Source organism: Cyrtonyx montezumae, unplaced genomic scaffold (genome assembly GCF_038088225.1).
Source record: "Cyrtonyx montezumae isolate F1298 unplaced genomic scaffold, pur_monq_1.0 scaffold_2, whole genome shotgun sequence".
NCBI lineage: Eukaryota > Metazoa > Chordata > Aves > Galliformes > Odontophoridae > Cyrtonyx > Cyrtonyx montezumae.
The window spans coordinates 13,910,974-14,032,869 of NW_027071936.1; the positions used below are offsets into that span (position 1 = coordinate 13,910,974).

General features: G+C 45.8%; 6 protein-coding genes across 15 annotated transcripts; 3 read left to right on the forward strand and 3 right to left on the reverse strand.

Moving 5' to 3' along the window:
* Positions 1-27,042: 27,042 nt before the first annotated feature.
* On the forward strand, positions 27,043-75,159 carry JADE1 (jade family PHD finger 1). Of its 7 annotated transcripts, XM_065736407.1 has the most exons (12): positions 27,043-27,059; positions 27,337-27,597; positions 43,392-43,469; positions 52,390-52,472; positions 55,794-55,951; positions 59,328-59,515; positions 61,496-61,707; positions 63,195-63,362; positions 63,975-64,091; positions 66,989-67,519; positions 72,147-72,264; positions 73,103-75,159. In XM_065736407.1, exons 2-12 carry the CDS (start codon positions 27,588-27,590, stop codon positions 74,002-74,004), a joined length of 2,565 nt encoding a protein of 854 aa, XP_065592479.1. In that variant the 5' UTR covers positions 27,043-27,059; positions 27,337-27,587; the 3' UTR covers positions 74,005-75,159. The 7 variants fall into 7 exon arrangements, with proteins under 7 accessions (XP_065592479.1, XP_065592485.1, XP_065592484.1 ...); XM_065736413.1 differs by lacking the exon at positions 27,337-27,597 and having other exon boundaries at positions 27,049-27,059; XM_065736412.1 differs by lacking the exon at positions 27,043-27,059 and having other exon boundaries at positions 27,457-27,475.
* Positions 75,160-76,832: 1,673 nt separating this feature from the next.
* RCHY1 (ring finger and CHY zinc finger domain containing 1) lies at positions 76,833-80,002 on the forward strand. 2 transcript variants are annotated; one of them, XM_065736470.1, is made up of 9 exons: positions 76,833-76,934; positions 77,000-77,119; positions 77,197-77,312; positions 77,381-77,459; positions 77,567-77,611; positions 77,722-77,780; positions 78,639-78,665; positions 78,928-79,048; positions 79,840-80,002. In XM_065736470.1, exons 1-9 carry the CDS (start codon positions 76,860-76,862, stop codon positions 79,843-79,845), a joined length of 648 nt encoding a protein of 215 aa, XP_065592542.1. In that variant the 5' UTR covers positions 76,833-76,859; the 3' UTR covers positions 79,846-80,002. The 2 variants fall into 2 exon arrangements, with proteins under 2 accessions (XP_065592542.1, XP_065592541.1); XM_065736469.1 differs by having other exon boundaries at positions 76,838-76,934; positions 79,788-80,002.
* A 7,429-nt stretch (positions 80,003-87,431) lies between these two features.
* PARM1 (prostate androgen-regulated mucin-like protein 1) lies at positions 87,432-95,222 on the reverse strand. Its single transcript, XM_065736415.1, has 4 exons — positions 95,120-95,222; positions 88,850-89,488; positions 88,281-88,359; positions 87,432-88,008 (listed from the first exon to the last, which is right to left on the reverse strand). The coding sequence occupies exons 1-4, from the start codon at positions 95,169-95,171 to the stop codon at positions 87,924-87,926; spliced, it is 855 nt and encodes a 284-aa protein (XP_065592487.1). The 5' UTR covers positions 95,172-95,222; the 3' UTR covers positions 87,432-87,923.
* Positions 95,223-95,644: 422 nt separating this feature from the next.
* BTC (betacellulin) lies at positions 95,645-99,355 on the forward strand. 3 transcript variants are annotated; one of them, XM_065736064.1, is made up of 5 exons: positions 95,645-95,810; positions 98,347-98,418; positions 98,578-98,695; positions 98,813-98,959; positions 99,104-99,355. In XM_065736064.1, exons 1-5 carry the CDS (start codon positions 95,798-95,800, stop codon positions 99,207-99,209), a joined length of 456 nt encoding a protein of 151 aa, XP_065592136.1. In that variant the 5' UTR covers positions 95,645-95,797; the 3' UTR covers positions 99,210-99,355. The 3 variants fall into 3 exon arrangements, with proteins under 3 accessions (XP_065592136.1, XP_065592134.1, XP_065592135.1); XM_065736062.1 differs by lacking the exon at positions 95,645-95,810 and adding an exon at positions 96,402-96,598; XM_065736063.1 differs by lacking the exon at positions 95,645-95,810 and adding an exon at positions 97,904-97,959.
* Positions 99,356-101,628: 2,273 nt separating this feature from the next.
* GSR (glutathione-disulfide reductase) lies at positions 101,629-105,866 on the reverse strand. Its single transcript, XM_065736455.1, has 13 exons — positions 105,697-105,866; positions 105,316-105,342; positions 104,754-104,842; positions 104,517-104,586; positions 104,258-104,405; positions 104,108-104,162; positions 103,752-103,851; positions 103,266-103,352; positions 102,923-103,084; positions 102,630-102,741; positions 102,425-102,556; positions 102,187-102,320; positions 101,629-102,015 (listed from the first exon to the last, which is right to left on the reverse strand). Exons 1-13 carry the CDS (start codon positions 105,823-105,825, stop codon positions 101,866-101,868), a joined length of 1,395 nt encoding a protein of 464 aa, XP_065592527.1. The 5' UTR covers positions 105,826-105,866; the 3' UTR covers positions 101,629-101,865.
* Positions 105,867-105,994: 128 nt separating this feature from the next.
* Positions 105,995-117,993, reverse strand: PPP2CB (protein phosphatase 2 catalytic subunit beta). Its single transcript, XM_065736465.1, has 7 exons — positions 117,848-117,993; positions 110,697-110,906; positions 110,277-110,450; positions 109,688-109,777; positions 108,010-108,171; positions 107,120-107,238; positions 105,995-106,681 (listed from the first exon to the last, which is right to left on the reverse strand). Exons 1-7 carry the CDS (start codon positions 117,947-117,949, stop codon positions 106,609-106,611), a joined length of 930 nt encoding a protein of 309 aa, XP_065592537.1. The 5' UTR covers positions 117,950-117,993; the 3' UTR covers positions 105,995-106,608.
* Positions 117,994-121,896: the final 3,903 nt, after the last annotated feature.

Below are 121,896 nucleotides of genomic sequence, written 5' to 3' on the forward strand. Positions count from 1 at the left end.
AATGAAACAACAAGGGGCACTGAAGTTATTTGGACTTCAACAATCTATGTGTACTTCTGCTGGAATACCACAAGGTCTTCCGTCCCTTAAATTTAGAGTCAAACCCCAACTAGCAGGCTTTTGTGTGCTAATTGGTCTTATTTAATGAAAATCTTATCTAACTATAAAATACACTGTGCTATACTAGATGGCAATTCTGCAGTGAAGTTCTGTTTCTATAGATTCATTATTGGAAATGTGTTCCAGGTAGAGATCTCTTAATTTTTTTTAATAGGAGGAGAGGAGGAAAACAGTCTGAACCACTTCTTATTTGGTACTGTAATCTTAAATTATCAGGACCTAAACTTAAATTATTTCAAGTTAGTTGGGAAAAGAGGTGAAAAAATACAGAAGACGGCAAGAACAGCATTTAAAGCACTGGGCTACCAGAATGGTGGCACTTGAACCAAGTCCATGCTGTATGAGTGTTAGCAAAATTGTTTCCACTTCTGAAACTATGAGGAAAGCCTTGACGAGAAGACAAAGATAAGCACAAGCAAAGCTTCGGAAGGCACCTGCCATGGGAAGGCTTGGTATCAGCAGACTGAAGTAGATATTTTAGCTGTGTTTTGGAACAGGACATTGTATTGTATGATAGTGTGGTTTAATGCCTTGTTAGATCGTGATAATCCAGGCTGGTGTTTTGGTTCCAGTCTGCTGGTGCAACTTGTTTGTGAAATACAGGAATTTAAAATAAGTAGCTCCTATATATCTGTTATGTTTTTTTTTTTCCTTTAAGGAAACTATAAGCATCTTCTGCAGAATGAATCCTTGCTAACGCAGGGTTCATGAAATGTGCATGCAGCTTAGAATATTGAAATCTATTATTTCATTGCTAGTAGAAACCATGGGAATTTCAGGTGTTCTTCTGAGGAAGAACGCATGTTGTTTGCTTGTCTGCCTTTAAATATCAAATTAATAGAGGGGAAAAAAAAACCCTTAAAATCTGAACAGTATATAAATCTAACATGGGACAGTTGTGGTCTGTCTGACCTGTGTGTTGTGTTGTTGGCCATTGGTAGATTTTGGTAATGGGTTATATTCTCTGATTTCTGAGTGTGTGAAATGGCAGCAAAACTAGAGGGAATGAACAATGAGAGAGATCCTCTGTGAAATACCTATAGTTCTATGTACTGGACATGGCAGTAAGGTAAACCCTTCTGTGAGTTCTTATTTAACAGAAGTTGAGGCAAGAAGGGTATCTGGGCTTGTGGCAGATATGCTTACGTTTCTTGCTTCTCCGTGTCTTTCCAAGGACTTTAGAGTCACTTCTGGATAGTAGGTGCATCTGCCCAGCTGTTATTGGATGACAATTTTCATAACTTTTTACTTTCAAAAAGTATTGTTTTCACTAAGACATGAGAAATCCTGAAGTCATGTCATTCAGGTTACTTAGTGAAGTAACTGTGTTTCCTGCTTTCTCTGCAAAAACTGTATAATTGTTTGCTGCATCTCCTGGTGCAGAGAGGGTTGTGAAACTGAGCACGTTCAAGTTATAAAATGGCCAGCTTACCTTAAAATGTAATTGGTGTTTGTGCCCTTTTGACATATTTTTATATGTTACGCCTGTGAACTTTTCTGATTGTCTACAGGTATACTTAGGTTATACAGCAGATTAATGTTTCCTTCTTGTAAGATCTGATAGGTTAGCTTTAATTCATGTCTAAGCTTTAAGATGAACTTTATCCAAAATACACAGGAATGGAAAACCTCTAAGAGTGGGTAAACCTCAGCATAAAAAGTTATAAAGCAATCAATATAAAAATATTTGGTTTTGATGCTATCTTAAGGGAATGGGAAAAATGTACCTTTATGTACAAGGGTTGCTCTGAAAGTAATGCCACTTATTTAATTATATTGGCTCACAACATCAGAAGTGAGTGCTGGTGGTATGACAAGTAGAGGCTGAACCTTCCCAGCAGTATTCCATTATGGCGTCTGGTATGTAAGTGTGTATGGACCAGAAGTTTGTCAACGAATTCCTCTATGTGGAAAATAATGCACCCATTCACATTCCTTGATGCTTGCAGACTTCCAGTAGCAACCAAACCCTGGATGTGAGCACAGTGACGAATGTGTGGTGCTTGTCAGCACTGGTGGTAGTGGTACAGTTTTTTGTATGCAACAAGCAGACTCATGTTCGTTAGTAGCCAAAATGCATAGCTAGTGGTGGTGACTATGTTGAGAAAGTGTTTTGTTGCTGAAAACTTATACTCATGAATTGCGTTATTGTGTTCTTTGTATCTGTTGTGGTACAAATGTTGTCTTCATATATGCTTCTATGTCAGATACCGTTTTGTCAGACTGCCCCGCTGTTGCCATCTGCCACAGTAAAACAAAGTGTCAAGGAATATTGTCATGAAGGTTCAGTCTTTACTGTGATACCACCAACCTATGTCGATGACATGGTGGACTAACCACAACAAAAAAACAGGAGGCATTACTTTCGGAGCAGCTGCTGTGTATCTGAGAAAATAAAAAGGCATCCTTCCTCGTTTTAGTCTGAAAGCTCAGGAGAGTAACCTCTGCAGAAGGAACATAAGTTCAACTCATGCTGTTAACTAACACTCAAACTTTTCTGTTTGTCAGAAGTGTATCTGCTTCAGAGCAGCATTAATCTTTCACTGACACTTTGCTTCAGCGAGTCGTTCAAGAACAAGGAAGAGAGTATAGCGAACTTGAAATTATTATAAAGTATCTGAAATATGAATAATTATGTCACTTAAACCCTATCATTCTCAAAAATATGAATAACTGGAGGCGTTTTTAACATTGCTGAAGTTAAATGCCATTTAGGTGCCTAAAGTTAGCCAATTCTTCTATCAAGCAAAGAGGAAATATGCAGTTTTGTGTGGGAAGAGTATATAAAAGCAGCCTAATTTATGTTGTGGTGGAAAAATCTTACTGGGTATTGATTATGTCAGTCAGTGCTAATGTTTCTACTTTTGGAGGCTAACTATGAGCTAAAAAGAATAGTGCAGAACCGTACTCACAATCCTATTTCCTTTTCTTCTCCCTTCATTTGTTGGGAGGGATGCCGTGCTGCTGACATACTCTGTATTTCTTTTAACCCTTGGAAGCAGTGATTTGTGTTAAATTTCAAACTTTGAGGTTTGTACTAATCAAGGACCTGTCTTTTTGTGTCGAAGACTGACCTTCTTTCACTGAGTATGGACCTGAGTTGGAAATCAGAGGATTTGACTAGGTTAAGGTTTTTATTAAGGAGATTCTCCTACACTGGCTTTTCTTTTTGCTATGTTTGGGGAGCAGAGAGTTCGTATGTGGTGAAGTTGCTTTTGTATTTTATTGCCTTAAAGATATGGGAATATAGTTGAATCCTTGAACATAATAGGTTCTGATTAAATAATCTAAGAAAGGTCTGCTCATCTAATAACAGAACAACAGCACAACACTCTTAGCTGCTTGGGTGTTTGACCCATTCATACTAGAAGGGCTTGTATGCCTTGAACAGTCAGCATAATTTGGTCTGTAGTATTTTGCAGTCAGCGGGAACTCCTTGGTTTGACTTGGAAAAGAGATAACTTTTGTGGACTTGCGAAGCTGTCTAACACTTACAGTAATTTGTTTTTGAACTGTCACTTACTCCTGTATGTGTATTTTTCCATCTCAAAGTCAGGGCAAACACTGAAGTCTAATGGAGATGCTGGATAAGTAACCCAGCAGAATATGCTGTATGGTGCTGTCATATTTGGAACTCTTAGTGAGGCAGCATGTGAGGAAAAGGAGCAAACTATCCAAAGTAATAAACACAGAGATAAAGAATCTTTACTTAAAATAGCCCTATACACATACACTCATAGATCATGTACATGTCTTTGAATACAATTTGCATATCCTGTTAAGACTCGTGTGTACCTTCTTAAAACCATCTGATTAGGACTCGGGTGAAGCCGGTGTTTCTCAGCTTTTCATTGGTACCACAGACCTCTACTGTGATAACAGCATCTATAAATGGTGTGAACACATGCAGATAGGGCTATATTCACTCCTTCAGTGCAGTCTTCGGTGCCTGATTTACAGTTGGTTCTTTTGATGCTTTTTTTCTTCAACAGCCACCATTATTGGTACTAGATTTAAAATAGACCTTAGTCTTCACCTTTCCAAAGCAGTTCTCTTGGTGATTCAGAGCAAAGAATGAACTCGTCTGATACTGTTGTCCATATGTGGTTCGTATGACTTCTCTTCTGGTTGTTGGTAGTGTGTGACATATAGGGAGCATACCTGTGAAATGCTCCTTATAATTGCTGAGCAGTAGCATTAGCTTCTTTCTCCAACCCGTGCTGCTTCTTTGATGTCAGGTCTTAATTCCTTACACCGCTATAACTGAATTTCCTGGCTTTTGTTAGTTGGTGAGGCCTTCAAGAGGCAGTTAATTTAGGTGAGGTTTGTAGTGATAACTTGTAGTGACTCATCTTGATTGGAAGGTTATTTTGGAGTTGAGCAAGGTAATAATGGTCCTATTTGAGTATGTTTGGTGCTTGTTGATACGTAAGGTGGTTTGTTTTCCCCGGTGTAGTTAATAGACAATCTTGCTCACTTCTTGTGATAGGATGCAAAACAAATAAAGGTACGTGAGAATTGGAACCGTGACTAAATATGCATTTTGGCTTTTTTCTGGCTCCCATTAAGAAATGTGAGAGCCTGTGCTAGTTTTGTTTCTGCTGTACCTATGCTCTGTGGTTGAACACCTTGTTTTCCAGAACTACCAGTGTTTCTTTTCTTAAATTTGACTTAGAATTCATCAATAACTACATTAGCACATTTGTGTGACTGTGGGATTTTACATGAAGAGTGAGTGCCAGTAACTTTTTAGCTTTCTATTTCTTTAAGAACTATACCATGAAATAGTCTGTCACATTGCTTCTGTCAGTGTTTTAATATATAAAAGTGTTTTTACACCACCAAATTACATGTTTCATGTTTCAAATGGCTACGTGGTACCATAAGTAATTTTTTAGATTGTCCTGTTTTCTAATACTGTCCATTTTGCCATCATCCTATTAATATGATGTTAAAGGTATGAACGTCTTGGCTTTTGTACATTTGGGTCTAGTACTTAGACATGTTTCAATGGGCAGAGAGGAGTTTGAAAAATACCTCATGATGTTTGTTCCACAGTCAATTTAAGACAGTGGATAGGGGGAGGTATCTTTTTTTTTGCTTGTTAAAGTTTAGTTTTCATACATCTTCACTTGCTCCATACTGATGCATCTTCTTCAGTTTCATTTTCTGATTTCCACAAGATAAAGTTAATATTTCTCTTAAGCGGCCCAAAATAACTATCTTTACTGGTTTACTTCTAATTTCTTTAATTACATAAGCTTCTTCTGCTGAGATATATTAAGTAAATCAGCCAGCTATCAGGACTAGTCTGGAAAAGCTTTTTGAAGTAGATCTACTTGACTGTAGGGTCTGCTCATACCCTAATACAGTGTGCTCTTCTTAAAGTCATCATGATCTTTCATTACTCTTCCTTTGGGTAGGAGTGGCATGTCTTGCTTGGCATATGCGTCCATCTGTTTTAGTTAGTTGCCATTAGTTCCCTGAACTTGCCATTTAGTTCAATAGCCACGAGAAGCAGTACTGACAGGCTTGACTAGTTCTCGTGTAGTTCTGCTTTCTGCACAGATGAGCTCCTCTGGCTTTCTACTCTGCTGTGCTTTGCCTAGGGCAATCTATATGCTGGGTTTAAGTTGTTTGTTTTGTGTACCGAGGCTTTAGTTTTTGGTTTGGTATGCTAGAGAAAGGCAGTATGCATGGTGGGAACCTACAGCTCTGATTTTCAGGAGAAGAGCAGCATTTGTTTTAACTATTGTTTAAGTCCTTCATATTCAGGTACACAGTGCTGTTGTAGTCTGTCTGACCTTGGCTCCTCTTGAGTTTACTCTGTAAGGACTGTAAAGGGTATAGTTAATTAGAAGTCTACCTTTCCAAGTAGTTAATCCTGGAAACAAAGTACCAAATAAAATACACCTTATTTCTGAATGAGAGAGCCCATGCAAGGATTTAATGGCTTCACTATTCCATTACGTTCACTTGGGTGTTTGAGTGTACTTCAGTAATCAAACCTTCCAGTACGTACTCTGAAAAAATTTTCTACAAACTTCAATATTATTAAGGGCTGTAATCTGTAAAGGTTTACAGTTTGTATTTTTCTGTCTCTGAACCATGCTATCCTGTACCCTTCTGATATCCTTGTTACTTCTCTGCTCCCTTCCATGTGGTATGTTTAGCTGCTGTATTTCAAGTGGCCTTAGTTGAGTATGCTTCAGTAATTCTAGTGGCAGAATGCCCTTAGTTTGCCATCACAACAACTTGTCTGACTGGGGGTATAAGTCTTTTGACTATACCAAAATTTTTACTAAGTTTATTTCCCTTCAGATGCTTTAAAATGCTTTCTAATCTAATGACTTGTTGAGCAGGTAGGCCCCTGTAGTTGTGGTGGTGGTGGTTGTCAGGGACGTGAAGAATGATGAAGTGCTTTGCCCTTATAGTTATTATCTGTAGGTTACTAGGGGTTTAGCCAGTTGTTAGACTGATTCAAGAACTTCGGTTATATGTTTTGGAAACACTGTTCTTTATCATGCATGTGGTAGAGCTAATCTACTTTCCAGTTCTAGTGTATAGGAAGGAAATGGGTGATGGTGGCCTTTTCTCCTTGACAGTTCTACTATGAATGACAGGACGAGAGGGTATGGCCACAAGTTGCACTGGGGAGGATTTAGATTAGATTTGAGGAAAGATTTTTTTTTATCTGAAAGATTGGTCAGGCAGTGGAATGGCCTCCTTAGGGAGGTGGTTGAGGCACCATCCCTAGCGCTGTTCAAGAAGCGTTTAGATGAGGTGCTAAGGGATATGATTTAGTAGTTCAGTGGGTAGGGATGGTGATACGAGGATGGTTGGACTAGATGGTCTTGTAGGTCCTTTCCAACCTAATGTACCTATGAATCTATAATTCTATGTTACTTTGTATATAGGGCTATTCAAAGAGGTATCTTTCATCTTCTTCTCAAAAACCAACATGATTTCCCAAAGAGTAAGACTGTAATGTTTATTTTTGCTCTGGGGTGCTTGTATGTGCCTGCTAAGGATTGATGTATGTGTTTCCTGACAGACAAGGAATGTTCTCCCCGAAGAGGCAAACAGCTGAGTTCAAGATTGTAGCTGACATGGGTGAGTCATTGATGTGACAGTGCTGCGGCTGCTGATGACATGTTTGTACTGCTGTTCTTGCTGCCCTGAAGGATTTTTTGCTGAAGGTAGGAGTATAGCACAGGCAGTGAGAACTATAGGGCTGCTCATTCTGTTTGCTGATTTTTCTTGTATTACTTGGTATAGCTTGTAAGGAGATCTTTTGTGTAACACAAAGTTTGTCAGTGTCAGCTCAGCTGCGAACATCTTTTGTCTTTGATTGCAGTTCTTGATTTGGTATATGAGATGCATCCATTTGCAGTATGGGTTAGAGGGTAAGATGTGGGGCTTGAGGCAGAAGAAGAGAACCCAACTGTGCCAGCTGCAAGAATTTCTTAGCAAGGTTTAATGTCCTGAAATGTAATGTAAATGTTCAGTGCGTCATGTTGTTCTCTAGAAAGGAACAGATCTGATTAAGACATTTTTGAGCAAACAGATCTATTTAAATACTTTTAAAATCTTAACTCCAGTGCTCATCTTCTCCTGAATGCAGAAGTATGTGTGGGGGACACAGAATGCCTTGTTTGGTGCTTAGACACATATGTTTATCTGTGAGCAGTCCTTTTTGGGGCCTATAATTATTTACAAAATGAATCCCTGAGGAACTGCCAATGGCCCATTTGTTCAAAAGCCTTGAGCAAGAGCTTTAAATGAATTGCAAAAAGAAGGTAGCATTTTGATGCTGAAACAAGTTTGTCAACATAAAGTCAGTGTGTCAGGATGCGTGTCTCTTCCTCTCACCCTTCCTTTTGTTGAATCCTCTGTTGTTTGATCTTTCTGTGAAACAAAGCTGGGCAGTGTCTGGGATTTGGAACAAATCTATTTTTTCCTCAATCCATTCTTTTTTTTTTCTTGCATCTTTTGGGAAAAGACATTATATTTGTAGAAGAGTATTTTCACATAAAAGCATAGAAGAAAATCTAAAAAAAAAATAGAAGAAAATATCTCACAAAACATTACGAGCTGATTGCAAGTTATGGATAGCTTTTGTTCTCTTTTCTTGTGATACAATGGTAGTTAGAGCTATAATCAAAAATAATCTTTGCTCTTAGGATGAGCATGGTGAGAGTGGTTGAGAGGAGGCTGGAGCCTGGAGAGGAGAGAAGGCTTCATGTTCATTGTGTAAATGGAGGCAGTTGTATGAAACTTCAGATTTATTTCATATTTCAGACAAGTTAAAATACCTTCAACACTGGATGCAAACAGTCAGCTTAGAGGTTGTTCCAAACCAAGCTTTAAACAGTAAAGCTACACTTGGGAAAACTTAGTATACAAAATAATTTCTTTAAGCGTGGTGACTTGTGCTCACAAGCATTAAGTTTGGGTACATGGCTATCCAAGTGTGTCGGTGTGGATTTTGTGATTGTGAGTCTCTTTTCTCAGTCTGTTTTTGTTTTCCTGTTCTGCTGGTAGTGTCAACTGATGAAAGCCTCTTTGCTGGGCTTTGTCCAGAGCTGCTTCTAGTGCTTCTGTTACAGTGAGCTTCTGTTGTACAGAGTGCTTCTGTTACAGTGACCTTTTGATCTCATGGACTAGGATGAGGTGCTGCTTTTGGTGGAGGCCATTCCTAATCACGATAGTTCTTGGACTTCTTAGAATTTTCACAGCTAGGTTTGTGATGCGGTGTTGTGTATCTTTCGTGTTCCTTGTTTTGCACTGTAACACTGCAGGTTGCGTTGGACTTAAGAAGACTGACTAGACACACAAGTACATTTTTTGCTATGCTCGTAAGTACTGTTTTGTTGGAGTAGATCACTCCCTTAAACCTATTTATCATTCCCTGCTGCTTCCCCAAATGGCCATGAGCCACATACATTTAGGAGTGTGACAATTGGAAGAAACGTTAAAAGAACATGAAAATAAATTTAGAAAAGACTGAAAGGGAGTTTGGTGCACGAAGTATTTGAATTTCAAGTGGAAATAGCTGGCTTTGTTAACTGAGTGTATTATTTTGCTACCTTTCTTGTAAATGACATCATGATAAAAGACCTCAACTTGTTTTCAGATGGCTGCATGTTAATAGCTTCTAGCAGGTGCTCAAGAAATAAAGGGAATGTATGAAATTGGCAGAGTACCCCTCCTCCAAAGGAAGCTTGTTTCTAAAAAGTGCATGCATTTTTAGTCTGGCTTATCAAATGTGTGAGACTGTGATCTGGTTGTACTTCTGTTTTCAGACTGCTTTTAGGTCTTTTTTTTTGGGGGGGGGGGTTAATGTTTTGGGTTTTTTTGGGCAAGCATTCAAAGTGCATCTGTCGTAAGTGGAAATTCCACACAAGCTAAGCTATGCAGATGTTAAGGTACCTCTGAAGCATATCATTTTAAGGTCCCCAAAGTGCAAAAACAGTTGAGATAAAGCTTTGAGGATGGGGAAGGAAGCAAGTAACTTTCCTTCTTCAATCTTTTGTCACCTGAACTGCAATGGTTCCAACAATCCAGTACAGAAACTGGACTGTTTCATCTGCAGTTACAGACTCAAGTATGTTCTTTGTAGCTGGTAATAGGCACTGAGGCCTAATTCCTTTTGTTCCTTTTTTTTTAGCAGAGTATGTTAATTTAGGTCAAACTCTCAATCATTTGATCACGTGCCTGGAGATGTAATGCATCTTAACTAATAGCCAGGGGAAACAGTCATTTAACAAAGTAACTATTTCATTTCTGTAAGTGACTAATTAGACAGGTGAGGCACAGTTAAAAGGAAAGCAACAGATCTACAGTGGGATGTTCTCAGCTTGACCTTTGTGCCTAACTGGATGCAAGTGATGCCTTCAAACATAGAGATCTTTGCCAGACTGAGATGAGTCTAGCAACATCATACGTGTAACATAGTTTAAGTTGCTTTACATAGCACACCACATCATTAATCCAATACAGATCATTTGCCTCTATTTGTTCTTGTCCCAGGGTTTCTGAAAGAGTATGAAATAAGAGCATTTAGCCAAGTTGAAAGGCAAGCAGCTTTCTATACCTTTAATTTCAGAATAGTGTAAGCCTGTGTAATTTTTACCCTTCTTTATCCTGAAGACCCAATTCAGCACTTTATTGCACATTGGCGATCAACACAGAAGCAGCTAAAACAGCAGGTGGATTTAAAATGAAGGGACAGCTGTATGGATGAGCTGCTGTATAAGCAGATTATAAAATATGCTGTTTGGGGAAATTGAATTTATCTGCCCTCAGTAAGAAGCTCTTTGCTGGTGGTTGCTTGATAAGTTCAGCCATCATCTCTTGAAGACTGTTTTTGTTACTTTCATTATAGTTGTGACTAATTTCAGCTGAAGTGGCCATCAGTTTCTGTATCTAAACAGACAGACATTGGAGGCATGGTATTGTTAAATGAGTCTTTTTTCTGATTTATCTGAAAAATGACTTTCTACTGCAAGAATTTGTGCATTGTTCTCACTGTTTTTATTTTTTTCAGGCAGAACAAGAGTTTTTCTATCTTACTACCACACCTTTTATCCTGATGCCCATTGATGTGTCTCCTTGAGGGAAGGTCTTTACTGTACCTTCATCCATGATGAAAGTTGGCAGCAATTACCTCTCATTCTGCTCTTTCTCTAGTGCACAATATGTGCATGATTTTCTCAAGTTTTTTCAGCTAATAAGCATATTTAAAATAATGAGCCCCAAGGACACAGGAGAAACCAAATTTATGTATACAATTTAGTTTCTCACAATCTTTCATTACAAATACAAAATTTATCTTGCTGTTAATCACGTACTTTTTTTTCTTGCACTTTGACTTTGCTTGGGTTCTCTCATCAATGCAGTTGCTTTTGAAAGGTTACTGTAAGTTTTTGTTGTTGTTTTTTTTCTTTTAAATTCATTGTGGTAGTGATCTCACGAGTTAATTTGCCTGAGATTCCACCTTGTGTGTTAGATTGCCTGCTGCTTTGCTTCTACTCAACTTCCCCCCTTCCCAGTGTGAACTGCTGAAGTTGCTGTTTTCTGTCACTGCCTGCTTATGGGTACCTCCAATAATGATACATTTAATAATTCTTTTGGTTATGTTTTATTCTCTCACCAAAATTTTTAGTGTTCTGTCTACTTAGAGTTAGAACATCAGCTGAACTTTTCACTGACTGGAAACTTCATTCAAAATTCCTCATGTTTAGAGAGGTACTGAGAAATGGCTTTCAAAAGAAATGTCTTGCTTCATCCTCCTTTCTCTTTCTTATAATCAACTTTATCCATGTTCAGCACATAGTACATAAAAAGATATCTAATTTAACTAAAATAATGTAACCACCATGGTGTTGCTCTTAAAGTGTGTAGCACTGAAAAACTGCACAGGCAAAGGCTGACCTCTGATTCTCTTAAATTGAGCATAAATATTAAGTTAGACTAATTAATGGTCCTGTTTAATCTTCTTGTCTGGTCAAATCAAAATAGTGTGCTTATATATACTCACGCCGTCGTATGTGTATGCGTGTTCCGTGTGGATGACAGCTGGCCTTAATGTGCTTTTCGTTGAATTTTTTGTTTGTAAATGTACTATGCACCTCTAAAAATAAGAACGTTTATTGAGGCACAAACATGGGTTATTTTTTTACAACTAAATGCTCAGAAATGAACTATCTGGCTTTGTTTCTAACACGCATTGGGAATTGCTTGTCAGATTAGTGAGTGACAGAGTTCTCTGGAGACTCTTCTCCCTTGGTTTTTCTGTTAATTACATAAACCTCACTACTGTTGTAACTGACAGTGGAGCCAATTTTAAAATCTCTTACTGGGGTCCTCCCTGTCTTCTTACAGCTAGAGGAAAAAAATGGGCTTTTTAGTGGTTTCTGAAGGTCAGTAAACCAGAACTCCATTGTAGGGAATGGGGAGAGTAAGTTCCCTAAGTGGGGAGCCACAGCAGAGAGCACAACTGCCTCTGCCTTGTGGCGCTTCGTGCTGACTGTTCAGCTGCTGGAGGTATGGTACAAAGTAGTTATTTGTTGGCTTGTTTTTTGTAGATGGGTGGTTTCGTCAAATACTTTAAAGCTATTTACTCTAATGCTTTAATACTCTGATTAAAAAAAATAAGCTTTCAAAATGCTGTGACCAGGTGAGGTTCAAAAAATGGTCAAGTATGTGGTTTGGGGGTGCTGGTGCTATCTTGCTCTGTAGATCGCGTTTGAATAGATTATCTAGTGGTTCATCAGGACAGGACAAGCCATAGGAAAGAGTTGAAGGATGTAAACTCTGCTCATATAGTGTTAGATAAAAACACTGATAAGATTGTAACCATAAACTTCTTTCTGGTTTGGGGCCGATATCTGCTGAATTGGCTTCTTTTCTATCTTGTGAATGTAAGTTCAAAATTCAATACAACATCAAAGTTTATTAGATCTAGTAACTTAGTATTTTGTTTTGAACTGATAATTGTGAGGACTAAAGAGAAGGAAATTAACAGATTTATTCTATCTTTGTTGTGAACAGGAGGGGAGGAAAAGGGAAAAAGGAGAGTTGTTCTGATCTGGAGCTTTGTTTATATTTTTTTGTCTTGCTTTTTCAAGCAGAAGTTTAACACAGTGTGAAAGCAATGCTTCCATAGGCTCCAAAAAGAAGGGGGAGAAAGAAGTGCTGAAGGAGCTTGACAGTGAAGTCTTTGTTTAAAGCAGATATATTTGCTCTTAACCAGTTTAGGTAGATTAGGCAAGAGCATCTTAATTTATTGCTCAACAAACAGTAATGGTAAGAACATACGCCTGCTTTAAAATTACATGACTTCTTTTCTGGTGCTGAGACACATGTCTTTGGAGCTAAGGCAGTTATCAAACTTGGCCTTGAGGATGCTGGTAGCTGCTGGTTACTTTGTGAGTGTAAGGGTGCTTCTGATTAGAATGAGCTTGTCTCATTCCAACAGATATCAAGTTGCTTTATATTTTAAAGAAAAATAAAAAGCAGACCAATTTGTAGCTAGCTAAGGGTAGTGGCTGTGGTGGTTTGTTTGGTTTTCTTGTGAGTAGATGCTATCTTTAGGGAGATTTCTTCTGTGCTTGTATTCTAAAAATGAAATAAGTATTAAGTGTACAGGCTGTGGGTTTTGTTTTTTTGATTTGAATTTGAGGTTGAATTTTGAGGTTGAATTGAGGTTTGAAATAAGGTATCATGCCCATATCACACACACAGCGGTGTTTCCGTTATGCATACAGTACTTAAATTAGCATAGTTTTAGTTGCTTCTTGACAACCATTCGATAGTCTTTGGTTACATCACATTTTCATGCTGCAACGCATAGGCATTAAGATTGCCTTTTTTTTCTGTACAGCATCTATTTTGTTCAGAAAAATATATTAGAAATGACACATTCCCAAGCACTGGGCATTCCCTGTGCAGAGAAACAAGAGAGGGGAAGAGTTGCTATCCTAGCAATAACTTAGTTTAAGGCTTTGTCTACCTGTGGTAGATGAAGTGCCTACTTTGAAATCCAAAAGGAAGTAAGCTATTTCTATGAGGTATTTAAGGACTGGGCACACTGTACTCATCTCTTCATGGCTGACTATCTGGTTTGTTCTGTGATAAGACTAGAGACCCTTTGTGTTCCAGAAACTCACTCTATGAGTGAGTAAACCAAAGGAACTCAATTCTGTCAGTGAAGACCGAGTTGTATTGTTCCAGATGGCTCATAGTATTTGAACTAACTCTAATACTAAGTAGGTAGGGTTTCAAAAACTAGAAGTGCTGTGTCGATTTTTTTTCTTCTTTCTATTTAAATTTCAAGACTAATTGATGCAGATCATTGTTAAAGAAAAAGAACCATGAAACATGTGGTGCTTCACACCAAAAGACTGGGAGGCTGTAAAAATAAGCTGAAACTTCTCTTTGATTAGAGCTCTTGTAGTAAACTCATCATAGGAAGAAAACCCACACTGATAATATTTGTAAATGATACAGGCTTGCCTAAGCTTATGTATAGATAATCTCTCTTACAGTGTCATATGTTTTCCTTTGTGGTAATCTAAGCATTTATACAGCGGGAGCTAAATAGAAGTGAAATATTTTATGGCAAAATATGAACTGTGTTCTGCCAGATGGGAGTCTTCATATTTACAAAATGCAAATCTCAATCCTTCCTTTAAAGGGAAGTTATTTGACAAAAAAGGCAAAGAGATTGGGACCACAATGCAAATGAATGGGCATGTACACTAATAATAGTCAAGTTCCAAGCAGTGCTGGAAGCAGTGTATTTGCAAAGATGTGTATTGATCCCAAGTTAAGAGTAGATTAGCAGATGGGGAGTCCAGAAGGATCATGAGGTTAATGTCACCGATTCTTCCATCTTCCCTTGGGATTCCTGGGACTTACTTAGATCAGTAGAGAAAATATATCTAAAACTATCTATTTGAAAAGGATGTTGAAACAATGCACAGTCTTTTTTGACGCTCAACAAAAATTTGAAAATACTGCTTAGCATGTTGTTGTAGTTTGAGGAAATAGGTAACCGTATTTGAATGAATACGTGCTTATATCTAACACGCCCCCAAAAATTCACCCAGTCTGTTCTGATTATCTAAATTACTTTCAGTAATAATATGATGATCATAGTAGGGTTCTAGGCCCACCGACTACTACTAGTTGACTGCATGAATACAATGATTTATTGAGATACTAAGTAGGAGTGGCTCCAATTTGGTAAATGTTAAAGAAATTCCCTGTGAGACCAATGTCAGTTGGAAATGACCTTGGTTGCAGTTAGAATACCTCAAGGGCACTGAAATTAATGAGGTTATTTGTTCTATTCAGGAAAATAATTTTTGGTATTATTATGAGCTGTTGAATTGCAGTTGACTTCTCGTAATTTGTAGGGGCTCTTAAATCCACGGGAAGATCTGCTCTGCAATTAGACAAAAGGCTTTCTCAGCTGAGCCATGCATGAGAACTGTGGCCAGTTGATGTGGATCTGTAGAGATTTATACTTGGCAGGGAAATTGTTTTGGGATGCCTCCTCTGCTCTTTTTATAGAATTCTGTGCCCTTGGAAAGCTTTAGAGTACTTATGTAGGTGTGTGCAGTGTGACTATGTAGGTCAGACTTAGAACATGATCCTTCCTAGTTTAGCACCACAGAAGTTAAGATGTAGGTTAGGCTTGGCAGTCCTCAGGTCTCACAGTGACGATATGTTTTTCTTAATGAAGCTGAAGATGCATTTTCTTTTCCAAAAGATGAAACTGTCTTAAGTTATGTCTAAAACACTTGTAGCACAGGCAATGAGTTTCCCCATCTACTCACAATACCTGATATGTATCCTTCAGTATGACTCCGAGTGAGAAGTTAATAATAATTTGAAACTTTAATGTTATAATGTTAAGTACTTAACTCTGCTGAACTGGTTTTGATAGCCTGTCAGGGCCTGCATATGGCAGCAGTGACAGCCCTTGCAATATATGCCTTCACAGTTGACTGAGCCATACATGGTGGTGTGTATCTCGTTAACTGTTCCTCTTCCAGTGTGTAAGGCAGGGACCGTGAGACTTTGCAGAAAACAGCTGCAGTGAGCGGTGTGGGTACCTGAAGTTTTGTGTCAGAATGAAGAGAATGTGGATCTAACATGGTGATGAACTTCAGCAACTTCACTACAAATGCTCAAACCTTGTTGCTGGGTGTTCAATATCTGAAGGGCAATCACCTCAACCAGCCCGCTTTCATACAGATGGGATGCTGCCAGCAGATGAAGGAGGAAGCAGTTATGGCAGTGAGAATTCCCCAGAAGGTGTTCTGTGTCTTCTGTTTTCCTAGGGAAGAAGCAGGTGTAGGAAGGTGGACATAGTTTCACTTCAGATGTCCTTGCAGTGTTCCCCTGCAGCTGCAGATTGAGACTCTTCCCCAGCTCTTCTTCCTCGTGCATTCTCAGAGGGCACAGCCTGTGGAGGTGATTTTGGACAACACGTGCCAAAACTTTGCTAGGTGATGTCATGAGTAAACTTATTGCACACAGAGTCGTTCATGTGTGATGGCCATGTGAGTGCTGAAGTATTCGTGAGACACAAGGCAGCGCAGTATTGGCAGATGTGGAGTTCAGGATGTGAAATCCTAAAGGGTGTCTTGCTTTCAGTATGTTATGAGGATGTGTTGTCCAAAAGCCAGGCTCTGTTTTTACACCCTACCCCACCCCACCCAATACACTGGAGATGTAAGGAGTTCTAGCATCAATTTTATTGATACATTGATAGCTCGCTTTGGCTGTTACTTTCTTATGTGACGTAACCTAAAAGCAAAGGTGCTTACCTTCAGTCCCTGGATCCCTTTAGTCTTTAACCTGTTTATATTGCAAAATGCGTTACTCCGTTTTTACAGTTAAATGAACTTGAAGAGGTCTGCTCTAACTTGTGTCTAGTATGCCAGTTTTTATTGAACGTTTTTGTGACACTTCATAACAGTTGACTTAATGAAGCAACTGCACAGATATTGGGATATGTCGTTTACATCAGTATGTGTTGATTAAAGGTAGGAAACAGTCTTGCTTTACATTCCCTGGGTTGGTTTGGCAGGCATTACTATGACCTGTTAAATGGCTTGTTATACTCATCCCACTTACTTGATTCAGTATTGGCTGTGAGCCACGCTCCTTAAGGATGTAATATTGTTCATGTTCATAAGGCAACTAGGATGGGGCATGGTCACTTTTTGCTTGGAGAATGCCCTTGGAAAAACCTGCAGTGCTGAAGGAAGGTTGTCCAAATTGCTAGGGAGTAGCTTTTCTTTGTGAGTCCATGCTTTATCAGTGGTGGTGTATAGTTGGGAGTCAATTTCTAAGTTGGTATCTTTTAAATGTCAGACTTTTTTAAACTAGTTGTGGTAATGAGATACCATGGTGACATTTACAAGCAGCAAGAAGCACTAGTCTGGAGTTTCTAGCTCTCTCCAGCAAGCAAGAGGTGAACTTTGAAAACCTGACTCTACAGGAGGTGGCAGTGAGACCGTGCGTGTTAATATGCCAGTTGCAACACTGATCCGTGTTAGGATGACATGAGCAAGCAATACGTTTTGTGGCTATCAGTTTTCCTTTAGTCACATAAGCAAATTTTAAACCAAAAGCTGTACTTGACTGAGAATTATAAACAATGCCAATAAATCCCACTGTCTTTCCATGTGGCACTGTAGTTGCTTTAGGCAGCACTATAGGAATGTGTCTGTCTCACCCTGCTGGTTTTGGAGATGTGTGTGGGACTGAGAAATGAATGTAAAAAATCAGCTGAAAGAGCTGACATTAGTGTCTGGATTGTTAGCCATCAGAAAGAAAACCATGGGTATGTCAGAGGAACGAGTAATGTAGTAAACTATCTAAACAAATGTCTCTACAGAGCATTAAAGAGGGAAGTATGTCTCTACAGTCTGAAACTCAGCTATCTGGAGAGATGAGTTAGGTTAAGTTTGCCTGTTATGAAGACAATAGGCTCCCAGTTTAAGTTGAGAAATATCTAAATACTCAGAATTCCTGTAAATAAGGAGTTAACAAGACTTGTATATTGTCTTCTGTATCAGTCACTAGTTATCCAACAAACAACCCCTGTAGTACAAGGTTTTGCTCAATTGATTGTGAATGCAAAGTAGTAGCAAAATATCTTGCGTTACTAAGATATTTTCCTCCAAGCTTTTGCTCCATAACCTATGCTATTGCATAGATGAATAAGCTCCATAACATTTAACACCTATAACCTACATACCAGAACTTGATGTGGCATTTGGGCCACAGTGTGAACATCTAAGTTAACTGATCTCCCTCAATGGACAGAGAGAGATGTATAGGTTTAGAAGATTTCATAGATGTAAAAAAAAAAAAAGCTTATCAATACTAAAATTGCACCAGAATTCATAGTTAGTGGTGCCTATCAATTGGAATTAATGTATATTGTTGCTTATCGATAAATGACCTGTTTCTATTTAAAGTTATTGATATCAATTTGTATTGATAGTGCTTATTGCAATCGGTCTAGAAATACCAATCAATACCTATCCTATCAATAAGTATAAACATGACAGAATGTAAAGATAATTGCTATTGAAAGGTATCAATGTATATAAACACTGATGACATAGAAGTTATTCAGTTTACACAACAACTGAAATGAGTAACCATGGAAATTGATAGATCTTGATGCCTACTAATTTCAGTACCTGTTGAAAGACAATGCTATCAATATTGATGTGAATTTGAAGGTCATTGATGTGCATAGCTATCTATACTGATTGTATTAGAGCAATGTCTATCAATGCCCACTGATTTCAAAATCAGTATAAAAATGTATAGGTATCAATGATAAGCTATACTGATGGGCATTGATAGCAGTATTACTTAAAAATATCGAAATCAATTTTGAAAATTATAGGTGTTTGAGCATATTGACACTGAAAGGTATTGATGCTTACCACTGCTTTGATACTGATATGTATCCATTCCTCTTGATATCGTTCTTTAACAGTGCCTACTGATGCATATTAGTATTGAAATTGGTATCAAAATCAAGCAGCATGAACAAATGAGCTTATCAGTAGATATTAATGATTTTCAATAGTTATCAAAATCACTATTAAAGTTAAGTTATATGTTGAAGACTATGGCTATTTTTAAGGTGTTAAAATTGACAATACCTCTTCACATTTTATTGATACAGAAGCTGGTGATGCGTCTAAGTATCAATGCCTATCAACACTGGAGTTTTAGAATCAGTAGGCGTTTACGAGTAGCAGTGTTGATGAGCGTGCAAGTCAACAAGTAGTGATACCTACTAATATCAAAGTAGATTTAAGTCTATCTACTATGTACAGAGACAGTGGGAGTAGATATAATTGAGTATCCAGTAATCATTTCATTAGCTCACACATTATGTATAGGAACAATGTTCTGTTAGGCCAACAAGTAATGTGTGTACCACTCCCACTGCAGGCGACTGATGAGATTTGAACAGAGAAGCATTGGCTTCTGTTGATTCCCATAAAAAACTGTTAATTGATCTTACTGACTTAACAGTTTTTTCTTAGTTTTTTTTACCTTTTTTGTGACAATAGTTGTTTCTCAAGTTACTGCTGATAAAACAAAAAAAAGTTTATTTTTACTTCTTTTTCTCATGACTTCATTTTTTTTAATCTTGTTTTCTTCATTGTTTCAACTTACTACTCTCCCACAGCTCAATAATTTTCCTGTGAAGCTGAGCAGGGTGACACCCCTGTGCTTTGCAGAACATTGCCTTAGACCACAGAAATCTGAACTCGTGGCAGCAGATAGGAAGTTCTGGATTTGCTTTGCACAGGTGTGATGACAGTGGTTAGGTATTTCAGAATTCCTTTTTAATTAAGCTGATTTATTGCATGCTTTGTTTTTTATAGAGATGAATGCTTACTGTTTAGGCTCCAAGGATATGTTCCTTAGACATAGCAAAGCATGGAATTGCTACTTGAAGAATCTTTTGGTGCCTTTAGTGTTGGTACACGCATGATACAAAGAGCAGAACCTGTTTCTTACATGCCTTGGGACTATCTAGACCCATATACTGGTATGAGGTTTGCTTCGTCTCCTACATCTGTTTTATTTCTTTACATGAAAACATCTGTGCCCTTATTACTACAGATACTGATTTTCTTTAAGAGAAAGTGTCTGAGCAGTGCAATGTTTTTTTTCCATTTTATTTTTTTCTGCCATGGCTCCATTTAAGTCTACTTAACACATTTCAGTGCTGAACATCTGGGCTGCAGCTTGTTTGCCGTTTTCAAATGATTACTCCAAAGCTAATTGGCTCTGTAGCATACCTGATATAGGTTATTAAATTATGGAAAGCATCTAAGAACGGAGCCCTTATGGAAAACGTGCTGTTTCTCTATCCTTTTCCTTTGTAATGGTTTCTTTGTAAATAGTTTCTTATTCAATGATTTCTGCTCATCACCACAGGGTGCATATGTGTTAATGCATTAGTTCAGGGAGGGAATGCCCCGTTGACATGTATCTTTCCTTCCTTGCCTCACTTCAGGATGTGCTGGTGATGCTGAATTGCTTGTGAGAGCAAAAACTGAGTTCCTATTAGTGTAAAAAAAAAAAAGTAAAGGAGCATATTGAAAGCACTGTAGCTGTGAATGGTCAGCAGGATCTGGTTTAAATGATTTTCCGTTCCCTCCAGAAATACCTGTAGTTCAGCGTGTGGTTTTTGGTTCCCAGCAACATCTGTTCTGCTCGACAGACATGCTCCAATTCTTCTGCATAACTTGCTAATGGAAGTGTAGCCAAAATAGTGCTGAATTCTCATCAAACTCTGAAGACATATTTAAAGCAAGGTGTGATTCTAATAATAGGTTTAATTATTTAGCTTTTTGATGCTCTTTTTGACAGAATAGTTTATAAATGAACGATAGCCTACAAACTCAGTTAAGACTTGATTATCAGTTATTAATTATTATGCAAAATAGAGTTATTTAGCATAGAAGTTTGGTGTCTTAGCTTTTGAAATACGTGTTTAAGGTATCTTCAATTCTGCTGTTATCAGATTTATATGACAGAACTTTAATAGGGAATTCTGCTGATGATAACATGAGTGAAATCACTATGAAAGAAGTGAGTTCAGTCCTTTCCAGAGGTTAAAGGAGTACTAGATATTTTAATTACTAAAACAAATGTGAGAGGCTCAAGCTGTATGAGGAAGCATGCCTCTGAAGTGCTGGATGAGCAATTCCTCAGCGATAGCAACTTCAACATACCTGTACTTGCGGATTGAATATCACTTTGCTGTCATTACAGAATCCCAGAGAAAAGCTATCTTGCTTCAAAGCATTTCCTATTTGTTTTTATATGGTAGCTTTTCTTCTAAACTACACAAATACAAATAGCATAACTGCCACCTCAAACCATGGCAAGGATGCTTTTTGAAGAATTGTCAACCTATTTTTTTCCAAATGTTTCTTACTGAAGTTAATCAAAACACTAAATGTGCTTCTTTTACTCTGATTCTGAAGATTGCCTTTACAGTGCAAGTAGTTCTTAAGTATAATACTCAGCATTCAATGAGTTTTAACATTTTAATGTCTGTTCTCTGATAAATTAGTCAAATCTGTTCACTCTGAATTCTCTTCTAATTGCAAAGCGTGCACTAACTGAGAAAATGCACTCAGCTTTATGATTCAAAAAGTGGAGGCATTTTTGCGCTATTTGTATGTGCCACAGGTTTTATTTGACACTTTGTTCCTGTGTAGCTTGTTACCTGAGATAAGTGTGTGGTTTTCTCTATAGACATGACTCCTGGGCATGGAAAAAGCTGCTGCAGCTTCTATGTTGGTTGTTGTATGTTGTTGTTGTATGGTAGGTGCTTGGCCTATTATAACACACTAGCACTTGAATTGGTGTACTTATTAATGAAGGTAGTTGAAGCAGTGACCAGGAAAGAAAAGCTATTCTGCCAAGTGAGCAAGTATAAGTTTACCTAGCAGAGGAAGAAACTTGAATGCTTACCTGTGCATTACCACAACAAGAAATCTAGACTTAGGCAACTTCTGCTAGACACACACGAAAACACTTGAAGTGAAGGAAACCTATATGGTAATTGAAAATTGAGGAAAAGCTCATGTTTGGTAGGTTTTTTATTTCAGAGAAACTCTGTGTAGAACAGGGAGAATGGTACGCTAGTAAGGGAACTCAAGGTTTAGTCTTGGATGGTAGTTGTTACACTGTTTAGAGAGTCAAGTGGGTATGACATGGTTTACAATTAGTTTAAAAGACTTCTAAAGCTGAAGCTGTCGAGTCCTTGTGCTCACTTAAAACAGGGATTTATGGGTATTAAGCTGAACATTGCGTTAAAGATAATTTTGCTTCAGTAGCCACGTGCCCCAGAAGAAATGAGCTGAAAATCAGAAGGTCCTGAGGCACAGGGTTAGTTATGGTTGATTCGAACAGCAATTGGACCAGGAAGTCCTGTGAAATAGTGACTGAAAGAGAGCTAGCACTCTAGAAATATATCAAGGATGCCAAAGAAAGAGATAATACTGAAGCCCGTCCAAACCAAGCAAGCCTAAAGATGTGAAGACCAAATATGGAGGGGTTGAAACCCAACAGCTTGATGAATGTGTGGACAGCTGTTTGAGACTGCTGTGTGTTTATAACACAGAGCAGGCTGGTGAAGTCCAAATCTCATTCAGTCTCAGGATATTCACACTCCAAATCCCAGCAAGACTCCCTGGCAAAATAAAATCAAATCCTTCAGCAGGAGAGCGCTCTTGGTCAACTGTTAGTTCTGGGTCTAGTAACCAGGAGACCATGGATGTGACGCTTCTGCAGGACCAGTAGAGTCCAAGTGATTCCTGTCTCTTACTGCTGGGAAGATCAGCTGCTACTAATGGAAAAAAAAAACATAAAGACATATCCAAGAGGAACAGAATAAGAAAAGAGAAAATGTCCTTCCATTCATTTAAATGCATCAGGCAGGTTCTCCTCAATTAATGGAAGTTAATTTTGATCAACTAACTGCACATCATCTGATCCTTGGATGGAATGTATCATTAGTGTCTTGGCAGCCAGATCTAGTCTATGATTTCTAGTGTAGAGATGCTTTGAGAAGTACTTTGGCTACATAGATTACAAACATATTAGTGAAATTCTGCTGTGCTTTAGCTACCTGTTGTAGAAGATGGCTCATCAGATTTTGAGTTCAAGCTGGTGCCTTATCTTGGCAAGTGTACCTGGTTCCCCTACTTTGAAGTGAAGTTTTTTCTGTCTTCAGTTAGTTGAAGCTTCCCATTGCTGTGTGCTATAAAAGCTAAATTATTTAGTTTATCTTCTGGGTTGTTTTTTTTTGGTTTTTTTTTGGGGGGGTGTTGCTGCTTATCTAATATTTTTCTGTTGATTGAAGAAAGGTCTGTTTAGTGTAATCATGACATGGATTTAGACGTTAGAAGTACTACATGGGTCTGGGGGACTTGGAATGAAAGAGTTCAAATGTTCTAGCTACTAACATCTGTTCTGTTTTCCTTGTAGTCACGTGGGATGCAAGTTTTTTAATTCCTTTGGCCTTTAATTTAAACTATGAAGGCCAGCACCAATCAGTATGAAACTAAGTCCGTGTGACTTAGTATCATGGTGCAAGTTTATCATTTCGTGGAGTGTACAAAGAAGGTTCTAATACTGATGTTACACAACTGGGATAAAAAAGACAGGCAGAGGCATTAATTTTTTACTTCTGTATTTTGTCTTTTCCCTTCAGAACTGCTACTGTGATTCTAAAACAGAATAATTATTCATTTCTAAGTCTGGCACCTAAAGCGGCAAAGAATAACGTTGTGACTCCACATGAAATGCAGCAGTCAGCATTTCTTAGGCAGATGAAAAAGGAAAGATGTCAGGAAATGAGGACATGCTAAACTCTGGATCATACATTCTGTATGTACATTAAGGGACACTTCATGATATATCGCTGACTACGAAATAGGTTTTGAATAGCCCTTTATGTATGTACAGAAGGTACTCTGGTTCGTTTGTTCGGTGTATGAGAGCAAGACATGATGCTCCAATGTTTTCTACTCTTATGATACAGGAAAAATTGGAATTGAAATCCAAGTAGAGCTCCACAAACAACAAAAATCTATTACAACAAGATTTTGCTTTCTCATTCTTAAACAAAATGCCTGTATTTTTTTCTAAGAATAACTTTGTGTGATTTAATTATAGTGATTGCCGAGTTAAGTTTGTGTATATTTTCTACTGATTGTGAGAATGAGAAGATATATGCACACATAATGGGGATATCGCTGTGTAAGAACTGAACATGTCTTATTGAACGGTAAGAAAAAGAGAACAATTTAACTTCAAAATGGAAATAACTGGTACACTGCTTTCCTTAAAAAAGAAAAAAACCCATGAATTGTTAATGGCTTCAGGTGTGTTAACACCTAGTCTGACAAAACCCTGCCAATTTTATGTATGAGAATAGCCCAGTTGATGTCTTTGGAGCTAAGTGTGTATCGAACAGTGCCTGTGGATAATACTGAGTATGGCTGCGATGGAGTTAAATTTCTTTATCAGCCCACATAGCACTGAAAACACTGGACACAATACTGTTTTAAGCAAAAATAGTTTAATTTTTTAGCAACTTGAAAAATCAGCACTCACTATCTTGTAATGTTTTACACAAGAGGAGAATGCATTAGTAGAACCGCTTCATCCAAGAATTTATTTCAAGCTTAAAATTGCATTGAACAACAGTTTATTTTAAAATAGCAGATCAGTAAACATTTGTCATTGGTGTTGATCTGATATGTTAAAACAGCCGCTTAACTGCTAGGTTTTAGAAATCAGTATTTCCCAGAACATTCCATATATGGAAGTTCAGAATAAATTTGGAAATACACTTTTTCTTTTTCACTGTCTATGTGTTTATATCACAAAGTCAGTGGTCCTGACAAGGAAAAGCTATATTGGGTTGTCATGTGTAGGCCTCTTTTCTCTTGTGAACATTTATGAAGTTGAAGTTATCTCTGCGATCTCAATGCAACAGGAGTTCATCTTGATTTCTTCTGAGATAAGTTTTTATCCTTTTATAGTTCTCTTGGTCACTAATAGAAATTTAAGTGGATAGGTCTGAATGAATAAGAAGCCAACTGCTAGTGATATAGCTGTTGGCTGTTCCTGGAGTGCTCATTGCATTTTTTGGTTTAACTTGTGTAACATATAATTAGTTAAGCCACTCTGAAGTGACAGAACTGTATGTGTGCATTCAGTAGTGAGGTGCACCTTGTTCTGTGTCTCTCTAATTCAATGATAAGCAATCTGGTAGCGTTTTCTCTTTGGGACTGATGATTTCCAAATGCCTCAGCAGTGATTCGTGGAGCTCATCGTGTTTTACTAGTAAAAAGGAAGCCATTAAATTTTAGAATGCTCTTGGCATTCCCTGTATTTGGCTGTGAACTTCTGACTAAGTAAAGGACCAGAATGTTTAGCTGAGTCCTAGCGGGTCAGGGTCCTGTGGTTCGGGTGCTTATTCTCTTAAATTCAGAGTGTCTGTGCAGGCAAAGTTATCTAGATGAAGTGTCAGCACTTAATTCAGTGACATGACATTGTGAAACCTGAAATTGAACTGAATTGAACTATTGGGCCAGTGATATTTGACATCTCAGTAGGTGACGTGGATAGTGGGATCGAGTGCACTTTCAGCAAGTTTGCAGATTATACCAAGCTGGGTAGTACAGTTGACAGGCTAGAGGGAATGGACGCCAACCAGAGGGACCTGGATGGGCTTGAGAAGTGGGCCTGTGCCAACCTCATGAAGTTCCATAAGGACAAATAGTCCTGGGTCGGGGCAATCCAATTCACAGATAGAAGTTGGGTGGAGAAGAGCTTGAGTGCAGCCCTGAGGTTCATTGAAGAAAGATTCAGCATAAGCCAGCAATGTGTGCTTGCAGTGCAGAAGGCCAACACTATCCTGAGTGGCATCAAGAGAAGTGAAACCAGCAGGTGGAAGGAGGTGATTGTGCCCCTCTACTCTGTTCTTGTAAAACTCCACCTGGAGTACTGCATCCGTTTTTGGGGCTGCCAAAACAAGGGCACTAGCTGTTACAGCAGGTCCAGAGGGGACTGAGCAGGTGTGTGTGTGTGGGGGGGGGGGGGTCACGAAGATGATCTGAGGGTTGGAGCACCTGGGGCTTTTCAGCCTCAAGAAGAGAAGGCTTTAAGGAGACCTTTTGGGGCCCTCAAGTACCTGAAGGGGGCCTATGGGGAAGCTGGGGAGGGACTTTTTATAAGGGCATGAAGCAACAGGATAAGGGGAAATGGCTTTAAACTGGAAGAGGGTAGATTTAGACTGGATGTTGGGAAGAAACCCTTTACTATGAGGTTGGCGAGACACTGGAACAGGTTGCCCAGTGAAGCTGTGGATGCCCCCTCCCTGGAAACATGCCAGGTCAGGCTGAATGGGGCTGCGAACTACCTGGTCTGTGGAAGGTGTCCCTTCCTAAAGTGGGGGGGTGGAAGTAGATAGCTTAATGGTTCCTTCCAACCTAAGTATTCTATGAATTCTGATGAGTGCCTGGTTATATTTCACTACCTGTGGACTACACAGCAACTGTATGATACAAATGTTTAAGAATGATGTGTTTTATGGAAGTTGAGGTTTTAAATCTTAGGTGTTCCTTTAAGAACTTGTTTCACCAGTGCTTGAGTATGCACACTCCTGTGTAGTGACACAGGTAAACAGAATGCTACTTATGTCTACTTATGAGGACCAGTGACTTCAGGGTTAAAATATTTATTTTCAGCAACAAGAAATAGTGGGTTCATGAAGGCTGGAAGCTGTTGGAAATGCTTGGGCTGAACAGGACCAGCTCTTGCATGTGCAGGAGCTGGCTTGAGTACCACACTGTGCATAGCTTGGGTGGCAACATGTGCAGGTGTATGAAGTCTGTTTATGTGGATGATACATTTTTGCCTATGAAAACCTGCAGACAAACAAGCCTAAGTGGAAGGAACTTTAAGAACAGACTTGAGACCACGCCTTTCTACTTTGCTGTGCAGGGTTTCTGCTGTTTTTTTTTCCTTAAACTACTTAAAGGAAACTGATAACTTAGCTGAAGTCCAGGCAACACAGTTATTAGTGTCATCTGTACACAAGAGATAAGAGTGACGTAATCTTACTGCAAAGGAAAGGAGAAAAAAATGCAATTTCACTTGTTCCTGTCAAAAGTTTTGTTTTGTTTTTCCCAAGGAAATGCATGTGGCTTGTTGTGACTGTCATGTGTCTATGAACTTCACCTCTTAGAAATTTTATTACCTTCTTGGTTTTGCAAGCTGTGATATATTGAGGACTAAAAAAAACCAGGAGTTTTTCTGTGTTTAACAAGATTTTTCAATAGTGAAGTGTAAGTTGAACAACATGTTATTAATAGAGGTTAAAAATGGAAAACAATTAAGATATCTTCGGTGTCCTGTGTCTGTAATGGGTTTAACAACAGTCCTCTCCAAACCTCAGACTTGATACATTAGTGGTTTGTTTGCTTTTTATGAAAAAATTCAAACTTATTTTTCCCTGCAGCTTAAAAAAAAAAAACAAGTAGCTTAGTCAGAGTGATATTACTAAGTACAAAGATATGATGTGTAATGGCTCAGTCCATAACTTGGGCTGTGTTGTGTTCTCAGTTCCTTTTATTTAGCCGAGGCATTGTGCACTAAAGCCTGTAGAAGACAGGAAGCTGGACAAGAACAAGCAGGCTATTTGGCTCCACAGCACTGCGTTGTGAAATTTGGCTTGGAGTAAGTGGAAGCATCTCACCAATAGGTAACCCCAGCCCATCACTTCTGGCTCTGTTGGTGACCTCATTACACAGACTGAGGCAGTTCAGATTGTGCCAAAAAATGAGAGCTGTAAATCTTCAAGGAATGTTGCAATCATGTGGGGAGGTACTAAATATGTTTAGACTGTTCCAGAGCAGGAGTCATATCCAAAGTACATTTTTAGTCTTGGACTTCGGTGTCCTTTGAACCTAGTCTCAGTAACCTAGCACATTGTGGGATTTTTGTTGTGCTTAATGTTCTCCATCCTTAACTAATTTTTCAGAGCTCAATGTATCTGTTTTGTGCTATGAAATGTAAACAGGGTCAGTGTAGTAAGCACTTTAAGTGTGATTTAATTTGGTGGCACATGGCTTTTAAAACTTCTGTTTGCTAGTTCCTTGTCAAGATGATATTCAGACTGAGTACCATGTGTTATGTTTGATATGAGTTTATTAAAAAATATCACATTTGAATAGCAATTGCTTTGTATATTCTGTGATTATATAACATAGGCTCTGGGGAAAATTCTAGTGTTCTGGGAGTTACAGACGAGAAAAATTTAACTCATGCTATTGGTTTCAGTGTTTTTTGTTCGGTGTTTTTTTGTTTTTTTTTTTACAAAATATTAGACAAATGTAAATGTTGTTTTCCTTGAGCAAGGCTTGTAGAGCTCCTAATGGTGATATATTTGTATTGCTTTTTCTTTAAGCCTTATGCTTGCAGTCTGCTATTTTGTCATAAGAAAAAAAAATCGGTTTATTTGGCAACTTAAAATGGATTTAAATCATATAAGCAGCTGATGCTGATTGCCTTGTGAAGGGGAACCCACTTGCCTGGCTGTTGGTCTTCCCCTCTGGGGATGTTATGTGACAGATGTGCCCATTGTCACTACTTGCTTGTTCTGCTCACAAGAAATGCCAGGGCTTGTGTGAATGCTGATCTTCGTTGTACAAGGTTTAGAACTCTTTTGCTGTCACTGCTTTCCTTCACTGAAATCAAACTTCTGCAAAAAAGCTAATGAATACCTGAGCATGTGTCAGGTACTAGTGAGAGCACAAGACTTGCAGCATTTTTAAGACACTCATGAAAAGGGGCTTAAATTCCTTAAAAGAGTGGGAGGACCTCAAAGAACCCACTAAAATCAACTTTATGAAATAAACATGTAAAGGTACAGCAAAAACATTGCTTTAGCTCTTCCTTTTTAAGTGTGGGAGAGAAAATAAGTCGTGTGCTCATTCTGTACATCCATCTGTGAATGTGTGTGCTGTGTTACAGATGTTATTGATCCAGAGCACTATACCACCGCATCGGTACAGGCTGTACTCTGGCATGAGTGCTCTGGGGCTGGCGTGCTTTCCTGCCTTTATCTCCTGTAAACTTTCTACCTTTCTGTGCTGTGGCTGAAGACTTTGCTTGTCTCCCTTAAATAGCTGGGCCCTCTTCCAAAAGAGATCTGACATACTGTGGTCTCGCCTTTAGCTTTGGCTGAGGGCAGAGATGTATCTGTGGTTAGCTGAATATCTGAGAAGCCAAGTGGGCTAGAGCTAGAGCTCTGACTTAATTCCTTTCCTAAGGACACTTGTGCTTGCTGCAGGATGTGGCCATTCCCCCCTGCAGATACCAGGTTACAGGCAGCTGGCACATTTCCTTTACGACTGTGCCTGAGCTTCCATACGAAGAAAGCACCCTGCCTCGAGTTGTCAAAGAGAACTTAATATGCACTGCTTTAAAAGCATATCCTGGATTGAAGAGCAACAGATCTTTTTGTGGCTTGTGCAATTTGAGGAGCAAACATCGATGTTTACCCAGTGCCAAAATCTGCCCACATAAGCAGATCAGACTTCTTTTAAAAAAATGTTGTTCTGGAAGGTCAGTGACTATTTCTTTTGAGGTTTTTTGCTTAGTCAAGCAAAGTTCACAGGAGCCAGAGGAATTATTTGATTTTTCCAGGTTTTTTCCATTCTTCACTTTGTGCTTTAAATACATCTGTGGTAGTGTCAGCTTCGAGCAGTATTGAAGAAGCTCTAACTTCTAAACAAGCAATAAACACCACTGTCCATTTTTAACAAATACAGCTTCAGAATTTGTGAATGAAAGGTATCAAATGACTGAGGGGCTGTTCATCTCCTGAGCGCTTGCGTTGTGTGCACAGAAAATGTACTTCGTGGCTGTTAGAGGTCTTCCTTTGAACCTTGCTGGGTGCCAAGGCTCTCCCACCTCCTCCAGTGCACGTTGCTTTTCTGGGGTTGGAGGCACAACTGTGGTTTAGACACATCCACCGTGCAAATGTGGTGTTCAGAAGTGTTGACCTTTTGTAGTGTATATGCTTCAAACAGCACTGAAGGATTACACTACTGTAATGCGTTAGGGCTGAGTCATGATGCTGTCCCTGCACTTTACCAGCAACCATTTTCATTTGTATCTCTTTAGTGTTGTCTCAATAGCTTCATTTGCAAAGAAGGGAATACTCCCTACCTGACAAGGGTATTTCTAGTTTCCCTGTGTTTGTGTTGCTGATTTTTTGTTCAGTGGTTGTTGTTGTTTCAACTAAGTATGTATTTCTGATAAGCTCTCTCTGATAACACTCAGGACGGGCCACTTGCTGCATGTTTATGTGGCTCACTGATAAACAGGCTGAACAGCTGTGGTTGTCCCATGGCTTTTCTCCACCCTTTGTTGTTGGGTGTTATTTTTTTTTCTGATAGAGATGGTGGAAAGAAGGTCTAAGAGATTTTTCGTCCTTGATACCTTGAGCCTCCTCTTTCCTCATCCTGTGGACTTTCTCACTACATGATTTCAGCCTGCACAAACACAGTTTAATATTGAAGCTCAAGTTCATTTAGATGAGACAACTGTGCTGCTTGATGAGCTGCCAGACAGGCACGTGTGATTTTTTATTTTGGAAACTGAGATCTGATCTGTAGCTACTGCACTGTCATTTACCTGAGGTTTTCACAATGTGTTCTTCCTGTACTCGGGGCATTACCTTGACTGCTAATTACTTCTCTCATTATGAATGAAATTGTGCTGTTTACCATAAAGGTGATGCATCAGCTTCATCCTGCTTAGCTCAGACCTGCAAGTTAACTGCCTGCTTACAGCTGCTCCCCTGAGGTTCTTGCTCTACTGGTTTTCTGTCAGCTTCCACTTTCCAGTTAGAGTTATTTGGAAGCGCTCAACTTGCAGTAGCTGTACTTTTCAAGGCCTGTTCCCACTTCACTCAGAGATGTTTGTACAAAGTGAGAAGTTGCGTTTCTGTGCAGTAACTGCCTTCGACTTGCAAAAATATTTTAAGTTACCTTTGTGCAAAATGACAGAGTTATACTTTGTACTCTGTTATGTGTTGTACTCCAGGCCAAAGGAGAGGATGCAGCTTAATCATTACAAACTTTGGACAGGGAGGCATGTCTTTTGGTTTCTATTCTTGTTTTACTGCTGACTTAACACGTGACTAGTGCAAGTGATTTAACCTTTGTGTGGCCCTGCTTGCCCACACATAAAATAAATATAATAATCACTGCTTCTCAAGTTTTGTCATTGGAGGCACTACAGTAGCCTGTTGATTACATGTTAAATGTCAAGTGCAGTTCTGCAGATTTGTTTATCATTCCTCCCCATTCATACCCCTAAATGACACTCTTCTGCTTACGGGTGTACTGAGACAGTGTCCTTTCATGACAGCTGCATCTGAATACATCAGAGGATCTGAAAACCTTAAGAATGAGGCTCACGAGTATAGGGAAAAGCGCATCTTTGGTGTATGGCTGCTGACTGGGCAGTTCTCTTACCACAGTCAGTCGTGGCGGTTGTAAACTTCAGAGTACAAGGAGGCAACGTGCTACCTGAGTGTGGTGTTTCTGAGCTCGGGCGTATCACACTTCAGCTCCTGCAGTCATGGAGAAGGAATAAAAGATGGAGCTTAAATTAATTACTGTGGATGACTTTGTGTGATGATCATTTGCCATGTTTCCACCAGTTGTGTCTTTGAGTTAAGAAAACAAACAGTGACATCTGTATTTCTCTGTAGTCCATGCATGAGCAAGTGGTTAGGGCAAGCACTTCTGCAGCAGATAACAGCAATTTTGTTAGTCATAAAGATTGACAGGTACTTGAGTTAAAGCTTTTTCTCCTTTTCTCCCTTACTTGTGAGAGAAGATCAACTAAGGACAAAACGGTCCTCAACAGTATCTGGCTTAACGATGCATCTCCTCTCTCTGTAGTATATCACACTCCTATGGGATGAGATTCTGCAATGAGTAATGGAAACAGATACCAAACACAAAAGGAGTAGCTGGTATCGAGTTTTAAACAAGAAAGCAAGTGAAAATATTGTAGTGGAAACTGCTGCAGTGAATGTTGCAGTGCAGAAAAGTGTTAATAAGCCACATATTCTTTCCTTGGATTTGTGCATCTGCTCACAAGTTACAGTCAACAGGGAGAATTTAAACTATAAGAACATCAAGAAAAAAAAAGGGTTGTAGCTGATGTAACAACATGAGGAAGGGACTGAAGAAGGTGAGCAGGTTCGTGTGATGCCCAGTTCCGTGCCTGACGTGTATTCTCCAAATTCTCCTAGGTTATTAAAACTGGTATAGAGATGACTGAGCAAGGCACAGAATAGACTTCATTGTGAGGTGCTATGAGAATGGAGTCTTTACTTCAAGTGTACAATTCACTAATAAAGATGAGGGCTAAAATACTACCCCCACTGCTGTCACTGGTCAACTCCCTACTGCTTCTATGTATGGCAGGGTTTTACCCATTAGCTTGATTTTTAGCCTGTAGAAGCAGCAGGAAACTACCACATGATTCTCTCTCCTTTTTTGATTTTCTCATTGGTGGTCCAGTGTTTAATGCAGAATTAAGATTTCTTTCTCTGCCCTGTGTGGCTTGCTTTTACCATCCTCCTCTATCACTACAGGCACTGTGCCTGTCCTAGCAGGTTCAGCTGGGCGCTGATTTTATTGAGAAGCAAGGGAGGATCAGTCACACAGTCACTTCTGCTGTCTGACGTTCTTAGGCAGGAATCATAATGGTGTCCTAAGCTGCTAAAGCAGCTTCTGCACTGAACAGCTCATCACGGACTACTCAGATCCCATTTTTGAGAGCTGACTTCCGGTAATGATGCCCATGGCTTACCCTGGTACGCTCTTTAACATACCTTCCTATCTGACCATAGCTATATTGGTATCAAACTTCATATCTATAGTGTTAGTAGTAAAGTTTTTTTGATTAATGCTGAAAATAATTTTAACTTCTTGTAGTATAATAAATAAATATAATATATAATATTTTTTATATTTTAAAATAAATAAATATAATAATTATAACTTCTTCTTTCACCACTTCATTTTTCAGTAAATGTAGGCATGTGTGTATGTTATTCCAGAACAGTGTCTGTGATACCATCTGCAGAGGCAAAGTTTACAGGTACATCTGAAGATCAGGGTATTCCTTTCCTTTGTACATTTCCTTCCTCATGAAGCCCAGACTTCCTGTGTTTGCAATGCAGAAAGTTTAGAAGGGGGGAGCTTTATAAAGCGTGTTTAGCCCCTGCTTTCTAAAATAGGGACCTCCATCCTCAACATGTTGAGGTTGTGTTCCTCCATGCATGGCCAGGCATGGAATCTAGCAAAAAGTTTCCTAGAATGTGACACGCAGCTGAGATTTTTTGGCTGTGTATGCAAAGGGAAACCAATTAATGACAGAACAAAAATATCGTCTCAAATCCAATGAGTTTGAGTCAGGAATATTGTTATTGTTCCCCTGGAGAAATCAGAGTGCATTCGCATTTAATGTTTACTCAGAAGCCTGCTGGGAATTTTCTTAGAAAGAACTGAGAGGGGGCACAACCCGTAATTCTCATGACCCTTTACATTAAATGAACCTTTTAAACAAACAAAACTAATATTCATCCATTAGAGTGCATACCTCCACATAGCAAGTACCGAGTGACAATAGCTTTGTTGTTGGCTGAGTCTGTTTTTATGGGCTCCTAAGGAGACCGTGAGCACCCCAGGGGCTGACCTGAGTCTTTCACTGGTCTGTATGTAGCACGGCAGCAGATCTGTGCTGTTCAGGTAATACAGACCAGTCTGGCCTCTGCTCCCTGCCTGCTTTAGCAGTGATGGACATCAGCACTGTAGGAAGGTTTCTGGAATCTTAGGGAAAGGATGAGGGGGAATAAAAAAGGATACTCTGGCAGTGAGTGGGTGGATTACAAGGTCTGGAGCGTGGTACCTGCAAGTGCCAGCACTGTGCGTGTGGAAAGCTGAGGCCCTGAGCCTTGCAAATGTGCAGAATGCCTGGGGCGTTGCTCCCTTCTGTGCCCTCATAGCTCTGGGCTCCAAGTTAAAAATGGGAGAATACACAGATTTCCTTTTGTATTTATTTGAAAATATTCAAGCAGATAAGAACAAGGGGAATCAAAGCATGAGTTTGGTCTTCAAAATCTGAAGTTGCTTCAAGGCGTCCTATGAGAAACTGTGTAGTTGTACTATTCTCACAGTGAAAAAATATCTTTTGAGGGCGAGGAATTTTCCTGTAACCTTCAACTCTTTGGGATGCGAAGGACTTTTTAGAGAGCACGGGCGGGTGCTGGGGCAGCTGTGTCACCTCAATTCCTGTTGGAGCCAGGTGTGATTACTTGACAGGCAGAGGCGGCCGCACAGAACTGCTGTTTGTGCCTGCGGGCTCCCTGTGCTATGCTCAGCAGGGACGCAGCCCTTTCTCCCCACGCAGAGAGCACAGGTGCATGGTGCGAGGTAAAGTTTCCCTATGGAAAAACAGAAAATCTGCATTCTTTTTGGAAAGGGAAAGCTGGGGGTGGAATTTGGTGCCGATTTACGGTAATTCCGCGTCCTGCAAGACAGACGCGCTGCTGGCTCTTCTGCTGGGCCAGAAGCAGCGCTGAGGGAGCCGCAGGTGCCGCTTTATCCGTACCCTGGCCGTTATTTGCTGCGGACGCGTGTCACCGAGCTGCCGTGTGGCTCAGTTTCCTCGCCTGAAAGCCGTTCACCCAGCGCCGCGTCATAACCCCTGCGCGGAGCCCGCCCGACGCGCAGCGGGCAGCCCCGGGGCCGTGCTGCGGGCCCTCCCCCTGGCGCTGGGGCGCGGTGCGGCCGGCAGCCCCGCGGCGCGGCGGGGCCGGACCCGCCCGGAGTTGCTGCCCGGGGCCGGCCCCCCTCCCTCTCCTTCCCGTTTTGGCAGGGGATTAAAGCAGCTCCCCCCTGTGGCAGCAGTGACCCAGAAACGAGTTTGATTCACGGAGTCCTTCCTCCATAACAAGTACAAACGTCAGTCAGAGGGAGTCTCCGGCGGCGTGTGTGTGTGTGTGTGTGTGTGTGTGTGTGTGTGTGTGTGCGTGCGGACAGCCGCTCTCCGCGCCCCGCCGCCGCCGCCGCCGCGCCGAACTCATGCGGCGGCCCCGCGCCCTCCGCGCAGGGGGAGCCCGGCCGCGCCGCCCGCCGCCGCCCCGCCGCCAGCAGGTAACCGTGCCGCCGCCCCGCGCCGCCGCAGCGCCCGCCGGGGAGCCGCCAGCACAGCCATATTTGATGGGGTTTTTTTTTTGTCGCTCCGGAGGCGGCGGGAGAGCAGTTGGGTGCCGAAGGTCGCTGCCTAGTGGAAATAAGAGAGTACGTCATTAACATGGCGCCGCTGCAAAGCGGGGCGGGAGGCGGCCGAGTTGCGGCTCCGCTATCCCGCGCGCAACTTGTGCCGGGCTGAGCGGGCGGAGGGAGGAGAAGGAGGGAGAGAGAAGGGGGGGACCCGCGGTGCCGCGCCGCGCTCCGGCCCGGGCTCAGGGCTGCGCCCCGGGCAGGCGCCCGCCGCGGGCGGTGGGGCGCGCCGGAGCCGCTCGACTGGCGGAGGGTGGCGGCGGTCCCGCGGGAGCCGCGCCGGGAGAGGGCACGGCCGTCACCGCGGCCCCGCGCGTCCCTGAGCCGCCCCGCCGCTCACCGCGGGAGGAGGGGCTGCGCGCCGAGCGGTGCGCTTAAGCCGAGCGCCTGTTTGTGCTCGGAAGGGGGGAAACAACGTTTCAAAAGCGTAAAAAAGGCGCCTTCGGCGGAACGGGGCACAAGTTGCCGCTCGGGGCTGAGGGGGGCGGGCAGCAGGTGCAGCGGTCCCGCGCGATGCGTGTGCCCGGCGCCGCCCCGCCCGCCCGCGCTCGGGGAGTTTAAAGGCGCGCGGGGCGAGAGCGGCCACGTGGGGGGCGCGATGCGAACTTGGCGGGGTGGCGGGGCAGCCCCCGGCGGGCTCCTCGTGCCCGCGGGGCGCTCCGGTTCGGACGCGCCGTTCGCAGGGGGAACGCGGTCCCGGCCGTTGAAACGCGCGCGCGGCGTACGGGGACGTTAACACAGGCGCGGCGGCGGGAGCCCCGAGCTGCTGGGGCGGCTCCTCCCCCTCCCTCCCGCCCCGCGGCCGACCGGGCACGGCGGGCCCTCGGAGCCGCGTAACGGTCCGCGCTCCGCGGGGCCGGCCGCTCCGTTTGCGAAACGAGACAAAGCGCCGCGCCGCCGCTCTCGGGATGGGCTCTATTCCCCCCCCCCCCCACCCCGTATGCATCTGTCGGCGCTGCGCCGCGGGGCGCTCTGTATCTCGGGGCGGGCGGAGCAGCGGGTGTTTGTTTGTGCGCAGCGCCTGCTGGCTGCCGCCTGTGACAAGAGGTGATGCACAGTTTCCAGAACTGTCTGGGAGTGGGAGGAGAGACAGGCACCGACACGGGCGCGAGCCCCCGCCGCTCGCCCCGGCCTCAACCCCCCCCACCCCACCCCGTGCCCTCGCGCCGGGGGCGGCGCCGCGGCCGCTCCGGCGGTGACAGCGCTCGGAGCGGCGGCGGGGCAGCAAGTTTAATTTGCGGCCGGGGCCGAGCGGATTGGTGGCGGCCGGCGGCGGGGAGGAGCGGCGGCCGGGGAAGGAGGCGGGGGCGCCGGGCTCTTCAAATGGAGAGCGGCAGCGCGGCACAGCCCGGCGGTCCGTTCCCTTCCCTTCCGCGGCCGCGTAGAGCAGCGCCGCGCCCGGCGGTACCCGGCAGCACCCGGCAGGCGGCGGATTTGAACGAGCCCCCGCCCGCCGGTGGGCGGCCCCTAAAGCGCTACGGCTGTTGTCTAACCGCTGTCCCGGCCCTCGGCTGACTGCGGTGCTCGCGTGGAGCCCCTCGATGGCCCGCAGGTGAGGTCGGCGGGGCTCCGAGCTCCGGCCGTGCTCTGAGAGCTCGCAGATGTGACACGCGAATGAGCGGCTCGCGTGGATGCACAGCGGTACGAAGGGATGGCGGCTCTCCGCCGGTGGCTGCCGGGTAGCACCAGAAATTAGGATACCTTTTAACGACGCGCTTTGCTTGGCTTTTTATTTCCAAACCACTTTTTGTGCCAGTTGCTTTTATTCCTTTTTAGAGAGGAGTTTTTCTACGACTAGGAATAATGCCTTTAAGCAGGCGCTGTCTTTTCAGTGAGTCAAAAGCTGCCCACACTTGCAAACCTGAAGCTTTCACAAAGTGGTACCTGAACGCTGTTGTTGTGTTTCTATTTGGAGAGTTTTCTCACTCTCAGCGGGATGTTGCTGGAGCAGCAGTAAGGTTTTCCTTCTGGCTGCGGACACCGCTTGCTTGCTGCTTTTGAGCTGTGTGAAATACACATGTTGAAAATAAAATAATAAACCTCTTTTCCCTTCACAGCTGCACATTTCCCTTCTTGCTTCTCTGGTTTCAATTCCCAGTTCGCATAAGAAAACGCACGGTGTTTCCTCTCAATGCTTTCTCCCAGCAGTTCGTCCTGCTGCTTGATGCTGCTGGTTCCAGTGGGGTTGTCCAGGCTGACAGCTCTTTGATGGGAGGGCTGGACCATGGTGGCTGTAGGGTGGGCTGGGTGCACTCCCAGAGCCCAGTTTGCCAGGACTTTGGGCAGTCACTTCCACTTGTGCAACTTGGTAATAGTTATTAGGAACCAGCTTTGTACAGGTATACCAATGAGCACGTGAGTCTTAGGTGTTTTAGGTGAGCGTGAGCTCATGCTTTTCCTCATTGGGGTTGGACTAGGGGTGCTGCAGTTGGTGAAGAGTGCTCCTGGCCTGGAAACATACTGCCTTTGTTCAGTGGGACCCTGAGAGCTTGCTCTCCAAATCTGGGGTCTTGGGCTTTCTGTGCTGTGGGATGTGCTGCACAGCACTGTGGTATTTCACTTGTTGGAATGTGAACTCTTCTTTGTGACTACAGAATGTCGCTTTCAAAGCTTTTATTGGTGCTAAAGAGGAGTTACCAAGTTTTATGTGGGTTGGAATAGTTTATAGTATTTTTGGTGTAACTGTGCCCAGAAGAAAACAGCTGGTTTTTTTTCTTGTGCCAGATGTGGGTTAAGACTGTGTTATACTTCCATGTGCACGATGAGTGTTCTGAAGTGATCTCTTGTGTACTAGATACGTAGTTAGGTCTTGATTTCTAAAAGTTAGTGCGTTGCTTTTAGGAGAAGCCAGTTTGCAGTTTGTCTTCATTGTGCGCATCTGCCGTAATTGTGCTTTCTTCCCATCCTGTCTCTGCAGTTGCTTGTTGCAGTTTGTCACGCTGACACCTGTTAACACGGTTTCAGTTAATTGTCTGACACGGTTTGAATCTAAACCTCCACGTAGGAAGTTTATTCCCTGAAGGTACTCTAGTAAGAACTTCACTGCAGAAAGCCTTTGACCTGCGGAAGAAGACTTTTTCTAATACAGTTATTGTGAAAAATCAGTTTGTTTCATTACTAGCATTACGAAGTCTGTGACACGCTTGACATCTTGTACGCTTAAGGAATGACAAAGTGTATGGTACCATAACTGCTTAGTAGCAGTGCAGAACAATTATATTTACACAGTATGTGAGTATACGTACATGTGTGCTCACCTGCCTTTTTATGGGATACTGTCTGGCTTTCTGCTCTGAGGAAGCTAGCATAAAGGATTTGCATTTTGTGTCTGTGCAACTTAATAGACATAAGTGTGCCTCAAAAAGAGGAAGAGGAAGGATTTTGGTGTTGCTGTCCAGTACAGCTTCTGTTGCTTGCTGGGTGTTTCAGTCTCCTGTAGGGTAGGAAAGAAGCAGCGCTGTGTTGTTTGCTGCTGTACATCACCGTGCTGGATTGTGTACTCCTGTAAAGTCAGCAGCAATGCTTGTTATCTTAGCAACCCCTAAGTTTGTATAGAGTGAGATGTTCATCCTCACCTCTGCTACCACGTGTATATCCACAGTGTGTTTGACCTTGTTTTGGGATTATCCTTTAGTCATTTCATTCGCACAGCGTTTTACAGGTGTCCTGAAATAAAGGCTCTGTCCAAAATGAAGTGGCCAGAAGAAACATTTGTGTCAATGTAATCTTGTCCTTATGGTGATCTGAGTATCAATTCTGCAGCGTCAGCTCCGAAGTTAGATTTGTGTGTTTGCTGTTCGCCCTGTCGATGAGCAGAACCCAGAGCTCAGCACTCAGAGCTAGCGTGATGGCGTATCAGAGCTAGCGTGATGGCGTAGGGTGGATAAAGCTTCCCACTGCAGGTTGCCTGTCAGCCATATGGCCTCATCCCTGAAGCTGTGTCCTTCAAGTGAAGCAACAAGGGTCTTTCGAAAAAGTGAGGCTGAATTGTTATATGGAATTTAGTAAGATTCTAATCTATAAATTCTAATCAAAACCGGCCTCACGTGTGAATCAAAACCTTGCGTTGTCGTGCTATGCAAGTGCTGTTGTAAGCTGCGCCAGGTCTGCTCCCTTGTTGCCTCAGTGCAGTAAGTTAAGGTAGAATCAGAGCAGATATAGTCACCTGGGGGCTTCTCTGTTACTTAGAATGACAGCAAGCACCCAGTTGCTTCTGTGAAACTACTTCCCAGAGCTGCTATTGCTTATGCTGCTGGAATTAGTGAGTTTCTAGGGACTGTAGTTAGACGAGGGTGTAACTGGGAGCTTGGCGAGTGCTTGATGTGTAGGTGATGGGCAGACTTCGTTGTGTTTGGGCTGCTGGGCTTTGTAGCTCACGAGCATTGGGATTCCTCCATGGTTAAACAATATATGGGCAAATGCCCTTCTTGGGCTGGTGTATGTGTTTGAGAGGAACAACAGTCGGTGTGTTAGTGGAGCATTCAGGGACACTGCTTGGTTGGCTGCTTTGGAGAAGCGTGAGGGGAGCGGGAAGTGGTTCTGTGGCACTTGTGGGTGCAGCCAGTGCTTTGTGGGAGCTCCACTATGGTTCAGCAGTTAGGTGGCTGCCTTCAGTTGCTTGCAGTTGAGCTCAGTAACCTGCGTGGTTTCCCTCTGCCCCGTTGCATTGTTTTTACTTCTTATCGGAATGAGTCTCAAAGCTCAGTTTAAATGTTTTTCTCTTTTTGTGTTATTGTGCTTACGTGTGAATTTGCTTTGCTTACGTGTGTGCTGATCGCAGCAGAGTTGTATCGTTGTGGTACAGTCAGTCTTGGTGGGCCCACCTTTATTTCAGACTGGTTGGTATGACAGGCCTAATTGCATAGCAGGTATGTGTTTTAATGAGGTCAGAGGTGAATTAGATGCATTATGTCTGCCCCTGAATATACTGATTGTGTGTCCAAATACAGTCATGTGAGAAATACCAACTTCTTTGTGATTGGAAGGGGTGGGAATTCCAGATAAAGGTAGCAGTGAAATCCCAGGCTGGGAAGGAGAACAAGATAAGCAGTTGGATTGGAAAGCCTGACTTTCTGCCTTTTAAAGAATAAAAATCCCTTCACTGTTGGTTGCAGATATCAAAGTAATTCTTTGTGGGATAGTTTTATTTTTTTTTCAAGTTACACGAACTTCCAGTATCCTCTCAGTGTTCAAAGTGCTTATGTCTGGGCAGAGAAATCCTGCACCATCGATCTGCACCTCGCCACCAGTAGTCCGTGGTTATATCCTTGGTGCAGTTTTTGTGTGACTGTGAGGTCCCTGTTAAGTCTGTCATGTTTGGGGCAGAGGGACTGTGTGTGGTACCACAGGAGAAGTGGTGTTTCCATGTGTGTGGGTTGTTCTTAGTAGCTGTTCTAGCTATACCTGTAGACGATGTATTCTGTTCTGGCTTTGAATATCAGGTGCTTGATCTTTAAAAGGAACAGTTTGACATTATTTTAGGAGTCTAAAACTGCTCTATTACTTTTAATGACAGAACATTTAGGGGTTTGACAGTTGCTCAAAGCAGCCAAGTGCTGCTTTTCCATCGGTCGTGTAGCTCCCTGAAAACTCAACGAGGTTTGAAAGTAGGAAAGCAAGATCTGTGGATTTCAACTCTCCTTTTGTATACATCTGTAAAAGAGTTTCACACAAACTTCACTGAATTGTGCATTTCCTTTTAATGTTAAATTTGAGAATGTAGGCTTTTCAGTAAAGCCATCTTTAGAAACCTGCCTTAGGGTGGACAGGTAAATGAACCTGTCTTACTGAATGCTCCGTACTCCAGAGAAGTGGCTTCTGTGCTTCTGACTGCTGGAGAACTGCTGGAGAATAGCTAGCTAATCTGGAGAGTTTGCCAGGGGTGTGTGAATACCATTCTTACCTTTAAGCAGCAGTGGGGGACGAAAAAAGCAGCATCGTTTGCTGATGTGTTTTTTTTTTTTTTTAAATTTTTATTAGTTTATTTATTTATAATATTTATTTAGTAGAAAGGAACAGCTTCTGGACATCCCTTAGTTCATGAATTTGCTAAGTATGGAGTTAGGGGAGGATGAAGTCAGAATATACTTGTGTGAGAATGTGCAGAGGGGCGGAATTTCAGATGTCCGTGTTCATCTCAAGGCTGTGAGTGTTTCCTCCGTGTGTATACACAAGGTTATTTTGCTTTACTGCAAAATCACTGCTTACTTTTCAGACCATGCTGAAATGAATCAAGAAGTGACAAGGAATCTACTAGTTGCATTTCTGAGATAGTCTAGTGTTTGTTTTTAATTTAGTCCTTATCTTCTTTTTTGTTTGTTTATAGGAGGTATTTCCACATCTACTGAGTATGCTTTTTTAGATTGGTTATATTCATACTCCTTTAAATTACAAGAAAAGTATGTATACTGTTAGAAGAAGTGTCTTAAGGAGCTGAGTTCTGGCCTAATAGCTGCTAGTTCTGTCTTAGCCCATTCTGGATCTGAGTATTGCTTTCCAGTATTTCCTGAGTGACTGTGTGAGTCTGGAACTCTGGAACTAGTCCATTTACGCCAGATTTCTTTGATGATTGTGATGTTCTGCACTGGCGTGTGTGTTTATTCATTGGTCACCTTTCTGCTTGTCGTACACAGAAAATTCTGGTCTGCTCCAAAGCCCTTGTTCTGTGCTGAGTTCTTTACTGTAAGAGGTTGTCATTAATGATTCTTCATTTTCTGCCATCTGAAGTTACATGTCAACTTTTACATGGTTGTGACGACAGATCTTGGTGAAATATTCACCAGCTTTTCAGTTGAATTTTGTATAATATCAAAAAGGAGGAAATCTTACAGTGCTTGTGCTCTTAAAGCAAACTGGAATTTACTCTTAACTGTAGAGTCTCAAATTAGGTTATGTTTTCCTGGAGATGAACAAGTGTATCCTGTCTCAAAAATGTTTACTTCTGTGTGAGTCCCTTTCTGAAGAGAAGATAAATTTTTGCTTTTTCAGGAAGTTGGAAGTAGTGTCAGGCTTTGATTAGTTTTTTCTTCTCCCTACTTTGAGAATGACTCTTAAGAGTTGAAAGGCTTCTCCTGGAGTTTACTACCATGAGTCATTTCTCACTGAACAAAGTAGAAGTGGTTAACAACCTCCTGAAGTGGTCAGTGAGAAGACCTTTGCTGAAAGGTTTCTGGGAAATTCCAGCTCTTGTGGAGATGAAGAGGTTTGGTTTTCTGCACGCACCTAGAAGCAAAAGTGTTTCAGCATCTGATTTTCAAGCCTGCACCTTGAGGGCACGGGCAAGGGCTTTGCTGCTAGCAGGACGCTCGGACCTTGTTGATAGCACAATTGATACGTGGCAGGCAAAGGCTGAAGGGATTTGATGTGCCATCTAAAGTCCTTGTCAGTTTAACTTAAAGTAGATATGCCTTTCTGCACTTGTTGTCGTGTTTTTCTGCTTTTCAGCTTACTCCTTTTAACAAGCTTTTACATATTATGCTGCCGGGCTATTCACAGCTTCCTGGTGTTGTTTGTTTGTTTTTTCATGAATTTACTTCCCTTGTGCAAGGAATGCACGCAGAATGACAGCTACCTTTTGAGTAGCCAATAAAAACATGAAGAGCATTTTGCCTTTCCATCACTGGTTCGTGTGCAGTTGAGCTCAGCGTTGCTAGAATTCACCAACTTTGAAGCTTGGAGGGGCTGTGCTATGGTGTGATTCTTGAAAAGCAGTTAGTGTGTAGTCAAGCAGGTAGACTTGTGCCTGCAGGAAGAAGTAACTGACCTTAGAGGTGGTACCTTCTGGGGCATATTTGACGCATGTGTGGTCAGTCTGGGAAAGCTTGGCTTGCTACTGCTGATGTTTCTTATTTTTTCATGCAAGGGGAAGACTTTAATCTTTGGCTTTGTAAATCTAGCACTTAACATAGGAATAAAATTGTTCCAAAGGCATATTAGCCAAAGTAAATATTTACTGAAGAGGTTAAAATGTTACTGTATTGCAAATGTAGTGTCAGAATGGGTGGTGCTAGTTAAATTAATTTGCTGCAGATACTGAGTGGTGTTCAACCTTGGAGAAACAAATATGCTTCTGTTTAGGGATGGAAGTGTTGGTGGGCTTGTCATTATATCCTCCTGTTTTTTTCACCTCCTCATAGGGTAATTACCTAATGAAGCACCTTTGAGATATTCACTGCTCGTATTTCAGATGCTGTTTAAAGTTGTTTGTTTTCCCTTACGTGTTGTAAATCCTCAGATGTTATCAGAAACACAACTTGATGACTGTGTATTATTATCTTGAGTTAAGTGCTGTCTCGTTCTTTGCAGGCTGCCTGCTGTTTCCCGTGGAGATCATGAAACGACGTCGGCTTCCTAGCAGCAGTGAGAATTCTGATGACAATGGCAGTAAGTGCTCCTTTGTTGTAGAGTGCAGTAGGTAATGAGTTTGAAAACGCATTTTAACGCAGTTTTATGTGGCAGAGGCACTTTGCATATTGGTTGATCTGGTGAAAATGCATGTGGGAGGAACCAGTTTTGAACTCTGATCATTCTGAGCACAGGTGGATGTAGATTCGGGATCCCCCCTGCTGTATTGACTGCCCAGTGTGAATTAATAAGGTAAAACAGGACAAGTTGGTCTTTTGTTTCTCTTTTTGTGTCTTCAGATGCCGTCAGCATAATATATCATTGCAAGGACAGAACTTGCTTAGTGACGTGTGCTAATTTTGTCCACGTGTCAGTATTCAGTGCAAGTTTGCTTCTGCGTTCTCAGGTACTCTTTTAGGCAGTTGAAAGGTGTGTTGCTGCAGACTTGAGCAGTCAGGACAGCTGGTACGTGAAAATGTTTTGCTTCCATTGAAGATTTTTACTTGATGCGTAACTTACAACGATTGGAGTTCAGTGCATCACTGTTTTGGATTCATGGTTTGCCAACACAAAAAACAACTATTTCTAGATGGGTTACATTACCACTGAGCTCTGTGTGACCTCGCTCATGTTTGGATTCCAGGGACGGTTTGGGAAATGTGCAGATGTGCCAAGGTGTTCTATTTGCCCAAACAAACAAGGTCATTGTAGTTGACTGTAGAGCTGCTTAGCCAGTTGTCGGAGCTATTTTCCTGGTATTAATTTGACTTATCTGGCTGCACATCTTCACATTTTGAACTTAGCTTTGAGTCTTCTGTGGAAAAAATCAAGGAAGACGATGGAAGATTTTTCCAGGTGCTTTTGAAGAATAAAAATAGTCTTCTAAATAGTCTGAAGACGTAGCCCTCCACTGTGGCCCCCAACGGGTGACTTCATCAGTTGCATGTGTTTCCAAGGAGCATCTGTGCTGTGTGGAAGGGCTGCTCAGACAGCACGTAGGGTCAGATGAGTGGCTTACACCAACTTTACACAAACTATAGCTGAAATGAAGGAGTGGTAAAAAGGACTGAAGGAGAGGTGAAAACTAGCAAGTTGATTAGGAGCTCATCCAAAGAAGGATTACCTGTTAAAGTTGGGTGGGATTTAGCCTGGTTTTGCAGGACTGTCTGTGGTTGAGAGACTTAACGAAAACATTGTTTTTTCTCGCTAAGAATATTTGCTCGGAGTTAGGTAAAAAAAAAAATAGTGTAAATTGGTATGTTTCTGTGGGGGGGGAAAAAAAGTGTACTTCACCCAAAGAAGGATACATTACTACTTGTAAAATAGACAAGTAGCAACAAATTGATGCTGATTGTTTGAGTTTTGCTCTTCTGTTTTCTCAATCCCTCCCTTACAACCTTACACTTACAACAGCAAGTGCTACGTTTTGATAATAATATTTGTTTTCACTCTGTTTTTAGTCTTTGATCTCCCTTTGTGCGCTTAGTTTTTCACACTTTATTTACTTGATCTCATATTTGTTAATTTTAGAGTTGAAATTCTGAAATAAATATAGTTGACTGATCTGTTAGCGATTGTAGTACTTGTTTGTAATGTCTTTTCTTATATAAATGTCGTAAATAAAGCTCTGTCTGAAATAGTTGGATTTAGAAAGCATAGAAGCTGTTGTCTTAAAGAACTACAGTAAAACCAAGAACCAACAAACCTGTATTTTCATCTGTTCATCGATCAAGATCTAAGAAAATGAGATAAGGGCAAGGTTTTTCTTTCTCCCCTTTATAATTTAAAGCCTCAATAAAATGGGAGTAACTGCTTCTTGAATAAATTATTTGCTGAAAACCAGTGAAATTTTAGAAGTACTTTCACATACTGTCAGAACTAATAAAGCAAGTAATACACAACTTCTATTTCATTACTCCTCTTTTTTTAATTTTTTTTTCCCTTGCCTAATGCTGTTCTTTGCCTTTTTATTGTTGTTTTCTGGGCAAATTCAGTTGCAGGTTCATGCATGTTCATTCTGTTACTATACACCTGTGGAAAAAACAGTTAAGTTAGTAATCAGAAGGAATGGTAAAGGAATGTTACCAGGAGATGACACTTATTGTAGAGACAGTGTCTTTGAGTTTTCTCGTCTTTCATGCTGTCATGAGAGCAATTTCTGACACTTGGGTCCTTTTCCTCCACTTCTGTTTTAGGAATTTGATCATCTCTGTACATATTTGACCTTTAAGGCTTTTGCCTTATGGGTTTTACCTTTAAGTAGAATGACTGATCAGTCTTGCTATATTCATTTCTGTATGGTTATTTATTACTACTTTGTCAGTAGTATTTCTGATTCACTGTGCTACTATCAATATTGTGGAGGGTAAGTAATTTTTTTTTGCCTCAAAAAATTAAAGGTAAACATTTCTGTACAACTAGTTTGAAAACCTTAAATATTTTGCTAGCCATTTTTCTTTCTTTGAGATCCCACAGATAGAAAACATTTAAATAGACTATTGTGTGTGCTTCCAACAGCTGCCTTCTAATTGAGAAGTTACAGTTTTAATCAACACTTAGTTGGAATCATGTTGCCAGAAGTCTGCTTCCCTTCAGTCAGTAGCACCTCTTGACCTCCCTACAGTTTCTTCTTCACATGGAATTCAATAGTTTTTTGGTTTAAAGTTATGCACTGTGCTCCCTCATCTTGTGAGGTGAGGACTGGGACACAGAAGTTGGATTTTTTCAGTGCTGAAATTGGGTTTTCATACTATGCTTTAGTAGATGGTGAGATCGGGCATCTTGAATTCATCACAGGCATCACTTGGTGTGTATTGTTGAAGGAACCTGAACAGTGATGCTTGTTTGGGGTGGAATAGTGCTGCTGGGAAAATGTTTTGCCGTGAAGGAATACATGTTTTATTTTATTGAACTCGGGAGCCTTAATATTTATATGGTAATAGGAACTGTGCTACTAATCATGCTATCCATTTTCAAAAGTAAATAAACATAGAGAGCCTGTTTTCTGCCTTGTGACTGCAGAGGGATCTGAAAACAGACCTCACACCTCAAGCGCTAGGAATGTATTATGCTGAAGATTTAAGCACATCTGTAGTTCTTCAGAGGAAGAAAAAGGTGCTCTACTTTTCTGAGATGAGAAGAATAAATTGTTAATATTTAGGAGTGAAATATATTAAAATAGAAGAAAGCTTACCAGCATGGCTGCTGTCCTTAGAGTGTATGCGTTTTCTTATGTGTTTCATTGGGGGGTGAGGGGAAGGTATGTATTATTCACAGTATTTTAAAACCTTACAGCTTCAAGAACCCTGGTTTTTGCGTTACCTTTTTTTTTTTTTTGTCCTCTGACTTGATTCTTTCCTATATGTTAGGTATAAACTTAAAACCACCAAAAGTGTACAGCTTACGTCCCTCAGTCGAAGTAGTGCTTCACATTGTTCAGCTGTGTCCCCTTAAAATCGGACATCTACATTTAGACACAAGACCAAAATAGCGTATTTGAAGCAATGGGCAGAAGATGTCCTTGAAAGTTGTGCACTTCAGTGCTGCAGTCAGTCCCTGGATATTGCAGTATGCTCTCAGAGATTTCTTTTTCTACTAGATGAGGGATGGTGTTTAAGCAATGGATGTAGTGCAGTTGGAATGCTTGGATTTGAACGCAGCAATGTAAAAGAGTGCTGTGGCTTTTGGAGTGATGACAAGGGGTCAGAACTTGATTCTTAGTTAAAGACTAGGCTTGCTGGGATAGGCTGGTTTGTGATGGAGTTACGCTTCTGTGCGTTCTTTCAGAGTGATTTGAAAGCCTTAGCTGGGCTGATGGGCTTTCGTTTCTGAGGAGGGGACATCACATCATCACATCGTTATCATTGTCCTTTTTGGAGAGGAACGTGTTTCTTTACAAGACTGCTAATAGTGAGTGTACTGAACTCCACTTGAATTGTAAATTTCAGCAACATAATGTTGTCAGCCTGTGAACACTACCCTGGGAGGTGCGGAAATGGACTTCAGTAATCTGTAGCAAAATGGGCTAAGTTCGTGTTCTCCCGTGGGTAGAACGAAGCTGTAATGGGAAGCCTTGGGCAAGGGGCACTTAGAAACGGCGATTTAAAAAAGTAAAAGTAAGATGGGCTTTTAGGACGGTGGTGTGTCTCTCTGTGATCACACGTATCCTTTGATGTTATGAAACTATAGGTGCCACTGAGAAAAGCGATGACAGAAGGGAACTTGTGTTGAGCTGCTGTGGCTGTATGGTGCTAAGGCAGCTCGCTGTGCGCGCCAGGCACTGAGCTATTGAGCAGTGGTGGTGTAAAGCACAAGTGGATCCATGCACCATTCAGCACCTGCAATTGGATAGTTGTCAAATAACGTTAGTTTTTCTGTTGTAACAAGGAAAAGGCAGTTGCTTTTCCTGTTTTGATCTTGAATGTGATTATTGCATAATGGTATACTATTATCTATAAAGATAAGGACAGTGGGTGGGCCAGTCCTCCAGCAAGAGAAACGTGAGAAGGGGGATTTGGCTTGATGAAATGATGTCTTGGGTGGAGTTTGTCTATGTTAGGCGTTCTCAATGATAAGATCTGAAGATATGTTCACTTCCTATACCCATTATAATGGAAAACTGTTATCAGTCTGTTTGTGGGTTGTTTTTTTTTTTTTTTTTTTGGTTGGGTTTTTTTGTTTTGTTTTGTTTTGAGCTGAAATTCAGATCTAGACATGTGGAGTTATGTCTAAATGACATGAAGCCTTCCTGTAAGCAGCTGTGGACCAGGCACTAATTGAGGAGGCTTTGAGCATCTATATTTTCTCTTCAGACTGCAGCTCTGTCTGACAGTTGGCAGCAGTGCCTAGTTTGTCCCGGAGTGAGCTGAGCAGGGGTAGAGGCGTCTGGAAATGTCAGTGTTAAGCAGAAGCGACAGCCAGACATGCATCCACCCCGGAGGTGTTTTGCTCTGCTGTGCTGTCTGGTGTAATGGTGGAGCAGGAGAGTATTTACAGTGGGAAATGTGCTTTCAGGCACAGGGTGATCTGAATCTTTGAAGTGATGAGAAGCTGCGGCAGCAGGTAATTCTACAGGGGCACAGCTGGGTGCTTTGCAGGTGGCTTTACAACAGCCTTGTGCATGATACATAATAGCTAAGCCTTCTTGGCTCATGCTGAGTTGTGTATTAGTTGTGGGCTAGAATTCCCCGAGGGTGTTAGAATTGTTTTATTAGTTCCAATGAATTTTCTGGTTTGATGGTCTTACTTGGACTCACAACGTTTTTGACATATCATTTAACAAATTGATACAGTTAGAATTGATGTCTCTTTTTTCCTTTTTTTCCCTTTTGGGAACTGCGTGCTCTTCACAAATACTGAAGCATTCACACTCCTTGATTGCTTTCTTTTACCGTCAGGAGATGTGTGTTTTATACACCCTGTAGTGGTATTATAAAAGCAGAGGTTTTACAGTGTAAGTTGTCTGTAATACCCTAGTAGTCTCTTTTCTTGTGCCATCAGTGTGTTAGAGCTTTGCCTCTCTTGCTGTGAGTTGTGTCTCATTAAATTGTTTGTGGGTTTGGGAGGGGTTTTTTTTGTTTGTTTGTTTTTCTTTAAGTGTATAAAAAGTGGTAGGAAAATGGAGCCTTGTTTAGGGGTGTAAGGCTCTTTATTTTCAGTAATGAGAATAGCTATGAACACTTAAGCCTTCTGAAAAAGATGTTAGCTAACAGAATCGAAATGGTCTTGGTGTATCTCCTGGAGCGGTGATGCTAGCTAGGCTATGTTCCTCCTTAACTTTCCCAATCACATTTAAGGATAGACACTTAATAAGATAGCTTTTGCACTTGATTTCTGATGGTGATAGCATTGCATCATTTGGATACATTCGTTCAGCTCTGTGCTTTGTGGTTGAGTATCCTTCACATTCACCGGGCGTTGGTTCTCTGTGACATCTCATTCATCTTCCATGTGCTGTAGAACTCATTTTCCCCATGAGGTATGCTGTTACCTTACCAAGGTTTTACATCTTCGAAATTCCAGCAATTCAGACTTCTTTTATGGCTTCTGTTACTGTTTTTTTTTTTTTCCCCTAACACAGGGTTTTGGGAGCCTTAGTTGTTTTTCTAGTCTTGGTGATCCTAGAGTTCAGAAAACTGTTGATGAATAATATTCACTTCTTTCTATTAACTGCACGAGGATAAACTTGCTGAAAAGCATCTGGAATCTTTCTAAAATACTCAATTAAGTTAATGTGCTTCTGTAGTACAGAAGAGCTGTTCTGAATCCTGAGTTTTGACCACAGCAAATTCTTCCTTCCACACAGTCCAGGAATGGTTCTTACTTCATGTACGTAGACACAAATATCAGATCATTAATCACTGAAGTAGCAGTAATTGCCCGTTAACTTTTCATTGCAGTGAGGTCCCTCTTTTGGGTTACGTACCAGAATATGCAAATACACTTAAAAGACAGATTGCATCCTGCATTTTTTTCCTGCACTTCTGTGGCTACATTTGGTGTGGGTGCGTTGCTCCTTGATGAAAGCAGCTGTGGGTAGTCCACTGATGGGTCTTGACACTGCAAAGGGCGTTGATATTTTGCTTTTAAGCGTAGCAGAAGCAGAGCTGAAGCTTTTCTTCAAGATTCCATAAGTAGTTAAGTTTCATTCTGTTACAGGCTGAACATTTCTATGATTTGACTGGCTCCTTTAATTTTGTGTGCTTTTTTTGTCCACTGGTAGTTACGTGAATCCGTGAATGTATGCCTTATAGCTCAGTTTTGTTTATTCAGTGCGTAAATGTTTTCTCTATTGAAGTGAAGCCCTTGCCAAAGGTTGCCTGTTAGCTACAGTTACGGGGTTCAGCCAGCAGTAAAGTTTCAGTCCCATGAGAAATTCTTCCACCTTTTCTTCATAGTATTATGTATGATCAGTTTACACTGCTCAAAAAATGCAATAGTAAGTTGCTAACATACTAGATTTTCTCTGTGCATTCACCAGTGTTTTGTTTAAAGAAGCAGTTGTTGCAGAACAGTGTGGAAAAAAAACACAAAAAACAACACTTCCTTCCCTTCCTCAAGTGTAGGAAGTTAGTTGATGTGGAAAAAAAACTCATTTCAGTAAATGTCCTGAGGAAGACTGGCTGCATCTAAATTGTCTCTTACATATGGAAATTTTATGTGCTGTGCTTTCATGTAGCTTTAAAAAGAAACCCCAAAACCAACAACAACCAAATGCGTGCAAGTTCTATAAAGGCACAAGTGGTAAGATTTGACTCTTGGCGTTGCATGTGATAATTAATAAATCCAGTGCTCTAACCCACGTGTATTGTGTCAGAAATCAGAAAGACACATCTAAGATTCTGTTTTGATGTGTGTCATCAGGTGACTTGGTAAAGAAGTAGAGATGGCTATTGCTGTAACGATTATTTTTACTTCTCACCGTTGTAGTTCCTGTATGGCACGAAGGTGCTGTGTCATTACTTGGGAATTAAGGTGCTGAAGTTTCTTGTTTTAATAGCTGTTAAACAGAGACACTTAGGAAAAGTGTTTATGGCACTTCAAAACCTTTCAAACCATCAGCTTTTGTATTGAAATACTAACGTTTAGCTAAACAATTTTGTGTGTGCCTTCTGAGCTCAGAAAGTAAGGTTTTATATCGGGTTGCTGATTCAATTTTGACCAGTATGCAAATTCCGTGCTCTGCTTTGGAGTGGGCTTGAATGGGGCAGGTTCTTTAATGTGTTTCTGACTGGAGACGGATGACAAAAGCACAACTACAGCGAAATGCATTCTTCTCATTATGTAGTGGTGTCTTTCAAATGCAAGTTTTGGACAGCCACTCGACTTTGAAAACAGCATTTGTATTTTTAACAGTGAACTTATCCCATCCTGTGCTGTCTGTCTTTTGAAGAGGTGTTGCTGATCCCTTGGAGGATTTGGCAGGGTGATGTGATGTTACTTTTATGAATTGCAAACTTAACCTCTTGCTCCGAGAGTTTCTGTGCACAGGCAGAGAGGAGATCAACGCTGTAGGAAGGCTTTTGAATTGATTCTGCTCTATTTGTCTGTTGTTAATACCCAGAGTTGCCAAGTTCAGAGTTCCCCATGTAGTTGCTAGCTCCTCACTCATAGTAGGCATTGATACAAGTCCTAAATTTCTTCACTCAAGAAGGATTTATTGGCTTTATTTTTTTTTTGTTACTGCTGTGTAATTGGCAGTGGAAAATACCGGCCATACCTATAAATTTTGCTAAGTTACAATGAGTTGATTTGCACAGTTACAAATACACTCTTGTGTCTGCTTTGGCAATGGAGTGTAGTTTCTTCCTTTCTCTTTTTCCTTTCCTCCTGTTAAAATATTTGTGAAGGCTGACAGAGACTGTCACAAAATGTCAAGGCAAAAAGGTATAATTTGTTTGAAATGTAGTGAATAATTTCACAGACAAAAATCATCCAACCACCCTGAGAGGATTGGCTTAGAAGGAGAGAGATCAGCTTGTTTTGGTGCTGCACTGACTTGGCACATCAGTATCCTTCATTTTGAGAAGTCCTCCTCCAGTAAAAACTGGATAAGCAGTGTAGGTAATTAGAACGTGAGTACACTGAACTCCAAGGTTACATCTCAGACTATGAACAGACCACCTCATCAGGTGTTATCCACTGTCTGCAGGCTTATTGGTGCTCAGAAGCAAGCACGGTACTAGGTGGCTGTGTTCAAATGTTGGGTGGAAGGCTGTAAGTACATTGCAGCCAATATGTACATCAGCAGAGACAGTGTAACAGAGAAATAACAACAGCAGTTGGCGACTGAGCAGCTTCTGTGTTCTGGTTCATTTTGAAAGTTTCTTTTTCAGGTTTGTCCTAGAAACCTAGCTTACCTTTCTCATATGGTCTTACTGGAGTAAATAGGCCTACTCGGGCGCGCTGAAAGCGAGAAAACTGGCAGCACTATCTGCAGATGATCTTCTCTGTATTGTAGGTCTGTCCACCTGGTCCCAGCATTCCAGATCTCGACATCGGAGGACTTCATGTTCCAGACAAGAGGACAGAAAACCTTCTGAGGTATTTCTGGAATATGATTGCCATTCTGTTGTATCTACCAAATACCATGTGTGTATGCATTCTGGTCATGGGTCCTTGTCTTTTAAGTTGCACTTTACTTTCTCTTTGCTCCTTTTTAAGTGACACCTAGTGCCCCCTCCTCTACCTTTATATTTCTAGCCACGAGATGACAGAGCTCAGTTGCCAGTATTAGTTTCTGTCAGCGTATTTTGACAGTCTGACTTCCGTTGAACATAGCTATAGAGTCTTTCTTCTAGTATTTTCAGCATCAGAACTTATTATAGCTTGACTTGTGAGCAGTGGGAGTTTATCTTAGGTGCACTTATTTCATAGTTGGCATTGTGTCTTGGTATGTGATCTTTGTTAACGTGCTTGTCAAATCTGCTTCCTGTTACTTCTGTCTTCCATCGTGCTTTGAGGAAGTCAGATGAAGGGAGGTGTCAATGGTTTTCAACTTGTTCGGGTGGATCAACAGTTAGTAAGCATAAAGGGGATTCAGTTTGTTCTGAATCTCGGTATCTTCAGGCAAATACTGCGTAGCAAGCTCTGCAGAGGCTGCAAAGAAAGCGTTAGATTTAGAATAAAAGGTGTCTTGATTCAACTCACTCTCCTGATAACAAGTACTTTTGATTCATTAGCAAGTGGTTGGTGTTAAGAAACGTGCTCTGTTAATCTCCCTACAGCACTGTCGTGAAATATAGGAGGGGGGATATCAGACAAGTATCCCATTCATTCCTCAGTGTTAATTCGCTTTCCATCTTTATATTATTATTAATAATAATAATAAAAAATTTTATTTTACTTTTATTATTTATATTTCAGATTGCTGACTGTTAACGGCTTTTATTTTTGTGGATGTGCAGAGCTCTGTAAATTCACCAGAGCTGTCAGTAGGCTTACTTTCCTTATTTAACTTTTGTACATAATTTTAGGCTCACTTTTGAGAATTAATCCACAAAAGGCTGACAAGATAACCACAGATCTTGCTGTTGGCATTGTGTGTCTGTAATCCATTTTCTCCTCTCCCTTTCCTTTGTGTTTCTTGTCATTACCTTTCAAGTTTTGTGTCATTTTCTCTTACTCTCAGCCTGGATGGATTTTCATATACTTCTTTCATATACTTTGTCATGTATTAGCACAGTTTCACAGCCATTTCACCCTCTCTCCTGCTTTACCACAGCACACTATTCTAATGGTAAGTGCTGGCAGAAATGTGATGCTTGCTAAACTCCTGGATGAAATCAAGGGTGCACTGAAGTTGGTGGCAAAATTCCCATTGACTTCAGTGTGGCCAAGATTTCACCCTTTAGCTTTGAAGTGTCCTGTGCTGCTGAGAGCCGGGTGCTTCAGTAAGCTGTGCTTTGCTCCAGGCAGTCTGATTTCATGAGAAATTAGAGCAGAAAGAATGGTGTTACAGGGCCACTGGCCTGGGAAGGAGTTTCTTGGCTGTGAGTACTGCGTTAGCATCTCTTGAGAGAGCTTTGTGAGAGGTTTATCTGAGCGCTCACGTTTCTTTGCCCCTCAGATTAAACAAGTTTTAAATGCCATTTTTGATTTTTTAGTCTTGTTTTCTTTTGAGATTTGATGGCATTAATTCAAATAACTTTGAAGTGCAGGATCCCCTGACGAGCTGTGCACGCTTGTTTCGTGAGACAGTTAGCTTTGCAGATGACTTTTCATTTCTTGATTGCAGCCTCGTAGGACGTGTTTTAAACAATTAATTTATATCGTTACCTACACTTGCCTCTTCTTTCATACAGTAATATTACTCTTTACTTTTAAGGATGGCAAGTGTTTTGACTGTATCAAGGGAAATGCTGAGAAAAATGAGAGTTTACTATTATTTTTTTTAACGATAGAGGGGAGTATGTGAGAATTGGGAAGGAAAAGAGGTGTTAAGATAGGCTGTATTGTAAGGCAAATCATACTTCTAAATGGTCTCAGAAGTATGACTGACTGTCAGTGTGGTGTTCCCCTAAAATACTTGCCCAAAAGTGTAAGTTGAGATTTCGGGGTTGTGACTAGTGTATGACAGAAGCTGCTGTCCTTGGGAGGCCTACCTAATTAGCATGCCATGTAGCTGAGGCTCTTCCTCAGCCATATGCAGCAGCTGGCTGGAATTAATGTAAAGCAGCCGTTGGTTTGGGTCTGGTTGGAGGTCCACGAGGTTGTCACTTTGCTCTGTTAGCAGCCCTGTACGAGAGTCCAGGAGTGCTTTCCTTTTATAACTGCACAGCATGGAACTGGATAGATGCCTGCTTTCTTTTTGTCCCAGTGGTGCTCATTTTTGTCTCTTGGCTGCTTATTAATCCTTTCCTTTGAACGCCATGCCCAATAGTAAAAAATTTGTAGCGTTGTGGAGGCAAGGAGTGCTGAGTGCTGTTGCTGTCCTTTACAGCAGCCTTGCCTTGCAGGGAGAGCAGAGTGGGGAATCCTGGAAGATGGACAGACAAGTACAGACTTGTAGCTTGTGATACCATTCCTTGCTTTCTGAAGTGCTGACAGGCAATGGCAAACTAGTTGTGGGTAAAGCTGCCACAGTGGTAACACAGCGTATCTGCCACAGCAGTTGATCTCTTTTATTTCACTCTGTGGCTGTGGAAAACAGCACCACTGCTTGCTGATGACTGCTAACCCAGAAATTGCCAAAGACACTGCTGGTTTTAGAGGCAGATGCTTTTGCAAAGGCAAAGTAAAAAGACTGCTTTGGTGCAGAGGTGTCTGTAGCTGACAGAATAACGAGCACGTGTGCTGAACATCAAACTATGACCAGAATTCAAATTTGGCTTAATTTTGTTTATCACTTGGGTTAGTATTTGAAATACCAGCACAGCGTCATTGTGATAGAATTTCCTCTTGTATCTGGTCATAGTAGAGTCATGCCTTGATTTCTGTCTCAGAGAATTTCTAGAATGCCTTTGGATTAGTCAGAGCTCCAGAAGGTTAAAAAAAGAAAAGTTGGAGCAAAATTGAATCTTCCTTATATGCTGATGTAAGGCTAAAGATTCACGTGGTGTTTATTGTAGCAAAGAGGGAGGTCAAGTTGGGTAGCATCATTCAGCATTGTGTTTCCAGTGTGGGGGGAGCATCAGGACTCACAGAGGAGGTAGTTCAAGTCATTGTGTCAGCATTTGCACCTTTTGCCACCGCTTCCTTTGCAATGAAGCTAAACTTCTGTCCTGCAGTGGGATGGGTTAGTTGACTAATGCAGTGACCTTGTGATATGCTGTGCTCCATGGTTACCCTGGAGCTGTGAATCATAGAGTGTAAATATCAAATGTCAGTGTGTCTATTTTTCTCTCTTGGTCACTCTCTTTGCAGGTGTTCAGAACGGACCTGATCACTGCCATGAAGTTACATGACTCCTTCCAGCTGAACCCTGATGAATACTATGTGCTGGCAGACCCCTGGAGGCAGGAGTGGGAAAAGGGAGTGCAGGTGCCAGTTAGCCCAGGGACCATCCCAGAACCAGTAGCCAGGTATAGTTTGGAGGAATGTAAACCAATACATATCTATGCTGGCAGCTTATGTCTGTGTTGTCTTGGCTTCTTGAGCTTTGTTTCACGTTACCTAGCTAGGAAAAGCAACATGTCTCAGCTTTTTGAATGGTCATAGCAGTCAAGAATTGGCCTTTTTCTGCCGACGTGTTGAAATATTATAGTCAGAGAATCATTTTTGGCCTGATGTTAGGATGGAGGGTGATGACAGAGCCTTAAAAAATACTTCGCAGTTTTAATCCCGGGCTTGATCTCACTCAGCATCGTGTGTAATTTCTTGTGTAATGTGTCCTGTGCTTGCTTCCAAGCCATAGGTTTCTTTTCAAGGTATCTGGCAAGCCAAATTTAAGGGCTAGAGCATGTACAGCTTTTTTTCTTGTTATTTTAATTATTTTTTGTCATTTTATTTACTTAGAATGTTGTTCATTTTAGCTGTTGTGCGTGTAACAGTATGTTAATGTGAGATTTTCGTGCACTTGTCCAAGAAACCCTTATTTTCCTTCCCTTGTTTGTTACACTTACATGATGTTTTTTTCAAATGAAACAGTCCACTTGTAAGGGGAGAAGCATTTTGCAGCCCATCTGTCTGTTTTGTCCTTAGTTTGGGTTAGAGTTGGAAGAAGTGAGGAAAGGATTATCACCACTTAAGCAAACTGGATTTCTGAGCAAGTCCAGTCTGGTGAGGTGTTATTAAATGATGCACCAATGTCAACGGGGCCAGAACAGTCTCTGATACACAGTAAAAAAATCTCACGGACTGCAACTTCTATTAGGGCTGTATCTGGCCGCTTTGGCATTGCAGTAGTGGAGCTACAGGGACATCTGGTAGTGCTTTCTGCCTTCTCTGCAGAAACCTGTATGTAGAGTGCTGCACAGCCCCACCAGGTCTGTACAATGAAGAACTTCTCTGCATGAGAGATGACCCCTTCTTCTACCTTCTGAAGGAAGCCTGGGCTTCCGAGGAGAGCTCGGCACTGAGAGAACTGAGAATTCTTCCATCTGCCGCATACTTCAGGGCACAGGAGCATCCCTTTTCCCCCTCACCCGCTCCCTGAATAGAGGTCGACACATGGTGCAAGTGTGCTTACATTAGTGCTGTATTCTCTTTGAAGAATTTTCCAAGCCCGCACCAGGGCCAAGAGACCAGTGGGCTTTATTAAAAGGAGACCTTCCTGGGTGTTCCCCAACCTATGTCTGCCCTAGATGTGTGGAGGTAGTTGGATGGCTCTGACAGGTCCAGGTGCTCACTTAGGAGAGAGCCATTCTCTGCGACGGACCAACGGAGAGTGTGCTCTGGAAAGGGAAGTAGAAAAGAGGGCTTTTAGAGGTTTGTTGTCAGCACCGAAGGCACGGCTAATTTTTTTTGGTGCTGAGCTGTCTTGTCTTAGTGATGTTGGTGAATACCTGCTTTAGAGTGCCCTTCTGATGCCTGAGAATTATCCTGTTGGTCCTCATACAAAATACTTGGGAAGCCCTGCCTAGCAATGCCGGGGTCCTGGAACTGTACTGTGCCTGGCTGTGGGAGGAAGGGGTGTGGTTGCTATACATTGGATCAGCAGCAGTCAAATAATAGCTGGTGTAGAACAGAAGGAAGATACAGTACAGAGAGTTTGGTCAGGGTAGTGAGCGAAGCAAGTCCATGTGGGGCTTCAGTGTAAGCACGTGCTCAGACAGAAGATTCATTTAAATGCCCTTTGTAGTATGTCACAAGTTTTTCAGTTCTTTCTGCCACTAAGATATGAAGGCAGTCTGTTTTAAGGCCAAATTACCTTTGCTTATTTTTTCAGTGCCTCTACAGTGTCATCTGGTCAGTGTGTGCAGCGTGCTGCCCAGGGTTTGTCATCTCAGTGCAGAGAGGTACTCAGGAGGGAATTTGTGGTACAAAAGATTCAGTGAGCAGCACCCAGTTTGAAAAAAAAATCTCTGTGAGATATAGTAGCCTGTAATAGTTGAATACGGTGAAGTGTGACCAGTGATAGCCCTGGCAGTGCCATTAGCTTGGCAGAAGCGTTCAGGTTCTCATTCTGCCACAAATCCCCTTTGCACCAAAGAAGCTCAGAATTCAGCATTTGGCTCTTATCTGTGATTTCTCAGCTTTATTGTCTGAAATAAACTAGATGGGGGAAATAGTTAGGGCTGTGCAGGAGACTGCACTAAGCAGAGTTCACGGAGACCTGTATGTGCAGATGTTCCAATCGCAGGTCAGGACATCTTTCTGATGGAAGGGAGCAAAGTAGAGTGGAGGACATCCTCCTTACTGTGGAGCTTAGACTATTCTCAGCATAAAGCTCTGCCTGTGCAGTGTTGCCATCTCCTCCAGTGCAGAGCTGGAGCACAGAACAAGTCCTCAATAACAGCGCTGCATGAGGAAGTCTTCTTAGTATGCATAGTTAACTCACTGAAGGTGCAGCATCCTCTGCTGGGAGGAACTGTAGCTGAACTGACAGAGTCGTCAGTTTGGAAGTAAATCTTCAGCTTGCTGGGAGAGTGACTGCTGTGCTTTACAAACTGTGTTTTTGCCCACAGCTCCTGGCTTTGGGAAATTGCAGTATTTCAAAAATCTGATGTAAAGTAAGTTAGGTACTATAGGTACTTTCCTGAACCAGTACTTGCTGTGGAGCAAAATTTCAGTTGGCCTGCAGCTCAGGTATGCTTTTGTGGATTTTTGTTGGCTAACTGGAGCCTCCAGACCCTCAGGAGAGGTGATCAGTAGCCACTGAAACTAATACTTGTGCAAAAAGGTTTGGTGCAGCATAGGATTAGTGACTGTGAAAGAGGAAGTGCAGACCCAGGATGCCAGAGCTTGAATCTGCTTGGGTAAGTGAAGGGAAAGCTGTTGTGAATTGCTAGTTTTCTGTGCAAAATTCTTGTGAATTCCAAAAAGATGGTGATGCTGTAGCTACACACACATCCCAAACACCCAGAAGCCATCTACCATGGAAGTTCATTTATTTATTTGTAGTTGATTGATAGTTAGCAGATGGATTTTCAAGTCCTAAAACAGTTTAACACATTTATATGGCAACCATTACTGCATAAATACAGTGCCTACTCTGGCTTTAAATGAGCATGAATTTTAGGTAAGAGTAGCCAGAGTTCTGGCCTGCAGTCATTCATTGCATTTATAGCTCGGGTAACGCAATGGATTTGTAGTCAACTCCAGTTGATTTCACATAATACTGCAAATCCTTTGTACAAATGGTATGTACTGTTGTCTGTTCCCTTCTCAGTGGTGCAAGATACACTTAGAAGATTGCTATTGATTGTCAGCTGCTTACGATGAGGCATTTTGAATTCTTCACAAACGGGTCTTTCAGCAGCCCCACTTACCTAGTGTGTGCTTGTCTCTTTGTTTTAGGATTGTGTCTGAAACAAAAGCTGTCACATTTACACGTCCCCGGAAGTATATTTCTTCCTCAGGCTCGAAGCCCCCAGAGCTGGGTTATGTTGACATTCGAACCTTGGCTGACAGTGTGTGCCGCTATGACCTCAGTGATGTGGATGTAGCATGGCTGCAGCTTGCCAATGAAGAATTCAGAGAAATGGGTGAGCAATGAGTGTTTGTGTGGGTTTGGTTTTGGTTTATGTTTTGTCTTAAAGCTGGCAAACTTAGGAAGAATCTGAAGGGAGTCAGTGGTGGAAAGAGGTGATAAGAGATCTGAAGAGAGGTCATCACCTTTAGGTAGCTGCAATCCTGGTGTAATTAAGCTCTAACATATTTGTCTTCATTACCACTGAGTTGTATCTGCTTAGACCAAATGGGAATCTGGCCACATGGTCTTCTATGATACTTCATATTTCACAGGGTAATTCTCACCAAGTTTATATTTTGCTATCAAGACTAGCAGTCGAGGTAGCATTTAACATGTATTTTTGTCTGCTAACACATCCCTTCTCTGTTAGAGATGTTCACTGCAAAGGAAGTAGACGAGCGGTCTTAAGAGGTACAGCAAACTTAGGCCAGTTGATCATGCAGGATATGAAGCAGAAAGAAATTCTTGTAGTGATTTATTTGAGGTACCTCCCAAACCTTGCTTTGCGTGCTCCAGTTTTGAAGCCAGAAGAGCAAGCGTCATGAGGGGGTGCAGACATTCCCTCTCTATGGTATAGGTTGTGTGGAAGGAGGTGCAGGGAAGGAACAAAATCACATATTGGAAAGCTGTGTGTTTCTGGAGTGGATTTCACTAGAATTGAAGAGTCTGCAAGTCAGCACAGAACTTTCACCGTATTGTTTACAGGGAAAAGATCCAGTGCCAGGTGAAAAAGGTTTGGATGTGTTGTAGAACACTGCTGATTTTTGTGTTGTGGCAGTTGCCTGCTTTGCCTGATAGTTAGTCACACGTGTTAATGTGGCTTGAACCCATGTGTGGCGTAGGTCGAGACCTGGTAAACCACAAAACTGACCATGTATAACTTTTGGTAAGTCTCTCCTTTTTGAACCCACTTATGGAAGAAACAAATGAGCCACACTTGTCCTGATCTCTTAGCTAAGCCTTTTTTCTGCATCTCTGTTCAGGTTTGGCACCGAACTTGGAGAATTAAAGAATAAAATAATAAAAAAGTTGATTTAAGAGCTTAGGTTACTTTTCCAGGTACCTTCAGGAAAACAGCATCAATGAATCTCCGCAGTCCCCTTTTTTTTCTTATAAAGCAAGTTTGAAAATAACTGGTATAATTTGTAATTGATATCCTTCTGTCCAGTACAGATAATGTACCTTATTCTTGCCAAAACCAGAGATCCACCAGAGTATGAAACTGAGTGCTATAGCATTTGTGATGAAGCCAACGAGAGGGGCTCTCTGTCGTGCACATTTGTACCTGTACGTGAAGCCCATAGTAACAGATGCACCCCACTGATGTTTTCCCTACAGATAAGTCCAGGATGGAAGCTGAACTCTGCTGCAAGGGTTTACCTGTCTGTAAGGGCAATGGATGTACTTCTGTAGAGTGTTCCTTTTTCACCCTGAGATCTAGGGAGTTTGGGGTTTTTTTTGGCTCAGTTATTCACAGGGAGAACTGAAAGGGTTTTCATCTTGAAGCTCACATCATGAGGTTATTTTCTGTATGTCACAGTGAATGTCAGGCATTAGGAGCTGGACAAAGCAGGATATCATCGTAAGCCTTTGCTTCATTGTAGTGATTGAATAACATGGAAATTCTTGATCTGAACTGACTTGGCAAGGGGAAAATGAGTATTATTACAAACATAGCTTTCTCAGTTTCACATGTGTTTGGGTGTCATGTTTTTGTGGTAAAGCTTGGTGTATTACCATCTTTGAAAGTATTACATCTATCTCTCGTGGCAAGTGAGAAATAGAAGGCAGAGGAGAAGCCCTGGCTCAGTCAGAACTCCTATTTTGTTTTTTAACACTAGAATGGGCAAGACTGACTAGAGATGAAATACGGTCATTTGGGATCAAGGGGAGCTGGACTACATCTACTCAGTTGTTGCTCAGAAGCTGGAGTTGTGCGTGGTCATTCATTGTGGTTTGTTGTTCTCTTTAAATAACCAGTTCTGTTTTCCAGGGATGCCTGAGCTGGATGAGTACACAATGGAAAGGGTCATAGAAGAGTTTGAGCAACGATGCTATGATAACATGAATCATGCTATTGAAACAGAAGAAGGGCTTGGGATCGAATATGATGAAGACGTTGTCTGTGATGTGTGTCAGTCTCCAGATGGTGAAGATGGCAACGAAATGGTGTTTTGTGACAAATGCAATATATGCGTGCACCAGGTACGGTGGCTGGGGAACTGTAGGGAGGTGTAGGGATGGTAACAGAAACGGATAACCAAGCAGCTAAAGAGGATAGATTGGATCTTTCCAGTGGCAGACACTGATCTTTTAAGCTGGTGCAGGGTTCTCAATTGAGCAATGGGATGAAATCTGAAAAGACAGAAATGAGAAAGAAAATGGTTAAGTGTAATTGGAAAAATATCATACTAAGAGGGTTAGAGAATATGGTATTGTTCCAGTATACACACGACAAGGAGGCTACAAGGTCAGGCCTTCCCAAAGCTTTCACATGTGCATTGTTGTGTTTTATCACCTCATTGCTTCTGTTGATTATTCTTGCCCCCACATCTTTACACATTTCTTGGGCTAATGCACCCATAGCACCAGCAAATTGGCCTTAGCAGGGAGAAGTTGAAAATAAAAAAAAAAAAGGAAAAAGGAACTTGAATGCAGTCAGTAGGGATATAAAGGTAGGATTTATAAGAGTGATTTTAATTTAATGAAGAACATACTGACGTGAGCTAATGAAGAACTATTATGAGCAAGCTTTTGTTTTTACTATGCCATTTAAGGAGCCTTTTGAGCATGGCGTAGCAGATGCAATTCCAGCATACCTGTTACCTTGGCTGCTTCTTACTATGGAAAGATGCCTTTTTTCAGCTTGTCCTTCCTTCAAACTCTAAGGAATTTGCTTTGTCATTCAGTATTTGGAAAGCTGTGTTGTCTTACAAGCAAGAGTGGCACTTGTTTGCGTATGTTACTTGTATATATTTGTGCAAACAGTGAAGAAATGCTTTAAGAAAACTCCAAGGTACAAATCTTACCTACAAGCTGTAAGCTGTTTTAAAAAGTGGTCTTGAGAGTAACGTTGATGTTTTTAGACTTCTAACAGTTCCACTTCATTCTGTGATCAGGTCAAATCTAAAAATTGAGAGTATCAGATATAGGTCTCCTTAAAGACAGTCTTTTTTAGGGAAGAAAACCAACAGTGATCTTATTTCTCTTTCTCCACTTTTCCCTCTGGATAAGAAGGAAGAAACAGTGCTTTGGAATAACATTATCACTCAGTAGTGCTCTTGAAAAGATAGTTGTTGTCTTGTGAAATAGCTAGGACCCGTTTGCTGTTATGTGTAGTCTGTGTGATACTGGACTTTATCCTGGCTTACTGCTTGCAGAGCTGTCTGTTGGCATTTGTCTCACTCTTCGATGGGGTGAATTAATTCCTAGTTGAAGAGTGGGCAACATTCTTCTGTTATACAGCTGATCATGACTTCTTCTGTCAGTGAAAGATCTGTTAGAGGAGTGATTTGGCTAAGTGCGCTAACCTGTCCTGAGATTCTTTGCAAACAATTGTCCCTATGGTGTTATCAATTCCATAAACAGTATCTTGAGAGTTACTGAAGAGTACATGTAAACAGCTTAGAAGTAACTGAAATGCATGTTGTGTTCTCTGTCTTGTTTTTTCTTTTCTGTAATTCTGAGTGCAGGCCTGTTACGGTATCCTGAAGGTGCCAGAAGGCAGCTGGCTCTGCAGGACCTGTGCTCTTGGTGTTCAGCCCAAGTGCTTGCTGTGTCCCAAAAAGGGTGGTGCCATGAAGCCGACCCGCAGTGGCACCAAGTGGGTTCATGTGAGCTGTGCTCTATGGATTCCAGAGGTAGGTGCTGATCTGCTGGAGTGCCTGTGTTCAGAGAAGCTGATTCTGGGAGAGAAGAATCTGTTGAAAACATTATCCAGCCTCGTGTGCATCGTTGCAGTGATAAGCATATGTATATAATGTGCTTCTTGGCAAGACGGTATCAGAGGTGAAATGTGGCAGGATGATGCATCGTCTGAAATGCAAGTCATAACATTAACCTTTGTCAATCAGAATTAGACATCAGAAGGGATAACTGCTGGCAAGGCTCGTTAAACAAGTGCACAGATACCATTTCAGTTTGTGAACTGTATGTTGGGGTTGGGAGAAAGAAGGCCAAGTTTAGATGTGGCAATAAGAATTCCTATGGGTTCTCATAATCAAAATACTCATCCTGTGCCATATCTTCAAATTGGTGGTGTCCATTTTGAATCTTATTTTCATGCAGTGAGGAACTAATATTAAATAAAGGAATTACACTTTAGTTCCTTACAAACTGAGTAGCTTAGAACCTGCTATTTTTACGTGTGCATATGAGATTTCTTTGAGATTGTTTCCCCTTTCAGTTAAAGGTATAATAATCACTCTGTGCTTTTCATCTTACTGTTTTTGTTTGTTTGTTTTTAATCTTAGGTGAGCATTGGAAGCCCGGAGAAAATGGAGCCCATTACAAAGGTTTCTCACATTCCCAGCAGTAGATGGGCATTGGTGTGCAGCCTTTGTAATGAAAAAGTCGGTGCTTCTATACAGGTAATTGAATAGCATGAGTGACTCTGTTTTGTAGTCTCTTAGGAGATAAGCGTGGTGTGTATCCACAGTCAGGTTTATTTTATTTCATGTTTGCTGCTGTGAACTTAATTGCGCACAAAGTGCTTTTGAAAGTTAGTGTGCTCTTTCCTTCTAGTAGAATTGTAATCAAAATAACCAAGTCATCCCATAGGACTTCTCACCTGTAGTTATGCTGATAGGCTTATTAGTACACTGAAGTAGAACTTCGAGTAGGAGAAGAAAATCTGTTTATGTGACGGATCACATACAAAAATGAAGCTTGAATGCAGATTGCTTCTGTGCTGAAGCCCTTGTTGGTTTCTGTTTAGTGATTCCCAAGACAAGTTGGATACTTCAGTGGGAGTTTATTATCTACAACCACTTACAATCTGGGCATGCTCAGCACCTTTAGAATTTATTTAAGTCAGTGGAAGCGAACATCTTTATTGTGATGATCAAATTACTTGCATTAGTGTGTTGTAGCTTTGAGTTTGTGATTTGTAGGTACTGAACGTAGGAGTGATTTGGTTTTCATTATAGTTGGGTTTAAGAGTATTTTTACGCTCACCTTGTATTTCAGAGGAGGCAGTGGAACTACAGGTCTTTGCTTTTTTTCTGGACTTGTTTTATTGTTGGTCCAGCTTTTAATTTACTGAGGAGAGTATTTGGTCACATAATAGGTAGGTCTTTGAACACTATGAAAGAAACTGATTGCTCTAGTGGTCTGCCCCAAGATTCAAGTAAGCCAGAAGCTGAGGAAATGAGTCCCATTTCCTCCATGGGTTGTGGGTAGATTCTGGAGCTCTTGGTGTTTGCAAGAAAAATTAACAACCGACATGGAGTGTAAGTTTGTGTAAGTTTCCCAGCTCGTATTGCTATAGAAGCAGTGCCACAGTATCGTTCTGACTTCTAATACTCAACTGAGCTCAGCTTTGATGACACGGAAGTATTTAAAATCTGATGTGTTCCCTTTTCCTCTACACTGAGTCATTTGATGATGATGTCTGAAATAGTTGTAAAACAGCAATGTGGCAGTAGTTCCAGTGAAGCCTATCAGTCTGTTTCCATTCAAGGAATGTATGAAGTAGTGCATTTTAAGTAGAAAAAATAAATCTGTCTACAGCATATAAATTTGTAAATACAATACCTCCTTGCAGATCTGCCTCCTTTCTCTTGGCAGCTGTTATGTAACTGAGAGAAACTGTTTTGTCCATTCTCCAGACCTCTTCAGAGGGGTAACTGTAGTAGTTTAAGCTGAGCACTGATCAACTGTATGCAGGGATGTGTGTGAGGGAATGGGGTGTCCTCCCACAGCTCTTCTTGTAACACCTCTCCCTTGTGCTGACACACACAGTGATGCCCCCTTCAGACAGTTCAATGTTTGAAATTATGGGGGAAGGAAGAATAATTCCAGTTTTGTTTGACATCTCAAAGGAATTGTGTAAAAAATCTTGGCATTGTTAAAGCTAAAAGTGAGAAATACTTAGTTTTGTGTTGTGAAATGTAAAACAGCAGACAAGAATGTCTTCCAAAAAAAAGCAGCTGCTGTGCTATGAAGAAATAGCATTACCTGGCTGAACTGGGAGAGATCATCTTCACGATAACTAGAAAAGGAGGCAGCTGTGGGTATGCACCAGGCTGGGCAAAAACAAAGCTGAGTATTCTCCCAGGTAATTCACGTTTCCTTCCAGTGATGCGGGATTGCACCTTTCCTCCCAATAAAACATCAGCCACGCTAAGAGCTAGTTATTCTTAATGGCAGCAGCTTAGAAACCCTGGCTTTTGTGCAGTTTGGTTCTGCTTTTGCTCTGTTTGTTAGTAACAGAGGAAGGGATAAAAGATTTTTTAATTCCTTCTATATGATTATTTTTATTAAAGAATGTTCATTGGAAACTTCTGCACTTTAGTGTACCTTTTATATGCCATCTGGTTGCTGAGTCAACCTGGGCAGGAAAACCCAGGGCAAGATATTTGGCTTCTTTACAAAGTACTGTATAAACATCCTAGCACAATGCATTTTTCTTCAAGGTTAGATGTCTTGAGTTAAGCACAGTTCACATCAGTAACATTCATTTCAACCTCAAATTGGTTTTGCATGCAGGAAAGGTGTGAGGTGATACAAGTGTGTGTGTGTGTGTGTCTGTTTGTTTAAACCTTTCAGTTTATGACTAGTAATAGCTATGACAGCATTTTGCAAGAGCAAGTTTCTTAAAACTGCAATGAAGTGCTGAGTCATCTGAACAACTGCCCATCACTCTAGTGAACGCATAGTTCGTTAGAAAGGAAGAAGAATGATAAGAAAAAAAACTTCTCATTCTCTTCTGCCGGATGTGAGTTGAAGGCTGTAGTAAGCGAAGTAGTGATTGACAGTGACTTAATATTCGACAATATAAACTTTTGACAATGGATAAAAAAGAACCCATTCACTTGAGGCTTTGCGGGTAGCATGGGTCCAAGTGCTGGAAAGACTTTTAATTAAACGAATCAGACTGACCTGGTGCCAGCGAGATGTTTTTTTCCTCTATCTCACACTGACACAGTCAAAGAGGGAATATTTTGCTTTGTGTAACACTGTTCTCAGCAAGTGGCTCCAGTCAAGGTAAGAATGCTACTCATGTGGATTTGCTGGTTATTGAGTAGAAGGATTGGGCTAGGGAGGGGTTAACCACTCCTGTCCCACTGGGCCAGTTGGCTGTTGCCTGGCCTGAAAGCACTAAATTGCTAACCTAATTAAAAGAGAGCAGAAAAGTACAGGCAGCTTAGAAGCAGAGGCTGGTTACAGGATCGATTCTTTCAAAGCAGTCCTGGCTGCTTAAATAGTTTTGGGCAGTGTGGCTTCTTAAATTTCTATTTGTTGAATTTTAATCTAATTTCTGCAGTGTTCAGTGAAGAACTGCAGAACTGCCTTTCACGTCACTTGTGCGTTTGACCGTGGCTTGGAGATGAAGACCATACTGGCAGAGAACGATGAGGTGAAATTTAAGTCATACTGCCCCAAGCACAGCTCCACCAAGGGGGCAGATGATGAGACCTTCAGTGACCACCTGTGTCAAGAAAATGGGAATGGGATTCAGGACAGCTCTCTGCCTGCCCACGTGGACCCTTTCCACAGCATGGATCAAAACCAGGAGGAAGCCCACAGAGTCAGTCTCCGCAAGCAGAAGCTGCAGCAGCTGGAGGATGAGTTCTATACCTTCGTCGAGTCTCTGGAGGTGGCTAGAGCACTGCGGCTGCCTGAGGACCTGGTGGGATTCCTTTACCAGTACTGGAAGCTGAAAAGAAAAGCCAACTTTAATAAGCCATTGATTACCCCAAAGAAGGATGAGGAGGATAATCTGGCCAAACGAGAGCAGGATGTTCTATTCAGAAGACTGCAGCTCTTCACTCATCTCCGGCAAGATCTGGAGCGGGTAAGCTCTGCACTGCTTGTGCTTGTGTAACGTGTGCTGGGCTTCAGAGCTGAGTTTCTAAACTGTGAGCTCAGTTATTGCCATTGCATGCAGGCACTACGTACTGTGTCCTTACACCAAGTTGTATTGTCAGCCTGGTAAAAGACAGTTAACGCTAAATTTAGGGTTGCGCCAAGTACCGTTTCCAAACAGAGGGTTAGTTCACGGGGCTTTTAGTTTGCAGTATGTCCTTGTAACTGGATTGTGCGCTTAGGCTTTTTGTTTTACTGATGAAGCCCATATGTACCACAGCCCCTCCGTGGAACCTTTACAGTCATCAAGGGCTTTCTCTCCTGCTCCTTGCTGCTTAAGGACAAGAGTGTATAAAACTTGACTTGGAGCCAGAATGGCTTTTATTGACGTTGCATTGAGAGATGTTTCTTGTTCAGCGTGTTCAAGATTTATATTACCTTGGATCTATTAAGTAAATGGAGTTTATCACTAGGTTCTCTGGATCTTAAATTATTACCTAGGTATCCTTTCTGTTTTTGAAGTGTGATGTCATAACAGTATATGTTATTCTAGCATTCTCACTGTTAAGTTTCTCACTTCCCACCCGTGAATGGAGGTAAGGGTGATGAGGTTGGTAAATCTTTCTAGGGTGAAACAACGCTCAAGGTCCATGGATAAGAGGAAAATCAATCGGTTTTAATAAGAAATTCCTTTAAAACAGTTCCATACGTGTTGGCCCTCCTATATAGTTCTGTCTCCTTAAGGTGCAGTTCTGTGGAAAATTCAAGTAATCCTTGCACTACTTAACAGCTTTGAGAGAAAGAGAACCAAAGAGATGGAAAGAGAGCGAGATCATCCATCCTGGGTCCAGTGGTTGGTTAGACTGACGTGGTAGTCCCTTTTAAGGTCTGAACTGTCACCTACACCCTATCCTCTTTCCATCCCCTGAGCTTTGTATCTGCTGCTTAGGAGCGCTTCAGGAGCAAGGTGGTGGCTCCTGCTTCTGCTCCAAGAATAGATGAGCATCCAGTCCCCCTCATCCTGTGTGTTTTTTGCTGCCTGTCTCTTGAGGGCCAGAAGTCTGCTCAGCTTCTTCTCCTTGCAGGGACTTAAGACAGGGCTGTTGGTCTGCTTGTGGCACTGCACAGTACTACATATCAATCTCTCTCTTGCTGATTGCTGAATATTTCTCAGCATAGTGATTTCCTCTGTCAACCTGACCCCCTGCTCATACAATTGATCAAGCTGGGCACACCTGGGACATCTCCCTCTGCCCTCAGGACCTTGGGGGACCCCCAGATTCTGGAATCTCCACAACCAAAGGCCTGGGCAGCTCTGCTGTGTCCCTCCTTGGAAGGTCCATCTGCATGAGCCCAGGATGGTTGTTGGCTCCCAGCCTGGGTTTCTCCTTGAGCCCAACCATTGCAAACAGGTGGTCACCATGTTCATCTTAACAGAGTATGGCTCTCTGCTATTCCCAGACAAGAGGGAACTTTCTTCTTCCCTGCCTGTGCCACCTCCCTCTCCATGCTGTGTTTGCCCATACTCATCATTGCCTTTATGTGTATGTGGTTGTCCCACTGCTGCTTCTGGCCCTGCCCATGCATCTTCAGCTGTTGTGCATTTCAGTAGTTTAGCCAACTTGTTTTCTTTTTGCTATTTATTTAGGGTTATTGATATTTCAGGTTCTTCTTGTGACTGAGGCTCCTGCAGTTCTTGATGAGCAATTCTGTTAGTGGTTTAATGTGCTTTTCTGTTTCCTTTAATTATTTTGGTTTGTCCAAATTGATGTGCTTTGCAGTGTATCATTGCTGTTTCTTTAGGTTTATTTACTGCTTGAAGTAAATTTCATCTTCTCTGTACTGTATTTTATAGGATTTCCTTGTGAACATTACAGTCATGATTCTTTCTAAATAGCACCGTGAGCTTGTAATATTCCAAAAGCATATTTTGAGTCAGAATAGACATAAGCCTGCTCTCCTTCTGATAGTTCCATGGCTCAAGTTAAAGCAATTAATTAAGCTTTCTGAGTGGATGTATTCACTGGTAGCTGTTTTGCCTCTATTTCCACTTGTAGACTGACAGTGGCATACCCAGCCTTCTGTTCTCCTCTCACAAGAGAGCTGCATCTATCAGTGAACAGCTTCCCAGTTGGGTTTCTGTTAAGGAGTAAGGTTCAGGTCCAAATAGCTGGAGTACACCTGTTTAATAGTTCAGCAGTCACATGCCAGTTCTCCTTCATGTAAAGATGATGGTGATACTGGGTTTGGGGCACTGGACACTTTGCTGTATCCTCTTGTTGGTGCAGTACTGCTTGGTATTGCACCATCCTGCTCATGGGTAACCAGTAGCGTCCCTTCTGCTCCAGCACCATTGCTACAGCTTGTGGCACGCTAACAGTAATGTTGTGTCCCAAGGTCAGTTTTGTCACCTCTTAGATTAACAGCACAACAGCTGCCTCTTCTTGCAGACATCCTGGCCATCCAGAGCTTACCTTATCCAGTTGTTTCACAAAGTAAGCTGTTGGTCTTTTCCGGTCTTAAAGTTTGTATAAGCGTTCACAGAGCCTGATGAGAACATCAGGCTAATTAATATACCTAGAGTTCAGAAAGTTTTGTTAAATATGGGAGACCTAAGGCAGGAGGACTCAGGAGAGCAGTTCTTTATTTCATCAAGTCCTTCTTGGCATTGTGGCGTCCATTCCAGTAGCTCTCCTGAGTCCTCTCATTGATTTTGGTGGGGGTGGTGGGGCAATTTGTTTCATCTCCTTTGTTTCACTCACTATTTTCTTTCTCTTTGGGAAATTTCAAATCTAAATTAAACCACATTTTTTCTGCATAATAAATGCATTCTCTTGTGACAGTTTGTATCCCACTAACTCCAGAAAGTTCAGTAGACTGATAGTTGTCCCTTGACATTCTTCTACAGCATCTTCCCCCAGGAAGATATCGTTGACATACTGTAAAAAGGTAGTGGTAGTCTTCATACCTGGCCATTGCTTCATAAGAGGCACAGAGGGGTCCTTGATCTTACCTTGCACTAGCTGGTATAACTTCACAAGATTTTTGGGTCTCTGTATCCTGTGTTTTATTCTGTATAATAGCAACTGCTGATACTGCTTATTCATCGATATGCCCATCCCTGTATTTTGGCAGGAAGCAGTCCAGATTATCCCTTGTATGTAGCCTTCCATTCTCATCCAGAGCTTTTTCCAGCACTACTGTATTCCTCTGGGGGAAAAAAAAGAAGTTCAACAGCACTTGCATACCCTGCAATATGGATTATGGTTTTCAACCATCATTTTAAAAGAGCAGTACGTTTTTTTTTCTGGATTTTCACAGTAGTATCCAGCAGATTCTTGTCCAATTCATCAAATCTGAAGTAGAAAAAGGAACCTTCACACACCATCTGGTCCTACTGGCTGTTGAGGTGGTGCCAGTACTACACGGTTCTGTTGTGCACAATTTTGACATGAAATAGGACTAAATTCTTCACTCCCTTTGCTGCTATCGCCTCTCTCTGTTATCATTGACACATCTAGTTCATCCCCCTTCCCTTTTTTTTTTTTTTCAGTATTGCAAGCAGATCCACATCAAGCTAATTTCTTTTTGTTATCTGTTATCATTAATGCATTCAAGTTAGATACCAGCAGTTGTCATGTTTTCCTTGTTTTGTGATCATTTTTCAAAGTGATAAATCTACATACGGGATGTCACCCTATTTATCCTGCCTTCTAGAAAACTACTTCAGTTCCAAGATTGTATAATGATCCAAATACTGCACTTCTATTTCTCCTCATGCTCTAATTCATGCAGCTACCACTGAGTACAGTATTCTCTTAATCTTCTCTGTTAGAGGATTGCCACCACACTTATCCCTGTGTTTCAGGATGCATTCTAGTAGGGAACAAAAGGGGATCCCCACAGATTGTTCTGTTCTCATACTGTTATTCAGAAAGAGCGTTCTTAGCAACCATGCTTTCGTGCAGTCCAGTCATCGCTGTCGAAGCACGTGCACAGCTTACAAAATAACTTTACCTATCATTGTCATGCCCCTTGCAGTGTCTCTTTATCATGCGTTGCACCTTAGAGTCACTTAGCACTCCAGACACGGAGATTACTCCCATAGTGTTTTGAACAATATGTTGGTACATGCTTGGAGTTCAGAGCAGCCAGCAAGACTATCCAGGCAGAGCTTTATAGCTGTCCCATTGGGATCACCAGAAAACTGCTCACTCTGAAGTGGATTCAATGCCTTGTGTCAGTGAGAGCACTCAGGAGAGGCCTAAGGGTGTGATTTTTGCAGTTACAATGAAGGTGGTTCAGTGAAGGATACGTGGACCTTGAGTTTTCTTGCCAGGTTGGCCCTATCTTCAAAGCATTCTGACTGATATCGTCCTCGAGGCCTACTGGCTCTGAGATGTCTCTGCTTTAAGGATGCCAAGGTGCCAAGTGTTTATCCGTCTGATACCTAATACAATAGCTCAGTTTTTAGAATATGCTTTCAATGCACGTGTTCACAGAAGTTGCTTCTGCAATGTGGGCCTCCCACATCTGATAAATGGTCAATTAAATGGTGTTTAAGACTGTCTTCTAAGAAGTGTTCTGGAGACTCATCCACTTCTGATGCCTTCCAGGTGCGTAATCTCACTTACATGGTGACTCGAAGGGAAAAAATCAAGAGATCTGTTTGCAAAGTTCAAGAACAGATATTTAACATCTACGCAAAGCAGTTGGAACAAGAAAGAGTTTCAGGTATGCTTCAGCATTATCTTTTTGACTTACTCCACAGGCATAGGGATTGAAATGTTTGGTTAGAAACTAACGACTCATTTTGAAGGACAAGCAAGACCTCATTTATTCTCATTAGAATCGTATTTAGTCCACCATGCATCAGCAGTTAGGAAGAGCATAACAATTAGCATAGCTCTAATGGAGGGCACATTGCTATAGAAACTGGTAAGTCTCTGTTATCCTCGGGGTACTGAGTGGCTTGCTGCTTCAAGTCCTGTCAGTTGTGATTCTTTAGTGACCTCTTTTGACAGAGAGGTCATGACTTACATTCAGGTGCCATATGGTATCTGCTAGGTTTGTGTTTTATTAATGCCACCGCACTGGTGCGTGTTTTCTTTTGAAACTTGATACTTTTTTCTGCCTCATCACACTGGAAGTAGTCTTTCCTCCTAGAGGAGAAATTTCAGAGTTACTGTATTAACTCAGGTTATCCTCAAAGTATTCGGTAACGCATAAATTTTAGATGGAATCGATCACATTTATTTGCTGATGGCTTATTTTACCCCATTGAGGAGTTTCTTAGTGCACATAACAGTGCTAGGAATTGTATTTGCTACGGGTATAATTGGGCGTAGGACGGCTACGGGGAAGTCAGCAACATTAGCAGTGTGTTGTGAAGCCAGGATATAGCCACACAGTAGTCATGTCATGTCAAGGTGCTGGATAGTCAACAAGATGCCTGTTTACACTGAAGAACCTCTTCAGGCACAAGTAGTGTTAAAATATGTACTCTTCGTTAAAAGCGGTATTTGGCCAGGCACGGGTTGCTGGACTTGAACCTAATGTGTTTTACTTTTAGGTGTGCCTTCTTCATTGTCCACAGTGGAAAACGCAGTGTTGTTCAATAGTCCATCTTTGGGTCCCAATGCCCCTAAGATAGAGGATTTGAAATGGCATTCAGCATTCTTCAGGAAACAAATGGGCACATCTCTTAGACGTTCTTTGAAAAAGCCACACAAAAGAGACAGAGTAAGCAATAGCTCTGGGAATAGTAGCAAGTCCACGCTGAGGCAGCCCAGCCAAAGGGGAGATGGTGCAGCTCCAGGAAGCTTTTTAAGTTTTGGCAAGAGCTTTGCAGAAACACGGATTGTATCAGCACAGCAGAAAAATGGCATGGTTATGCCAGACCACAGAAAAAGAAGAGACAATCTTCCACAATGCGAGGTAATCAAGACGGAATTGAAGGAAAAAACTTCTAAACACAACCACAAACCACTGAGACCCACAGAACTCTCTCAGAGGCAATCAGAAAATAAAAGGGCTGTGAACCAATCCAGTGGTAGGTCAGCACCTGGCACACGGAGGGATATAGTGCCTAAATGCAACGGGGGTCTTGTCAAAATAAACTCCAATCAGACAGTAGTTAAAGTGCCTACGACGCCCACGAGCCCGGTGAAAAACTGGGGCGGATTCCGAATTCCAAAGAAGGGGGAGAGGCAACAGCAGGGTGAGAGCCCAGAGGAGACCTGCCGCCAGAACTCGGCTTACCCCTACCTGGGCGTGGGCAGAGCTTCGCCGAAGGATAGGGCAAAAAGCAAGCTGAAGCCTGACAGCGAGAATGATGGGTACATCCCTGATGCTGAAATGAGCGACTCCGAAACCGAAGTGACTGAAAAGAAGTGCAGACAGCAGAGGCTCAGCCCAAACAGCACTATCAGCAGAAGGACGGACATCATTAGGAGAAGCATCCTGGCATCCTGACTGGGCAATGGGGCACCGTGGTCAGTAGTCACTGCCTACAAACCAATTTCACTTTATTTATTGCTGTGAGAGGGGAGAGTTCTTACACATGGCTACAGACCGACAAAGAGATAACCCGTTATTCCTGAGCTGTATAAACATGTTTACATACACTTAAAAGCTGGATTTTTTTGCCCCTCTCCCCCCCGACCCATTCCGTGACAAGTTTGAATCTTCTTTACTTGCAACTGCCCTGGGTAAGCAGAGAATTGACATCATTACTAAAACAGGATTTGTGATGAACACTGAAGTCACAAAATCATCTGAGGGGGTAGAGTGGGTAGTGGGGAATTAGGCAGCACCATCCCTTTTCACTAAACTGCACTGTTAAAATTCTCTTCCCTTCCCCTGCTTTCTGGAAAAGCACAAGCTCTTAATTTAACCTAGTGTGTATTGAATCAGAGATGGTTATTTATTTAACCATATTGCACTGCTACTACACCCCGCTACAAAAGGTCACTTGCCTTGGATGGTGGTAGGTCTTTGGCCTCTCTTTGCAGAATGTTTGTTGTTGCATTCAATTTGAGCACAAGTGGCAGCTCAAAATGCTCCGTAAGCTCCAGAGTTGATGTGTAAGTACAAGACGGAGATTTTAAACTGGAAAAAATAAAAAAGGAAGGAACAGGTCAGGGCTGCAGCTGCCTTACACTGCAACAGCATAAAAATAACTCAGATGGAGCGTGGAGAAAAGTCTCCAGTGGCATAGTTGGGAGAAAGGGGCTGGGCTCGCAGGTTACTGTGCCCAGTGGAATTACCCATCAGCATTTCGTTACCTGTGTCCCAAACTCCCTGACTATTCAAGCAAAAAAAAGTTAAGGCACTAGTCAGTAGGATTTCCCAAAGCCCACCACATATGCACTAATGGCAACGTATTGGGAAAGCCTGGCTTACGACACTAAAGGGTTACCTTAAAATGGACTTAAATATATATTTTTAAATAAAATGGAGAGGCAATAAATTGTGATTAGCTCTTTACAGTCAAGTGAAGAAAAGTTATTCTATTCTGGACTAGATTTGATGGAAGAGGGAACTCGTATGCATACTTTTTTTAATAATTGCAAATGGCAATAACAAGAAAGCTATGAGCAATAACCTTAACAGTTGGTTATGATACTTTTGTTTTTGTACCGAGTAGAGTGTGCACGTAACGGGGGATTGTGAGGAGCCTGTGGATTTTGGAATTCTCTGTAGATTTAAGTTAGGTATGCACTGGTTAAATGAAGGTTTCAGCTGCCGTGTGTTAGAGAAACGCAGGCATCAGGAGCAACAGCCCAGCCTGCTGTTAACCACGCTCACTTGCATTTCACTGTTGGCCCCTTGCCTCTTGAGCAGGGAAGCTTTTAAAATACAGTTGAACTGAGTCTTCCAGAGGCTTCAATCAAAAAAAGGCTTATTAACGCCCTGTCTTGCTATGCAAGTAGTAACTTACTGAGATGTTTCAACAGAATGTATCCCTACCGTTCGTGTTTTAAAACCCTGAAGTCTCAACCTTTCAATACCTTTTGGGGGCCGTGCTGGGAAAAGGAGTTGTGTTTCATGTTCTTTTAAAAGACCATCGCTGGACCCAGGAATTTGGATTGACCTCGTGACTTGCACAGATTAAAGCCCGACAGGCCGCTGGTGAATGTGAAAATACGTAGTTGCTTTTGGGATGTGTTACAGTAAATTACTAAAGTGGTCAAAAAGCAGCAGGCAGACAAAAGGTAAATGCAGGTAGCTGTCCTTGACGTGCGACAACACATTTAAGGACAGCGTTGTTATTTCAGTAAGAAGCTCACGACCACGTAGGGAATTTGCCGAGCCATAGATGGAATAATCTAAATTCTGATTCCAGCATGTAACCTCCCACCACTTTGACAGAGGTACCTTGTTAATTTGCACTATTACGATGGCTAACGTTGTGCAGAATTAATGCCTTACCTGTTTTGCTCCCTGATGTTTAGGTTCATAAGCTTTCTCATGTTTCAAGTTACGCTGAACCAAAACCAAAAAAGCGCTTTCCCCCTCCTCCCCCCTTTCCAAAAGCAGTGGGATGGCTGCAGCAGGCCCAGCTCGCTAGGATGGTTGTGGTTCCCTGTGTGCTGTGCTTGGAGAGGTAGAGGGGGTACAGCAGTGACAGTACAGCACTGCCCACGCTTTGTAGGGATAGCAGCCTTGGCTGAGTTTGTGTTTTTTAGGCTTTCCCTTGACTCGTGCAGACTGACCAAGCAACCTTTGATGATGATGATGTAGTGTGTGGGCCCGTAGGCTAGCTGGACTTGTGTCAAGTTTACCCGAGTGCCGCTCCTGAGGTTACGGACCCGCGCTGATCTCAGAGAAGGGTTATACGTGTTGTATATCGATCTGAATTTCGGATATCTGAACCAATTGTCATTAACGTTTGTAAAACTGTGTACAGAAGATTTTTCACTACGTGCCTGGCTTTGGTGTCCATTCGGCTGAAATCAATTGAGAAGGTGCATGAAGAGAAGCAGGTAGAAACAAAAAGTATATGTAGAGATGACTATTTTATATTACATGGCCCAATCCTGTATTTATTTTCCCCCTTTTTGAAGTATTTATAAAGACCTAGTCGGAGACAGCTGTATTTTTTGTTAAAATATTGGGTAGAATTGTGCCTTTTTTGTCCGTACGTGAATAAACGCTGTACATTTTTGCAGTCCGCTCACAGAGCGCTGTTTGGGGACGCGCACTGATTACTCGCCGCGCGGTTTTGCGAGGCTCCCGCCGCCGCCACAGCGCGCTCCTCGCGTGGGAGGCGGAGCGGCGCCCGGCGGAAGGGGCGGCCGGAAGCGGCCGGGCCGCGCGCGGCCATCATGGCGGCGAGCGGGGAGGAGCGGCCGGAGCGGGCCGGGGGCTGCGAGCACTACCGGCGGGGCTGCCTGCTGCGGGTAAGTTGGGAGGGGGCGGGGCGGCGGGGCCGCGCGAGGGCTGAGCCGCGGCGTGCCGTTTGCAGGCGCCGTGCTGCGGGAAGCTGTACCCGTGCCGGCTGTGCCACGACGGCGCCGAGGAGCACCGCCTGGACCGCTTCCGCGTGGCCGAGGTGCAGTGCGCGCGCTGCCGCCTGCTGCAGAAGGTGCGCGGGGCGGGCGGGAGGGGGGCGCCGCCATTTTGGGCGGGAAGCGGCGGGCTCCTGACGGCCGCGTCCCGCAGGCCCAGCAGCGCTGCGAGGGCTGCAGCAGCCTCTTCGGAGAGTACTACTGTGGCGTGTGCCACCTCTTCGACCGCGACAAGCAGCAGTACCACTGCGACGAGTGCGGCATCTGCAGGTGCGGCCCGGCGCCGGGCGGGGCGGGGCGGGGCGGGGCGGCCGCTGAGCCGTGACCGTTCCCCGTAGGATCGGCCCCAAGGAGGACTTCTTCCACTGTTCCAAATGCAACCTGTGCCTGAGCCTGAGCCTGCGGGGGAAGCACAAGGTGAGCGTGCCCGAAGCGCTGCTTTAACGCGTTGTGGCTCACAGACAATATCTCGAAGCGCGGGGTCCGCCCGGCACTGTGTGACTTTGCCTTTTGTCTCTGCCAAGTGCATCGAAAACGTCTCCAGGCAGGATTGTCCCATATGTTTGGAGGTGAGCTGCTCTGCCTTTGGCTCTGCAGCCTGTGTTGGGCTGTCTTGTGGACTCTGTTGTTGCTCAATGTTTTCTCTTTGGTTGTTTCTTTTTTGTCTGACGCAAAACAGGACATACACACTTCCCGCGTCGAAGCTCGCGTCCTGCCGTGCGGTCACCTTCTTCATAAGTAAAGCTTTGCAGATGTTTTGGATTTGGGAGTACCTGTCGCTGGGTTTGCCTGGTTCCTGAGGGACCACGCGGTGCAGGATGGGCCCTGTTCACCAGGAAACATCGCAGGAAGAATGTCCTCCTTCACCAGCAGATCGTGGTGGTGGAGGAAGATTCACGCTGAGTTTTTGTCACCTTGGTTTTCCTTCTGTTGAGTTTTAGCGTGAGGAATCCCATAGAGATTTCCCCCCTTGGTGCAGAAAGCAGTTGCACAATGTTTTTAAGAGGCTGGTACTGGTTTGTGCATTGAGTTTTAAATGAATTCCCTAGGTAAGACCATAGAATATTGTGTTACTCTGCAAAACCTGCATGCTCCTTTGGGCTTGTGCAGTGATGCACAGCCCAGTGTGCCTTTGGAAGAATGGATACAGCAGGACTACCTGCTTCCCTTCCTCCTGAGCCCCCTGTAACCGTTACAAGATGCTGTTCCCCTTCTTACTGTTCGTGTTACTCTGCTTATTTCCCTCATTTTTTCTGCTTTGCTGAGTTAATGCCTTCCAGACTGAGTGTTCCCTTAATTACTGCCCCTTCTGAAGTTAACTCATGCTTTTTTCACCAAACTCAAAGCGCACAATTCTTGTTGTATGGTTGGCTCTGTCATGTTAACTTAGAGTGGAACCAGGTACGTTTTGTCTCTGCATGTTTGTCTGTGTACTTACCACGTGATTACGAGGGGAAGCTTTCTTTTCTCTTGGACTTGGGATGTTTTTTAACTTACAATTTGGGATAGCTGTGAACCTTCTGCCTTTGTTCAACCCGGTTGTGTTACCAATCAGTAGCAGTTCTTGCTGAACTTCTCCTTGTGTTTTCTTTCCAGAACGTGTTATGAAGAGATGTTAAAAGAGTAAGTAGTTTTAAATGTTTTTTGTGTGGTTGTAATCTGAGCAGAGTACTTGAGGAGGCAATGATCACAGTGCCGTTCCAGTAACTTCAGGACAGCTCCTAAAGGGGAAGGAGGCTTTTAATTCCCAGCTCTGACTGAAAGAACAGTTTCTGCTTGCTGTGTTTTTCTCTGTTGTGTGTGAAGAGAAACTTGTCCTTTTGAGTGGATTTGTTCCGTGGTCCTACTCGATTTTCTGAATGTGGCTTTTTCCCCTTTTTGCCAGAGGCTACAGGTGTCCTTTGTGCATGCACTCTGCTTTAGATATGAGAAGGTACTGGCGTCAGCTGGATGACGAAGTAGCACAGACTCCTATGCCCACCGAGTATCAGAACATGATGGTGGAGGTAAGAGAGGAGACGAGAGCTGACGTCTCTGCTCTTGGCAGCTCTGCAGCTCACCCTTGCTGGCAGTAGAGAGCGCTAGGAACTCATCCTGCCTCAGGAGCCAGCCTGACTGCTGGGGAATGTTGAAGAAATGTCATGTGCTGACCCGAGGTGTCAGCGACTGGGTTTTAAAACATCAGTACCCTCTGCCCTACTAGGACAAAACCCCAAAACACAAAACAAAACAGCCAACGACAAAATAAAAACAGAAAGAACTATGATAACACAGTGGAGGAATGGTTTGGTGTTTGGAGGTATGCCTCCTGTGTATGGTACTGTCATAGTACATATATAGATATATATTTATATTTGATTTTGGAGCCTCAGAATCCAGAGTAACTGCTATTTTGTATACTTTTCTCTGCGAAATATTCAGCTGTTGATTTGTGCAGTGGTAGCAAATGGAGATAACTTCTATTTCTTTGTGTGAACTGGCTGCTGCTAGCCTCTGACTGCTCTGGTTGTTGTAGTTGGATCTGTTCCAGTTGAGACAGCACATCCCACTGATTCCTGGAGTCAGGATATCGGGAGAGACCTCGTTGCTGCATGTTCTGAGAAGGGCATTTGCTTGACTGTCCCACACAGCAGCATAGCTGATGTTGGCAGTTTGGTGGTTGCTCAAAGCATAGCTGTACAACGCTGTTGTTGAGTGTCCTGTTGATGCAACAATATCTTTCTCTCTTCTTTTCTGTGTATGTAGATCCTTTGTAATGATTGCAATTCCCGGTCTACAGTGCAGTTCCATCTCATAGGCATGAAGTGTACCAACTGTGAGTCGTACAATACTGCCCAAGATGGAAAATCCAAACAGCCTGTGGAGTAGCAATGCCTAAGCAGTGTGTTGCGTGCAGCTGGACAAGGAAGACTCTACTGTGGAAGAGGCTGTCTATCAAAATAAATTGTCAGTAAACGTTATTCAGAGGTGTCGCAGCAACAGTGAAGATATTCTACTGGTGCGGAGGATTTCTGCAAGCACTGTCCTCCTCCCTCGTGCCTGGGTTGTTGGGATGCTCCCTGCCAAGCGGTGCAGTGCCCAGCAAGGGCTGGTCCCTGCAGGGAACATCTCTAACGGAGTGCTTATCCTGACAGAGAGAAGGCAGCCTGGGAAAATAACCAGTGAGCTGCAGAGTGGGAAAAGTGCTGTGAGACACGGCTGGCAGAGCAGTGTGTGGTGGGGCAGCCAGAGTTTGGGAGCTTTACGCAGGGTGGAGGTGTAGCTGTTCTGCTCACAGCTGCTAGGGAAAATCAGCTTTGAGAGCAGCCTTTTGCATAAAGCTGACATCTGCAAAGTTTTGCATGAGTACATCTTGTTCCTTTGAAGTGATGTATTTGTTCTTGGGCCTTGGAGGCACCGGTGCGAGCAGGCAGAAAGGGTTGAGCTTGCAGAAATCACGTACCTTAGTTTGGTTTGTCGACACTGATACAAACGGTGTATGCAGAACTCATTTTATAAGCAGTGCCTGTGGGCAGCCCTTGTGTTGAGCGGCATGCAGGCCGCGCTGCGGGCTGCCCTCTGCAGGTACTGCTGCTTCATGTTGTCTCTTCGCTCTGATTCCTTTGCCAGCCACGGTGGCTTTTTTTACTTCTGGATTACATTATTGTCTTACAAAGGCCTGGGTGTTCTATCATAGCTTCATGGTTTGATAGTTAAGTTACAGGCAGTGAAGCACACAGCGTTGTCAGGACTGACACCAAGCCAGCTGAGCTGCCCAAATCTAGGACATCTGCAAGAGCTACAGTTGGCAGAGGTGCTCACCTGGCGCACGGTCCAGGTTTCTGCAGGCTTGTTTTCTTCTGTTTTTTTAATGGTGCCAGATTTCATGGTGTGCAGAGAAGCTAAAATGTAGAAGTGCTTTCCTTCCTCTCTTCTGTGTGATACCCTGCCTGGTGTTCTGCATACCAAACCCACAGTTGTTAGTTCGTGGGAGTGGCAGAAGGCGCAGTGTCCAAACTGCATGCAGTGCACGAAGAAGTGACTCCTGTCTTTGCCTCACTTTGTTGTAGAGCACCGCTTTCTCCCACTCTGAGTCCTTTCAGTCTGAAGCAGCACGAGGCACATGGTGGTGTTACTGCAGCTTGCTTTCACTTCCACTATCTTCTGCAGCTAAAAAGAAATGTAAAACAGTGTCTTTATTAAAACGACTTTACGCAGCGTGGTGCCGTTGCCTCGTATGTGCATACCTTCTGGGAATACCCAGATGAGCTTAAGCCAGGGCTCTGCACTGTTTCCACCTGGCAGGCAGGCACTGAGCACTCCTGCACAGAGGAACCTCTGGAGAGCAGCAGCCACCGCTGTGTGTGTTGCGGAGCTGCGGGATGGCACTTGCAGGAAGCAAGTGTGAGTTTTGTCTGTGGAGCAGTGCTGCCTGCAGCCTGCTGGGGGAAGGAGTGAGGTCAGCCAGCAGCAGCGCAGGAGGCTGCACTGAGCCGGCGTGCAGGGAGCACGCGTCACCCCCCTGAGTCATGGTGACTCCATCAAAACAAGCAGCAGCCGCTGCCAAGCGAGCAGCAAATTATCCGTGGCCTTCTAGGGGTGGATCTGATTAAAATGGATACCAGAGCTGCTCGTGCCACTGACTGAGCTGTGCTGAGGCAACGGTGGCCACAGAGACTGGGTGTATATGGGACCCAGCATGCTGTCTCTGCCCGTCTGTCTGCTCCCTGTGCCAGCAGGGTACCAGCAGCACACGGTGCGTTAGGCTGAGCTGGCAGAAGCCCGCTGATGGGCTCTGACCCAGCAATCCCCATCCCCACTGAGACTCCTGCTAGCACAATGTGGCAGCATAGAGACGTGCTCATGTATGCAAGCATACAGCACAGCTAGAAGAACGAAACAAGTAGAAATTCCTTATTCTAGTAAAAATCTGGGGACAAAAAGCAGAACAGAAAAGCCCTGCAAGCCGGGGAGATCCAGACACAATTCTTCATTAACTCAATTAAATGTGCTTTTAAAGAGCAGCAATGCTTCAGGGCAGCTGCAGGGCATGAGCAGTGGAGGCTCTGCTGGTGGGGGCTGAGCAGTGCTTGCATGCACTGCTGCCGGGGAGCACACGCTGGTGGCTTGCAAAGGTTGAGGCTGGGTTGATGATTGATGTGTGTCTCCCAGCTCTCATTTCCATAGTGCTTTGCTCGCTACCAGCGAAGTATTTCCTGTTTGGTTCTTTTTTTCTTGCAAAGACTATTAGGTAAATGAAGCGATGGTGTATCAGAGTGTAGATGTGAAGCACCCAGCAGAAAGCTCAGTAGCTGAATAGCCTTTGACTGCGTTGCTAAAGCTGAAATGGTGCTGGTCAAGTCCACAGCCAGGCAGATTTTATGCTAAATTCTATGCTTATTTTTTTGCAGCTGGTAATGTTCCTATCAGGGTTTTAATCGCAAGACTGGCATGAAGGAAGGCCTTTGGTTCAGCTCTGCCTGGGGAATGCAGCCCCATCCAAAGCTGCACATCTGCGTGAGGCTGAGAATGAAAATGTCACCGGCTCCGACCCCTCCCTCCCTTGTTTTCCTATTTGTTGCTGCTCTAGCAAGGGTTTTCCTCTTGTTTCAAGCTGGGGTGGGCGTGCTGCTTTCAGCCACTCTGGTCTGAGGGTAGCTGTGGTCTTAAGCCATTGTGGCACTGGGAATGCAGTGACAGGAGCAGGACCCCCGCTGTGCACCAAGCGTGGCACAGAGCCCTCACCTCTGCCAGGGACATGTATGTCAAGCAGAAAGGCTTTGAGATGAAGATAAACATGCTGGATAGAAGTTGGCAAGAAGCTTGTTTGTGAAGGAAGGGGCTGCAGAAAGAGCTGCCCTCTGCCGTGGAGCTGCTAAATGGGGGATCCTTTTGTAGGATGATGACAGCCGAATCCTACATGCTGCCACAGCCCTGGGGTTTTGTGTTGAAGCCACCTTGAGCCCAAGTCTTCTCCCGGGCACACAGCGAAATGAGGACCAGATGGGGTGGTTGCAGCTGGTGGGAAAAACTCCGCATTCCAGCAGGCTGGGGATGCAAACAAGGTCAGAGCTATTAATAAAGCAAAGGGCTGCTGAGGAATGTGAAACATGGGGGATCTATGAGCAGAGGATTGTGGGTCCATGGGCTCCTTCCAAAGCCAGATGAGGGTAGCAGCATCTCTGAGGCTGCCCCTGCCCCTCTTCACAGACGCCCTCTATCCTCCCTCTGCAGCTGGAGCAAACACAATTAGCGAAGCCCTCTGAGTGTCCTTCTTGGCTGAGCTCTTACAACTGAGCCCTGCCACAGCATCAGTCAGTCTGTGTGCCTTGCAGCAGGATGCCTGCACACCTCCTTGGTGGTGCTGGAAATGGGATTATTCCCTGTTTGTTCTCCTTGATGGTCTCACTGTGGTGTTGGGATGGGAAGAAGCTGCACGTGGTACTTGTGGCTATTTTTCTGGTTACGCTGGCAAGCAGCTTTGTTTATCGAAACAGAACCAGCAACTGAGCCCTTGGAGCTGTCTGGAGCTGCTCTTGAGGGGCAGGGGCTTTTGGTGCAGGTGATGGGGCCTGGGGTGGACGTCAGGAGGCTGCTTGCTGGTGGTGGAGTCCAAATGAAGCTCAGACCTTCACCCATTCTGAGCACGAGGTGATGCGGGACCAGGGAAGGGGCCAGGGCAGGAGAAGCTCTGCAGTCCTGAACACGTGCTGAGTTCTGCTGAACCAAGCTGGAGATGAACAAACAAAAAAAGGCTAAAAATACCAATGCATGAATGTTTCTGCAGCATCCAGGAGCACAGGCTGGTTGGGCTGGAGGCCAGGTTTTTGTTGGAAGTTGTTGTGAGCTTTGAGTACTGAAGCTGAGAGGGCTTCCCTGCGCCTTCGCATGGGGACAGCTTGAGAAACGACCTTTAAGTGACGGCTGAGGATGACGGTAACACAGTGGCGTGAGCCAGATGAGCTATGGGAATAAATTCCATGACCCTCGGCCCTTGCACTGTGATTTTTGTGGTGTTTTTTGGTTAAAAGTAACAGGTCTTGATGCCGGAGCTGTAGGAACAGAGTCGTACATTGTAGAAACCATTCTGATGTCTGGACATGATGGTCTCGGAGATGCTTTCCAACCTTAAAGCTTCTATGATTCTGCACAGCACAACGTCAGGCTGAGGCTGACAGCTCTGTCCAAGTCACTTCGTGCTTGCCACGGCACTTGTGCCTTCTGTGGAAATGGCTCCTGGACTGTAAGCAAGCTGTTCTCACCTGAGTGCTAATTACCTCATCTGGCAAACTATTGCAGCCAGCACTTGTCTCAGGTGGTGGCTGACACATACACCATTAATCCCACCGACAGTCTGACAAGGTGGTGCTCACTGAACGGCCACGAGTGCCGTGGTTTCCAAGGAGGGGAACTGAAGCACAGTTGGTGGGGTGGGACGGAGCAGCAGCAGTGACTTTTGCCTGGTGGTCTCCTCAGGGCCTGTCTGGGTAGGGCGAGCAGAGGACCTGCAGTGGACGTGTCCTCAGTGCTGCTGTGGGTACGCGCTGTGCTGGGTGCAGCTATGCCGGCTATTTATTTTTGAATAAATAAAGTATCTCAGAGATGGGGAATCTGGCCAAAATGGGGGAGGGGGAAGCTTTTGGAAAAACCAAGAGACTGCTGCTGTTTTTGTAAATATATATGCATATTTTTAAAGCAGGATATCAATGCCACAAGCTTGTTTTAAAGAAAAAAAAATTCTAATGCATGTCCTGGCTGTTTTTTTCCCTCTGTGTTGCCATCTTGCTTTAGGAGGCATATGGGGCACGGCCACAGGCAGTGCTGGAGGCCCTCACCTCTACGGCAGCCCCTCGCAGAGGCTGTTCCCATGACATGTCACCATCAAACAGTTCTCCTGGTTTGGGGTGGGCTGTGGCTGGGGCACAGTACCCTGGGCACAGCAGGACATGGCCCTGCTGCCTCCCCCGGGGAACCTGGTGGGGTTTGTCCGTGCAGAGCTGCTCCAGTGAAGCTGGAGGAAATGAAATAATGTGAAGACAGTAATTACCTTCCCTGTACTTCATCACAAAATCAAATCAAAGCCATCGCAGCTGAGTCCTTTCTTTTATTGGGCTTTTAGAAGGCACGTAAAATGTATGCGAACATCTGAGTTAAGAGGAGTCCTTGGTGTGCCCAGTGCTAACTTCCAGAGATTTCAGCCCCCTAAGTTGGAAGCTGATAAAAGTCATGAGGAGTGGCTGAGGGAGCTGGGTCTGTTCAGGCTGGAGAAGGGGAGGCTGAAGGGAGGTTTTGTTGCTCTCTACCACTACCTGCCAGGATGTTTCAGTGAGGAGTGTGTCACTCTGTTTTCTCAAGCCACAAGCAGTAGGACTTGAGGAAGCTGCTTCGAGTCGTGCTGGGGATGTGCAGTAGGGATTAGGAGAATTTGTCCACGATGAGGGCCAAGGACTGGAATAGAACAGTCTGCTCAGAGTGATTGTGGAGTCTCCATCTCTGGAGCATTTTTAGTGATACATGGATGTGGCATTAAGAAACGTGGTTTAGTGATGGGACTCGGTAGGTCAGACTCATGGTTGGACTTGATGCTCTGGAGAGTCTTTTCCAACTCACAGGATCCTATGATTCTAGTAATTTACTTCTGGGCTGGGACCCTTCTGGTTGTGAGGCCAAGTAAATCCAAATATCCCAGCTCAGGAACATTGCACTTTTTGTAGTAATTTGGACAAAAGGCAGGCATGGTAGCCTTTCTGGGAGCACCAAAGTCCTGATTTGGGGACAAAAAGCATCGGTGGGGCTGCATCTGTTGGGATTGAGGCAGAGGGCAGCCACTGTGGGAGAACTGCTCCTCCCAAATATTGGCAGAGCTGGCAGTTCCCACCTCTGCATTCTCTTCCTCTCTTCTTCAGCCCCACTGAAGCGAACAGCTGAGAATCAGGGCCATCTGGGGAAAAAGTAGTGGACCTTGTCATTAAGCAGCAGGGAGCCTCAGTGTCCCAGGAGCAGACAGTGAGGCATTTTGGATTTGCACAGGCTCTGCCCTGTATTGCTCAGGGAAGGGAGCACTCCCTATCTGCTAGGAAGTATTTGAGCCCCTAAACAAAAGCCCAGAACCGAAGGTGTCCTGGGAGCCACTGAAGCAAATATTAGAGCAAACATAAAATACAAGGAAAAAAAAACACAAGAAAGGAGAAACCCTATCATAAAAGTCGCCCTGTGTATGCCTGAAGTTTGGCTTTCCTCAGCTGGATGGATTTGAAGGTGTAGTTCTCAGCAGATTTTTCTCCTGTTAACTAATCTGCTTTCTCCCAGAGCCAGCATACTTCACCGAGGGACTGTGAGCTTGTGGACCCATTTTCTAGCTGATGCTAGAAAAGGCAGTGCAAGAACAGTGCACTCTGTGCAGGCTGTGGTCTTAATTATCACATTTTTCTCTTGATCATTCCCAGCACCTTGGCTAGTTTTCTTGCCTGCTGTTACACCTGCTCCAAGTCTGCTGTGCCCTTTGGCACAGGGTGGAGAGGACTCCAGGTGCATGAGATATCTCAGATAAGGGCAAACCTGTTTGTAGTGCAGACCTGCTGTGCAGTGCTTTAGTGACATTCTCTGCTTTATTTGCTATTTCTGACCCATCTGCATTAGAAAATAATGAGGAGCTGCTTGGTACCCACAGCTCGTCTTCACTGGGGGCAGCATCTGTGCTACCACGCCCAGTTGAATGGTCTCCACGTTGAAGTGCCCGATGAAGGCTTCTGAAAGCTGAGGAAGTTTTTCCCCCACCAGTGTGGGGCTGTGAAGCTGCTGTTGGGACTCTGTGGCGGGGCGGTGACCACCCTCTTCCCAAAATAAGCCCCCTGCTCCAGCGTTCAGGTGCTCAAGCATCGTGGCCAGAGGAAGGCTGGAGCTCCATGTCTGAGCACATACATGGGGCTTGCTCTGCCACGGAGCCAGCGGAGAAATGTGGTCTTGCCCATCACAGCTGTCCCCTGAATGAACAGCCTTGTGATGCAGGTCCCCAAAAAGTGAAGGGTTTGAGCACGGTGCTGCCAGCCCATCTGCTCTTGTAGAAGCCTGTAGTACATTACAGCATTTAAAGATGAAACCAAGCATACACCACCCAACCCCCTTCTTTTCCTTTTTGGTGTGTGCAATTAGCTGTATGCACAGGCTGGGGATGAAAATGGCTTCAGTGTGTTTTAGAGAACAGTTATTTCAAGGATGAAAAATGGTGCTGCAAAGCAAATAGCTATGGGAGCTCTGAGTGCAGCAGTGGGGTGTTTCTTATCCCAGAAGTGCAGATGAGAAGGATGCCTTTCCCTCAGGCTCCCACAGTGTATTTGGAGGAGGGGGGGGGAAGGAAAAAGAAGTGAAATGACACGCTTCTGTGCATAAACACACAAAAGGAAACAGCAGGAGAGTAAGCAGTCATGTAATTGCCTGTGGTGAGCTACCACAGGCGAGGGAAGGCATAGGGTTTCGCAGAAGGACGATGCAGGGAAGTGATCGTGGAGGGAGGGATGCATAAAGCAGCGGGACACTCCACATTCTTTTCAGGGATAATGCAGGGCTGCCGTCTTCTCTCTTTGCCTCCCCCAGCCCTCCCACAGGGAATTTGGGTTCATTGGGCTAGCAGCAAAGGGGCTGACCCGCTCCAGCTCCCCCTGCACTGCTGGAGCAGCACCCACCCCGTGTTATCAGAGAGCTCCCCACACAAAGCACCAACGCTCGGGTTTATTGCGGGCGCTGTGCCCCTGCCCTGCAGCCACCCAGCTCCTGCTGGGCCTGCTGCTGTGTGCTGCTCGTGGTGGCGGCAGCCCAGCCTCCATGCTGCGACCCGGCACGCGTGCGAGGGACAAGCAGCAGGTGCGTGCTGGGGAAGCGCTGATAAATAAGGATTTTCTCCACCTAGGAGTCGTCGTAGAGGGGGTTGTTGTAGTTCCCCCAGGAGCCGTAGTCGTGGTCATCCAGCAGCCTTCCATAGGAGGAGTGCCTGTGGAGAACACAGTGCCACGTTAGCCCGCAGAAGGCGGAATGGGTCAGGGGTGCTCTAGTTAGATCTAGTTAGGCCACGCTGCTGCTTATGGCCGCAGGCACAGCAAGGCAGCAGCTTGCCTTGGGGATAACTGCTGTTTATGTCTGTGCCGAGCAGCATCTCTGGCATTTGAGTGTGGCTTTTGTAAAGCAACAAAGAAAGCCCTGGCTTTCAGTAGAGACATGATGCACAAGTCTGGGACTGAAGGCCCTGTGAAGGGCCAGCCTTACCTTATCTTGAGGTACGCCGCCGTCCCAAAGACCACCACCACCACCACGATGACCGTCACAGTTATGGCCACGATGCTGCCTGCAGGGAGCACCAGAAAGGGCAATGCTCAGCTCCCGGTGCCGGCACCAAATACATCTCCTGCACAGACATCTCTGCGACGCTCCCCCAGAAAATCCCTTCTGGAGGCTGCTGGACACCACTGCCCCTATATATCGATACTTTCCCATAACACAAGGCAGATAGATTTGGGATAAAACAACAGTTGTCTTTCCACTATGGCAGACCTAGAAGCCCCAGAGCTGCCACCTATTTCTTGACCAGGAGCTTTAAAATAATCTCAGACTGTGCTTTGGTAAAAAGGTTTTGGGGCTCCAGCAGCCCCCAGCAGAGGTTTTACTCAACTTTCCTTGCAAAATCCAGCCCTCGGAGTTGGACCTTTAAATGCACATTCCAACTTAAACCATTCTACAGAATTTGGGCTTTCTCCTCAGTGTTCCTGCCAGCATCAGGCAGCACCAAGTGCCAGAAAACAAAAGTTACATACATGTGTGTGCATGGAGCTGCTCACCTGCACTCAAGGCATGTGGGACCTCTTCTATGGTGACACCAGTGGAGGAAGTGCTTTTGCTTTCTTCGGCCATGCCCTTGGTGGGGCTGGCCACAGTCACTGAGGGGGATGTTGGCTCCATGGCCAGGCTTGATGCCACAGCCAGCATCCCCGGGGAAGGGACGTCCTTCGTCAGCTCCAGCGGCTGGGTGGGAATGGCTGGTGAAAGCAGTGCTGTCCCAGGGGATGAGTGCAGGGTGCTGCTGTGAGGGGAGGAGGAGGAGAAGGATGCAGGCGTGCCCACAGGGCTGGGATTTGTCCCCACATCTGTCATGCCTCTCGCCACGCTGGAATGTGCTGTCCAAGGACTCAGGACTTTCTCCAAGGTTGGCAGCACCGAGCTGGGAGCCACTGATGGGCTGTCTGCTGCTGTGACAGTGCTTGTGGGGGTGGAAGCAGGGGACAGCATGCCCGTGGTGCTCCCATTGCTGCCACCTGCCTCGGAGGGCACTGGGTTACTGGTGGGTCCTGCAGCTGTCAGAGGTGTAGAGTGGTGGGGAGCTGCTGTGGGGACAGATGTGCCCCTCGAGCCTGGCCCTGCTGATGTCCCCACCACTGGGAAGAGAGCCAGGGACGGTGCTATGGGGTCATCACCGAGTCCTGGCAGGGAGAAAAACAAGCATTAGTAACTGGGAAATCCTTGTGAGGTCTCTGTGGCCATCACAACAATAGTTATCAGCTCCTAGAAACCTAAACCTTCTCCACAGCTCCTAAAAACCCAAAGCCAGCAAAAATCCCCATCTAGAAGAAAATGGTGGAAAGGAGGGGATTCTTCTTGCTTACATTCCCAGGCAGTGGGATGGAGGAGCTCAGCACTCTGGTAACTCCCATCCCACATATCCCAGCCCATTTTCCTTCAGGGATCAGCTCCTATCCCAGGCTGGCACCCCGATCCCCAGCACCCCTCAGAGCAGGCAAGCAGCAAGCACCACGCAGCTGGGAACTGTGACACAGGATGCCTCTTTCTTCCCTCACTGTTTCCTTGTGCATTCATTCATTCATCTCCGTTTCTTAACATGAAGATGAGTCATTCTTTCCCCTGTCCCCACCAGTGGCTGCTATTTTTTTCTTCCTCTCTTTTCTGTTCTCCACAGGGCCAAACTCAGCTCTGAGCCACCACCAGCAGCTCCATGGGCACAACTAGGCTGGAGGAAGAGTGTGCCAGCAGCAAGTGACATCAGGGAGAATTTTTATTCCCACGCTCTCACTTACATATAACCCCATAGCATCCTAGCATGGGGCTACGTGAGAATGGAAGACAAAAATCTCAGGACAATACTGATTTTTGTTGCCATCCTGAAGGCCAGTTCCCCCAAAGCCCGCCGCTGGTGGCACCAGGAGAGCTGGCTCCAAACCCCGGGTGCCCCCAGCCACAGCCTAGGAGAAGGCAGCCACCCATTCCCATGGCCCACAGCAGGTGGCACCTAAAGTCCCCAGCTGGGTTCACTAGGAGTGCTGAGCGACAATACTTTTCCCAAGCAACAAGTGCTGCCTCAGCAGCAACACTGCGAGCTGCATCACCACCAAGCCAGCCTCTCTGTCAGCAGGCATTGGCAATTCCAAAACACAGTGGCAGCAGGGGGCACATAAGCCTCTGTGAAGGAAGGTGGAGAACACACATGCACCATTCTAGGAGCTCTGCACCAATGGTGGCCAAAGTAGGGCAGAAAGCAGCTGCCAGGTGTTGGCTGAGGATGTGGACGTGCTGACAACTTGAACCAAGCATCCCTCCAGCCCTGGAGCTCTTGAGATCGGGGCTGGAGCTGCACCTCAATTGCTTTGAATTAATGCTTCCCACATATTTACAGGGGCACGTCAGCCGGGTGCAACTGGACCAGCAGGTTACAGACTGCCACCCCAGCTTCTTGCAGGATGTGTTGCTGCTCCACCAAGACCCTCAGTGAGCTGGTGGCACCCTAAGCATTTCTGTGAAGAGAAATGCTTGGCCTTTCATAGAGAAGAGCAGCTCACTGCCTCCCTGGACCTCCTTGCCACTTGCTTGAAGCCTCACTCCAAATACCAACCAGACTTGTACTAAAGAGGCACTACTGTCAGGTGGTGTTTGCAGAGTTACCCCATGCACATGAAGAAAGCCATCCCATGCTGAGTGTCAGGGAAGGATGGATGGGCTCTCTAGCAGGAGAAGCATCCCTGTTCCTGACTGAGGAGACCTGCTGTGGGACAGCTTCCCTCTCAGTCCCCATGGATTCAGAAACTCAAAACACATCCTAACCCCTGCTTGGTTTTGGGGTTTACCCAATGTTTATACGTCCTTCAGGCTAGCAGCACCACTGTGGTCTGCCTGAATGTCTGGGGCAAACTGGTAGGGATTCTGCAGAGCTGGCAGCGCCGCTGGCCAGGATGAGTCAGAAATGTTCAGATAATATCTCCATGGCACAAGTGCGGCTGGCCTCACAGCCAGCTCTGGATGCATGCCTCAACTGGGTGCTCATCTCCAGCAGGTCACAAATCACAAGCATTGCCCGGGAGAGCTGAAGGCAGCCTGACACTCTAGGGATCCCACTGGCAACCTCAGGTCCTTCCCAATAAGCCGCAGCATCCTACAAAAGACAGCACATCCTCCTCCTGGTGCTAGGGGGCATGCAGCAAACCAGCTCCTCTACAAGCATATCCGAAAAGGTGAAGAAATGCTGAGACGGTGGTTCCCTTGTTTGCTCAGCACCTGGGCTGCAACTGTGAGCAGTAGCCAGAAGAGTGCACTGGAATAAAGGACAAAAAAAACCACCAGAAATCTTCCCTTCGCAGCACATGACTTCAGAGGCGAGCAGGGGTTGTCAAAGCAACTGAAGGACATCAGTTATCAAAGGATACCATACATAGCTCAACGCTGAGGAATGCGCCCATCTAATTCCCTCACGGCTGCAACTGCCCTGCAGGAATCTGGATGGGAGCAGAATGAGATGAGGAACAGAAAGGGATGGGGAGCAGCAGGTGCACAAGCACCCTGCGCCACCCACCTTCCAGCCCCACATGAGCTCTAAGTGACCACTAGCACAGGTTGTCTTCTTGGAGAAGATGAAAACAGATTAGAAAAGCCCAAATCCCTCTACTGCAAATGCTTTCATTTTCAAGAGCATTAATTGCAGTCACCTGGGAAACCCCAGGGAACATCACCGAGTGCGTGGATTGATTCCTCTCCTACTGGCATGCTGCTGGCCTGGTTCCTGCATGGCAAGCAGAGGTGATGTCTCACCCTCACACAAGCTAAGCTCTGCTTTAGCAGCACATACCTAGCCTGGGCTGGGAGCCTCATTAGCAGTGCATTGCTCATCAGCACTCAGAGCAGGCTGCTAGGCTGTTACACCAGATAAGAGGCAACATGAAAACAAGAGCTCCAGTTCAAGAAAAATGAAATCAGACATGACAGCTGTGCCACAGCAAGCCAGCACTCAGCAAGAGGTGGAGATGGTACTCTCAACCAGCTCCCATTTGACATGCTGTATCTGATACAGCCACCGGAAGGTCCACCTGACATAACCCACATGGGGAATGCAGCTCTCACCCCACATTAACCCAGACCCATGAGGGCATGCTCCCGAGCCATCACATTTTGCTGCGTGCCTGCTTCAGGAAGCAAATTCTACTCTGGGGACCAGCGTGGCTGTTTCTTTCTCCTTCTTCCCAGCAGCTTATTTTGGCTACAACAGCTTCCACACTTATCCTAAACACCCTTTCTGAAAGATGGGAATGCAGCGAAGAGCAATGGAGGTAGTTGACCCAGAAGAGAGCTCTCTCGGCTGCCCGGAGCACATCTACTTAATGCAGCAAAGCCAGGTGCCACTTCCCATCCCAGCAGCTGCTGCAAGACAGGTACAAATAGAGGCTCATGGATAAGACACAGCATCAGATTTTGTAGCTCATAGATCTATGTTTTTATATTGTGAGCAAAAAATAAGGGCCTGCAGGATCCCCCCAGAGGCAGACGCTGCCCCATCCACCACGGAGCGCTGGGGGCTACGAGCAGGGTGAGGCCCTATTACAAAAGCTGCTGGCTGCAGCTGCTGGTGCTGCTGAGAGTATATGGAGAGCTTTATGGGTGATAAATTATAAATGCTGGCAGCACTATGTGAAAATACATAGCTCGGGATGGTTTATTTATGCTCTGTGTTTGGAGAAGCAGCTGACCCTTCTGAACCAAGAGCACTTGCTCTGAAGAAGTTCAGTGGTTCCTTACCTGCAGATGGCATGTTATGCAAGCTCTCGGCAGGAAGCAGTAGAGTGACCCCTGACTCCCCTGCTCCTACAGCACGCAGTGGTTTATTGCCATGTAGAGCAGTAAAGCAGTATATATTTAAATATAGGGCAAGAGTTTCCTGCCTGTAACCTCGCTAGTTGAGCCTTCATCTCTGTGGCCAGCACTTTCCTGTGCTGTTCTGCTGCTCCTTCTCCTTTTCTGCTCTCCCTTCTCCTCGCTTGTGGTCAGGTTACGGTGCTTCTGCTTCCCAGCCTGAGATTGGCAGCCTGCAGCTGTGGTGCAGAGCTACCCAGTATGAGCACATGCAGGCAGCGCTGGGTTCTGCCTGGATTCCTGCTTCTTCTGAGAGCACTAGGAGCTGGGTAGCCTCACCTCCTGCTGCACAGCTAGGTCATGCTGACAGCCCCACAGCATCTGGGGAGGGTGGTGAGGGGAGGAGAAAGACAGGGTCCAATGCAAACGCAATAACAAAGCTTTCAGTGAAAAAAAAATCCCCAGCACTCAGATCATACGTAGCCTCGGTTGCTTTGACTTAATGGCTAGCTGGGCTGGCTTCCTGCATGGTCATTAAATGGGTTAAGCCTAATTGCTCCCAAGCCTGAAGCTTTCTGTAGTTCAAAGGAACAGGCACGCAATGGAAACAAACACGTTGTCTGCGTCCGTCACCTGCTCTCCTGGGTCCGTCCCCTCGGGAGAGGCTGTCCCAGGCGTCTCTCTGCCTGCCTGGTCGCTGCCCGGCGACAAAACCGCAGGGGTCTTGCTGCACAGCGGTCACTGTTGGGATATTTCCAACCCAGGGAGCAGCAGCTGCCTCTCTGTGGGCAGCCCAGGAGGTGATGAGGATGGAGGGATGCTCTGGCTCTGGTGGTCCCTGTCCCCCTATGGCAATGAGGGGATGTACCCTTTGTGGTGGGTGCTGTCGGGGACGATGGGGGGGGGGGGGGGGGTAGCAGCTGGGGGACATATTCAGAGCGACTGCAGACCTTTGCTTTGTGTCTTGCTGGTCCTGAGCTCTGGCAAAGAAGGAAAAAGGAGCTGAGGTGGGTCTGTCAGGACTTTGGTCTGGTGTCCCACAGCGAGACTGTGAGCAGATGAATCTACTTTCTGAGTACGAGAATGGCAAAAACTTCCTGCTCCTTTTCTCAAACACGGTGCCAGAGCTGCTATTATCTCATTATAGGGGCAGGAAGAAGCCTGGTGGTATTTCATACTTGCCAAGCTGTGTTCTCTCTGTCACTAACTCCTGAAGAATGAACTCAAGGCATACGTAAAGAATAATTTTCGTACAGCTGGTTGGGTTGTTTTTGTCTTAAAGGTGGAGAAGTTTCACGGTTTGTTTTTTCTTGTAAATACTATTTCAGTGGAGAAAGAATATATATATATATACACATATATAGAAAGCATCCAAAAGATTCATGCTCGCGTGGAAGCATCCCAAGCGGCACAGAGTAGGATTCTGGGAGATTTCCCATGGATCTTCCACAGGGCCCCACTGATGCTGCTATGGGATGCCCTAAGAATGGTGCTGGCTTGGCTTGGACACTGGGAACAACTCGTCCCCAACCTCAGCACTGCCAGCGGGTGCAGGTGGGACGCTCGGCTGGAGATGTCCGAGGCACAGCTGACCTGCTCCGGCCCGTTTGGTCCCCAAGTGGCTGAGTGCTCCCGCACCTCACCACGCCGGGCACAGCTCGATGCCGCTAAACGCTTCTTCTCCCAACGCGTTTGTCCTTGCGCGGGGCTCGCTGCTCCTCCAGGAGCTTTCCCACTCCCCGGGCTGACCCCAAAGCCTCCCGAGAGCCAGGGATGCCCCCGGGTGCACTCTGCGGGACTCCGTGGGTACCCGCTGACACGCGTGTCTTCGGGCTGGACGCATCCCGGCCTCCCCACCCGCCCCCGAGACCCAGGACCCGTGGGGCTGCTTCCCGTAGAGCCTCGGAGCGTCCCTCGGATGACAAGGGCGAGCAGCGGGGTGTCCCCCACGTTCCCCTCCCGCACGCGTCCCCGCCGCTCACCTGCGGGCAGGAGGAGGAGGAGGGCGAGGAGAAGGCGGCAGCAGCAGCCCATGGTCCCGGCGGCACGAGCAGCCGAGGACGGAGGGAGGGAGAGATGGAGGGAGGAGGCGGAGGGGTAGCATCGCCCGCCCCGCTCCCCGCCCCGCTCCCCGCCCGCAGCGGCACCGAGGGCGCAGCGGCACCTGCTGGCACCGGCACCGCGCAGCCACCGCTCCCCATCCCGCAGCATCGTCCTGCCTGCAAGCCCCACTCAGGGACCTGTGCTGGGTACCGTTCTCCGGCTCCGGCTGCCATCCGCACGGCCACCTCACCTGGTCTCACTGGCACGGCTTTTCCCCGCCTAGTCTCGTTGGTGTGGTCATTAGCAACAGAGCCTTTGGCACATTTGATGCTTAAGAGGTTGCCTGACTTCTTTGCTAGGGGAATTCACCCGCCGTCAGCTTCTCTTGCGCCTTCTCAGCTGGACATCTCTTCCATCTCTGCGGGCAGAGGGGAATGGCTGAGGTGCAGACAGCTGTCTCAGCAGTGCAGCTGGCAAGGAAGGGCTCTGAGACTGAAAGAGGCGAAATGAAAAATGCCGAGGAGGAAGAGGATGCTAAAGAGGAAAAGAACACAGTGAGCTTGCCAAACGGGAAGGATTGTTGAGTTCGGGGAGATCTAAAAGTGCACAAAAGGGGAATGGTGGGAAGAGGTGAGAAACGGCCCTCGCGTGGCGTGCTCGAGGCGCGGTCATGTATCCGCGAGCCGATGCTCTCGGCTATATCCAACTGGGAGACTGCAGGAACTACAGCGAGCGGTAAATACCGGATGGCCGAACCACTGCGCTGGAAATAGATAGCGTTTCCCTGACGGAGGAGGGTGCGCACCCCCTTCCTGCCCGGGGACCCACACAGCCCGTGCCGAAGGACCCGGGACGAGGGACGCGGGGGCCACCAGGGCCGCCCACAGTCCGGGCGGGGGCAGGAGCGGAGCCGCGGCGGGCGGCCAAGCGGGGCGGCTGCCAGCGCCGCGATCACAGCCGCCATCCCGCGGCGTGAGGTCACCGCTTTCTTCTTTCCAGTCCGTCATTCCTCCCCCTGAGCTCATGCGGGCGCGGACGAGCCGGGAGGCCGCCCCGGGGATGTGCCACCCTGTTGGCACCCGCAGCCCCGCGCGGCGGACCGAGGCTCCGCTGAGAGCGTTCGGGCGGGTGCGAACGAAGCCCCTTTCCGTAGCGCCTCGGCCACCCCGCGCGGCGGGCGGGCGGGGAGGTCCCCTCCGGGGGTCCCACCCGTGGGTTTCCGCGCCGCTGGGGGGGAGCGGGAGGAGGAGGAGAGGGCAGAGCCGCCCCCTCCCCGCCCCGTCCCGTCCCGCCCCGCCGCGGCCGCCGGGCACCGGGAGCCGGGCAGGCGGAGGCTGCGGCGCGCATGGAAGCGGCGGCGGTCCCGGTCCCGGGCGGCGGTCCCGGCCCTTTGCTGCTGTGCCTGGCCCTCGCCTCCGGTAAGCGGCGGCACCGCGGCCGCGCGGGGGTGTCTGTCGCGGCGCGGGGATCGCACGGTTCTGTCGTGCTCGCACCCTGTGCTCCGCGTCCCGTCCTTCCTTCCCGGTGCCTACCCGCATGCCGTGCCCCGAGTTCCCTCCCCGATTCCGTCCCGGTGCTCCCCGTGCTGAGCACCTCGGGTTGAAACCTCTCTGGAGTGGGGATGGGACACTTCTGGCACCTGGCAGCGGGATACTGTCTCGGTGCTGGTGGACGGCTGGGTGCGTGGACATGTGGACGCACAGACATGTGGACACACAGACATGTGGATGTGTTTTGCTGTCCTAAGTAGCGCCAGTGATAGAAGATAGTAGGCAGCGAGCGCCTACCCCACAGCTGCCTGTGTCGGAGCAGAGGTGCTCCTCCAGCACTAAATGAGGAGGTGTCCAGGGCCTCCCTTACGAAGGCACTTGGTATGGCTGCTTTCAGGGACAGCACAGCCCCAGTGCCACCCATCACCCACTCCTGCTGCGTAGATTTCGGGCAGCAGGCGGCCCCCTGGGTCCCAGATGTGCCCACTGCTGTGAGCAGCCAGGGCTCGGCCCTTTGGCGGGGCTGTGTTGTGCTTTGCCCAGCCCACACCCACATAGGGGAATGGTGCCCGACCTGTTTTGGGGCCACGCTGCCAGGCACGGAAAGATGGGGACTGTGGGATCCAGCCTTAGAAGGACATCTGCTCTGGGTGGGCTCCGAGCTGGCTGCCATTACCCACATCATCGCCATGCCACCACCCTGGTGAGGGGAGGCTGCCTGAGGGAGGCTTGCAGGAGGGCAGCTGTGGCAGCTGTTTGCCGTAAGGGTGGAGAAGCTGCTGTGCCGGGGTCATCCCGTGCTGGGGTGAAGTCAGCCCACAGCTGGTGCTGGGGGGATAGCCAGGCCTCGGCTCTCATGCTGGAGGCTGCACCCGAGCCTATTGGCACTCAGTCACACGACATGTGCTGTTACAGCAGTGCTGCCTATATATAGCCTGGAGGGACACGGGTGCCAGGAAAGGCTCTGCTGCTGGCTGGGGGACTCAGGCTGCCCCCTTGGTCCCTCTGCCACTGCCCTGGGGCCCTGGCAGGCAGGCTGGCTAGGTGGCCCAGTGGCACAGCACACCTGCCCACCCTTCCTCACAAGATGGGGACGTGCCCCTGGTGACACGCTGCCCTGGTGAGCACTGGCCCCACCAGCAGGACCTGTCCTGTGGGAAGTGGAGCTGTGCTGGGTCATTGCTGGTGTGCCAAGATCTGGTTACTGCATCACCGTGCAACCCGCCCTAAGGCTGGGGCCAGGGCGGCTGTCCCTTTCCCATCTGAGCCCATGAAGTGGCACAATTGTGGTGGGTGCCTGGGTTTGTCCCACGATGGACATCCCCCTGCAGCAGCAGCAGGGATGTCACTGCACCTGGTTCTGCTGTGGTCACACTTAGAGCCAGCAGGGCTGGTTTGCAGCTCAGCTACCTCCCTGCTCCCATCTCCAGCACGGTTTTTGGATACCCAGGCTCTTCCAAAGGGGCCACCTGGCTACATGGGGCTCTGCCAGCCATCCTCATGTCCCCCCCAGGTCACACCACCATGGCACGGACAGTGTGCAGGCCGCAATGGGCCCTGGCTGGGTGCCCACAAGGCAGGGAGCAGCATCCCTCCCTCCCTGCCCGGAGAAAAGCTGATGTTGGTGAGGCGAGGGGCCAGCCCTCCCATCCCTGCTCAACCGCTCTCTATTCCAGGCCTGGCGCTTTTCAGCTGTGTGGGTGCCGATGCCAACATGACCGAGGGGCTGCCCTGTGAGGGCTGTGCAGGTGAGGAGGTGTGGGAGCGGAGAGAGAAGCTGCCGTGTTTTGTCTGGTGTGGAGGCCAGATGCTGCTTATCAGCACAGCGGCCCTGAGCTGGTGACAGCCAAGGTTGTGAGCCAAGCCGTGCTCGGGGCCCCTGCTGCACCCCATCCTGGTCCCTGCAGGTAACATGACGCAGCTGCGGCGACGGGGACACTTCTCCCGGTGTCCTGAGGAGTATCGGCACTACTGTGTCAAGGGACGCTGCCGCTTCCTCGTGGCCGAGGCAGCGCCGGCCTGCATGTAAGTCACCAGTGGGGGGGACGTGGTGGCATGGGGGGACAGCAAGTTGCGGGGACGGGGCAGGAGGTGTGCGTCGGTTTTTGGACCCCTTTTGTTTTCCCCTGTGCTGTGGGACAGGTGTGAGCGAGGCTACACGGGGTCACGGTGTGAGCAGGTGGATATCTTCTACCTGCGAGGCGACCGGGGCCAGATTGTGGTCATCTCCCTCATCGCTGCCATCGTCACCCTCATTGTCTTCGTTGTCTGCGCCTGTCTCTGTGCTCAGTATGTGGGGCCGGGATGGGATTGGCCTGCATGGCCCTTGGGCTTGGATGGGTGCGGGATGCGGGGTCTGGGCTGCAGGGAGGGATACGGGGCATCACCAGTGCCTCGTCCTGCTCATTTGTTTCACTGCTGTCCCCTCAAAAGCCACTGTCGGAAGCAGCGCACAAAGAGGAAGGAAGAAGAGATGGAGACGCTGAACAAGAACGTGCCCTCGAGGAGCGAAGATGTGCTGGAGACGGACGTTGCGTGAAGGTGTGGGGGCGGGGGGTCAGCGGGGGCCCCCTGAGCCCCGACAGCTGACAGCTGCCCGCCAGGAACCTGCGGGCGGGTCCCAGCGCCGGCAGGGTGGGCGAGGGGTCGCGCTTGTCACGTTGCTAATAAAAGGGTGAACCGAAAGCCCGCGCCTGTCCGCGTGTTGCGAAGGCGCCCCTTCTATCCTCAATCCAACGCAGGGCAGGGCGGCACGCAGCGCTCCTGGCACCGCCTCGCGCTAGCGGGCTCCAGCACGGGGCCCTTGTTGTGTTGCGCAGCGTCCGCCAGGGGGCGCCACCACAGTCCCTCGGAGGGCTCGGCACAGCCGGAAGGGGGCGCTGCAGCGCAGTTCCGTTTCCGGCCGTGCTGGCGCGTGGCGCCGCGGGCGGGAAAGGGCGGCGGCTGTGGGGTGAGCCTGAGGTGCCGGCCCGGCCCTCCTCTCCCGCCCGTCCGGGCATCACACGGGTCCTCGCAGCTCGGCCCCGGGATGGCGATGCAAAGTAAATCCCGCTCGAGGCCCCACGCGGCCTCGGAGCTGTGCTCCCACGTGGCTCCTGCCTGCTGGTGCCAGCTCCTCGCCTTCCCTGGCTCCGTTGCACGGCGCGTGGTGGGCCCGCCTTGCTGGAAGCAGGATCTCACTGTCTCCCTGCAAGCACCAGCCTGGTTCCACCTCAGCCCGACAGCCCAGCCCGCCCTCACCCCACTACACACGGACATCTCCAGCACCAGGTAACCACAGCCCGTGCTTCCCGGCAGTTTGGGTTCAGGCGAGCAGTACATTGATAGCTGCCGTAACCAGAATGGTGCAGTTCACTGTTGTACACTGTACAGCCGCTAATTAGTTTGTATTCATTCATTAGCCTTGGATTTCTCCCGCTCATTTGCAGCTCCTGCTTATGGATATGTCTAGCCCAGGAGGTCTCTTGTTTATTGCTAGCTGTGTTTTAGCTCTGTCTCATTCCACAATTATAGGGGAACCATTAGGTCAGGGCTTGAACTGGTGATTGAGCACCTGGTGAAGGAGAGTGGCTGGCCCTGGTAGCACATTTGCACCTGTGCTTCCCACGGGACCAGAGGGCTGGAGCCACCAGGGGGCTCACACAAGGGCCAGCCACTGAAGAGTGGCTATCTCTTGGACCTACGCTGCTTGGTGTAAAGGAGGGCTGTATAGCCAGAGAGCTCCTTCACCACTGGTGTGAGTTCAGCTCTTTTTATTTATTTTTGGTACATGACTGTTGAGTTACCTGCAAATACTTGGCCTGGTATGGCCAAGAACCTGTTAGAAGCAGTTTTGCTTCTTCATGACTGTGATCGTAAAAACAGTGCTTGTAAAAACAGCCTGGCTTTAGACAAGGTTATAAATAATCAACTGTAACTTCAGTATGGCACGTCATAATTGTATGTTGTAAAGTACGGACTAGCTAGTTTTATTTTAGATTGATTATTCAGGCCTGGAAACATCTGGCTGCCAGCGTCTGCAATTCATTGATGTTTCCAACTCGCTGTAGCTTGGGCTCATTTCTGTCCCCAACTAGTCACAGCTTATGCTATTAAAACTGTTAAAAACAAGACTTTAGACGAGGTTGTAAATCAATCACTGTTGTAATTGTAACGTTAATATCGAGTATCTCAGTTGTGTACTGTATAGACACTGACTAATTTAGTTTATACTTACAGACTAATTAGCCCTGGGCATCTCCAGCTTGCTGTGTCCCTGGTTCACAGGCAGCTCCATGCTTGTCTCCAGCTTGGCTGCATCTCCAGCTTGTGGACGTGTCCAGGAAGTCTCCTAAACTTCTCCAGTTCTATTTTGGCTCCAGGTAACTATGGCTCACGCTTGTTAAAACGGTCTGGGTCACAGAAGGTCACAAATCAATCACTGTCATAACTTGATTATTATTACTGAATGCCATAGATGGCATACATCGTGTAGACAGAGACTGGTTTTTGCATTTACTGATTTATTAGTTCTGGATGTGTCATTAGAGCTCACGCTTGTGGCAACAATCAGGGCTTTAGACAAGGCCGTAACTCAATCACTTCGCTCCCGGGCTCCCCCAGCTCCGCAGCCGCAGCGCAGCCCCGCCCACGGGTGGGAGGAGAGGAGGGAAGATGGCGGCCGCGCATGCGCATTGTGGTCCCAGCGCAGCCCCCGCGCCCCGGAGCTACGTAATGGCGGCGGCCGGAGGGGGCGGTTGGGAGCAACGCGGGCTAAAGCCCGGTGCGGCACCGGGCGCCTGACCTTGGTGAGCTTCCGGAGGCTCGTGTAGACCCCCTTTGCAAGCCTGTCCCGGTTCCTTTAGCATCCCACCGTGATTCCCTGTTTTCATCTCTTAAGGCTGAGGTGATGCCCCAGCATCTATCCCTGCCTGGCGTAGTACAGCACAGGACAGAAATTACAACGCACAAGGCAAAGGTTTGCCAGCATCACTGCATTTATTTTCCACTCTGGGGCACACCACGCTGATTCCACCACTGCACTGCTCTCCAAGCTATTGGCTGATGTTTAGGCACTTTTTTTAAGACATGAAAAAAAAAATTCCTATAGCCCAGGAAAAGAGGTGAAGTTTGCTCATGTGGTTAATTTGCACAAAGTGCTGTCAAGAGGCAAGGACTGGCTCCTCAGCTTCAACTGCTGCCAGTTCATCTCCAGTTCAGCGCATTGTCACCAGCTCTTCTGCTGAGGTAGGGTGGATAGCAACTGTGTTGTCAAAGTCAGCCTTGGTAGCTCCCATTTTGATGGCCACAGCGAAGCCCTGCAGCATTTCATCGCAACCCAGGCCTTGCATGTGCAGCCCCACCACCTTCCAGGAAGAGGCAAGAGGCCAGTGTGAGACCACACTCACAGCCAGGAGAGCACACCACCACCACTGATGGCCCCCCACAGGGACAGACAGCGGTGTTCCCAGCAGCGAGATCCCACAAGGGGACCTGCATCCTCCTAGGTGGGGTCGCCCCCATCCCCCTCCACTCACCTTCTCCTCCTTGCCAGCGCACACCAGCTTCATCACACACTTCACCTTCCTCTGGGTGACTGCATGGTACATGGGGGTGAATGAAGTGGAGTAGATCTTCACGTTGTCCTTCCCATGCACAGAGATAGCTTCATCTGCAGCAGAAGGCACCACACATCAGTTTCTCCATCCTGTTTCTCCACGCGAGCACCATCTTTTTAACACTTGCGTGCCTCTCTGCAGGTCCTCCATTCCCTACCTTCAGTGAGGCCCACGGTTCCAATGGGTGGGTGGCTGAAGACGACAGTGGGGATGTTGCTGTAGTCAAGCCGGGCATCTTGCTGGTTACCAAAGAGTCGATGTGCCAGCTTTCTCCCGGCCGCAATGGCCACTACAGAGAGGGACAGGGAACCTGAGGCATGGCTCTGCTGGGGGCTGAGGGGACAGAAGGCACCAGTACACACCTGGAGTCAAGAGGGCTCTACCACAGACATCTCCGATGGCATAGATCCCCTTTCTGGTGGTGTTCTGGAACTCATCCACCACCACATGGTTCTGCGCATCCACCTTCACGCCCTGCCAGGGGAACACCAGCCATGTTGACACTTAGGACCTTGCGGTCCTCACTGCAACGTGAAGGTCCGTGGATGGAGGAACTGAGCCTGGCAGAGATGTGCCAGACTTTTTATGGCACCAGGAAGCTCTGCAGCCTAAGGATGGCAATGGCCAAAGGGAAGGGGACACGTTTCTGTCTCACCACTTGGTCCAGGCACAGCTCCTGTGAGTTTGGTTCCCGCCCAATGGCCCACAGAAGGCAGTCCACGTCACGGATCACCCTCACAGCTGGCTTGTGGCCAGGCTCGCAGGATGTCACCTTCACTTCCAGCAAGCCGTTGGGGGACTTGGTGACAGCCTGGACCTGCAGGGGCAACCAGAGGCCATGGTGGGAAGGTGCTAGTAGGGTTGGTAAGCAGCCACCCTCGTTTGGGGTGCCACCCTGACCACCTCAGAATCGTAGAATCATAGAATCGCTCAGGTTGTAAAAGAAATTCCAAGATCATCAAATCCAACCTCACCACGTCCTCAGCAAGAGCACATACCTGCGTGTGCTTCCAGACATCAACTCCAGCATTCTCCAGCTCCTGCGTGCAGTTCGTGCTGATCAGCGAGTCAAACGTCCTCAGGACCTAGGCAGGGATTGTGTAGCCCTCTGAGGTCACAGCCCACACACTAGGGTGCTCGATGGACCTAGCCTACTTCCCTCTCCCTTCTGCCCGTTTTCTTGCCCCACTCTGTCACAAACAAGCTGGGACGCTTCTGCTTCAAGGTAAAGCATTTCTTTGTTTTTTTTAATCTTAGTTTGCTTTTTTCAAGCTATGACTCAACGAGAAGCTGAAGGAAGCAGGTCCCATGGCACGCACTGCTACAGAAAAGCTCTGCGTGCTCTGCAGCTGCAGGGGTGGGCTCAGCACTATGCCTCTGCTCTGCTTCCACCCACAGCTTCCCTGGCTGCCCTGCCAGAGACCTGTGGCTAGCTGGGATGTGGCAGCAATGGGAGGCACTGTGGGGCTGGCCAGCAGCAGTACCTTGTCCCGACGGATAAGCAAGGAGGACTTGGAACCCAGTGTGGAAAGGATCCCTGCTATTTCCACTGCGATGTACCCTGCACCAACAACCACGCTGTGCCTGCAGAGAAGCAAGAATGCCATGTGCACATATTTGGAACCTGAAATGCACTGGAAGCCTGGCAGCTTCTCCTGGGCCCAAGCCAAGTAGCTCATGTTGGGTGCCACCACAGTAGGAGCCTTGCAGAACAGCCTACGCAGCCTCCCGGGGCAGAGCTGAGAACAACCAGGCGATCAGCCAGAGCCACACAGAAGCCACCAAGCTCTGGGATTCACCTCCCCACTGCATCACCGTGATGGGAGATATCCCACCATACCTGGGAAGTTCCTCCAGGTCGAAGAACCCATCGCTGGTTATACCGAGGCTAGCACCTGCGAAGCAACACGGCCATTGTACCATGGATAACTGCAGGAAGCTTGCTGCAGCCACGTCACTTGCTCCCTGCTCACGTTGTGTGGGTACTCACCGGGAACTTCACAGTCACGAGGAACCAATGGGCGCCCACCTGTTGCAATGAGGATGTGAGGAGCCGTGTACTTCTTCCCATTGACTTCAATGGTGGGCTCCGGATCGGAGGTGAACTTGCCGTAGCCACGGATTATATCAATGCGAGCCTGTGGAGCAACAGCAGGGAGCCCAGGGATCGTGTCAGCAGCAGGTATAAACAGAACATACTTAGAAGGGACTGCTCTTGTGCCAGGCTCAGGGAGTAAAAGCATCCACACCTTGGCTACATTACTTTCATAGATGTCATTCAGGCGTCTCACATAAGCATCGCGCTTCTCTTTAATGGTTCTGGAAAGAGATGGAAGTTTATTGTCAGCACCAACTAATGAGCTCATCTGAAGCACTCTCACCACATGGCAAAGGAGATCCAAAATAAAGTGGCCGTGAGTAGCACGGCAGGCAGGTGCCCTCCCCACTGGGGCAGGCATCCAGTGCCGCCCAGCCCTCCTCCTCACCTCCAATTAAACTGGACGCTGGGTGTCTCGAAGCCATAGTCAGGATGGTCGTGGATGAACTCGGCGTGCACGGCCGCATTCCACATCACCTGCTCACACAGAGCACCCACTCAGTGCCCCGGTGTGGCAGGCTTCAGGATGAACCCGCTACACCCAGCGGGCACTTGTGGCTTCAGAAAAACTGCAAACAACCATAGGGCCCCGAGGTCTGCTGCAGCAGGCACCCGGCCACTGCACGGCCATGACCACCCTTTGTGTGCGAGGCGGTACAAGTAGCTGTGCTGGCCTGTGCCATGGGGACTATAGCTTGTCTGCACTTCCTGATGCCGTCCCTCCGCCACGACCAGCCCACGGGACAGGGATCTGGGTGCCCCAGGAAGGTGCGGTTGCGCAATGCTCTGCAAGCACGGCTTCCTCCCCACGCCCTCCTCCCGCAGGCTGTGCCCTGACCTCAGTGCAGTTATCTGCCTTTTACTCGGGGGCAGACTCAAAAAGCACCGCACCGAAAGGAACCCAGGACACAAAGATTGCAAACGCAACACCAACAAAAAAGCAGACTCACTTTTTTTGGCACGCACCCCACGTTGACCTAGGAGGGAAGAAGAACGAGTTGTTAGCATTAGTTGCAAGAAGTGATGCTCCGGCATCTAATTGCCCGGAGCCGGCAGCGAGAGCAGCCCACGCCCAGGGCAGCCGAGGCGGGCAGGCTCCTCGTGCTGTGTCATAGCCCTCCGCTCCCTCGGAGAAGAGAGCACGGAAGGTCGGCGGTGCTCTCGGTCCAAAGGTAGCGTACGAGAGACGAGCGAGCGAGCCGCTCGCCGCGTTCCAGCGGCGTAGATGGCCCCGCTCTCCGGGAAGCGAAGCGCGCCGCCGCCGCTTGTCCCCGAGCGAGCCCTCCCCGCCGTTACCGCATCCCTCGGGCCGCCGCCTCCGCCCGACTCACGCAGGTGCCGCCGAGGCGTCGCGGCTCCACCAGCGCGACGCGGACGCCCATCTCGGCCGCCCGGCGCGCCCCCGCCAGCCCGCCCGACCCGCCGCCCAGCACCAGCAGCTCGTACGCGGCCGCCGCCATGGCTCAGCCGCAGCCCGCCTGCCCTCCCGCCCGGCGCCGCCCCGGCCCGCCCCCCGACAGCGCAGCACCACGGCTCGGGCTGACAAGGGCGTTTATTGTTCAGGTAAAGCGAGCGGGAGAAGCGCGGCCGTGACAAGTACGCGGAGGCGGCAACAACACAGGACGGGAATCGAGCTAAAAAGGGAACGCTTTATTCCGTGTTATGACAACGTACTCCCAAAAGCAGGAATCGCTTCCCTTCTCCTAGAAGCGCACAACGAGGGGGGAGAAACGGGGGAAGGGAGGGCGGAAGGGGCCTTAAAGGCCAGCCGCCCTCGGCCGGGCCGCAGCCAGCCTGGTCTGCTCCACTTCAGGCGCTCGTCTTTCAATCAAACCAGGAGTGGTGGGGTAAAGAAGTTAGTGTGCATTTCCCTTAAAAATGAACTCCAAAACGCTAATTCATGCCAGTTAACATCTAGAACTAAAAATTTACAAAGAAGCATAAAAGGAGATGGAAGCGTTAAGAGTTACCTTTTCCTCTCTGAACAGTCCAGAAAAAAAAAAAAATAATGACTACAATACAGCAGGCAAACCGACTGTTGGACTGACTGGTATAGGATACATAGTGTTGGGAGGAATTCAGTCTCAAGTTGTGCTGAACGCTCTTCGTCCTCAGTATGGCACGTTTTGGTCCGTGATGGGGATTATAAGTAGAGACGAACCCCGATTTCTTACAGAAACATGTAAATCTTGATGCTCTTTAAAACGCCAGGTGTACTTCCTTCTACAAAGGTTATGAGAGGTTTATAGGAAGTAGTCTGGGGTACGACGGGTAACATGAGGCTCTCCACGACGAGGTGCTGGGTCAAACTGAAGGCTGCAGAAAACAAAGAGAAGGGGGGGTCATTTCTTTTCCACTCAGGGCAGTTTCCAATTCCACAAACACAAGACTTGCTTTCCTGCTGCTGTCACTTGATTTTCTCAGCTGCTTCCCACTGAAGCGTCCCAGATCTCCCAGAGGACGTACCGGGTCCCCTAACTGATGCCCAGCAGCAGGCAAACTCACCTGGTGGTAGAAATGCCGCTCACAGAGCAAACACAGCCTGGCTCTGCAGAAGCTCCAATAGTTCAGAACCAGGAAAAGGAGACAAAGCAATACCTCAGAAAAGCTTTAAAGAGCAGCTTAACTAGCTACTCTTTTAAAATACTTGGAGCCATTTGAACTAGCTTTTCATGAAAGGAGCCCTTAGCAAGGATCAGATGTCCCTCACAGTCTGGAACAGTTAGGCAGAACAGATTGAACCACATTACTCACAAGGAATATTTTAAAGTGTCATCTAATTCCATGATAGCGGCCTGGTTCCCACAGCGGTAACAGTAATTGGGCGCACTGAAAATGGTAACCACGTTTCGGTCGTGACACCAGTTATAACCCTGCCAGAAAAGAAGAGAAAAGAGGTCCCTGTTAAACCTCAACCCTCAGTCCACCTGGGTTTCCTCTTCCAGCCTCAAACAACTCAAGCCATTTGTGAAACAGCAGGTTTCTTACAGGTAGCTGCATTTTCAAAAGGCACTCCACAGTCTCAACGAGTGGTGTTTCCAAGCAGTGTTTGCCTAGCAAGAATAATTTAAGCCATTCTGCACAGACTGGCTACTTGCCACAAACGGCTTTGTCCGTTGTGTACCATCATACGAGAAGGAAAACCAGAGTTCAGGTGAACCCTCGGCTTTCATTCACCACGACTGAGAACTTGCCAGTTCACTTGGAAGGGAACTCTAACACACTCCGCTGCTTACAAGACCTGCTTGAACTAGATGTAAAAATAAGTCTGCTCCATTGACCCACTAGGCATTTTTCCATCAGGACACACAAGAACAGATTAGCAGCAGCCAAAGTTAGGGCTTAATCCCCATCACATCTGACTGCTGTGTACTACAGGGCAGCCTGTTTAATACAGCACATAAGAAGATTATTACTTCCACAAATGGAGCATGGCAGGGTCTCTTTGTCAATGTACTGCTTTACAGAGCAGGTCAAAGCACATCCTTTTACATCGCTTGTTGCTTTCAAGTGATTAAAATCCCTCTTAGGAACTTACCTGCCCAGCCTTATGTGTCAGCTTGTGCAAATGCACCAAAAGAGACAAGAATTTACATCTACCTTTCTTTTCTTTTTGCCTGCCCAGCACCAAGTGTTTGCCCTACCTCCATGACGAGTTGGTGAGCACGGGAGACCAGTGTAAGACCATTGGCATGATTAAAAGTTTCAGAAATGTCCTGCCCAAACGTGTAGCCAGCACCACGTGGAGATATACCCCAGCCACCACGATCATCTGGATCCGACCATAACAGATCACACATTGGACCCTTGAAAAAAGGTGAGCATTCATCATTAGCTTTCACTGTGCTTACAAAATAGTTATGAAAATATATCTTTAAAAATGTATTTACAATAAAGTCTGCCTGCCCATTCTCTGTATAAACCACATATGTTTATGTAACAACAGCTCATTATTACATGCACAGTCAACATCCTTTCCTGAGAAAGGAATACGCATACAGCTGAGAAGGAGCCCTTGCTACCAGAGAGCTGTGTGCCTCCTCCACCACACACACCGCTTCCATCTCACCTGACCTTGCCAGGGCCGCAAAGATGTGCGGAGCAAATCTGCATTCTGATCCTGACTCTCGCAGTAAAATAAAGGCCAAGTGGGAAAGTATACGTGCAAGTCCAAGGATGCACAAAGGGTTCAATTAGTGCCAGCCAACTTGTAATAAATTAAAGGAAAGGAAGCTACCCATGTAGGCTACAAACTAATTGAGAGATCGATGGTTAATCTTCAGCAGCTCTCCTAGCAGGGTATTAAGCATGTCCTTTCATCTGCTGAATTGCTGTCCATTGGATTTTATGTATTCACCAATCTGCTGGTAGGTATCTTTTAGCAATCATAAATGAAACTCAGCAGCTTTTCTGGCTGAACTATTAAGAAACTAAGGGGCACTACAAACTTTATCGTACTTATCCAAGCCCTCTGCTGTCTCCCATCCACTGATCCAAGCTACGTGGTAGGGATCACACACAGAGGTCCTCAGGAAATTCAGATTTCAGTGAAAACATTCAGCATAAGATGGTAGAAAGACTGTGAAAACCTTACAGCAACAAACCAATGATCACCGTCTGTGTACAATCAGAAGCCCTCTCCTAATTCTGGGAGCAATTCAAACAGCTTATTTCACGTTTTCAGACATCTTAGGCAGACCTCACTACACTGTTTCTGCTCCTGTACCATTTCAGGACAAGCAGTCTGTTTTCACTGGGGGATAACTGAGACCATCTATAAGCTCCAAACACTCTAACAAAGCAGAGCTATTTGCTAGCCTGGGAGCTCAGAAGGTGGTTTTCTTCAGTCCAACTGACACTCCCCAGCTGTCCCACGTGGGATTCCTGCACATGAGAATGTCCTATGGGCTCCCTCTGACTTTGTCAGCCTCCCCAGAAGAAACAGGGTAGCAATGAACAAGGTGAAAACAAGGAACTGGCTGGGGAAGAGGGGTAGTGCCACTACAGCTTTGTGTGGTGATGGCTGGTTCACGAGGAAGTCTGCAATGAGGTACTTTCCCTTGCCAATATGACTGAGTCAGCATGACAGTAAGAAAATCTGCGTTTCTGTGAAAGCAAACCCCACAGCTCTCCTGCAGATTGCTGTAATCAAAGCACGACTTGGGTGTGTTTTAACCAAACGAACTTTCATCTGCTCTAGCTTTTACTGAGGCGGTAATCTTCTGCGTAACAGTATGCCTCACTGTGTAAATGGATTTCTGCACGACTGTATGTTTGCAATGACCAGATACCTGAACTGTCATGCACCTAGTTTCCCATTACCTCATGTGGAACTTCCTGCAAGCGGTCCAGAGCCCTGATATGATCCAGTGTATCTATGGATGGAGAGAGGCCACCGTGGAGACAGAATATCTGTTGCAGAAAAAAGAGCAATCCATTAAATGCATTTTTGCTATGGGAAGACTAATCAAAGAACAGGTTAAAACCCTCTGTTTCTTAGTCAGTTACAATGGTCCACCCTCACAGTGGAGAAACCAACTAATTGCCTGTGATGGAAACGAAGCCAGAGGGCTGCACACTGCATACTAATATTGGAGTAACAAAGGTACTGTGCCTTTAGCATCGCAGCAATACAACTTGCACGTGACAGATCATAAGGGGATTCTCACCTGCTGCACAGTCCTTTAAATAAACACTATCTGCAATACTCTGCCATTCTGCAGGCAGCAGAGGTCTTGCTGCACCATCAACTTGTATTAGTACCTGACCAAATTCTTCCCAAAACCCACAGTAGACTCTGTCCACAAGCTAAGACAGCTCGTTTGAGACTGTTCATGTATGGGTCAGACAGCACAGGCTGCGTTGCACTACAAAACAAACGGTTGTGTTTACCCGAGGCAGGAAAGCTCACCTGGCCATCTACTAGAGCTGTAAGTGGAAGGTAATCAAACAGATCTGTGAAATACTTCCAGACGTTGGCGTTGCCGTATTTCCGCAGACACTCATCGTAAAAGCCATACACTTGTGTAATTTGTCTGCTTTCGTGATTTCCTCTCAGTATTGTAATGCGTTCTGGGTAACGCACCTGTTGGCCAAAAAAGGAGCAAAAAAAAAGAAAAGCAACTTTTCTTTACTACAAGACCTAAAATGTGTGCAGAAATACTAACTAGAAGCTCCCAGCTGCAGGCAAGCACTCAGGTCCATTAACACACTCCAGCTTGCACCCATTTTGCTCAAGCCAACTGCTGCGTCACGGGGGAGCAATTCTTTCATATCCCCTCAAAAGCACAGCTCTGCCCAAGGTCATCACAACACAGTTGTCCAGCCATACCTTTAATGCTACTAGCAGGGTCACCGTTTCCACCGAGTAGTAGCCTCTGTCCACGTAGTCTCCCATGAACAGGTAATTTGTGTCCGGAGACTTCCCACCGATTCTGAAGAGTTCCATAAGATCGTGGAACTGCCCGTGGACATCCCCACAGACGGTGACGGGGCAGCGTACCTCCTGCACATTTGATTCTTTTGTGAGAATTTCTTTAGCCTAGCAAAAGAAAAACAAAAAAAAAACAGCAATGCAGGAAGCTCCTCCGCTGGCAGGTGCAGAAATTATTCACCGTGTTTGCACTGGAAGTTCAGTTTCCCTCTAATAGAGAAGGAAAGAGCTTGTTGAATAAGCAAAGTGCATTTTAGAAACCGTTGTGCAAGAAGACAAGGTGGGTACCATGAAGCCTGGACTCGTAGATTTCACTGCATCATGTATGACAATAAACAAATTCAAACAAGTAAATGAACTAGTTAATTCTTAACCTCTCCTGAAATTAAGGAGTGTGAATTTCATGACTTAGTGTTGCATACAACTTCAATCACTGTTGGGCTTCATCCACAAAACCTCTGCTTTTTCCAGTCATTTTTGAAGTGCATGCAATGACCGCAAGTGCCATTGCAGTGGTTCACTAGCGCCACGTGCAGATCTCATCTCCTTAAGCACAACCACTTCGTCTGAAGCACACCAGTCCATTTGATTGATAGATTTCTGGTTCAGAAGAGCTCAGAAGGTCGATTCATCTAAAGTATGTGAACTACAGCAGCACAGGGACTCCAGTCTGACTGCCAAAGCCAAGTGCTACTTGGCTTCATGATGCCTAGCAGCTTTACCTCAAGAACCACAGCTGTATCAGTGGCCATCTCACGTCCTGTCAGCATGATTTCTGTGGGAGGCTTGTGTGAACAGGGTTTGGTCAGTCATCTGGCAGCCTGCTGTCAGGGCAGGAACACCCGAGGAGACTGCACACATTGCCCAGGCAACTACTACGGTTTTTGAAAAACTTGGTTTGCAAAAGCAAGGGTAACACTAGATACTACTTCATACTTACACCAGCAGTAAAACCACGGCCTTCGAGGCTTCTTTGAGAAGTTATCTGACTTGCAATGACAGACAGGCTCTCTGCTCCTGACGCGTTTTAGCCTGACTGCCACCCACGTTACTGCTTTCCATCCCACGCAGCCACGTGGAACCACGTGCCTCGCCACCTTCGCTGGCAACGAGGCAGCAGGCTCACATCTCTTTTCTGCAAGCCCTGACAGCTCATCTTCACCGCCTTCATCCTCTGGCATCCCTCGCGCTTCCTCCCCCCATCACTGCACACCCAGGAGCCAAGCGTGCCACCCGAAAACCAGGATTTGGCAGGAACAGGCGTGCGCCATGGAAACAGCCCTGCAAGCAGCACATTTGCTCCGCATCTACCAAGCCAGCACATCATCTGAGCAGGGCTGATGTTAAGCAAGGCTGAACGTGACGAAGCAACCCGCCTGGCAGAAAAGCTGGGCACTACTGTGGCACTTCTCCTCGCAGAGGGGGAGGGTTCCTTCTTGCTGAAGTTACTGAGGAAAAGCAGCATTCCTAAACCTCACCTGTACTAAACTGGCACCAACCTCAGTGCATACGCAAGAGGCACTTTTCTAGCCCGGGGCACTCGCTCCCTGCCAAATTTCCAGTTCTCCTCCAAGTTGAATTTAAATTCTTCTGGAGCAACTATCTGCTTCCTGGCTATAACCAACTGGCAACAAAACGACTACAGATGGAGGGAAGGCATTCCTGGATTTAGTCATCTCTTTCTCTGCACCCAGCAATTCCTATGCTAATTGCAGCCACGTAATGCAGTAATGTAGCCTACCTGCATTACTTATTCTAGTTGTCAAATACCATGGTTGTTTTTGCTGCCTCCAGTTTGTCAGCTGATACAGATCAGAGCTCCTGGCACATATGCAGCACAGAGAGCACCCGCAGGCAGGCTCAGTCAGATTTGGACAGAAAGGACAAAGGATCACCCGTGCAGAACAGTCACTCGCAGGTGACAGTTTGGCTGCTCACCATGTCCCTTTGCTTAGGATGAGTTAGATCCCACGTATCACGTGGTAAGAAGCTGCTTCCTGAGGACACCCACCCTCAGCAGGCTCCCTGAGCACATCTGTCTTCACATTTGAGTGTTCAGTTGCCTTGCTTCTTACATATTTGGAAAAAAAAAACACCCTAAAACTGGCTTGACTAGTGCCCAGCATGCCACCTGCACGGCATGTAACCAGAGGGATGTGACCCCAGTTCTCAGAGACATTCTGCACACTGACTCGATGATGTGGCGTCCACTTTGCAGTTCTAAATGGATTGTGAGCTGCTGAGCACACTGCATCTCAGCGCAACAGTCATTCATGAATTCTTCCTGTTCATACCTTTAAAAGCACCTACGGTACCTCTGGAGAGCTTCGGCCCTCAGAGGGCAATGGAAAATGCAGTCACAAAACACCTGCTCTGTGTTCTGACATATGTCGCATGAAGCAAGAGATGGGGCTTCACTGTAAACTAGAGTTGGATGAACCACAAAAGGTGCTGGGTATTTTCTGCCTTCTTGTACTGCGAGTACTGCTCCTTTCTCGGCTGCGGGAAAAGACAAGGTCTTCATGCTACTGGGAAAAAGACACAGGGCACGATACAGATAGGCATACCTGCCAGTGCCCCAGTCCCACGTGTGTATCCTGGGAACAAATACAGGTCGAGAAGCATTCAAGAAACAGAGGACAGCACCTTTTCTGCATGATCACCCTGAATGCTCATGTTAAAAACATTCTGGGAAGGTGGGCCAGCATAACACCTGAAACACTGTTACTTAGGAGAATCCAGAAATTTCTTATCAGGAGAGAGGAGGAGCTGACAGCTCAAGAGCAGCAGCTCCATAAACTGCCTACCAGCTGTTACTGTTTAGCCTATTTTAGCTTAATTTGTAGATGTATGTGAAAAAAAAGTTTGTCACTTGAACACTGATTGGGAGCTGAGTTGACCACAGAAGTTTGCCCTCAAATGATTTTCTAAGGCAATTCAAGATCTTTAAAATCTTAATTATCATTAAAATTTTCCCAAGAACAGCTGCAATTAATCGGTTAATTCTGGTCGCTCACACCACTGTGCAGAGCTAACACTACAACAAAAAGGCTTACGGTAATAGAAGCAGTGTCACAAAGGAAGAAATTCTGATGTGAATTAGCTGCCCAGCATTACTGTCATTTACTTACGAAGGCTGTAAAATAACTATTAAGTCATTTTTAGTTACATTTGTCTTGGCTACCATTTGCTAGCACATCAGGTTCCTAACCACGTCCCCCACATGTTTTGAATTAAAGCCACTCTCCAGATAAGAATGAATAGAAGTAACTGTGGCAGAAATGCTAAGTCATGGCTTAAAGCAGTGACTGAGCACCTGGTGGGAAGGCAAGGCCAGCACAGGGGAGCTCAGGTGCGTGCAGTGTACCTGAGAGACCAGAAGGAGCAGAGCCAGGATCCACCCCTACCCAGACCTCACGTAAGGGTTGGCAGTGGAGTTCTTTGCTGTAGCCTAGGACTGTGCCACTCTGCTGTTACTGCTGTACTTTCCATCACATTATATCATTTCAGCATTACAGTAACAAAAACCTCTTTCTCTTAAGTAGGCATAATATTTAGTATCTGCCCTCAAAATTTTTCTGAAGAGTAGGTTATTGGTTGGCTGTGAGTTTGCCAGTCATCTTAGCTCTCCTCTCTTTCCCAGTAGACTGGAAGACAAGGCTGTCTGCCATACCAGCCCCTAATCTGCACAGACAGATGCTGGAGGACAAGTCCCAGTATTTTACTGCATTGTCACTGTATGAGCAAACCTAACAGTCTCAGGATTTGAACACAACCTCTTAAAGCACTGCTCTGAAACAAGAGGTCCTCCACGGGCCCTGACACTACCATCAGGATCACTAGGAGACTAATCCCCCTGTGAGAGGCTTAACGATCAAACACACATCAACTCTCATACTGCTTGGATTTGTCTGTGAGATTCGTGTAGGCTGACTCCCCATCAGTGAGGGGATTCACATCTATCCAGAAGGCAGATTTTCAATGGCAGGCTTTCCCCAGAGAATAAAAGAGACCCAGGCACCCGATTAACATGTAAGATCCTTTGAGAGCACAGAAACACAGCTCCTTCTTGAAGAATCACTCACTGCACCATGACCTCACTTGGACTGTTGGAGACCCCTACTTCAAGTATCAGAGAAACCAGGTATGGAGTTTCTCATTTAAATCTGCCAGTTGCAATTAACCAAACTAGAGCATCAACAGACTCAGAGATGCCTCGGCAGCTTTGTTTGACAAGAGCCAGCTGGATACTCCCCAAATGGGAGGGGAGCTGGAGTGGCAGAGCTGCCCTGCCCTTCAATAGCAGGGGGCACCCTGCAGCCCCAACAGCAACACTGACTCCCAGCGTTGACGTGTGGTCCTCGAGCCATCCAGGCCAGTATGCTTCATGACTTTAGAGAGAAAATACTGCTGACTGTGATCCAACGTAACACTCTCAGAATGTCACGGTTTGAATGGCATCCAGGATGCTGTTTGGCTTCATCACTCGTGCTAATTTCACCGATTACTGCAGAAGAGCCTACGAGCTCATTCTATTAAAATGGTTCTTAGGCAAAATGATCTCAGAGGGCAGAAATGTCATAGGTGCATGCCAACAACAGCGGCACTCTCTAAAGTACCAACTGGCTCCTTCTGCTCAGCTTGAAGAAATCGGCACGCTGTTACCATTCAATAACTGGACAAGAAACACAGGTCTTCATTAGCCATCAGAATCCTCCTCCCACCACTTCACAACACAGAGCTCCCAAGCTGCGCGCAGCCATAAGTCTCTAACCCCCTCTTAGACGTACGAAGACCAAGGATGGAAAAAAGGAAGCTACAAAGAAATAGATGGTTACAGATCGTTGTTGGCTCTGTTTAAGAAACAGCCTCTAATTTGATTTTCTTTATGCCATTTCTTATTATCTTGATGAAAAACTGTTATATCTAGGATAGCTCTCAACTCCCTCATCAGCAGAATTAATTTGTTCACTTGACTTGAATCTCAAATCAAAAAGCATTTAAAGCTTCTCATGTCCAACCTTGAGAGCACTTACTGTGAAATGAGTCCATCTCCTCAGTCTTCCAGTCTGGCTTTAGCTGCTCAAAGTGCAGGTTATGAGGGGCAGCAGTACCCACACAAGATCAAAAGGAGTTCCATGCTGAAGTGCTACCCTCCTGTCAGTACCCAAGTTCAAAACCAGCACAGCTATTGTACAGGTGCAAATTTGAAAAGCTTTCTGAGAGAAGGACTTCCATACCCAGCGTGAGCCTAGCATCTCCAATCCTTTCCTCATTACCGCCTGTCAGGCCAGCACGTGAAACTATCAATGATACACACAGGCAAGTCTGGGACTCTTTTTGTTTTTGTATCCCACGTTTTCGCATAACATTTTCAGGGTGTTTTTGTCGTTTATTATTACTACTTTTCACTTCAACTACTTAATCCTATTTACTAATTAAAACCTGAAGCAAGAGTTACTATTGTATTTGACCAGAGAAGGACGTTAAGGATTTCTCCAAGTGTTATCTCAGGGAAACAAACCAAGTTTGTTGTCAGAGGTGCAGATCAGTTACCAGCACAACCAGACAGCTAGATGTGGTGATAGCTTACGTTCATTTCCAAGAAAACATGCTGTGCCTCACAGGTCCACATCCTACCTGTCATTTTGGAGGACTGGCATCCCCTTCACCTGCAACTGCGCTTCCAACTCAGCACCTCTGCCTACTCGCTGTGCAGCCAGAGCTCCTTCATTAATTATCAAAGCCAGAGAAGAAGGGAAATATTTTTTTTTAATAACAGCTTGTTGGTTGGAACAACAATTTGGAACTCTTGCTGTTCTGAACTGCAAATATATTCTTTCAGGCTCTTCAGCTGGACTTCACACAAGGCAGCACAGCCACAAGGAGCTCGCTCACTCTTCGAGGCATCTACATTTCAAGGCCCTTCTGTTGCTCCCTGCTGCAGCACCAGCCCTCTTCACAACTGTCACAGCTGCGTGAGTAGAGAAAAAGCCGTAAAGCAAATGGACATTTCCAACATGGGTAAAAAACAGAATGGGAAAAAGGAAATAAGAGGCCTATGTGCACCCAGACATTAGGCAGGGCCGCTGGTAAAAGCATTCGCCAGGCAGCCACAGCCTGGAGTCCTAGAGAATCTCTGCCTGTGGCACTCAGACAGCTCCTACCTTTTGAAGGGCACTCTTAACATGTTACGAGGTGGTGGTATATACCCTCTCTGCTGTTCAGATCTATTGCTGTGGCAGCCTACTAAAGAAAGACTTGAGAGAAAGAAGTAGTGGCAGCTTCTGAAAACTGTCAATGAGGTGTTTAGCCACTGGCCAAAATGCAAGGAACAGGCACCAGAACAGATCAAATGCTTCTGGAAGAAGTCAGTAAGACACAGGTAGCAACATGACAGCACAAAACCGAGCTCACTATCAGCAGTACAAACAGAACAGGGAACGATGAACTAGCTGCCAGGCACACGAGGCAGAGTGCTTATCAGCTGATCTGGTGCACGGCAATGGTCCCTGCTGTCAGTGAGGTAGGAAACAAAACAGAGGACAGTCTTAGCTTCTCTGTTGTGAAGAAAACTCCTTCAGCTCTTTGGCCTTGTCACAACTCATCAATTCAAAAAAATCCTACCTCAGCCATAGGCTGCAGCTTGGAGAGGTGTGAATGCACACAGGCATTAAACTCCTCAGACTAAAGCCACCAAGACCTATCTCCTGAAAGGAAAAAAGGCTCATGGCAGCTTGCGCTACGCACACCCAACCAAAGGAACATAGAGCAATCCGAAACAGCAAATTACATCGTGCCTCCGATGGTTCCCTTCAGCAACACGTAAGCCCCTCGGCCCCCCTCCATCCCCCTTCGCACGTCACAGGTTCCTCCACGGCTGTGGGGCGACGCCCGCCCGGCTCGGGGCCGTTCAATACCCGATGCGGGCAGCCACCACCGAGACACAAACGAGCCCGCCTCCTCCCGCCCACAGCTCCGTGCCCCAGCACGGCCGTTTTCGGTACGCGCGGTCCCAACGCCAGCCTCCCCGCTTCCCCCCGCCTCACCTTCTCGCAGAGGCTGCGGACCTGGCTCTCGCTCAGCTGCCGGCACTCGTTCAGTTGCTCGATCCACTGGTCCAGCTCCTTGGCGAAACTCTTCTCCTCCATGGCGGCGCTGCCGGCCGGGGCCGGGCCCCCCCCGCACTGGGTGCCCGCGAGGCCCGGGCCCGCCTGAGGCTGGCGGCGCAACAGCGGGGGCGCGCGGCCTGCTGCGCTCCCCGGAATGGCGGCCCCCGGCCCTGCGCACTTCCGCCCGCCTCCGCCCCCGCCCGCACTTCCGGTCCACCACCGCGCGTGCGCGGGGCTGAACGCAGTGCCTTGGTGCTCGCCGCCCGCCTGAAGAGGGGGTGCGGTTTTGGGGCTCGGGGGTGCTACCGTCCTCTTGTAGGGGCCGTAGACTCTCAGGACGTCGCCTGGCGGAGAGCAGAGCCGGCCCAGCGGAGCTTAAGGCGCCGCAGGGAGCGCGGGGCCGCGTGCCTCTCCGCAGAGGAGTTCCTCAGCACGTGCTGTTCCTTTGCGATGCCGTGCAGTGACGCAGTAAGGCTGTCCCGTCTTTTGGCTCGCTCTGGTAAGCGTTCAACCACGCCAGGGGTTGTAGTGTCCGATGCAAGCGTGAGCAGAGCTGGTGCGCGCGTGCCCCTCACGGCCAGCTCTTAATTCACTACCGAAGAGCAAACATTTCTGCATACTGAAGTCCTCTAATTTTCAGTGTGTTTTGGGCTCGAGTTTCAACGTTCTCCTTGTTCTTAATAACACTGACAGACGGCATGCAACTTCCTCAGTTCCTGTGGGCTGAAACAGAGTTGCTGAACTTCTTTCCCTGAGGTCAAGTTAGAAATCCAAGGATTTATAACACCATGCACTTTTAGTGAACTTTCTAACCAGAAATACATCTAGCAAAGTAAAAGGGAGCAATATATTTACAAAAACATTTTTTTGATTGCTCCTCAGAGTCCTCTGCCATTTCTGTACTCACAAAAGATGTTTTTTGTGATCTTTGAACAGCTTGGAAAAACTCAGCCAATAGAGCTCCTGAACCTCACTAGGCTGCTGAAACCCACTGGGACTCCCATGCTATCACACCAAAAAGGAACCCTGAGAAGATGTTAATTCTCAGTCTTATAAACTAAGACCTAAGCAACGAGATAGATAAAGCATTTATAATGCTTCCACCCAGCCCTCAGTGTTGACACCAGGGGCAGTTTAACTTCAGCCCCAGTGCAGTACCCACCTTGAAGGTGTTTCCCACCCAGACCTGATGACTCCATGCGGTATTGAGGCTGACAGTGATGTGCTAGAAAGAGGTATGCACCAGGAGGAGTCCACCCAGCTCCTCTACAGGGTCCTGCTGGTGCAGTATTCTCTCCAGCACTCCTGTATTTCCCCTCTGCAAATCACCCTTGGCAAGAGACAGCCTTGCACCCCTCTTCTGCAGTGCTTCTGTTGAGTCTCAGCACCCTGGTGACAACACTGGGAGAGGCAGTAACAAGGTTGCACTTCAGGGAGCACCAGAAACAATCTGAGGAAACAAATATGCATTATTTGGAGCAGTGTAAGGGTGCTTGGCCCTCCCAGGGACTGAGCAGATCTTGCTGCGACCCTTTTAAGGCTACAGAGAGATAACAGGGCATTTTGAGGAGCAGAAACAGGCACTGCTGTTCCTTTCATTTCATCTACTCACAGGCTGGAACCTATACCTGAAGATGCATGGGAAAACAGGTTTGCAACCCCTTGCAAGCGCTGCTTTCCTTTGTACAATCTCTAGTAACCAATGCAAATGCCTCGTTAATGCACAGCATTGTAAAACCAAGATGGCATTGTCTGCCTTTCCAAGGAGGAAGAAAAGATACTGCTAAATCTCCTCCTGTGAACATCATTAGATGGCCACAGCTTTTGGCTGCTGTTTTCATTGAGCTCATCACCATAAATCATTTCATTCTCAAATGTAAAATGCCAACATGAGAAATTACTTAACCTCAAGAAATACATGAATAACAACTATCTCTTACCTGTTAAGTGTACTGAAATGTAATGATTCCTCTGTTGTGCACGTTCATTTCAAATGGTGTAATTATCAAAGGCTGGTGAACTGGTAAAAGAGGACATAAGATTGAAAAACCCTGGGGAAAAGAATGTGAGATAACCAAGAGAAGCAAATTTATACTCTGGGTCTTAGCTAAAACTATTGTCCCTCACAGGAAGACGTTTCCCTGTCTCACTCACAGGAAGCACCCACGTGGGAGATACTGTAAGAGCAGCACAGCGCATCAGGCGACAAGAATCACACCAGACAGTTCAGACTACACAAGTAAGCAAATTTATTTTAAGACAGAACAAATATTGTGGCAAACAACAATACGCAAATTCAGTTGGTAACAGGGGTAGATATCAGACTCTGTTTTCAAATAGATATAAAATATATTCAGATTTTGTTTTGTCCAAAAAGCAGCTCGTGTGGAGGGTTTGGGATGGGAAAGGTCTGCCCACAGCATTCAACAGCTCAAGAAGCTCCAGAACTAAAGGTGACTCCTCTGCCCGTGTGGCTGCACGCATGGGCTCTCCTCACACAGGATGGAGGTGCCTGTTGAAACTCCAGCTCCCCTAGGTGGCTTCCCCCCCCTTCTTTCCATCTCTCTTCTGGTAAAAAGCCAGTTCTTGCCACAGACTCAACTTGTGGATGTGGAAGAGCTGGAGCAGCACCACAGTGCCCACTTACCTGGGGAATGAGTGGCCACAGGTGTTCTTTTCAGGCACAGAGAGCTGCTGGGGAAGCATCTCACTGCAAAAGGCAGAGGAGTCACCCTGAATCCCGGCCGCTGTGCTCGCCATGCAGAAAAGGGACAGGAAGCCCACTGGAGCACAGGGGTGGCTGTGAGCCAAGGGGGAGCGAGCTGCTTTCTGGAAAAGCCATCCCAAAGAAAAGCACACATAAAAAAACATTAGATTGTCAATGATGCTTTGAAACAAATTCAAGTTTATCATTTAGTGTGTGTGTGTGTTCACTTCGTACAAACAGAGGAGAAATACTGTGAAACTTCAAGCTCTGGTCGGCATGTCCTCAGTTAGTGTCCACAGAAGCACCATCAGGTATGGTAAAGTTAGCACCACAGAGTTGTAGGACCTAACTGATAACATGCGTCATTGGAAAACTGGGGACATGGAGATCCATGGGGGACATGGTACAGTCCATTAGAAACAATACAAGGCAATTTATGCGTTGTCATACAGTACAATACAGCCACTGACCAACCAACCCTTTCAGTACAGTACAGAACATGTAACACCTTGTACCCTGTTAACACTAGGGGACTAGAGACTCTCTCACTTGGCTTTCCTTCTGGCCAATTCCAGTACCAAAACGTGCAGGAAGGATGAAGACCTTGACCCTCTCCTGACGCGCTTCGCAGGGTCTGCATGTCAGGAGAGGTGGGTCCTGACAGCCCCAGAAGTGCTCCTAAGCTCTGGTATAGTGAGAACAGGGTCAATTGAAAAAGTGCTAAATTACAGTACATCTGCATTTTAATATGTCAACTATTGAACAGCGAAACAGATCGTTTGAAAACAGAATTGGTATTGTACAGTATTTCACACTTAATTCTTCACCGTTTCTACACTTGTAACACATGCATTTTATTTCCATTAGTTTGATGCCAGTAGGACCAACATCCTTCAGAACAATGATCTAACATTAAACAAAACTCCCTAAGAAAAATATTAAGCATCGCATAAGTTTCAGAAAAACCTGTTAATTAGCATCACAACGTACTAAGGTTTACATTTAGGGTTTTTCATGCCATGAATGTAAAACACCTTTTGGTTAATATCCTGAAAAGAAAACAAACCTCCCCCCCAATAATAATAATAATAAAACCACAAAAAGAACAGCTGGGAAAAATAAACTCTGTCTGTATGTATATGCGGACACACATACATGCACATACACATTGATGGGTGCATGGGTGTGTATGCATTTGGAGACTGCTTCCTGCAATGCACAGTTTATTTGATAAACTTGACTCATTTCAAGGTAATTCACGTGGGCCAGGAAACACTTC

Bases quoted from the DNA above. Each gene is read 5' to 3' on its own strand.
- GSR (XM_065736455.1), bottom strand. From the start codon at position 105,825: ATGGCGGCGGCCGCGTACGAGCTGCTGGTGCTGGGCGGCGGGTCGGGC. The intron at 105,343-105,696 runs GTGAGTCGGGCG...CTTCCCTCCTAG, and splicing joins GACGCCTCGGCGGCACCTGC to GTCAACGTGGGGTGCGTGCC. The intron at 102,321-102,424 runs GTAGGGAATGGA...CTTCTGCTGCAG, and splicing joins AACCGTGGGCCTCACTGAAG to ATGAAGCTATCTCTGTGCAT.
- BTC (XM_065736062.1), top strand. From the start codon at position 96,526: ATGGAAGCGGCGGCGGTCCCGGTCCCGGGCGGCGGTCCCGGCCCTTTG. The intron at 96,599-98,346 runs GTAAGCGGCGGC...TCTCTATTCCAG, and splicing joins GTGCCTGGCCCTCGCCTCCG to GCCTGGCGCTTTTCAGCTGT. The intron at 98,960-99,103 runs GTATGTGGGGCC...TCCCCTCAAAAG, and splicing joins TGCGCCTGTCTCTGTGCTCA to CCACTGTCGGAAGCAGCGCA.
- JADE1 (XM_065736407.1), top strand. The intron at 43,470-52,389 runs GTAAGTGCTCCT...TCTGTATTGTAG, and splicing joins GAATTCTGATGACAATGGCA to GTCTGTCCACCTGGTCCCAG. The intron at 63,363-63,974 runs GTAGGTGCTGAT...TTTTAATCTTAG, and splicing joins GTGCTCTATGGATTCCAGAG to GTGAGCATTGGAAGCCCGGA.
- PARM1 (XM_065736415.1), bottom strand. From the start codon at position 95,171: ATGGGCTGCTGCTGCCGCCTTCTCCTCGCCCTCCTCCTCCTCCTGCCC. The intron at 88,360-88,849 runs GTGAGCAGCTCC...TGCTCCCTGCAG, and splicing joins CCCACATGCCTTGAGTGCAG to GCAGCATCGTGGCCATAACT. The intron at 88,009-88,280 runs GTAAGGCTGGCC...TGTTCTCCACAG, and splicing joins GCGGCGTACCTCAAGATAAG to GCACTCCTCCTATGGAAGGC.
- RCHY1 (XM_065736469.1), top strand. From the start codon at position 76,860: ATGGCGGCGAGCGGGGAGGAGCGGCCGGAGCGGGCCGGGGGCTGCGAG. The intron at 77,120-77,196 runs GTGCGCGGGGCG...CGCGTCCCGCAG, and splicing joins GCTGCCGCCTGCTGCAGAAG to GCCCAGCAGCGCTGCGAGGG. The intron at 79,049-79,787 runs GTAAGAGAGGAG...CTGTGTATGTAG, and splicing joins ATCAGAACATGATGGTGGAG to ATCCTTTGTAATGATTGCAA.
- PPP2CB (XM_065736465.1), bottom strand. From the start codon at position 117,949: ATGGAGGAGAAGAGTTTCGCCAAGGAGCTGGACCAGTGGATCGAGCAA. The intron at 110,907-117,847 runs GTGAGGCGGGGG...TTCTTTTGCTAG, and splicing joins TCCGCAGCCTCTGCGAGAAG to GCTAAAGAAATTCTCACAAA. The intron at 110,451-110,696 runs GTATGGCTGGAC...TTTGGCCAACAG, and splicing joins CCCTGCTAGTAGCATTAAAG to GTGCGTTACCCAGAACGCAT.